Consider the following 144,179-nt stretch of genomic DNA (forward strand, 5'->3'; position numbering starts at 1 on the left):
GCGCTAAGTGCTGGCATCAATTACCATTTTACTATACTGTATATAAATGGCATAATAACAATGGAAATGGAAGCCATCTAATTATGTTTGCGGATCATGCAAAATACAAAGGGAAATTACTAACACAGATTCTTGCAGAGAGCTATAAGAAGAATTAAATAAACTTCATGAATGGAGCAATAAATGTCAAATGGAATTTAGTGTGGGCAAGTGCCATGTAATTAAGTTTGGTAAAAGTGGAGAAATACCAGACTGGGAATATAAGTTAGTAAGTTTAACTCTACACACATCAGAAAGGGAGAAGGACCTAGGGGTGATTATCAGTAACAGACTATCTCCAGCTGACCACATCAGTGAGAAGGTACGTAACATGTATACACTGCTTGCCAATATGAGAATAGCTTTCACATATATAAATGAAGACTTGCTGAGAAAGATAATAACATCATTCACAAGATCAGCCTTGGAGTATGCATCAGTAGATGGAATCCTCATCTCATAAAACACAAAGATATTACTGAAAAAGTACAATGGGCGCTACAAGATGGGTACCAAGCTTAAGGGATCTAAGCTACGAAGAAAGACTAGAAAAATTGAATCTACCAGCACTACAGGAGAGAAGGAAAAGAGGAGACATGATTATGCTATATAAATGCATCTCAGGGAAAGAGAAAGTAGGCATAAATGAATAACCAATGGGGAAGCAACAGCAAGAGGACACTGCAAAAAAACTACATAAAAAAAGAGGCGCTCAAGACGTAAGGAAATTCAGTTACCCAAGTAGGGCAACTGATCAGTGGAAATCACTACCTAATGAAATAGTGTGTGCCAAAATAATTCATAAAATAAGGATATGTATGATAAAAATGGTTTAATACGCGGGACAGTACAAGCTTGACTCATTCCTGTAAAGATACAACGAACAATTAGGTAACGACACACACACACACACACACACACGCACACACACACACACACACACACACACACACACACACACACACACACACACACACTCTTGCTTCACAAGCGCGGGTGTAATGAGGTCCTCGGGCTGACTGAGTTAATATGGACGTTGTATACTGTACGTGAGTGAGATCCACGGTGACATAATGTTATGGGAGGCGTCTGGTAGCCGAAAGGTTTAATGAAGGCTATCAGCCATAGTCTTAAAATGTGGGCAGGCATTCACCTTGCTCTATCCGTATTTTTTTATAATCTTAATGTACGAAAGGGAGGGCGTTCCCGTGAACGGGAGAGGATTACCACAGCGTAGTACTGGAAACCACAGGGAGTCTCATAGCACCCCTTTGCATGCCCCTTCGTCATATTACAGCAGCCTTGTGCGATGAAAACCATGTAGAATTTGGTGGACCGTGTGGTGTGTGTGATGGGAACTTTAAAGTAATGATAAAAACATTGTGTAAAAAAAAAAAATAAGCGTTTAATATTTTTATCGTTTTACATGACTTCAACGCTCTCCGGAGATGGTTAATTTACGACGAGACGAAAACAAAGATGAGATACTGTATCCACTTCCATTTAATTTATCACTATTTCTACTAAGCTGTTTATCAGATATGGTGCATGATACTTTTATAATTAGTTTGATTAGTTCATGAAATAATTCCTACAACAAAAGAATGGCCGAGTACTACCTAAACAGACGAATCGTGCACAGCCACTTAGTGTGAATTATGAAGTCTCATGTTTGCGTTCGGTAAACTTTTACAAGCCCGCGCTGTTTGTTTTGGCTTGGCAATTCAATGTATTTTCTGGTGACTTTTAGTGTGATCTGAACGAATTTGACTTTTATTTTCGGTGCTCTTGATTGGTTTTCAAATTAACCCCCCTCCCAAGTATCTTGGGGGACTGGTGGGATTTCTGGGTTCTGGGTGAGAAAAATGGCAAAAACATGCATTTGGGACAGAAACGTAGTCAGAATCGGTATGACCAGCCAAGGCGTATTCGTAGGGTTATTACTGACTGCATGAACTTCTTTGAAGCTAGGTCTGACACCGAATTTTTCCTACGGTACAGGTTCTCCAAAGCCAGTATCCATAGTTGCATACCTTTATACAGAATATTTTAGAACAAATGCCAGTCTCTAACAATAAAATAGGTAAGAATTGCTAACATTAAGAGATAATATTGTATGACAGTTTAGAAACTGTCATACGCTTTTCTTAAGATTTTTAATGTTAAAATTAATCAGTGTTACCAACTGTTTGCCGTGCCTGCCCACACGAAGGGGTGCACTCTCACGTTTCCAAGATTACTACTTACGTTGAAAGTGTGAGCTTCCACTTGGAGCGAGGTGCAGAATGGGTAACCTCTGCCCTCAGTTGCAAGACTACGGGGTATATCTAACTGATCCAAATTAAAACGAACAGATTCCCCGGTTACTTGCTGAACCCACCAATAGGGATGACTAAATTACCAAAAATATGTATTCCATACTTATCATTAAAAAGGATTTATTAAGGAAGGGAGAAACGGAGGTCGTGAAGCAGAAAACATCTTCCCACACACAGTTCCAGAGCCACACTGAGAGCGAGATGGCTGGCAGTGTTACCCAAAAGAAATCATACAAAACACTAAGCTGAAGTTTAAAACCTGCTAAGCTACAGGTGAACAGCAGGGGTGGATCCAGGAATTATCGGTGGGGAAGGGGGGTCTGAACCGACCAAAGACTTGACACGACGTATTGCAATGCCGAAAAGGCCTAATTCAGCGTTTCTTAACCTTTTCCGACCTCAGCACCCCCCTTGTAATAAGGTCTCAGTCCAGCACCCCTCTACATCTGGTTACTGGGACTGCAGTTGCTACACTACTGCAGGGTTAAAGTAAAGTGAAGTACTGCCTGACAGTTTATTTTATACTGACTCAAAAACAAAAAATCAAGGATGCCAATACTAAGCAAATCCAGTAAGAAATAATATAATGCAGTATTTTCCAGCACCCCCTAAAATTGATTTCAGCACCCCCTAAAATTGATTTCAGCACCCCCTGGGGGTGCTAGCACCCCAGGTTAAGAATCGCTGGCCTAATTAGTCCCCAGTATCTGTTCTGTTTATGCCCAACTTGTTACTGAGAATTTTATGTAAATTCAGTAAATCTAAATACCAATATTGTCAGCAACCCAAGTGTACTGCCTGTAGAGTTTGTTCCATCATTCATATTAATTTTTCCTTTTTGCGGGGCTGCTGGTGTATCTAAAATTAGTTAAATGACATGAATATTCTGATCATATTCAGTCAACTATAGAAGAAAATGAATGAGTAACTGAAGAGACTACTGAAAGTGTTTATTGGCAAATTCAATTTATTGCGCAAACATTTTCATTCTTATATAACTTTAGACTAAGAATCTTGAGACAGAAGTCAGAAACTGCTTTACAGGCATACTTCAGAGCACCATGTTTAATTGCTTATGACATGTTATCCTTGCAATACTCTGCACATTAATAAATAACAGCTCTCTCTCTCTCTCTTTCTCTCTGCAACATTTGTAACATTTAATATTTTTCACAGAAAAAAGCACCACTATAGGGAAAATGTTAATACCAACATGAACTGATGAATAATATATGTTTTCAAAATTTCAGAATCTTAAAGTACTAGATCAGAGTACAAACACAGGCTGAGTCTTATATGTTTAAGTAACCTAACAATTAATGACCATTTCAGAGACTCTTAGATTACGATACAGTATCAAGATGCCTTTTCTTTTTACTTGCAAATCTGTCAATTACCTCCTAAATGTTGATTTAGTTTCAGGGTGAACATACATTAAAGCCAACCCTGTCAGCCGTTCATCATTCATCCTGTTGCGAAGGTAGTTCTTTAGAATCCTCAAGGCACTGAACAGCTCTCTCAGCAGGGCAAGTGGTGATAGGAACAGTGCAGAAGATGATAAGATTCTTGATATGCCCCAGCCTATCAGGGATGATATCACGAGCCTCCAATGGTGTTGTTGGAGACTTTTCAAGACCAGAGCAGAATTCCTTTCACTGCATGTATTGCAGCTTCATTTCCTCTTCATCTGGACTACCCAGCACGGAGTTGTACAGCTGTATGCTGTTCTTTACACCATTCCATTAAAAATGTGGCAATTTTGCTGGAACGAATGCCATCATCTTGCTGACAAGAATTCTGTGAGATGTAACGTGACTCTCAATACCTTCAGTCACTGTATCCAGACAGGGGTACCACACAGCTCGCTTGAAATAATCATCTGCATTACCAGCAGGTACATTATTTCGATCTCTCTGACGAGCTGCGAGTCTAGGGCCAAATTCTGTGCAGTAGTGTAGGGACCATAATCTGCATCCTCCCATTCATCTGTGTCTCCCCAGCATTGTAGTGTTTATTTCACAGAAGTGACACTTTCAACTACATCTACTAGGTCTCTCTCTCTCTCTCTGGCCTGTGGGGGGATGCATCCCCCCCTGGATCCATCCCTTATGAACAGAAGTAAATTTTGCCCTAACTGGACTTCGAAAGGCGCCATATATAGAGAAAAATGTAAGACTTTTCGCACTATCTTTTTATGAAAAATGCTAGATCATGCGACAAATTGATAAATTAGCAACACATGGGTAGTGAGCTTGCTATCTGGTAGGTCAGGCTGCCAGATGTTCCCAAGCTAAAATTTAGTTCACTTTCTGTTTTAGTTGTATTTCCGTAATGAAGTGTATAATATATAATTAATATTTCTGGATACTCTAATCACGAGGTTCATATGACAAATATAGTTGCATAGTATTACAGTACGGGGTGCAATGATGGTGGCCGGATCCAGCTTGGCTGACACGAACATGATACATAAAGAGGGTCTAGAAAAAAAAAATGGCCTAAAAATATCTCATAAAGGACACTAGACGAGGGAATCTCGGGAGATCATCAAGGGATAGATCCTAGGAACGCACATGCGTATCCCATTGGTTCTAGGAGGCTGCAAAGGGCTCATTACAGATCAGTCCCTCAGTAATGCAGGAAGTAAATAACTCAATGACACTGGGTATTCTAGGCCGGCCCTCTAAGAGAGATCGGTAAATATACAAGTCAGCAACGTACCGTAATCGTCGTCATCCAAACATCTTCGTACCAACGAGTTAATTCATCCATGTATCCACATCTTTTATATATTGTTACATAGCCTATGATTTCATCATCCTTTGTGTAATTTTAACGCACAGTATGCTGCATGTTTGATCACGAGCGTGTTCTGCCTCAGTTCCCCCTTCTACCGTTATAGTAGAGTAAGTCGTCCTTTCTGTTGTTCAGAGCAGGATTGTCAACTCTTTGTCCCCTATGGCTTCATTTGCGCGTCCTTCTTACAAGTTGTATCAAGCTCTGCCGGCCCCTATATAATGAGCTCAGTCTCTACATCATTGCCACTTAGATCTGCTCCTCATTTTGCTCACATCTCTGTCCTCCCCTGTACAGTTATTATTATTGTGAGTGCTCAGGAAGTCTCCAACCATCTAGCAGCTGGGTGTAATTTGAGTATAACTGTTGTTGCATTTTTTCTTGTACTGTGTAGCATAAGGTTAATTCTTAGGCCTAGTAAGGTTTTTGTAATTTATGTAAGGTTCTTATTGTCAGCCATCATTAATAATATTTTGTATCTGTAATAATATATCTGGCATTCACTGAGTATTATCTGGTATCTCATTTTAACAGGGCTGACTTAGATAAATTTCCTCATGCTAATTTCGTGTTAATAGAGGCTATTGCAGTTAACCATATATTTAACCTGTTTTTTGCCATTACATTATCCCTATGAGTCCTGAATGTTTCGTTGTTAGTTTGAGCATTAAACTTTAACTTGTAATTTTACCTAACTCTTTTGTTTTGAACCTGGAACTTTACGGGACAGTAGTGATTTTAGTATTCTCACTTAAAGTGTACATTATCTTCTCTGTTACATAACATAAATTTGGCGACCTCTTATCAGGATATTCAGGATATTATCATAAGGATATTGCTTGATATTTTGTGACTGTGATTTATTCATGATGTCTACTATTACTACACTTGATGAAGCCAAAGATTTTTTGTCAAATATGCAAACAGTGTGTGATGTAAAAAACAGAACAAAGAATGAACTTAAGCTTGTTGCTCAACAATTGGGAATTGCAGTTCACTCTCATCATTCTAAAGATCAAATTGTTGGCATGATTAATAAGAGCTTGTTTAATGTAACTCCTCCAAATGAGCAAACGCAGATTGAAATAGCTAAGTTACAGCTAGCCCTGCAGGAGGCTCGTGTTAAGGAGGCTGAATTTCAAGCAAATGCTAAGGAGGCTGAATCTCAAGCTCGGATTCAGGAGGCACAGATACAATCTCAGGCACAAATTGAACTAGCTAGGATTCAGGCAGACCATGAGTATCGCATGAAACAAGGTGGAACTGGATCATCTAGCTCTGATGATTTTGATGTGGCTAAAAATGTTAAACTTGTTCCTCCTTTTTATGAATCTGATTTAACAAAGTATTTTCAGTTGTTTGAGAGGGTAGCTACAGGTTTTTATTGGCCCAAAAAGTATTGGCCAGTACTCCTTCAAACTCTTCTCACCGGTAAAGCTCAAGTAACTTATGCATCTTTGCCTCAGGATCAATGTGATAATTATGATGTAGTTAAGAGCTTGATTCTTAAGGCCTATGAGCTTGTTCCTGAAGCCTATAGAGTAAAATTTAGGACAACTTATAAGCAAGATAAGCAATCCCATGTTGAGTATGCAAAAATCAAAGAAGATCTGTTAGAGCAGTGGTTAAATTCTAAGAATGTGGATTCTGATTTTGGTAAATTTAAGTAGATGATTTTGCTGGAGGACTTCAAGAGGTGTGTTAATAAAGATGTAAGCCTATATCTTGATGAGAGAAGAATCGATAATTTGTCTGATGCTGCAGTTTTAGCTGATGAATATGTTCTCACTCACAAGAGATATTCTAAAGAAAAAGGGAAAGCTGAGAGTAAGTACGTTGCCTCTACTCAGAGTACAGGTAACAGGAAAGAGAATAAAGATGATGTTTCTCAGGAAGTAAATACCAGCTTCACCTCTAGATTTCAGAAAAGTAAATGTACTTATTGTAGTAAGCTTGGTCATACTACGGAGAAATGTTGCAGGAGACAGCGTGATGTGAACAAAAAGGAGTCTTTAAATATTCAGTCAATTGGTCTAGTGTCCACCCTTGAGAGTTCCCAGAATTCTTTAACTGAGTTAACGGAACCTGCTTTGAGGGGTAACTTAAATTCTCATGATGGAGCTCCTCTTTTGAGCAGTAACGTGGGTGACACTCTCAAGAGTTCATGTGCTAATTTCCTGTCTGATGGTTTTGTCAGTCCTCTGGACAGTAATGACAGGAAATCAGTTAAAATATATCGTGATACAGGTGCTTGCCATTCCCTTATGCTGACCAGTGTTCTAGGCTCTAATGTTAATTCCTCTGATGAAACTGTAATCTTACAAGGCGTAGGGAATAATTACTTCTCTGTCCCTCTGTGCAGAGTGAATTTAGAGTCTGGTTTTGTTAATGGTTCCGTTATGGTTGGGTTGATTGAGACACTCCCAATGTCAGGTGCAACTTTCTTACTTGGAAATGATATTGGTGGAAGTCAAGTGTGTCCAGCTCCTCAGTTGTCTAGTGAGCCAGTGGCTGGGGCCCAGGATTGTGATGTCCCTGATGTGTTCCCTGCATGTGCTGTCACTAGGGCTAAGTCTAAAGTTACTGGTGATTTAGAGGAAAATGATGATGATGATGTTATCCTAGCTGACACTTTTCTTGCTAATTTGGACCACTCACCAGATGAGGCAGTACCCCGTAGTGTTGATAATTTGTCTCGTCAAGAGTTGGTTGAGTTGCAGGTTGCTGACCCTGAGTTGAAAGGTCTAGCTAACTTTGCTTGCAGTGAGGAAGAGTCAGCTGGTGCTTCTACTTGTTATTATATAAAGTCAGGAGTACTTATGAGGAAGTGGAGACCCCCAACAGCATCAGCCGACTGTGAATGGGAGGTTGTACATCAAGTTGTCATCCCTCGTGTTTGTAGGCAGGATATCATTAGAGTGGCTCATGATTCCAGTTTGGCAGGACACCTTGGAGTGAGGAAGACTGTGGCACACATTTTGAAACACTTCTACTGGCCAGGTATCTTCAGGGATGTTTCCTGGTATTGTAAGTCTTGTCACACCTGTCAAGTTGTGGGGAAGTGTAATCAGACCGAAAAGGTTGCACCTCTAGTTCCCATTCCTCCTTTTGAGGCGCCTTTCACCCGTGTGTTGGTGGATATTGTGGGCCCTCTTCCTAAGACTTCTTCAGGATTTTCTAATGTGTTGACCCTGATTAATATGGCTACTCGTTATCCTGAAGCCATTCCACTTAAAAATATCTCAGCAAAGAACGTGGTTAAGGAAATGCTAGGGTTCTTCACAAAGTTTGGTCTGCCCAAGGAGGTACAGTCAGACCGGGAAGTAATTTCATGTCAAACGTTTTCAAGCAGTCTCTGAAAGAGTTGGGCATCACCCAGATCACGTCTTCAGCTTACCATCCCCAGACCCAAGGAGCGTTGGAGAGATATCATCAAACACTCAAATCGATGCTCAAGAAATACTGTTTGGAACATCAGAAAGACTGGGATAAAGGTCTTCCATTTGTTGTATTTGCCACAAGAGAATCTCCAAATGAATTACTGGGCTTCTCACCTTCTGAACTACTATTTGGCCATGAAGTAAGAGGACCCCTTAAGTTACTCAAGGAATGCTGGCTGTCGGAGGAAGATGACATCAACCTGCTGGTGAATGTGATGAAGTTCAAAGAACGGCTGTCCACAGCTTTACAGCTGGCGAGAGAGAATTTAGGAGCTGCTCAGGAGAAGATGAAGACTTGGTATGATAAGAAGTCCAGGTTACGCCACTTTCAGCCAGGAGATCAGGTTTTGATTCTGCTACCAGTTCATGGGCAACCTCTTCAAGCCAAGTTTAGTGGTCCTTATTTCGTGGAGAAGAAACTCAGTGATGTCAACTATGTCATCGCCACACCAGATCGTAGAAAGAAGAAGCAACTATGTCACATCAACATGCTAAAGTTATATCACAGGCGGGACGAAAATAATCCAGTCTACACTGTAGCTGTTCCACCCGAGTCTGCAAGAGAAGCTCTCCCATGCAGTATGAGCCTGAGTGATAGTTTGGGGAAGAATCCTGATATCATGAATGATCTCCAGACTAAGCTTTCTCATCTACCTCCCGAGGAAAGGCAGGAGTTTTCGGCATTACTGCCGGAGTACCCGCAAGTGTTCTGTGCCACTCCAGGAAGAACCACTGTGTTGATGCATGATGTCGATGTTGGAGACGCAAAGCCAATTAAATTGCCTCCTTACTGTGTGAACCCAGTGAAAGTTCCTCTCATCCAGAAGGAGCTTGGCTACCTGTTGGACCACAAGATGATTGAGCCCTGTCAGAGCGAGTGGAGTTCTCCTGTCACTCTGGTCCCTAAGCCAGGTGGGTCACAGCGGCTTTGCATCGACTACAGACGTGTCAATCAGATAACCAAAACAGACACTTACCCTCTCCCTCGTGTGGAAGATTGCATGGACGGGATCGGAAAGGCTAGGTACATAAGTAGGTTTAAAGATAAAAATCAGAGATTGACAAGATGGAGTCTACTTCTTCAGGAGTATTCATTAGACATACAACATGTCAAGGGGAAAGAAAATGTTATTGCAGATTGCTTATCTAGATTTTAGACAGATTGTTTTAGAGTAATAAGAAATTTTCTTTGTAAATTTCTTTTTCTTTGTGGGGAAGTGTTACATAGCCTATGATTTCATCATCCTTTGTGTAATTTTAACGCACAGTATGCTGCATGTTTGATCACGAGCGTGTTCTGCCTCAGTTCCCCCTTCTACCTGGTATAGTAGAGTAAGTCGTCCTTTCTGTTGTTCAGAGCAGGATTGTCAACTCTTTGTCCCCTATGGCTTCATTTGCGCGTCCTTCTTACAAGTTGTATCAAGCTCTGCCGGCCCCTATATAATGAGCTCAGTCTCTGCATCATTGCCACTTAGATCTACTCCTCATTTTGCTCACATCTCTGTCCTCCCCTGTACAGTTATTATTATTGTGAATGCTCAGGAAGTCTCCAACCATCTAGCAGCTGTGTGTAATTTGAGTATAACTGTTGTTTCATTTTTTCTTGTACTGTGTAGCATAAGGTTAATTCTTAGGCCTAGTAAGGTTTTTGTAATTTATGTAAGGTTCTTATTGTCAGCCATCATTAATAATATTTTGTATCTGTAATAATATATCTGGCATTCACTGAGTATTATCTGGTATCTCATTTTAACAGGGCTGACTTAGATAAATTTACTCATGCTAATTTCGTGTTAATAGAGGCTATTGCAGTTAACCATATATTTAACCTGTTTTTGCCATTACATTATCCTTATGAGTCCTGAATGTTTTGTTGTTAGTTTGAGCATTAAACTTTAACTTGTAATTTTACCTAACTCCTTTGTTTTGAACCTGGAACTTAACGGGACAGTAGTGATTTTTAGTATTCTCGCTTAAAGTGTACATTATGTTTCTCTGTTCCGTAACAATATTTACAGGCCGGCGTCAGTATCCGGGTGAAGGTCTAGCCAAGCTGGAGTTGTATCTATGTACTGTTGCTTTTCTGTATCCATGCTACCATACTTTTAGTGTACTTATATACTACATTCGTACTTCTAATGTATTTACAGGTCGGCGTCAGTGTCTGGGTGAAAGTCTGGCCAAGATGGAATTGTACCTGTTCACTGCTGCTATACTGCACAGGTTCACCATCACCCCTCCTCCAGGCGTTACCCTCACCACCGAAACAGACAAGACAAAACTGCTTTTAAACTTAACTCTGCCATTCTCCGTCATCTTCACCAAGAGACCAACTACATAAGCTGTTGAATCAAGTGACATCTACACTACACTGTTTCACCTTCCACGAAGCACTATCCTCACTCCAAAAAAAGACATGACAAAACTTCTATTCAGCTTCACTCTGCCATTCTCCACCGTCTTCAACAAGGCACCAACTTCATGGGCATTGTAATTTTGCGACACTTACACGTCGCAGTAGCGCCATCAACTCTCCACCAGGCGTTACTTTCACCACCGACACAGACTTCACAAAACCGCTGTCCAACTTCACTCTGCCATTCTCCGTCATCTTCAACAAGAGACCAATCATATAGGCTACTGAATCTGGTGACATCAATACTACACTCTGTTCACTTTAACTTGGTGTAACATATTCGTCTTTTCATCTTGAATACAGGTGCTGGAGAGGGACGCTTTCAATTGGTGGCACTGATACAACTGGGCTGTGGAGCTGCCCGGTTATGCAAACGTCCCTCAACTCCCACCCAATCCCCCGAAAGGGTGATAGTGGACAGCAGGAGGGGGACAACGTAAGCCTGCAGACCACTGGGTTTACATTTCAAATTAACCACCACGACTAACAATAGCAACTGCTACTACTACTACTACTACTACTACTATCACTGCTACTGCTGCTGCTACTACTACTACTACTACTACTACTACTGCTTCAACGACTACTAATACTGTGACTACTACTATTATAACTACTACATAAATTTTGAATGCTAAGTTGTAACAATGGAATGACAATAGAATATGGTGCTAGTCGTTTTTTTTTTTTTCTTCTATGTGGAAAGGATGCAGGGTCGAGGTATTTTGTTACCCTAGCATTGGGCAAAGGGAAACAGGCAGCAAAATGACGCAAATCCTCGCCTGTACTTCTTTTAACTTAACAAGATATTCGTCCATTAGTGGTTTATAGCACGTAACTCAGTGGCAGAAAAAGGCAATGTTACAGCCCTGTGTCCTCTTCATATCACTTCTTCGTGACTAGCATATTCTAGTGTTGATGTATTGCTACAAACGAGCAACACAGAGTTGCTGTTCAGCTTAATGCTGCCTCTCTGCATTATCTTAAGCACTGATAGACCACTTAAATCCTTCAATATGGTGCCAGTCTGTCCTCAGCAATCAGACTGTCGTGTCTCCAACCCACAATCTTTCTTATGTGCCTCTCCAAACTATTCCTCCACGTTAACCTCGTTCTCTCCCGTCCCCTCGTCTCCTTCATCTCTCTCATATACACTTCGTAGTCAATCTGTCACTCTCCATTTTCTGCACATCGGGAAACCACCATAATAAGATACTTCCCCTAAAGCTTTCCAGCACATCCGCATCAACACCACAACATTCCATCACTTTTTTTTTTTTTTTTTTAAATAACAGAACGGAGGAAGGAAAAACAAATGGGAAAAAAAAAAAAATAATCCATACACCAGATTACTGGTGTCCTCTGTTCATAAAATATCTGTAACAGTTAGACTTGAACAGTTGTGGGTTGAAATTTGGAGGAAAACAACTATGGGGAAGCGAGTTCCAGAGAGATGCAGTTCGGGGAATGAAAGAATTCTGATAGACAGAAGTTCTGCAATATAGCTGAGTGACATCCCAGTCATGAGCGCTACCGGATGCCCATGTAGCACGAGGGAAGGCATGGAGAGGTGGCACCATGGACTCAACTTCGTCTGAGCATTTGCCAAAAAAATTTCTGTAAAATAATGCAAGGGAGGCAACATTCTTTCTTACTTGCAGGGGAGGTAGTTTATATGTAATGGCAGGGTTGTTAATGATTCTAACAGCTTTATTCTGAATTTTGTCTAGTTGTCTTAATGCAACCTCTCCACAACCATTCCACAAGGGTGAGCAATATTCAAGCTGAGAGCGCACATGACTCTTATAAATTATAGCTAACTGCTCATCGGCGAAGAAGTTACGGACTCTGAACAATAATCCAAGTTTCTTTGAGGCGGTTTTAGCAAGTGATCTGACATGAGAGGTCCAGCTGAGGACACTGTTAAATGAGACACCAAGAATTTCAATACTTTTGGAGATGGGAATATTAGTAGCACTGAAGGTAATGTACGAATCTGGCAATATCTGTCTATTAGTAAACTGTAAATATTTAGTTTTACTAGCATTAAAAGAGACAAGGTTGTTTTGTCCCCATTCACTGATTGTAGCTAGATCTTGATTTATGGAGATGGCTGTACTGAGTTGAGAGGTAGAGATATTACACTTTGTAAATGGATGTCAGAGTGTGAATGAACTATGTAGTGTTGAGTCATCTGCATATGAGTGAACGGGATTGTGAGTGACAGATAAGAGATCATTAATATGAACCAGAAATAGGGTTGGCACCAGAACTGATCCCTGCGGCACGCCGGAGTTAATTGAGTGGAAATTCGAATATACATCATATACTTTTACTCTTATTTTCCTGTCACTAATATAAGAAGAAATCAAAGGAACAAAAGACGTTAGTCCATAGCAAGGGAGTTTGGACAGCAGGGAACGGTGTCATACTCTGTCGAAAGCTTTAGAGATATCAAGAGCTACTGCATGAGTTTCTCCAAAAAGATCAATTGATTGATGGATGGTATGAGTTAAGAGATTGAGTATGTCAATGGTAGATCTTTCATGGCGATAACCGTATTGTCTATCACTAATTAAGTTGTTGGATTCAAGATGTTTAACAATATGCTTATTAATTAAAGTTTCAAATACCTTACCAAGAGAAGATGTAACAGCTATTGGTCTGTAATTGGAGGGGTCAGACGAACTTCCTTTCTTTGGAACTGGGTAGATATTGGCTTCTTTCCATGAATTTGGGAATAAAGAAGTACGTATGCATAGTCTGAATAATTTGGCTAGGATAGAGGCAAGTTCAGGGGAACACTTTTTCAAAACAATTGGCGGAATTCCATCTGGGCCTGGAGATTTGTTGGTAGGTAAATTGTCTAGGATGGATTTTACGAATCGTGTCTGTATTTTAAGTGGGGCAATTTCGGGAGAATCAAGTTCCAGTACTGAGACATTCTGGCTGGTATCATCTATGGTAGAGTTTCTTGCAAAGGTACTAGCAAAGATATCTGCTTTCCCACGTGGGTCATTTGTAATATTGCCATCTGAAGATTTTAGTGGGGGAATGGAGGATGACTTGTTAAAGTTATTATTGAAAGAATTAAGAGTTGACCAGAATATTCTATTGTCATTAGGGTTGTTAAGTAGTTTTGATGCTTGCTTTTGAAGAAAGTTTGATTTAGATAGATTTAATACAGCTTTTGCATGATTTCTAGCAATTTTAAATTGGGAGAGTGATTCAAATGTTTTTTATTTTAAGTAATAGTTATATGCTAATGACTTTTGGGCTGTTGCTCTGGCACAATTGCCATCAAACCATTTTGGAGAGTTTGATCTTTTAGTGAATTGTTTACTTCTCTCTGTCTCTCTCTCTCATATTGGTGCTTCCATCAAGAGTATTAAAATGAAAATAATAACAGACGTACTCTAATGTAAATAAAAATACATATACTCCTTTCACTGTAACTTGGCCTAAAATTGCCATCTCTCCGGCGTGAATGCTGAGCTGTGACAATATATTAAGACAAGAACATGATCCTACTCGTCAAGAAGTACTGTACAATGAGATGGCCGTAGCATCGCCTTTTTCTGCCACTTAGCTACGAGAAATAAGCTGCAAAAGAACGAAATTCCCGGCCAAGCTAAGGTGAAAGGACTATAGTAAAGGGAAGATTTGAGCAACAGTTGAGTATTGGGAAAGGTGAATTTTTAAGTTTGGTAATTATTATTATTATAGACCTTAGTAGTTCAAGCAACGTGTTAGGGCTTGATCAAAAGTGTAGAGGTATTGGAAGTAAACACTGACATACTGTAGTGTGTGTATTATTATTTCTGTTTATTCATCATCCTTATCATCATCAAATCATCACCATCACCACCATCATCATCATCAACCACTTTGCTCCTGTATATCGGTGATGGAAAGAGACAGGAAGGCGATGCAATCCTCCTCGAGATATGAATCAGAGGAGAAAGGGAACTAAAGGTACAGTACGGGGCTCCTTGCAACACGGGTGCTGGGCGGTTGGGTCACCATTCCCCTGGACCCAGTGTTCTCGTCATCTTCTACATTCCTTCATATTGTACTCATTCCTCTTTTCTTTCCTATCTTCTTATTCTTTCTTTCTCTTCTTCTTTCTTTTTCTTCTTCTCCTTCTCCTTTCTTCTTCATCTCCTTTCTTTTTCCTCTCCTGCTTTATTTTTTTTTCTTTTTCTTTCTTCCCTTTCATCTCTTCCTTTCTTCCTCTTTTCTTCCTTTTCTTCTCCATACTTCCTCTTCTCCTCCTTTCTTCCTCCTTCTTCCTCTTCTTTTTTCTTCCTCTTCTCCTTCTTTCTTCTTCTTCTCCCTCTCCTTTCTTCATCTTCTTCTCCATTACATCTTCTCCTTTCTTCGTCATCTCCTCATATTTTTTCTTCTTCTCCTCTCTTCCTCTTCCTCTTGTCCTTTCTCTCCCCTCTTCTCTTCAGCCTCTTCACTTTTCCTCCTTTCTTCCTCTCCTCCTCCTCCTCGCCCTCCTCTTCTCTTCCTTCTCCAACAATTTTCCACTGCTATACACCCAAACCACAGATGTCCATGATTGTGTGAATGTGACGTCTGACCAGCTGTATATCTTTATGAATTTATTTACCTTGTCTGGCAGGTGTGTTTTTGCAGCTCGTGTAAAAAAAAAAAATAATGCAGGCAGATGCGTTACGTAGGTGGAGCCAGGATTTCGAGAGCTGGAATGGTGTGTGAGTGACTGTGTGGCCCATTTCACTCGGCATGCTGTTGATAGTTTTCACACTTTTTCATTTTATTACTAGTTTCGGGAGGGCAGTAGGTAATGACGATCATCATCTACTAATTTGATACACTGCACCTTACTTCTTCCTTCACCTTTACCTTTCTGTTACTGTGTTTATCTTCCTCTCTTCCCGTTTCTCCCATCATTCCTGTCAATATTTTGCTCTTCTTTCTAGTAGGTGGCTCTGCTCTGAATGACAAGTGTAATGGTTCCCCATGACCCAGGAAAACATTTACAACGCTGGATGGTAACTATATAATCAAATAACTGGATGATGTGGAGCCTACTATGCTGCCCTTGTTACGTTGGTGGAGAAACAATAATGCGGCGTCCACACTGCACGGGACAGTCCTTCAGGGGCGATTACTTGTCTGCAGTTGATGGATCTGCTCGGTCAGACACACAGGGGTTATTCAGCAACAACAACTAGTTTCTGGATCCACCTGACCCCATCCTTACACGGGAGCAGCTGAGAATGATATATATTTTTTTTTATTATTGTAAGGTCAGCAGTAGAAAAAAAAAAAGTTACTCAAAACTAAGTTTTTTATATATTTTTCTACCGTCTAATGGGGATTCAGCTTCGGAAAAACTGGAAGTCCAAGGGTTTTGTGCTGTCTTTCCTAAACTGACAAAATCTTGAGGTTTTAGTCATAAGATACATACAATGTCGTACTGTGATAAATTGGGTCGCCCTGCATCCTCTCACCTAATGCACTGCTGCTTTCAGGTTCATTGCGCTGAGTGACAAGCAAAATGGTTTCCTGTAAACTAGGAAGCCAGTGTTAGGAGTAGTGGTACTACAAGTAAGTGATGCTACCTACCGGTGCCACTTTTATTACAGAAGTTTCATCGTAATTTGACAAGGATTATCGTTCTCTTGCAGCTTTTTACACGTAGCTCAGTGGCCGAAAAAGACAATGCAACGGCTATGCACACTCTCCACAGAGCTTCTTCATGATTACCATAATATTCTGGTGTTAATGTATTGTTACAACTCAGTATTCCAGATGGAAAGAAGGCAATTTTAGGCCATGTTACAGTAAAGCAAGTATACTAGCGAGAAGCTGTACTGTACTCCTTTCCTTTAGAGTAGTGAAACAATAGCAAAGTTACACTAATTTTTTGAGGTATAGTATTCCAAACGCCACCAGGTACCTGTTACACTTAATCGTGTTCGTGCTAGACCAAAATCGGACAAGTCAGTCAGGTGTGCGCCAAGTAAGAAAGAATGTTGTATCCCTCGCATTATTTTACAAACAACTTCATGACAAATGCTCAGATGAAGTTACATCCATTGTGCCACCTCTTTACGCCTTCCTCCGCGCTGCCACAGCATCGTGTAGTGCTCCTGACTAGACTAGACTGTCTCACTGCCCTATTGCAGAACTTCCGCCTGTCAAAAATATTTCACTTCCCGAACTGCTTCTCCCTGGAACCCGTTTGTCCAGATTAGCTCCCCCCCCCCAACCTCAACCTACAGAAGTTCAACTGTTACAGACTTTTCGTGTAATCTGGTGTATGGATCGTTTTTTCTATAGTTATCGATTTTTTTTTTCTGTTCATTTTCTGTTAAAAAAAAAAAAAGACAATGGACCTTCAGTATGTCTGCCATCTGGTATTATTCATAACCAGACTGTGGCAACTTTGGTAATGAAATATCTTTCTGGTACTGGTGAAACACAATGTGGTATTAATCTTAAGTCTGCTATTCAGTATGTAAAATGTTTGTGCTGTTCATAAATTTCCGTCATTTGGGGTACTGAAATACACATTTCAGGTGGATATTATTGAAAATTACAGTGAACTATAGTTTGTGTCCTAATGTTGTATACTGTATACTGAACCCGGTAAACTTACATTTGGTAATGAAGAGTCTAATTTGGTAATAATCTCTGAGGAACCTGGTAATCCTCGTGAACGAAATTAATAGGCTTTGCAATAAATATGTTACTGGAGTTTCAGTAAATGAAAACCATAACCTGTATCTGGGATGTAATTTGCTGATAATAAACATCCATAAGAAGTGCTCGTTAATATTTGCCGCTAAAAAAAAAAAAAAAAAAAAAAAAAAAACGCTTTAGTGGTGATACGGACTAGAGTAGTGGTAGGGCACTACTTTTTAATATATATATATATATATATATATATATATATATATATATATATATATATTATTGTATAAATGACTACAGTTTATTTGAAGCAGTGGTAGCCGTAGTGCCACTACTTTCAGCAGGTGATGCACACAACACTAGTGGTAACCATATAATCATATTACGTCTGGTGGTCTAGTGGGTTACGTCGCTCCAACCGGGTTGGGATTATGAGGCTTTATATCAGAGGATGGTTGTGATTTACCTCTCACCTAAAACCACTCAGGTGAGAGTAATGCTGGTCTCCTCGTCTTAATTGTTAGGACTGAGTAGCTGAACTCGAGATCCTCATGCTCCTGTTGGGGTAAAAAATGGCTGGATATTGAATGAATGAATGAATGAATGATAACATATGGAAGTAGTTAATAACCTTTTTTATAAATACATTCCATGGTCTAAACTATCAGGGTGTAGACTGTAGCACCAGCCGAACAAGGTGGTACTCCCGAGGCAGATGGCAAGCTGGTGATGGGGAGAACTGGATCTCCCGTTTCAGCAGCCCTCAGGACGTGACCATCTCCCTTTGCTGAACATTTTCGGTGTTTTCATTAACACAGAGAGTAGGCCAGCATACTCTCATAATACCTCTACCTTCAACTGTCTGCACCACGCTACATGCATGTTACATGTCACACCTTCTATTTCCATCCCCCCTTAGCAATGGCCGCAGCATTATCATCAGCAAATACGGTAGTATCTCGGATGGCCACCACTGTCAGGGTAGAGCTGGCATCACAGGGGCCTTCCAGTCGCAGTCAAACGACTGTGCCAAGAGCGGCTGTTGCAAACACCGTTCATGCTCGTCAGCGGAGAAGCACAGGTTCAGCCATCTATTTCCTTAATATCCGTGGCCTTAGTACCAATTTAATTCCATTCACTTTTTACTCCGATCCATAGCCCCCCCTCACAGCCGTGTTCCTCACAGAAACCCAAATCTCTCCCTTTACTGACAAATCCCCATTTTATTTTCCAAGTTACCATCTCCTGACAAGTTTCCCTAACAAGGATGGCACCTGTTCTTATACCAAATTTGAATTTGCAGTTAACACTTATTTGAACTTCACTTCAGCTAATTTTGATTACTTTCTATATAAACTAAATTTTCCAAATATTTACCAAATGTATACGTGTAATTTATCGCTCCCCCATTACTTCTTCAGAACCCAGCATATCTGATTCCATATCCACACAGTTGACTAACTTTAACATCATCCTTACCGCTGAAATTACCGCTATGGACGATTTTAATGTCCATATTGTAGAATGGTTATTGCATTGTGCCAGGACTGATGATACCAATCTAGAATGCCAGCTGTTTGCAGAATCTTTTAATCTCACGAGGTTGGTAAAACAACCAACCAGAATACCAGGTAATCCTGACCATGACATCTATCTCTTGGGCTTGTTATTGTCAAATAATCCAGATCAATACCAGCTAAAAGTACTGTTACCGCTTGGATCCTACGACCACAATCTCATCAAAGCCCCATTAATTAATTGACCCAAACCTCCCCATTCTGAACCAGTCAGGGTGACCAGATGGCACTTTGATGGGGCAGGCTGGGATGGATTTAGAAATTATCTCGCTGATATTCCATGGCAGTCTTTCTTGTCCAGGTACATCAGTTCTACCCAGTCCCACATTAAAAGATTAATACAATCTGGTATGGAATTGTTCATACCCAGTCAACAGTTCACTAAAAGATCCAAATTCCAAAAATGATTTGACAGCAACTGTGCCAATGCAACGACCCAAAAGTCCTTAGCATATAACGTTTACTTAAAATGAAAATCATCTGAATCTGTCAATTTAAAATTGCTATAAACCATGCAAAAGCAGTAATTAATCTCACTAAATCAAACTTTCTTCACAACCAAGCATCGAATCTATCAAATAATCCTAATGGCAATAGAATATTCTGGTCAACTCTCATCTCTTTTAATAATAACTTTAACAAGTCATCACACATTCCCCCCCCCCTTCTTATCTTCTGATGGAAACACTAAATGACCTGCGTGGTAAAGCAAACATCCTAGCCAGTACATTTGCCAGAAATTCTACCACAGAGGTAATCAGCCAGGATGTCTCTGTACTTACAATCTGACTCTCCACAAATACCTCCACTTATGATACAGAATAGATATATAAAATTCATACTAGAACCTTTACCAACGAAGCTCCAGGTTCAGATGGAATTCTTCCCATTGTTTTGAAAAAGTGTTCCCCAGAAATTCCTGCCTCTCTAACTAAATTATTCAGACTATCCATAAGTACTTCTTCATTCCCTACTTCTTGGAAAGAAGCCAATTTTCACCCAGTTCCACAGAAAGGATCTTCCTCTGACCCCTCTGATTACAGACGAATAGCTATCACATCTTCGCTTGGTAAAGTATTTGAGATTTCAATCAAGATGTCCATTGTTAAACATCCTGGATCCAACAACTTAATTAGTGATAGACAGTATAGTTTTTGCCACGAGAGACCTACTGTTGATATACTCAATCTCCTGACTCATACCATCCATCAGTCAATTGACCAACATGGAGAAACTCATGCAGCAGCCCTTGATATTTCTAAAGCTTTTGACAGAATGTGACACCGTTCCCTGCTATCCAAACTCCCTTGCTATGGCCTATTACTTTTATTCTTCTGATTTCATCATATCTTAGTGGCAGAAAGATAAAAGTAGATAATGTATATTCCAATTTCCACTCGATTAATAATCCCATTCACTCATATGCAGATGGCTCAACACATCACAGTTCATTCACACTTAAATACCCATTCACAAAGTCTAATATCTCTAACTCACAACTCAGTACAGCAGTCTCCATAAATTAAAACTTTTCTAAGATCATGGATTGGGGACAAAATAACATTGCATCATTTAATGCTAGGAAAACCAAATATATACAGTTTACTAATACACAGATATTGCTAGATTCCCATATTACCTCAAATGCTACTAACATTCCTGTCTCTAAAAGTATTGAACTTCATAGTGTTTCACTTTACAATAACCTCAGCTGGACCTCTCATGTTACATCACTTGACAAAACCACTTCAAAGAAACTTGGATTATTGTACAGAGTCTGTAACTTCTTAACTGACTAGCAGTTAGCTATAATTTACAAGAAGAAGAACAATAAGAACCTAGTGCCAAAATCCAGCTCGGAGCCGGATCATTGGCTACAAGTTGTGTGTGTTGAGCGGACCGTGAATATTGATGTGGCGTGGTTAAAGAAATGTACAGTATTAACGGAAGAGATACATTATATTACAAGCATGACTACTGAAATATGGAATGGAATTAAATGTCGGAAAGAACACCAACAGAGGCAAGGAAGGGGATAATATTATGGAAGGAAAAATCTGGCGATTCTCAGAGGAAGCATTCAAGAAGGAGGGGACGTCGAATGTGAGTCAAGTAAGGAAAAGCAACACAGCACTGTAAAATGTAAAGAAGACAATCAAGGAAAATATGGCGTATGGAGAGGAGAGTATTGCAATGAATGCAGAGGGAAGAGCGTCACCGGACATCAAGTAAGAATGAGTAAACCTAACATGGGCAATTCTAAGACGAGGTAAAGCAGTCTCCCACCTTCGATTACAGTGGCAAGGGGTCAACCAGGGAGAAATAAAGGGTTTAACAGCACGGAGTTTATTATTAGTGATAGTCCCGGCAAGACTGCCACCGATGTTTTAGGAAGGAAGATAGGGCAGGAAGGCAATCAGAAACTGGAATGAATAAGGAACCCGAAGTATCTCTGGCAACAGCTGTGCGAGCCAACCAATCAGCACGTTCATGGCCTGCGACACCTACATGTCCTGGGACCCAACAGAACTGGATAGATTTATGACGAGAAGAAGCACGGAACAACCATTCTAAGATACGAAGGACTAAAGGGTGAGAAGTAAGAAGGTGACTGAAGAACGGACAGAGCACCAAAAAAATCAGAAAATATCACAAATTTGGAAGCAGAGGAGCAACAAATATATTGCAATGCAAACAAGAGGGCATACAACTTGGCTGTTAAAACACTCGCACAAACAGGAAGATTAAAATGATAAAAGGTGTCAGGAAAGTGAACTGCGAACCCGACACCTTCTGGGGTTTTGGAACCATCTGTGCATACAGGGACTTCAGAAGAATGACGGGAAAGATGGTCCAAAAATTGGGAATGGAGAATGATGGGAGAAGAATTAGACTTGGAATAATGGAAAATGGCGGAACATATGTTGGGGCGCGGAAGAAGCCATGAGGGAAAGAGATTCGTCCGGAAAAAGAAAACATTCCCAACGGTTTGGGAGAAGTGTGAGAGGAGAGCAAGAGCTTAAATTGCAAAAGGTCGTTTGATCCTAGAATATGAGGAAAGGATCTTCAAGTCAGGACCGGGAGGAAGCAGAGAAAGGGTATTAGGGAAGCAGTGCAACTTAGCGTAGGTACGAAGAGTTAGCAAAGCACTCATGATTCAGCATAGAGACTTTCAACTTAGGAAGATCTGAAAGCGCCAATAGCCAGACACAAACCGTGATGATGCACAGAATCAAGTTGTTGGAGGGCGGTATCTAAGGCAGAAGAATAAACCTGGCAACCAAAATCAAGTTTGGAGAGAACGAGAACAATATGGAGGCGAAGGAGAGTTGTTCCATTGGCACCACACGACACATGAGATAAAGTTTATAACAGACTGAAGCGCTGCAAAGCTGAAATTTTTAAGGAGTCGATATGGTCCTTCCAAATAAGACGTGAGTCAAAAATAAGGCCGAGAAAGGAAGCAGAGATTTCAAATAACAGAGAAGGGCCACAAAGAAAAAGTGGCGAGTGAGAAATTAGACGAGAGCGGGTCAATCTGATACCATGAGACTTGAAAGGAGAGAATCGGAAACCATGGGTAGTAACCCACTTTGAGGCAGCAGAAACCGCACGTTGAATAAGAGCACCAAGGACAGAGATGTCAGAATTTGAGGCGTATATTGCAAAGTCATCCACATATAACGAAGAGCAATCACCAACTGGGAGGCAAGAAACAATCCCATTAATTGTCAATAAAAAGAGAGTAGTGCTAAGAACACTGCCTTGGGGAACACCATATTGTGGGAATGGATCCGAATAAGTATGCTGAACGCAGACCTGAGAGAAATGGGCTGAAAGAAAATTCTTTAAGAAAACACTAAGGTTACCATCAATACCACAAGAATGAACCGTGTGCAAAATATTTAAGTGCCATGGAGTATCATATTCTCAGTATCAAAGAAAACTGCAATAACAGATTGGTGAGTGGCAAAGGCAGAGCAGATATAAGTTTCTAGATTAAGGAGAGGAGTTAGGTACCACGGGCTTTTCGAAAACCAAACTGAGAGGATGACAAGAGCTGTTTGGATTCTAGGAGCCACATAAGACGATGATTTATCATATGTTCGAACAACTTGCAGAGACAACTGGCAAGAACAATAGGGCGATAATCCCAAGGAGCATGGCCTAGCTTTCCCGGCTTGGAAAAATGATGGCATTACGAAAAGAGGGGGGAAAAACACCTTCGGTCCCTGCATGATTACAAATCGATAATAAAAAGGACAGGGCCGGGGGGCAGAGGTGATGGAGCATATCATAATGTATGCCATTGGGACCTTTGCAAGTGTTCTTACAGAGATGAAAGGCGGAGGACAATTCATGTAGTGTGAAAGGCGCATTATACGATTGACTAGACGACATCTGGAAGACGACAGGCGTACATTCACACATAGTTTTAAGGGTACGGAAGTTAGGGGAGAGATAAGAACCGCTACTAACATTACTAAAATGCAGACCAAAGCCAATAGCGACAAGATACGCATCTGCAACTGTCCCCATCTAGATGAAGGAAGGGGAAGGCATGGGAATATGTTTACCAGCTATTTTGCATTTACGTTTCCAGATGGAAGCAATGGGCATATTGGTATTAATAGTGGAAATGTAGAACCTCCAGCAGAAACCAAATGGAAAGGTGAAGGGTGGCATCATCAGCGTACGAGTGGATGGGATTAGATGTACAGTTTAGAAGATCATTGATGAATAAAAGGAATAGTGTTGGTGATAGGACAGAGCCCTGAGGAACACCACTGTTAATAGATCTAGGAGAAGAACAATGGCCGTCTACAACAGCAGCTATAGAACGACCAGAAAGGAAGCTACAGATGAAGGGACAGATAGAAGGATAGAAACCGTAATAGGGCAGTTTGGAAATTAAAGATTTATGCCAGACTCGATCGAAAGCCTTTGAGATGTCAAGTGCAATGACAAAGCTTTCGCCAAAGTCCCGAAAAGAGGATGACCAGGAGTGTGAAAGGTAGGTGGGAAGATCGCCAGTGGAGCGTCCCTGACAGAACCCATATTGACGATCAGAAAGAAGGTTGTGACAGGAAAGATGCTTTAAAATTTTTCTGTTAAGAATAGACTTGAAAACTTTTGAGACACAGGATGTTAAAGCAATTCGACAATAGTTAGAGGGTTGGGAATGGTCACCCTTCTTTGGGACTGGCTGAATGAGAGCAAACTTCCGGCAAGAAGGAAAGGTACAAGTTGACAAACAAAGGCGAAAGAGTTTACCTAGGCAGGGTGTAAGCACAGAAGCACAGTTCTTGAGAACAACAGGAGGGACTCCATCAGGCCCATATGCCTTGTTAGTACTGAGGCCAATGATGGCAGAAAATACATCAGCTGAAGAAATTATAATGTCAGCCATGAGGAAGTCAGAGGGGGGAAGTGATGGAGGAACAGCACCGGAATCATCTAAGGTGAAATTGGAGGAGAAAGTCTGAGCGAAGAGATCTGCTGTATCAGTACAGAAAAGAGGAGGGAAGGTTGATGAGGTAAAGTTGTTAGAAAGGTTTTTGGCAAGTTGCCAGAAGGAGCGGGAAGAATTCGAGTTGGAGAGTTGAGAGCATTTAGTACAGATGAAATTATTTTTTGCAGAGGGAAGAACAGACTTAGCACGATTCTGGGCAGAAACATAAAAAATATGTGATTCAGGGGTGGGTTGGCTCCAGTACCTTTTATAGGCCCTCTTTTTGTTGTGGACAGCATTAGAACAAGCGTGATTAAACCAAGGCTTTCTTGCATTAGTCAAAGGATATGAAAAAGGAATGTATGTTTCCATGCCCGAAAGAATAACCTCTGTAATGCGCAAGGCACACTCAGATGGCTTCTGGCCATGGAAGCAATAATCATTCCAGGGAAATCAAACATGTGCTGCCTGAGGGCCTCCCAATCTGCAGCTCCAAATTGCCATCGATAACGCATCTTTGGAGGGTCCGCATGCCGTACCGGAGTGATAGGACAGGTTAAGGTAATAAGGTTATGCTCAGAGGAGCCCAACGGAGAGAAAAGATTAACAGTGTAAGCAGAAGGATTAGTTATGAGGAAGAGGTCAAGTATGTTGGAGCTCTCTCCAAAGCAGTCAGGGATATGGGTAGGATGCTGTACAAGCTAGATCATTAAGGATAGAAAAGATTTAGGTTTGCTCACCAGTTGATCAGTGAAAGGAGAGGAGAGCCAAAGGTGGTGGTGAACATTGAAATCTCCTAGAATGGAGATTTCACAGAAAGGGGAAATGGATAGAATGTGTGCCATCGGAGAAGAGAGTTGAAGAATTTTTGATAGTAGAATCAGGAGATAAGTAAACAGCGTAGATATATTTAGTCAGAGAATGACAGGAAAGCTGAAGCCAGAGGGAAGAGACTTCAGAAGAGTCAAGTTCAGGGACATGAAAGCAAGATAGGTCATTGGGTACATATACACAATATCCACCTTTGGCTTTGAAATGAGTATAGAGAAAGTAGGAGGATACAGATAAGGGTTTGTTGTCAGTTGCCTCAGACAGCTGAGTCCCAGTAAGGAAGAGAAGGTGAGGTTTAGAGGAGGATAGGTGGTGTTCGACAGACAGAAAGTTAGAGGAAAGGCCGTGAATGTTGCAGAAATGAAAAAATGAATCAGACAGTGGATCCAGGCAGATCAAAGAGTCGTCACCAGGAGAGGGGCGGATGCTGGGGGCACATATGGTCCCCACCTGGGGACTACGAGTCATTGTGTAGATGCACCATTTTCCTTTTTCTTTTAAATTTTGAAAAGGCCGTGTACTGTAGTGTGTACTGTGCATGCAGATTTGTGTTGACAGTTAGAGAAACTTGTTCTGGAGAGCATATTGGCCCACTCTCTGTGTTACTGAAACACTGAAAAAGTTCAGCAATGGGGGATAGTCAGGAACTATCTCCGATGGCTGATGAAACGGGAGCTCCAGCTCTCCCTGTCATCAGCTTTCCATCCACTTTGGGAGTATTGCCCTGCTCGACTGGAGCTACAGTCTACTCCTCTCAGCAGTTACTTCAACAAACAAAGGATGAGGCTATGGCACAGCTAATGTCTGACTTGGCTCATATGTCTGACTGGAGTAAAAATAATCTTGTTGTTTTTAATGCATCAAAGACTCAGTTTTTACACCTATCAACCCATCGTAATCTCCCCCAGGAGTACCCACTAACGTTTAATAATATCCAGCTCAATCCTGCATCATCCTTGAACATGCTTGGGGTTTCATTCACACGGGACTTATCTTGGACAGATCATATTGCATCTCTTGTAAAATCTGCTTCCAAGAGATTAGGTGTGTTATGCCGACTCCGTGCCTTCTTTACCCCTGCACAGTAGTTGACTTTATACACGGGTTTTATTCGCCCCTGTATAGCGTACAACTCTCATGTGTGGGGAGGCTCCCCACATGTAGCTCTTCTCAGTATGGTGGAGTCAAAGGCTATTCGTCTCTTCAGTTCTCCTTCTCCTACTAGCACCCTTCAACCTGTCTCTCTGCTGCACTGTTGCCTCTTTATCTCTTTTCTATCGCTACTTCAATGGTCACTGCTCCTCTGAACTGTCTGCTTCCATCCCTCCACCTCTATGATGGGTGTGTAGCATCCGTCTAGCAACATACTCTCATCCCTTTTCTATCCAACTCTCTAATGCACGAGTTAACCGTTATTTCCTTCTATTATGCAACAGTTCAGCTCTGGAACTGTGTCCCTCTGTATGTATTTCCTACTTTGTATGATCTCAAGTCTTTCAAACACAGTGTGTCCAGACATCTCGAAATGAATGGATCTTGAATTTGGCTCTCTTTTGTATCGTTTTTGCTTTTTTTTCTTGGAAGGAGCGTTTTGCGGGCTCAGCCTTTGGTTCCTTCTTCCTCGCATAAAAAAAAAAAAGCTACGGCGTTTAGCCTGTTTAACAGTCTTGCGATGAGAAGCACGAGACTTTTTAAACAAAAGATGTGCACTCCATTCATCCGGGGTATTGTGTTTGTATAGGTAACTTTTCCAACGTGCACGTTTGATACGGAGTGCCACGGTGCAATCAGAGTTCCATCAAGGCACACATTTAACAGTAAAAGGACGGGACGACCTAGGAACCGCAGTCAAAGCTGCACTCAACTAAAACATTAAAAAAGGTAAGCATATCAAAATCAGTAAGAGATGAGAAAGGGGGTATGGAGGGTACCGACAGAGAAGTAAAAGACAGCCAGTCAGCTCTCAGAAAGCACCACCAAGGAGGCATAAGAGTAAGTTTAATAGGAAAGTGATCAGTATACACTGCATCAGAAAGAACATACCAGTGGAAATCTAAAGAAAGAGGGAACAGAAGGAGAGATCGAGGCATGAGAATGTCTGAGTTCTGGCATCAAAGTATGTCGATGCACCTGTGTTTAATAAAGACAAATCATTAGTAAAAACAAATGACTCAAGGTGGCGGCCATGAGAATTAGTAACATCGCTCCATAAAGCATGGCGACTATTAAAATCACCTAACAATAAAATTGGGGTGGGTAACTGGGACAATAAAAGGGATACAGCATGAAAATCAAGAGACTGGCAGGGAGAGAAATGAATGGAAATCACAGTAACCCGTCAGCCGAGAAAAACATGAACAAAATGACATGGAACAGTGGTGTTAATGGACAGACGTTCAAGAGAAACTGTATGGTGGACCAAGATAGCTGAAATAGAAAGAGAAGCAGTGGAGAACAAGAAACAATAGCCAGGTATAGGTACCGGAAGGGAAGACAAACGAAGTTCGTGTAAACAGACTACGGACAGACTGTGAACCGGAAGAAGATAGAGGAGGTCATTGCAATGGGCCGTAAAACTTTGAATGTTCCATCGTAAAATAGACATACTAAAACATTAAAACACCAAATAAAAGTAAAACCCAATAGAAAAGTAGTCTAGGAAAGATAAAAGGATATAAATACTAAAGATAAAATATAATATACAGAAAGTAAAATATAATACAAAATAGTAACATACATTACCGAGCCAGTACGATAGTAGGAATAGGGGCAGGAGGTGGAACAGGTGGATGAGCGGGACGGTCACCATAGCCTGGAGACATAGGAAGAGATAAAGGGGAAGGAGTACTGGAAGAAGCAGAAAAGGAGGGGGGTAAAGATGAGGAGGGAACAGAAGGTGAAGGAGGGGAAGATGAAGGAGCAAGAGGAGTGAGAGGGAGGTCAGGAGGTACAGGGTGAACTTCAACAGAGACGGTGGAAGAAGAGGGTACAGTACTGTTCACTGAATCTGGCGTGGAAGTTGAAATATAATCCATGATCTTAGGGATGGTTTCACTGTCGTCATCGCCAGTTTCGTGTCTCAAGTAGCCGGCAGTGGAGCGGTCCGGGGACAGGACTGAGGAGGCTGCTCAGATATAGATTTCGACGAGGCAGAATGTATAGGTCTGAAGGGGCAGGATTCGTCATACGGACTTTACGAGCTGGAGAAGTAGGAGGTTGGTCAGAAAAGGCTTTTGAGTCCGATGTGATGGACAGACTGCTTTTACCACTAGAGGGGGATGGGGGTCGGATGATGCATTGTGCCAGAGGCGCCAAACGGTGGGTGTGAGTTACAGAACTGGAGAAGTGAGAGGAGGGACGCGGTTGGGAATGGAGGGAAGGACAAGGAGAGGGAACAGGTAAGGAAAGGGATGGAGAGGAAGTAGGGGTAGAGAAATCTAAAACAGAGAGAATTAGAGACAGGAACAAGAGTCTGTAAGGGGAGGACTGAAGTGGAGGGGGGGTTAGGTAGAATGGAGGGAGAGGTGGAAATAGTAGTACTGGGGGGAAGGGAAGAGGAGACAACAGTCATAGGGGTAGGGACAGAGTGAGAGGTGGGAAGACGAGAAGTGGGAGGAGAGGAAGACGGAACAACAGATACAGAGACAGATGCAGAAGGGGAAGAAAAAATAGTACTGGTACCAGAAGCCACCGCGGGAGGAGGACGGGCTACACATGCATAGGTAAAATTAGGATGGTGACCGAGGCTGTGAACCCTGCGACGAGCCTCACGAAGGGAGAGGCCAGTTTTCAAGTGGACGCTAACCACTTTGCCTCGAAGAGGTAGACGGGACATTGGCGGTAGGTGGCAGAATGGCTACCCTGACAATTCGGACAGCATTGGATGGTGGAAATGCAGTCTGAGGAAGCATTACTGGTCAGTGCACAGCTGAAGCAGAATGTAGATGATCGGCAGTATTTGGCAGGGTGGCCAAAGCGCCAACATGAAGTGCACTGGCGAGGAGATGGAATGAACTGGCACACTTGGTGAACAGTACCCCCAATAATGACTGTAGGGGGTAGATGGCGAGAGGCGAAGATTATTTTTATGATAATAGCTGGTTCTTGTCGTCGTGCACGAGGAGGAATCATATAACAATGTACTGGGCATATTGGATGTTGCTGTTTAGAAAGAATTAGCTCAGTGTCATTCGAGTATTCTGTGAAAACTCTCTCTCTCTCTCTCTCTCTCTCTCTCTCCATGCATATATATATATATATATATATATATATATATATATATATATATATATATTTATATATATATTTATATTTATATTTATATATTTATCATCATCATCAACATCATCAGCCATATAAGTCCACTGCTGAACAAAGGCCTCCCCCAACCTTCTCCACGAATTCCTTGGCTGAGCCAATCTTTGCCATGTTTTCCCTCCAAATTTCTCTATCTCATCTCTCCACCTCCTGTCTGACATTTTTCTGCTACGCCTACCATCTCTTGGTGTCCAGTCAGTCAACCTCTTGCTCCATCGGTTATCCCTTATTCTTGCTATATGGCCTGCCCACCTCCATTTCTGTTCTTTTATAACTTCTATAATATCTTGGACTTTAGTCTGCTCTCTCACCCAAGTTGATCTTTTCCTGTCTCTTAAAGATATTCCCAACATTGACCTTTCCATTCCTCTCTGAGAACGAATTAATTTATTTTCCATCGATTTTGTCAGTTTCCAAGTCTCACAACCATACGTCATAGCTGGAATTATACATTCGTTATATACTTTTCGTTTCACACAAATTGGCAAGCTACTTTTCATAATGTCTCTATGTTTACCGAAAGCTTTCCATCCAATTGTAATGCGTCTTTTTATTTCGCTATCATTATCTTTCGTTAATTTTAGTATTTGTCCCAGGTAATTGTACTCCACAACTTCTTCAAGAATTTCTCCACTTATTCTTATGATGCTCTTTGGTGTTTGAGTTAAACATTACTTTAGTTTTACTCCGGTTCATCTTTAGCCCTACTTTGAGACTTTCTCTGATCAGGTCATTTAACATTTCTTGCAACGTCTCTGCTTTTTCTGAGATTAGGACAATGTCATCTGCAAATCTTAAATGGTTTAGCTTTTCTCGATCTATGTTTACTCCTTTGTTTTCCCAGTCTAGCTTTCTGAAAATACTTTCTAGGCATGCTGTAAATAACTTTGGTGAGATTCTATCTCCCTGACGCACGCTCTTCCCAATCTTACTTTTCTCTGAGTCCTTATGTCCTTATATATATATATATATATATATATATATATATATATATATATATCACCTTATGAAAAAAGCCTTCATAACTGTAACGTATAATTCACCTACCGGTATATCCAAACTAATTCAGGCAGGGTCTGTATGGGTATGTAAAATCTTCCGATGTACGAGCGTTAACCCCCAGAAATGCCCAAACAACACAAACACCTTTTCCCTAAAAGATTTTCCAAAAAAAAAAAATAAATAAATAAACTAATTTCCCTTTGAATATGGTACATACAGTAATTATAAAAATGCAATGCAATCAAGGGGGGAGAGAAAGTCGCCAGTTGTCAAGGGGGAAGTCTTAAACAAATTTTTGGACTTGGGAGATTAGTCTCAAATTCTTTATTTATTCTGGTTACGTCTCCAATTTTCTAAGCTAGAAATTTATAAGCTTTTTCTTCAAACAGTATTCAGCAAGAGATAATCACTCGAGAATGCTGAATTACTAAAAGCTGTTAGCCTCTACAGAAAGGACCTGTGCCCCCTGACAATTAATCATTTAACCTGAAACTTAGTAGTATTAAACCAGGCTCTTGCTCTCGCCTCTCCTAGCGTCCACAACGGTTTTATTATGAATTAATATGAAATAACTAGCTTAACTTCCAGTCTTGGTTAATATCAAGGAAAGTTTGTGCAAGCTGCGAGCAAATAAATCATGAACAATTTGGGAGAATTAAACATGATTTTACATTAAATCGAGCTAACAAGGAAGGCTATGAACTTATGTATTACAACAAAATAAATGCTTACGTTACAAAGAAACTTAGGCAAGTCGCTCACGCACACAGTCCAGCTACCTAATATTCTCAAATGTAGAAAACAAAGTGAAAATACTGGTAAATGGAGAGATATGGAGTCTCTGAACTGCGACGAAGACTGGACTGATCTGCTTATTGCTGCTTAGCTAGCAATGCTGTGTTGCATCCATCTCTGAGGCTGCCGACTGGAGAGATATGGCGTTGCAGAACTGCAAGAACACTGGGTAATATTTCGGTGGTCAATGCTACTTGCGCTGCTCTTTAGAATACGTCCATCTCTAATGAATGCCAGCCACTAAATGATATGTTCATATGTCTGATGCAGCAGAGTCAAGGGAAGGGTGTGGAGCTTTACTCCCAACGGTTGCAGAGGTGAGGTGGACGATATATACATACTATACTAAAATCAATCAGTGATACAGTTAGCTGTGCATGTAGTGTCACTTCTGAAACACTGACAGGTGATTTGAAAATCTACTCCAATCGGAGTGCAAATGCGGGACAGTTAGAGCTGAGTGAAGTTTTCAGGGATTTTCCACTACGTTTGTTGACTCACATAATAATACGATGCCAATAATATGTGACATTACGTCCCGTCAAAATGGAATTTTACTCTGGAAAATTTATCAGAACCATTCGGTTCCCGCAACGTCCATCTCAGCAGTTACCTCAACAAACAAGGGATGAGGCTATGGCACACCTAATGTCTGACTTGGCTCGTATCTCTGACTTGGGTAAAAATAATCCTTTGTTTTTAATGCATCAAAAACTCAGTTTTAACACCTATCAACCCGACACAATCTTTCACAGGAGCACCCTCTAAGGTGTAATAATATCCAGCTCAATCCTGCATCATCCTTGAACATGCTTGGGGTTTCATTCACTCGAGAGATCATATTGCATCTCTTGTAAAATCTGCCTCCAAGAGATTGAGTGTGCTAAGCCGACTCCGTATCTTCTTTACCCCTGCACAGTTGTTGACTTTATACACGGGTTTTATTCTCCCCTGTGTAGAGTACAACTCTCATGTGTGGGGAGGCTCCCCACATAGAGCTCTTCTCAATAGGGTGGAGTCAAAGGCTTGTTCTGTTGCCAACATAATTTTCCCATGACAGTTGTAGTTTCACACTATTGTTGCATATTACATATAACGTTGTTTATTCATAATTAACAATGTGCAACGTAGTATGAATGATAAACAAACAAACACCATTTCACTGTAAAGTGTGGCTTGGGATAGGATGTGCAATCAGACATCTTCTTTTAATCAAAACCTAGAATAAAGGGAGGGCGATGGAGAAATATGAACTGTATAATATGGCTGACGAATGAGGATATAAAGGAGCGTTGTGGTGTGGATGTGGATGTGATAGGAAGCGTTATGAGGAACACACTGAGGTGGTTTGGCCATGTGGAGAGGATGGAGGGTGAAAGACTGACGAAGAGAGTGTATGTGAGTGAGGTGGAGGGGGGAAGAGGGAGGGGGAGGCCGAGGATGAGATGGAGGGATGGGGTGGAGAGGTATATGAGAGAGGGGGGTGTGAGTTGGGAGTAGAGCAGTGAAATGGCGGGGGACAGGGCGACTTTGAGGCGATTTGTTTGTGGCCACCCCAAACGGGATTGAGGCGTCTGGCAATAGATAGATAGGTAGATATATGTTTAAGTCTTGGGGAAATATTTACCTTGTTGGTATACTTTAATGTAATCAATACTAATTTATTGAGGTGTATAATGTACATGGTATAGTTATGATGCTTCTATTCATGTATAAATCCCAGTTGTCTGTGGAGGTTTAGCACCTCTGATTTAGCTGACTCGGCGCCACACCCAGAGGGGATGGTTGCCGGCTAGGGCAGAACGCACGTATCATTTGAACAAGAGGGACGTATAACTCTGAACTCTCTCAGTGTCGCAGTTGTATCTTTCTGTGGCCAATAAAGAGGGATTTAATCTGCTCAGTTTCAGTTCACCTGCAAACGCTACCTTCAAAATTCTTCAACAGGGTTCTACACCGATTTTCCACCATCTCCAGTGTGTGAGAAGCAGTGGCGTCACCAGGGGTCAGATTTTGGGGGGGCTGTAACCCTGGTGTAGGTAGAAGGGGGGGCGAGCGAAGCGAGCCTATGCAACAGGGGGGTATGGGGGGGGCGCTGTAAGCCCCCCCGGAAAATTTTCCGGAAATTGAGCAGTTTTAGGGGCATTTTTAAGGCCTATAGATGAAGAAAAAGTAAAATAAGGTGTATATATATATATATATATATATATATATATATATAATTATATATATATATATATATATATATATATATATATATATATATAGAGAGAGAGAGAGAGAGAGAGAGAGAGAGAGAGAGTTTTAGCCTACTCTCCCACTCTGTACATTTAGGACAATATATTTGCAACAATGAGAAATAGCCTAAGCCTAGCCAATTTAAAAATAATAAAAAAAATCCTGGCCTAAGCTTCATAAAATGACTACTGAAATATTTTGATATAGGGCTACTTACACATGTCTGAATGGGTACAGCCTTGGGGTTATCTGGAGTTGCTTCTGGCATCTCATTCCCAATAACAGCCACCTTTTCTTGGCACTCATCTGAGTCATCTTTGGAGGTGCCGGTGCGAAAGAATTTCCTTGTCACCCTGTCCCTGAGGATTTTTAGATGACCTTTTCATCACTTGAGTGGCTGCTGGCTGATATCCGCAAATGTATTATTGCAGAATAGCCTATAAAAGGGAAATTACATTCAGTTCTGACAGTCGAGTGTCGACTGAACCAAGTAGGCTACTGCTGACTCTTTGTATAGAGTATAGGCTAGATCACACATCTGTAAAAACAAAAGTGAACAGGTAAAGTGAGGTGGCTAGCAATATACCGGAACGTGGTAACGTCTATACAGCCACTGAAACCAATACATTCAAATACAACCGAAAACAACACAGGATTTAGCCACAGTTCACAGACACTTCTCAATGTAAACAAACATTCTGAGTTCCGATACTCTGAACATTCGAATTTGTGAAAAATTGCATGGATCAGACATTTTAGACTGCATAATCCAATTTTAAAGCTCCGTGTTTAATATATACCATATTATATATTGTAAATATATAATAAGTCTGATAAATGTAATACAATCTTGCATTCTTTGTGCAATAAATATATTTCAAAGAAAACCAATCTTGGAAAACGTATATGGGAAACTAATATATTATAACTATTATGATTTGAATCATAGGTTTATGTAAATTGTGAATAACTAATCACATTATATAGCTATAAATAATATTGTATTAAACTAATATGGATGCACGAATAAAAGTGGATTAGTGGTAGGGGGTTGGGGGAAAGCTAGGTGGGTCAATGCCGAGCTGCAAGCATACTATGTAAGCTGGTGATTTTTTATTATTATTATTTTGAGGGGCTGCAATTTTGGGGGGGCTGAGTCCTTGATTTGGGGGGGCTAAGCCCCCCCTAGCCCCCCCCTGGTGACGCCACTGGTGAGAAGACTTTGGTGGAGTGTGTCAGCCGGAAGTGATTTCGACCAGGCGTAACGTTATTGCTTGGAAGTGAGGTCACGACAGCTGATGTATAAATTGGTGATCAGCTGTGGGGTTCCAAGCTGATATATTAGTGACTAGTTGAGGAATCCATACAGTCGAAACATATTTTTGGTTGCAGTGGCGGGATTCCTGCCTGCTGTTACATATTTTGGTGCCAGTGGTGCGACGACACACTTAACATAGGTGTTCAGCTAGGATACGACAAGGTACTAAAGGGATTAGTGAAAACTCCTTGGAACCGCTCGTGATCCTGCAGGTGAACAGAAAATCTTACTCTCCGTCGCAAAGGGACTAATTGCGGAGTGAGTAAATAGAGCAGATATCAGAATAATCTCGTTCTCTCTCCATCTCTGTCTGGGGAGATATCTCTACCTTCAAGCGCGAACTGGCAATTATCTCTCTCGTACCGAGGCCAATGCGGTGAAGGGTGGGATCGTCTAGACGCATCTAGCAACTCTAGACGTGTGGCAGCATGAGCGTGTGGTGTGGTGGAGCTGTGCGGCGTGGTGCACCATCCCACTGGCCGCTGCTCCATCCTTTCAGTTGCCCAAGGACTATGTCGTGGGTAGCGTTGTCATGTGGTTGGCGTCATGTGGTTGGCGGAGAAACTTAGCAAAGTGTGAAGACTTGCAATACGAATCTACCGGGAACTTCAGCATCATATGACACCTAGGTAGTGTACATGCACAGTGAACCTTCAGACACACTTTTTAAGCAGCACATATTAGTGTATAAAAAATAAAGGTTTCTCAGTTTCCCCTGAATACATACATTTTCTGTTCGTCTTGTCTGCGTCCCATTCTCTATTGCTCAAAGCCATAACTAATCTATTTGTGTCAGTTTAATTTTTCCTGTACTGGGGAGGGAATAAATTCTGACAAGCTTAGATGGATACAGTGAAGAAGTGGGGACGAATTAAGGGGATATTCAGACAAACCAACCATGACGGAAGAAAAGTCTAGTGAATTAGACTCAGAATTTTGTGAATGTAGGGAAGAGTAAAGTGATGGTCTTTGAGAGAGGTGAAGTCAGTGAATGCACAGCGAGGTTGGATGGTGAGGAATAGGAAAATGTGAGTACGTTTAAGTACTTGGGTAGTGTGATGAGTAAGGATGGAGGTTTGGAGGGTGAAGTGCTTGAAAGGGTACAGCAGGGAAGAAAGGTTGCTGGTTCTTTGAAAGCAGTGATAAGAAACAGGGAATTGAGCATGGAAGTGAAAAAGTTACTACATGACAGTATGGTGATACCAACTCTAACGTATGGAAGTGAAGCTTCGACGTTGTTGGAAGGACACAAGTCAAAAGTGAGAGCAGTGGAAATGAGTTATTTAAGAGGAGCCTGTGGAGTCACATGGAGAGACAGGCTGACGAATGAGAATGTAAAGAAGCGTTGTGGTGTGGATGTGGATGTGATAGGAAGCGTTATGAGGAACACACTGAGGTGGTTTGGCCATGTGGAGAGGATGGAGGGTGAAAGACTGACGAAGAGAGTGTATGTGAGTGAGGTGGAGGGGGGAAAAGGGAGGGGGAGGTCGAGGATGAGATGGAGGGATGGGGTGGAGAGGTATATGAGAGAGGGGTGTGTGAGTTGGGAGCAGGGCAGTGAAATGGCGGGGGACAGGGCGACTTGGAGGCGATTTGTTTGTGGCCACCCCAAACGGGATTGAGGCGTCTGGCAACAGATAGAGATAGAAATTTGTGAGTGGATTGAGACCTTGGTTACGAGTATTCGAACTCTACAGTGAAGGACATCTTAAGGCTGGAGATAGTCAGGACACTTCTGAGGAACTGGATAGTGGGGACTTAAACACTTTACATTTTCATTCTGGTCGTCTTATTCAACGGTTCCTGAAAGTTCAGTTAGGTCCAAAATGGCCATTAGTCTTGCTAATAAGGGTACTCCTAGCGAAGAGACTGTGGATGTTGAACAGGCTACAACAGCACCCTTGGCCTCTCAACCAGATATTCAAATTCCAATATTCTCAGATATTAATGCAACGACTCACATGCCCACTTACACATCAGGCACGTTCATTTCACCATTAACCATTGGACAGCAAGGACAAGACCATTTATTTGCTAATGTTCCTTATGCTAATCCATGAGGCATGAATACCAACAGTATTGGCGTGCAAACCCAGGATCTTTCTGCTAATACATGGGGCATGAATACTAACAGTACTGGCGTGCAAACCCAGGATCTTTCTGCTAATACATGGGGCATGAATACTAACAGTACTGGCGTGCAAACCCAGGATCTTTCTGCTAATACATGGGGCATGAATACTAACAGTTCTGGCGTGCAAACCCAGGATCTTTCTGCTAATACATGGGGCATGAATACTAACAGTTCTGGCGTGCAAACCCAGGATCTTTGTGCTAATCCATGGGGCATGAATACTAGTATGCAAACTTAGGTGAATTTTCCTTCTGTATGGCATGAACCTAACATGGCGACCACTAATCTGGCTACTGCTAGTGTTCCTTCAACTTTACCTCCTGTAGCGCCAGTTAGACAGTCCCAAGGACAGTTTGCTCAGGCACCTTCAAACCCAGATTGTATAAAGGTGCTACCTACAGCCCAACCGAGTTTACAGTTTACTGGGGAAGATGACTACAATTTCCAAACCGGACCTACTGCTCATGAGTATGAAACATTTAAGGAAACCTTAATTAACACTTTTGCAAGCGACTGCTACATGCTGGATGCTTGGATGTTTAGGTTCATAGATATAGCACAGCAGCATCCTAACTGTACTGAAAGTCAGGCTTTGGTAAAGGCAGGCATATGCTATGCAGAAGCTAACAAAGTCTTGCAAACTTTGGGCTGGAGAAATACAGCTACTAGTTCTCCACAGCAAAAGACCAAGGCTGTAAAGCCAAAAGTGCAAAGATGGTGTGTCATCCATGGGCAGTGTCCTTATTCAACGGACTATTGCCCAATGGTTCTTGCAAATCGGGAAAAACTGGGCAACCAGGTTAATTCGGGAAAAGTCCAGGACCACACGCAGAAGTAAACAAAATCGTACAGTCCACCGATGCGTGTGTGGCAGCTGTTAAAAAGGTGGATTTGCTCTCGATACCTTGGATCATAGGGAAAGGCCAGGTGTCTTTGATAGTGGACACTGGAGCATGTGCAAATATTATTTCTAGTAAAGCGCTAGAGAGGCTGAAGTATGAAATGCCTCGAGCTAATTGGACGTTGTCAGCACCTGACGTGATTTTGACAGGTGTGACAGGGAGCAAAATGAAGATCGTAAGCCAGGTTCCATTGACACTGAGGGCAGGTAACGATCTCCTTTGTTACGTGCTACATTGCGGTTGAGGATTTCCCTCTGTTAGCTGATGGGTTATTGGGCTTTGAATCCATGGAGGAGTATAACGTCATTGTACACCCTCAGAGACATTCTGTTTCCTTTAATGGAAAGGAGTTTGTAGGCCTTAGTCCCTCAGCAACACAAGCTTGAACTGGCATCCCATCAGGAGCTGTTCAACCAGTTGTGACCCCGACAAGTGAAGCGTCAAGGGAGTCCCTGGATGCACACGAAACAGACGGTATGGATTGGAAGCGGGTCAGGGCTATAGTGAGTGGGAATCACCACTTACCCAGTCGAACTGTCTGCAAAATTCCTGTCCGAGTACCTGATGTATTGGATGGAACTGATGTGGTATGTTTGACAGAGACCATAAAACATAAGGCATTGTTGCTAGGGTCCACTCTGAGTTGTGTCGGACCAGATCAGAAGACACCTCTCTTCATCGCAAATATGAGTGGTGGTGCAGTTAAGCTCAGAGATGGATGTTATATAGGCGACTTGATGTCCTATGGTGCCCCTGTAAAGGAAGTCAACGACGTACCAGTGTTCTCTCCCGTAGTCACATCACAAACAACAACTCTGTCGGAACCTACACGTCTTGGGAGAGAAAAGCTACTAGAACAATACGTGAAGGTAACAGATAACATTGCCCATAAAACGCGGTTACTAGCATTTCCTAAGAATTCTCCGACATAGAGGCACGTCCAGGAGAACCGCTGGGTAGGATGGACAAGGGGAAGCATCATATTGGGCTGTGCCCTGGTCTATCTATCTATATCTATATACCTAGGCTGCTTCCCCCAAGGAAAGGGAGGTAGCCGAGACAGGACGACACACTCCCCATTTACTCATCCATTCAAACACATTCATTCGCATCTTAGCCCCAAAGGGGAGAACGGACAGATCCTCACCGCACCACACCGCACAAGGGTCAACTGCGCAATGCAATCAGTGACATCCGCAGCAGGGCCCGACAGCAGAACTGGTTTACCCCTGCCACATCATAACAGACCCATCCCCTTACCCGCACCTGACCTGACTAGCTGATCAGACCAAAATGCGGGAGAATATCCCCTCAGGGCTGCGTCATCACTTATTCATTCACAATTTCTCTCCATTTATTTCTGTCACGCACAGCCACTCTTCCTTGCTCAACAGACATCCCTCTCGCATCTAGCGCTCTCTTCACACTGTCCATCCATCCTATTCGTGGTCTTCCTCTCAGCCTTACACCTCTCACATCAGATCTAGTTATCTTTTTCACCAATCGCTCATTATCCATTCTCTCCATATGCCCAAACCATCGCAACACCCTCTGCTCAACTCTACCAGCCATCTCCTGAACAACTCCAGTTCTCCTTCGCACTTCATCATTTCGCACCCGATCCATACGCGTCACTCCACACATACTCCTCAGACACCTCATCTCCATTACATTCAAACTTTTCCTCTCTGCTACACCCATATTCCATGTTTCAGCCCCATATAACGCAGTCGGTACCACAACACCCTCATACAGCCTTCTCTTTACATCCATTCTAAGCGAACGACATTTAAACACTTTTTTCATTCCTCCCAGCACCTTTCCTACTTCATTTATTCTAAACTTCACTTCTGCATCTATTCTTCCATCCACAGCAACATGTGACCCTAAATATTTAAAACAATCTACCTCCTCAAGCAACTCACCATTCAAAACTATATTCATCCCCCTACCATCTATCAACCTCGTACACTTCATCACTTTACTCTTATTCTCATTTACTTTCAATTTTCTCCTTTCACACACCCTTCCAAACTCCTCTACCAACTGTCTCAATTTCTGCTCTGAATCAGTCACCAGTGCAGTATCATCTGCAAACAGCAGCTGCTTCAGATTCCACTCTCCACCATCAACATTCACTAGACTCAGACCTCCACCTAAAACTCTTGCATTCACCTCCCTTACAACACCATCCATGTAAATATTAAACAACCAAGGCGACATCACACAACCCTGTCGCAGCCCCACTCTCACGGGAAACCAATCACTCACAGCATTTCCCACTCTTACACACGCTCTACTATTTACATAAAAACTTTTCACCCCTTTTAGTAACCTACCATCAAGTCCATACAATCTTAAAACAGTCCACAAAGCCTCCCTATCAATTTTATCATACGCTTTCTCTAAATCCATAAATGCCCAAAACACATCGTTGCCTTTCGCTAAATACTTTTCACACACTTGTCTCACAGCAAACACCTGATCAACGCATCCCCTCCCTCTCCTAAAGCCACACTGCTCATCACCAATCACTCCCTCTGTACCCTCTCTAACTCTCATAATTAACACTCTACCATACACCTTACCTACAACACTCAATAGACTTATGCCCCTAAAGCTAGTACATTCATACTTATCACCCTTGCCTTTATACAACGGGACCACACAAGCACTTGCCCAGTCAATTGGCACCATACCTTTCTCAAAGCACACATTCAACAATCTTACTAACCAGTCAACAATAGTCACTCCACCACCCTTCAGGCATTCCACAGCGCACCCATCCATACCTGCAGCTTTTCCTGTTTTCATCTCCTTTACTGCCTTCTCCACTTCCTCCTTCGTGATCAAAGAATCATTCAACTCTCCCAACACATTTATTCCTTGCACCCTTCCATTCGCCACAATCTCAGCCACCCTTTCCTCCTCTACATTTAACAGTCTTTCAAAATACTCTGCCCATCTCTTCCTTACTGCATCCATCTCAATTAACATCCTTCCATCCTCTGCTTTTACTCGTTCTTCCTTCCCAGATTCTCCCTTTCGCACCCTTTTCACCTCCTTCCAAAACATTTTCTTATTCTGTTGAAAATTCTTTGTCAGCCGCCTACCCCACCTCTCATCTGCTGCCACTTTAGCATCACACACAGCCCTTCTCGCTCTATTCCTCTTTTCCTTATACCTTTCATATGACATCTCATCCTTACTCTGCAGCCACACTTCATATGCACGTCTCTTCTCAGCCACAGGCATACTTACTTCCTCGCACCACCATTCACTTCCTTTTCTTACACCACCACCCACACATCTCACACCACACACTTCTTCTGCATGCCCCACCACAGCACTCTTAAACAACTGCCATTCCTCCTCCACGCTGCCATTTTCCCGATCTTTCACTTCGTTCCCTGGTAGAAATCCGATTTATGTGCCTGCACCGCCAACCACACAGCCAAAGAAGTGCAGTGGAAGAGGAAGTTGAAAAGGTCCTTCATGATGAAGTCATTCAGCCTTCTTCCTCACCTGGGAATGCACCACTCTTTCTAGTGCCTAAAAAGGACAGTGGTGTGAGACCTGTTGTGGATTTTCGGCAAGTGAACAAGGTAACCATGCCGGATCGTTACCCGATTCTGCATCTCAAAGACTTACTGCAGTCCTTGGGTAAAGGTACCGTATTCACCTGCCTGGATCTACGTCAGGGTATTGGCAGGTGGAGCTGACCAAAGAGTCGCGCCCCAGCACTGCCTTTAGCACTCACTGTGGGCACTTTGAATTTCTCTGGATGCCTTACTGACTAATGCTCCTTTGACTTTCAGAGGATGATAAATCAGTTGTTTGGTGACATGATTGGGCAGGACGTCCTAGCATATCTAGATGACTTGATAATTGTAAGCAAGAATATCCACACTCATTTTTGTAACTTAAAACGAGTGATGGAAACCTTAAGATCCACAGGTCTGAAAATCAAGCTATCGAAGTGCGATTTTCTAAAAGGAAGTGTTAGATTTCTAGGGCACTTAGTTGATGGCGATGGCATCAAGGCTCTGCCGGATAAGGTTACAGCCATGGTAAATTTCCCTACGCCCAAGTCCAAGGACGATGTTCGCTCATTCTTAGAGCTCACTGGTTTTTACAGGAGCTTTGTCCACAATTATGCTGCTATTGCATCACCATTGATGACGCTACTCAAGAAGGATGCTGCATGGTAGTGGGGACCATCGGAAGAGAAAAACTTCAACGACCTCAAGAGAGCCATGACAGCGACTCCCGTGTTAGCGTTTCCTAATTATACTCAACCTTTTTACCTGTGCACAGACGCCTCAGGTTTGGGACTGGGAGCGGTGTTACAGCAAAAGGATGAGGAAGGCATAATGCACGCCATTGCGTATGCCAGTAGGGCACTAAGACCCCCAGACAAGCATTATGCAGTAATGCATATGGATACATTAGTAGTCGTGTGGGCGTTAGGACATATCCAGGATATCATTTTCGGGTACCAGATAATTGTTTTAAAGGATCATGCACCCATACACGACTTGTTTAAGGGAAAAAACTTGCACAGTAAGGTTGCACGTTGGTTCAGCAAGGTAATGGAGTTTGACCCAGAGGTCAGATATTTACCAGGCCGACAAAATGTCGTTGCCAATGCGCTGAGTAGAAATATTGCTGTTGCCATATCTGAGGATATCCCTCTTTCTGGGTATTCCCTGGACACGGTGAAGGCGGAACAACGTAAGGATATGATGTGGTCTCGAGTCATCTATGCCTTGGAGTATGGCGACGAGTCATGTCTACCTGAACTTCCGGTACCAATGACTCACTTCCATCTTCAAAGGGGCCTTTTATATAAACAGCCCCATGGGAAGGACACTGTGTACCAGTTGGTTGTTCTTACTACACTACAGCAAGCCGTGTTACAGTTGGTTCATGACGTACCTCAAGCGGATCATCCTGGACACGATAGATGCATACGTGAGGCAAGAAAGAAATACTATTGGCCAACCATGAGGATGGACATAGAAGCCCACGTTAGACAATGTGTCAAGGGCGTGGAAATGCGAGGAACGATGGGACCTCCGACTCCCATTTTGGAAAATCCCCTACCGGAATAACCGTGGGATACAGTCTCCATTGATCTCTAAGCGTTGCCAAAGAGTCATCAAGGCTCAAGCTATGTATTGGTGGCAGTGGACCATTTTTCGTGATTCACTGGTTTAGCACCTTTACAGACGAAAACTGCAGAGGAGGTGGCGCACGCTTTTGTAACCTCAGTGATTTGCCCATACTCAACACCTAAGGTATTGCTCAGCGATGATGGCAGTAAATGGAAATCTGTCGTACGTATGGGGTAAGGCAAGTCTTTATCATGCCTTACAGTCCCAAGAGCAATGGCCTGGTGGGGAGAACAAACAGGAAGATACTGGAAGTCTTGAAACCAGCAATTAGTGTTAAACCCGAGTGGCAAGATTGACTGCCACATGTAGCGGTGGCCATCAACTCCTTAGAGAATTCGTCAACAGGGAAATCTCCTCATTATATCCTTTATGGAGAGGAGAAGGTGTTACCCTACGATTTGCTGGCTGGACCTCTTACCCCAGTGTATAATCAAGAGAATTATGCCAAAGTACAGCTTGCAAAGTTTCAACACATACATAGTGAAGTACGAAAAAGATTAAAAGCCTCAAGAGCGGAGATGATGGTGAAACAACACAAAGGTAGTCAAGAAAAGACGTTGGAGATAGGCCAGAAGGTTATGATAACCAACCCTGAGAGAACTTCCAAGCTCAGACCCAAGTTCTGCGGACCATATACCATTGTGGAACACATGCGTGGACATACTTATTGAATAAGGAATGATGCTGATGGAACTCAGGAGGCAGTACATGCTGACAGGATCAAACCAGTAAGTCAAGAGCTAAGCCTAACTAACCAATTGTCTGTGCTGTCCCCTCTGTCTTCATTGGAGTCTATGTCGTTGTCCGTACCTGTCCCTAACCAAGAGTATCACAGCAAGCTATGATCCCACAGTAAGAGCGATTAAGGGAGTATCTTCTCTCACAAACATGTGGCTTGTACTCCTCTCGCATTGCTTGGAGTGGACCTATGGAACGACGTCGGACACGGACAAGACTGCATTGATGCCAGAAGCACTGAAGAGCCCACTTGGAGAGGTATCTCCAAACTCCAGATACTGTTAAAGAGGTCCCTAAGGGATTGTTTCACCTCAGACAGCAACTGTCGCAAGTCGGCAAGTTTTTCAACTGGAACCCGCAGTTGACGACCTCAAATTATGAAGCTTTGGTACAAACCTTACATGGTATAACCGAGCTTCACACTGGATATATAGTTAGGCTCACAGACTCACTAAATTGCATGTTGCTTTACCTAATGCAGATTCTGATCTTTGCAAGCATGTCCATGCACGTACTGAGAGAGGACTTGTGGATCTCCTAAGTATCCTGTCTTAAAAGCTTTGTGGTACAGTGCTTGACAAGGATGTAGTGCAATTGGGTAGACAGATGCATGATTTGACATTGGCGGCAAAGGCAAATAACAGGCTAATCGTACACATGTATGAACAATTAGGTGAGTTCACTAACAAAGCTAACAAGATAATTAAGACTACCAACCATATCGTAGGAGTTGTGAACAACATCCAAACCACCTTACTAACCCTGGCTAACTTAGTGTTAATCGCTGAGTACTTACATGCTCTCGACGAGTCAACCACTGCTTTGGAGTCGCATGCAGCCAATATGGTGGACGGCTTAATCGATGCAAGTTTGAATAGGGTTAATGCTTTATTGCTTCCTACTCACATTTTGATCAGTGCTCTTGACGTAGCTATGGTGAAGCATGGATTTACGCCACTTTTTAGTATGAGTCAACTGGAATATTACTCATTGTTAGAGGCCCAGTTGACCCATGCTGACATCCTGGTATTGGCGCCTATGAGGAATGCTGTAACAAACCATGCATGGCGGTTCATTTCTTTCCCTTTTGCTACTACTGACAATACATTGTTATTCTGAATGAGGGACCAGAGGTGCTAGTTGTGTCGGATGACGAAGGGTATATAGCTGAAACGACTGTGGATGAATTTGAGAAGTGTAAGGCCTCATTTCTTGATCTCCATATATGTCCTGCTTTCCATTTTGTCTTCATTCCGACAGGGGTAGAGAAATGTAAGATGACCTTGTTGGACACAAACACTTCCTCTGCACTGCAACATTGCACTTTCCAACCCATTCAATTGAAGTCAGTTTTCCATGCTCATGTACATGCGAAACAATACTTCTTTCCTGGGACAGAGGACGTAACACTCAAATGTGCCTCACAAAACCAGTTCCTTATGGTAAAGGAGTACTATGTTGCACCCGATTATTTTGATTTACACGGTAAAGAGATAGCAGTTCTACCTAACAAGCACCATCTAGCCTTATCGGTGATCTTCTCATCCCAGTTACGACCCTTTATACCTTCATTCAGTGTTTCTACCTTGAATGTGAACAGGCTGTCTCATATGCTCAAGGAGATACAGTTCCTCACCCACCTGAACAAGACTGATATAGAACCATATGTACTATCCTATCTCCCTTCATACCTTTCTCCCTCCTATTTTGGTCCTGGCGGTGGTTTTCTACTTTTGTGGTCTTGTCCTGTGTCTGTGTTTGGGGCTACTATCTATGAGGCCGAACCCACTAAAACCACGGATCCGTACTCGCGGATTGCAAGCGGACATGGCTAAATAGTTAGCTACCCTACACATTGGTTAGGCTACACAGTAGTTAGGACAACAATGTCAACGGGGACGTCGGAAGGTGTGTCCGAGCAATGTTCTGGTGCGAACATCATTTTCCCATGACAGTTGTAGTTTCGTACTATTGTTGCATATTACATATAAAGTTGTTTATTCATAATTAACAATGTGCAACGTAGTATGAATGATAAACAAACAAACACCATTTCACTGTACTGTAGTGTGGCTTGGGATAGGATGCTCAATCAGACATCTTCTTTTAATCAAAACCTAGAGTAAAGGGAAGGCGATAGAGAAATATGAACTGTATATATGTTTAAGTCTTGGGGGAAATATTTACCTTGTTGGTATACTTTAATGTAATCAATACTATTTTATTGAGGTGTATAATGTACATGGTATAGTTATGATGCTTCTATTCATCTATTAATAACAGTTGTCTGTGGAGGTTTAGCACCTCTGATTTAGCTGACTCGGCGCCACACCCAGAGGGGATGGTTGCCGGCTAGGGCAGAACGCCCTTATCATTTGAACAAGAGGGACGTATAACTCTGAACTCTCTCAGTGTCGCAGTTGTATCTTTCTGTGGCCAATAAAGAGGGATTTAATCTGCTCAGTTTCAGTTCACTGCACACGCTACCTTCAAAATTCTTCAACAGGATTCTACACCGATTTCCCTCCATCTCCAGTGAGTGAGAAGACTTTGGTGTAGTGTGTCAGCCGGAAGTGACTTCGACCAGGTGTAACGTAATTGCTTGGAAGTGAGGCCACGACTCAGCTGATATATAAATTGGTAGTTGTTTAAATATTTGCCCCACAACAAAGGTGGGGACACGGGCAAACATGAGAGCCCGTCGGGGAAATGCAGGAAAAGGCTCCTTTGAAGGAGCAAAACACGGACGGCAGACTGGCAGACAGGGGAAAGGCGGCAGAGGCAGGGAACGATGCGATGGTGGTGATGAACAGCCCGATGATCGACAGGGCGAGGGGGAGAGAGTGGTAGACTGCACGGCGCCGTTGGAGAAGGCGCCGACAAGCTCAGGTGGAAATCTCCAAACGACCCGACTGTGGTTAGTAGGCCGGCTGCTTGATGATCGTAGAGGGCAGGGCGGGACGAGAGCTATGTAGACGTCACGGCGCCGATGGAGAGGGCGCCGAAGCTCCGGATGGGAAACGTCCCGACTCTGCCCTCAACCCCCTTGCCCTGATGGAAGGACAATGTACACTCGCCCAGCCCTCCAAAACAGCATCAGGTGGAAGCATGAAAGGTAGGCCCGGTCCTGGTGGTCGAAAGGGCACAACCTCGGTAGAGATCGTGGCGGAGAGAGGGTCGTCGGCCGGGTATTCTATGGCGGAGGCGCCTCGATCTCCTGGTGGACAGACCAGGGCACTTCCTCAGGATGGAAGGACAGGCCAGACCTCGGCTGGTATGGCTGCTGTGGAGGGCTGGTCCCGCCGGGAAAAGCGGTGGAGGTGTTGCCTCGGCGAGAGGTGGGCTGCGAGTCATAAATTGGTGATCAGCTGTGGGGTTCCAAGCAGATATATTATACCTCATACCAATTAATCTGGCCAGGCATGTATGGCAACACTGTTCTCGTCGAGATTCTGATTGGCTGGAGGTGTTTGTTCGATTTCGTTGTTGCTTAAACCGATACTCTCTTTATTATCAGATGTGATACTGAGTTTGTCGATAATACAGTCGTCAAAAGCAATAAGAAATCCGTTATATGTAATACCTTAAACTTTATCCCACCAGTTGACACCAGTGTAATGCTAGTGGTATGTATTTTCTTACCTGTTGTGGGTATTGATCAACTCACCCATGGATATACACGTGGTACTCGACTTAATATAGTGGATGGTAACTATTTATGAAAAGAATGAATTGTGGTAGCGTTTGTAGTGTTTGGCCGAGTTTAGATTTAGTCGATACCTCAGGTGGTTGTCGTTCCCTCAGCGAAGGAATCTTGAATTGGAAGGGGAGTGAATTTGGCTTGAGGACATAATTTCCTTGATTAGGTATATTAATAAAGAAAAGAAAATGCTATATACTTTACTCTACTTTAATAATTCTGTTAATTTCCACAAAACTATCATTTCTTTATTACATGACCCTTTTAGTATGGGAGAAGATTGTAAATGTTACTAAGGCTTTTGGGTGATCATTCCTCTAACATTATTACCAGACGAAACAATTTGATACACTCGAGATATGGAGTCGTTGTACTTTACTTTCTTTTTTGGCCGTTACTCTTGGGCTCAACATTGGCCTCAAGACAGGGACACTTTTACGGATATGATTTGTCTGTTCGGGCTGGCATAGCCTCGTATCAATAAGAATGATTATTTGTATTCATCTTTCACCCATATAAGGTATTCTCCTCATATAATTTTCTCGGTTCTCACATCAAATCAGTATTGTTTTTCACGTTTCACCATCGACAATGTTATATAATCACTAGAAATACATAATCTCTCGGGCCTGTCTAGCCTCGAGGAATAATTAAAAAAAAAGAAATACAATCACTAGGAACACCTCAATCACTCGGGCTTGTTTAGCCTCGAGGTACAACTTAAATATCACATTATTGTTCACAATCAGTAAGTTCCCTTCCACGCTCCTGATTATAATTTTTTTAATAATAAACTGATTTTAAAGAAAGAGAACAGTTGATGAATTTGAATTTTCCTTTCCGTTACAGAACATATCACTTCTATACTTCTATTCCTTATCTACAAAAAAAAGTTCACTTGATAGAATCATTAATAACACATCAACTACCTTCGGTTTGTAATAATAACTCGTGAGTGGTGCAAGTGTAAGTGTAAAAGTCTATGGGCAATACTTGGGAATAATGGCGTGCTCCCACGGACGTCGCCGTCGGTGTCTGGGGACTAAACGAACGTCTGTTACACACGATGTCTGGGCAGCAAGTGGGGTATGTCGGGCACCAAGGACGCCACTGCTCAAGTCAAATGAGGTGGTGTTTTTGAAATATGGGGGGGTTTCAATTCTCTTTACAATTTATTTAGCAGTGTACCCATGACGACAAGACTTTTGATTGAATTGGGGAAAATTTGGGATTTATTCCTTACTTAATTTAGATACTGATTCTATTACTATTTCAATTTGAATCTGAAAGCAGCTCATGCCATCTAGTGACGGCCAAGATAAACGGGACTTTAAATCCTCACAAATGACATTATTTAGGCCTTTTGGACTGCTAATCTTACATACTTGTGTTCTAGCAGTTTCATTAGCAAGCATTTCACAACTAGGTTACGGAAAGAATTGTATATTCATCATTACTCTGTTTAACGTTTAAACTCGACGCCCGGCAATGACGCACAAAGGGAGGGGATAAGCTGCTCGCATGTGTCTTTCATTACTCGGCTTGACTAAGGAATCCCCATAGCTCAACATCTACAATTACATCACCCACTGCATAGATACAGAGGTACATACATATAAAAATAGAGTTAGCCCTACAGTAATTATTAATATATGAATTACTACTTAGGGTAGGAACTTATAAACTAAAATTCAGGTTACACCCTATCTAACTTAAAATTACAGTACTACTAAACACATACATGAATATCAAATGTGTGGCACTACATATATACTTAACAACAATGAAATTTGCGTAGGAAGATAGAGATACGAGTCAACAAAGTATTATAACAGTCCAAGTCAAGGTCAGCATTCGAACAAGTCCTTTAAATCTCCGACACTCGGTAATATAAAAAAAAAATTAAGGAAACCTGCTTAATCTAAGCGTTGGTGTAACACACATTTAAATTTTAAGATCACTCCGCACCCTTAAATCGGCAGGAACAGTATTGCCATACATGCCTGGCCAGATTAATTGGTATGAGGTATAGTGACTAGTTGAGGAATCCATACAGCCGAAACATATTTTTGGTTGCAGTGGCGGGATTCCTGCCTGTTGTTACAGGCTTTTCGTCTCATCAACTCTCCTTCTCTTACTGGCTCCCTTCAACCTGTCTTTTCACTGCACTGTTGCATCTTTATCTCTTTTCTATCGCTGCTTCAATGGTCACTGCTCCTGTGAACTGTCTGCTTGCATCCCTCCACCTTTACTACGGGTGCATAGCACCAGTCTAGCAACAAACTCTCATCCTTTTTCTGTCCAACTCTCTAATGCAAGAGTTAACCGTTACTCCCAGTCCTTCATTTATGCAACAGGTCAACTCTGGAACTGTCTCCTTCTATATGTCTTTCCTACTTCTTATGATCTCCAGTCATTCAAACGCAGTGTGTTCAGGCACCTTGAAATGAACCGATCTTGAATTTGGCTCTCTTTTGTGTTGTTTTTTCTTGGAAGGAACGGTTTGCGGGCTCCTGGCCTTTGGTTCCTTCTTTCTTGTATGATATTATATATATACAGATAGATAGAGAGAGAAAGATATATATATATATATATATATATATATATATATATATATCATCAGCCGTTGAGGTCCACTGCAGGACAGGCTTATCCCTACCGAAGCAGGGACGATACAGCCAATGTATCTCTCTCCTGTGGCTTAAGCTGTCTGGTAGAGACTGTACTGAGTATGTAGGGTTAGAAGTGCTTGTGAGTGTGATTGGAGTGTTGTAGTGGCTTTGGATGTGTGTGTAGTCTGTGAACCAAATGTAATCGGCCCACTTTAAGTCGATTGGGTGCAAGCATACTATAGTATGCAACACTGGTTCAAACACATCACCCCTTATATCCGCCAAAGTAGTAAGTGGCTCAGGGAACTTTTTACAACTCTGGCGGGAGGCGAACCCACGTCCACCAGCGTGCGAGATGCACACTACCACAGTACCACAGAGGCTCCATATATATATATATATATATATATATATATATATATATATATATATATATATATATATATTGTTATGGGGGTGTATATTACGGTGCACTCTTAGCCCTTAATTAATCACCAAAATGGATAAGATAAAGCTTACAAGAAAACTAACTTATCTATACTGTACACTATAATATACACAACCAAAGAAGAAACCAAGGTTCGTTTTACAAAAGGAGGATTCCTATAGGCCTCAGAATTCAATTATAAAACTAGTTATTTCTTACCTAACCAGAACACACTCAGTGGAGGCTGAGTACTCACAAAGCTCGAGGAATGTGGAGACTTCGAAGGTTAAATCCAGATATAATTCACACAGTAGTGTAAGTGGAGGAGTGAACCAAAATGGGAAATGGTACACAAACAGTGTGTTTTGTGATCAAAGTCACGTATTGAGTAATGCTGGGGAAAAGTGCAACACAATGTGACAAAAGTGTAACGTGCCAGTAAATGTGTAAAATGACAAAACGTGTACAAAAAGTGTGTACAAAATGAGACAAAATGTACAGGAATGTGTGTACAAAAAAATGAGACCAAATGTGTCTCTTCACAGTTTCCCTGAGCTTATAAAGCAGACTTACTCCGCCTTTCTCGGCTCCTTAACCACTAGGCTGTCTTAAAAAATAATCTCCTGCCACTCAGCAACTATAGAGGCATCTGCTACCAATGGGGACTTCTTACACTCCACACAGAACCAATTGCGTGCCATCAAGAACGTGACAAAAGAGTCATGTAGGCTTCTAATTAGCAAACATCCCTACTTTGCTCCTCCCACATCGTGTCACACCCAGTATTTCAAGGACAAGAGGAATTCCTACCCAGTTCGTGAGAAGAACGACAACCCCACTAAGGCCACAGTCAGATGGGATGATGGAGAAATTCAACTGGACCCTGGGACAAGAACTGACCAAGTACTGCATAGAGGGACAGACGGAATGGGACCAGAAATTACCGCATTGCTGATAGCATATCAGTCTGTGTCCCATGAGTCTACCAGCTACACCTCTGCAAAACTGATGCTGGGCCACGAGTTGCATTTACCCGCTGACTTGTTAATGGGAAGATCACTTGGTGAGGAGCTGCCTGGAGACACCTCGAGCTATGCAAAGCATCTTCAGGAAAGGCTGGCTGAGGTACATCATGAAGTGCGAGGAGCCCTTAAGATTTCAGGCAAAGTGATGAAGTGCAAGTATGATGCCAAGGCAAGTAAGGTGAGCTTCAAGGATGGTGACAAAATTTGGTTATACAATCCTCAGCAGAAGAGACAGTTACAGAGCTCATAGGACGGGCCTTACCTGCGTTGGACCGTCTGTCAGACGAAACGTACCGGATTCAGGGAGGCAAGAAATCTCGCCCAAAGGTGGTACATGTGAATCATCTGTGGCAATGCCTTGGGCCATGACTATACAGCTGGGACGTCCCTCATCCGAAGCCAAGGATGTTGAGGAGGACCACAGAGCTGAAATATAAGAGGATAGTGACAGTTTCCGAGGGTAGAAGTTTATCAGGAAATGGACCAAGACATTCCAGGAGGAGTGGATTGTGTGGAAGAGTAGGGACGTCATTGGAAGCGGCATAGGAGAAGACCTGAAGTTGAAGTATTATTCTGTGTATAACTAAATGTTTACCTTGGATTAAGGATTGTGTTTGAATACATTGTATAGTTTTGTCGGGATGGCAAAAGACTTTGGAGGGAATAGTGTTGAGAAGTAGGATTTGCTAGACAGGAAGTACTGGAAGGTTCTCAATATTTCTCATATTTTTCAGTTACGAGTGAGAGGTGCCAGTTAGCCTGCTCTTTGTGAGTAGAGGTATTTTGTAAAGTTATGCATTAAATTTTATGCTCTTTTCCTCTGTAATATTTTTATTTTATGATTGTTAAATAATGCAATTTCTTTTCAGTTTGTGTGCTAAATAATTTAGAGCATTACACAGTGTAGGAAAACTCTGGATATTTTGGATGTCTTTGAGTTGGTAACTTGCTTCTCCGAGAATGCAGTAGATCACACTAGTATTTAGAAGTTTATATAAGGATGGGGAAGGGACTAGAGGAGCTCTCAGTTCAGTCTGAGTTTAGTGAAGTGTCATTTCAGTGTCTCTGCAGTTAGTGAAGATTGTATAGTTCCGGTACCTGTGAAAACAGTGAAGTGAAGTTGGCATGCATTAAGTGTAATTATTAGGTAAAGATAGCGAACTTGAGAAGCCAGTGTGTGTTTACAATGCCTGAACTGGTCTTGTTGTTGCACACCCAAAGGCTGACCATAGGAAGAACAACTCACTGGGCAATATCCTTGCTACAGTATACTGAACTACTGCTGTTGGCGCCAGTGGCAGAGTGGGACTGGGGACATAACAATATTGGCTGTGGTATGCCATCACAATAAAAAGTCAAGACAAAGGCAGTGAAGATCGGACATCATAAACTCCCCCTCGTGACACCCTCTCATTGGAAGTGTCTTTATATTGGGATGACTGAAGACATCTACCTATGGTTTGATCTGGACATCACTCAACCCTCCACAGTTACCAGCGTAGACTCAGGTTGGGTAGAATCACAGATGACACGTGCCCCGCTCATACAATAGGTCCACATAACATAATACCCGTACACGTGTTGGCGCACTTCACAGCTCACACAACACTAATGGTCCCATGCTTAAACACTAAACTGCTGAGTGGCATGCAAGCTTCCTATATTTTGTGACAATGAAACAACTGAGTAGGATGGAACATGTTTATCCTTCCTATATGGTTGATGACTGCAGTAAATAAATGTGGGATGCAGACTTACCATAACTAATAACCAAAGGTGCTTCGAAAATTACAATTAATTCCACTCCCAGAGATCAGGTTTAACCCATCCCATACCCATTAATTTATTATAAAACCCAGCCCCAAAACTCAACAAATTTTTGACTTTTCTTTTTTTTGGGGGGGGGCTCAAACCTCCACTTTTGGTGAGAGACAATGGAAAATGACCAAGAAAGTGCTCACCTGAGGTCAGAAATGGTCTAGACAGGTGACCCTCTGAACATCTGATAGTGTGTCCTCTGTAGCCATGCTGCTATTGTTGCGTTTTCTATGGTGAGGGTAACTATTGGAAACCACTCAAAATACGTAGATATTTATTAATTCGGTACAAATTTACATGCAGTACAAGAATATATTGGTTTTCACACAAGAATATAGGTGATATAAGCATTGTTTCATTCACGATCATGTGAAAATTGCCAAATTCTTGCACAATTGACTCACAGTGACTGTTGTTTCAACTTACATTCACTTTTTCAACTTATACTTTTACATTAACATTATACCAGTTTCCACCTTATATAACTTATCACATATTTACAAGCTTTACTGTTACAGCGAGCATCATATTATTGCATATTTACAGGCCTTACTATTATAGTGGGCCAAGTATTATCTCAAGCACACACAGTATCAGTAATATACTAAAATATACTAAGATGTGGTAGAGGAAGGTGTCCCGTGTATACTGTATGTACCAAAAATCATGCGCGAAATTTGAAAAATGTGCAAACGACGGACCTTGCAATAGCAAAATGTGCATCATACGTCGTCAGGACTGAGCGTGAAAAAAAGTTGCGATGTGCATTGTATGTTGTGGGTACGGGGTAAGTTAAGCATACGGCACTAAGATGCAGACACAACATCAGTGGTGTAAGAAATCTGTAGAGTGATCCCATTAGGACAGTTTCTTATATGCTGTTGACGAGTCTGCTCGACTAGGCAGACTGGTGTTAGGCAACAACAAGTAGGAAGCACCTGAAGAGCACATACTTCCGACAAAGCAAACATTTTAAAAATTTACTGTTGTAATCTCTCTTTTCTACCAGACAAATACTTTTACAGCCTTATATAGTCATTAAATGCTACTACCTTGATCTATCCTGTTACACAGTTTCAGGAAAAGCATACCTCCACCAGCACAAATGAAAAATACTATTTATTTTGCATCCGGACCCAGATCCACCTCAAAATCTTCTCAACGTTTTCTTGACCCGATGCCCACCTATCCACAAGACTTCATTAAAATATCACAACAGCTTTAAAAGACATCTTGTACAGTGCTTAAAAAAAAAGTATCCTAACAACTTTGTGGTAAACAAACTGAAAAATCAACTATGTGATCTGAAACGTGAGTGAGACCTTGTGACACATGTTGGTAGCCCTTAAGATCACAGTTGCCATGTGACATATTTATGCTATATGTTATCATAGGCATTTCCTACAGTTATGACGCATCAGTGCTGTATTTAATACGTGTGTATTATTTAATATGTGTGAAGTGCTTGAAAGGGTGCAGCAGGGAAGAGAGATTGCTGGTTCTTTGAAAGCAGTGATAAGAAACAGGGAAGTGAGCATGGAAGTGAAAAAACTACTATATGACAGTATTGTGATACCAGCTCTAACGTATGAAAGTGAAGCTTGGACCTTGTTGGAGGGACTGAAGTCAAGAGTGAGAGCAGTGGAAATGAGTTATTTGAGAGGAGCATGTGGAGTCACATGGAGAGACAGACTGACAAATGAAGAAGTGAAGGAGTGTTGTGGTGTGGATGTGGATGTGATAGGAAGCATTAGGAGAAACACATCAAGATGGTTTGGCCATGTGGAGAGGATGGAGAGTGAGAGACTGACGAAGAGAATGTATGTGAATGAGATGGAGGGGGGGAGAGGGTGGGGGAGGCCAAGGATGAGATGGAGGGATGGAGTGGAGAGGTATATGAGAGAGGGATGTGTGAGCTGGGAACAGGGCAGTGAAATGGCGGGGAAAAGAGCGACATGGAGGCGATGTGGCCATCCCGTATGGGATTAAGGAGTCTGTCAATAGATAGATAGATAGATAGTATTATTATTATTACAGAGGTGAAAGTGTGATTTCACAACTATCTACCCCAAGTGACGATGCCATTTTTAGGCATAGTACCTAAACAAACGGACAGACTTAAGTGAATACATAACTTCCGTCCAACTTCGTCGGTAGGAATACCAAGAACGACTAAGATGTGTTGTCATGATACAGTATTATGATGAACCATAGTTATCAGGTATGAAAGAATCTCCGTGGCCATTAGTTAAATCGACCCAACAGTCAACTTACACCTGGCCATCGCTTGAGCTGATTATGGGATAGAGATCTTCGCCAGGTTAGCACAAACACACTATGGTCGGAAATAAGGTGGTGGTGGTGGTGGAGGTGGAGGTGGTGGTGGTGCTGATGGAAAACTTATCACTACTTGGCTGCGCAGTTGTCTTGTTGTCGTGGGTAGTTGTTAAGGACGAAAGCATCTCCTATCAGCTTTTCTTCAGCTTGACTGTCGCCTCTCTTTCTTATTAGATATATTAGTAAATAAACTGTAGAGACAACTGATAGGAATTTTACTGCTTCTTATTTCCTTATGACCTAAGGTTATTTCTGTCACTGGGTCCATTTCTATGTGGCCTTGGAGATTGGTAACAACTCCTTCCTTAGCGATTTATTCCTCACATCACACCTCATCATCCTCTCGTATGTTACTGATACGATAGATACATAAATTACTTAGGGATAAAAGAAAGAAAATAAAAGATTAATATGTGTCAGAAAAAGAACAGAAAGGTCGCCCAGACGACGCATAACGACGCCAACCCCGTCGAACCCACAGCCAAGGTGACCAGATTTCCAAAGTAGGAACATCTTACGTTGTGGATGAAATTATACTAGACTGGTATAAATTATGTTAAATCTTTCGTTGTTCTTAATACGTTCGGTTTCTATTACTTTCAGTGACTGATATGGTATTACTAGGTTGTTAACTGTATAAACCCATATCATGATGAATAATTCTTGTGACAAAAACCATCATGTTAATAATTAATCATGCTTGTGGGTATTGGCTGGACAAAATTTCTCTGGCCCACTGCCGACCCACAGCCCGTAAACCTGTACACGTCCACCCGCCACCGCCCATGATTTCCTAAGTTCGTTAATAAACCGAAAGCTAAAATATATAGCAAAGTATGGATTGTTTCACATTTTCTTTTCATGATGTTCATATTAAACAGTTATCTGTCCTTTATGAGGCCTATTAACCCATTTGCGCCCAGTGTCCTCAGTACAGGACGAAACCGTGGACATTATCGAAAGTTAATAAAGAAGGAAACCCTGGGGTAGGGACCTAAGAGCTTCCTGACTATGAACGATAGGTGGAGGTCAGTAGGCTTAGTACCCTTCCAGCACAATCCCTCACACAGGAACCCTGGGAGCTACTGGGTTAACTACTGTCACCCCTAGGAAATTCCAGGGTCATGAGTGAAAAATTATTCCCTCAGAAAATTACACTAGCCTCTGGGTAATAAATATTGCCTCAGTGTAAGAACTGAAATATCTAGATTTAGCGACTTTTCTGTTGATCTGGTTACCCTGATCAAGAGTTGCAGTATACTGTATATTGAAAAATATGGGAGTGTAATACTTGCTAACCTTGGTACTTAGTGTGATATCTAATATAAAATATGCCAAAATAATTCCGAATTTCATCAAAATATGTAAAATTTATGCCAAACGACGATATGCTAAATTTTATGCTAAACCAATGATTTGTCACAGAAATATGCTAAATTTGGCATATTTATGCTAAAGTTGGTCACGCTGCCCACAGCCAACACTCCTTCCCCCCCCAGGGCTGCACCATCATAGTCCCCAGCGACCCCACCATCACCAGCCCCTTCATCCTCAGCCAAGATTCACCCGAGATTCCTATTATTACAACCGAGGGCTACTCGAAGGGGGAGGACGACCACAGCAGGTGGGTGGATGGTGACTGGGCAGATGGTGAATGGGAGGATGGTGACTGGGGGGGACGACGACGAGGCCAGCTTCTCTGAGAAAGACGAGGCCAACTCCTCTGAGAAGGACGAGGTCACCAAGTTCTTCGAGGACAAGGGCGCCAGTTTCGTTGTCGACGAGGCCGCCAGTGAGTATGGGAGAAAAGGCACGTTAGAAAATATGAGGCGAGGAGAGGGTTTGAGATAATAGACCACGATGCCTGTGTAGAATGGGTTGTGTTGTTTTGGTGGAAGGAGGGACTGGCCACGGCGTTATGAACGGTTTGTGGCATGGCACGTGGGAGAATGGAACATGGTAGCAGGGGAGAAGGGAGGATAGAGATGGGGTGGGCAGTCGATAGCTAACCTACACATTTATTTCTATACTAACCCCAATACTCCCCATTCCTCTACACTACTCCAGTTCCCCCATTCCCATACCTCTATATCCCCTCCCATGGTCCTGAGGGGGACGCCTTCACCTGGTGGCACTGATAAGACTGGGTGGTGGGGCTGCCTGGTTATACAAACGTCCTTCAGTCCCCTCTCCACTCCTCGACAGGGGGACGGATCGCGTCGGAGAGGCAACTATGAACCTATAGCATTTACTACTACTATTATTACCACTATTAGAGAAAGGTATCTTAAGGTGTAATGTACAAAATAAATCGCTAAAGATGAGGTGCAACGAAGCCTCCTATTGCACCTACACTATATCCATCAACGTGTTTAATTTTCCTAACTGTTTAGTACTGCAGCTAACGCCAAACGATTTTATTCAGCTGAGTCGTAGAAGCCTGAGTTATTTTTTTTACTACATTTCGAAGACTGATGACTATGATATACTCGTTTCACCTCAAGTTGGCCCAGATATTTGTCCTTTTACAATCTGTTTTACTCAACCCCGTGGCAAGAAAAGACAACACTGCGGTTTACAGGTTGTCCATTGCACTTCATCTTGACTAGCACCATAACCTAGTATTAATCTCTTGTTACATCTCAGCATTCTTGATGGAAGATGGCAATTTTAGATCAAGTTAAGAAGAAAAGAGTACAGTATCGCTCTCTGTTCAGTATGTTACGGCAATTCTGGTATCAGTTATTTAACACCGTTTTTTTAGCCATTTATTATATACCAACATTTTACCTCGAAGCTGAGCCATCCTTCCACGTGCCGCTTACCTTCATATGTCATCGCTTCGGCACCAATACCCACCCTCCATACTGAATACACAGTAGGGCCCACTCTGGACTGGCGTGATGGTAGTATACTCTTTTTACTCTAACTTGGCCCTGATTTTCGTCCTGTTGTAGCTTATCTTACTTTTCTCAATGGCAGAAAAAACAATGATACGGCTCCGTATCACTTCCATAGCACTTCTTCGTGAGTAGCACCGTATTCTAGTGTTAATCTAGAGCTATAACTCAGCACTGAGATGGAGAGACGGCAATTTTAGGCCAAGTTAGAGTAGAAAGAGTATAGTAAGGTTAGCATTTTTTATTTTTTTAACAACAGAACAGAGGAAGGAAAAATTAATAGAAAAAAAAAATCCATACACCGAATTACTGGCATCCTCCATTCATAAAATAACTAACAGCAGGACTTGAACTGCTGTAGGTTGAGTCTGGGGAAAACAACTCTGGGGAAGCGAGTTCCAGAGAGATGCAGTTCGGAGAATAAAATAATTCTGATAGGCAGAAGTTCTGCAATATGGCTGAGTGACGTTCCAGTCATGAGCGCTACCAGATGCCCATAGCACGAGGGAAGGCATGGAGAGGTGACACCATGGACGCAACTTCGTCTGAGCATTTGCCATAAAAATATGTGTAAAGTATTGCAAAAGAGGCAACATTCCTTCTTACTCGTAGTGAAGGTAGTTTATTTATAATAGCAGGGTTATTAATAATTCCATCAGCTTTGTACTTTTGTCTAGTTATTTTAATGCAACCTCTCGGCATCCATTCCACAAGGGTGAGCAATATTCAGGCTGAGAGCGCACATGACATGACTCTTATAAATTATAGATAACTGCTCGTCAATGAAGCAGTTATGGACTCTGTACAACAATTCAAATACCTCGGAGGCGGTTTTAGCAAGTGAACTGACATGAGAGGTCCAGCTGAGGGCATTGTTAAGTGAGACACCGAGAATTTCAATACTTTTGGAGATGGGAATATTAGTAGCACTGAAGGTAATATACGAATCTGCCAATGTCTGTCTATTAATAAATTGCATATATTTGGTTTTACTAGCATTAAATGAGACAAGGTTGTTTTGTCCCCATTCACTGATGGAAGGTAAGTCTTGATTTATGGAGATGGCTGTACTGAGTTAAGAGGTAGAGATATTAGACTCCGTAAATAGGTGTTTGAGTGTGAATGAACTATGAAGTGCTGAGCCATCTGCATATGAATGGATGGGATTGTGGGTGACAGATAAGAGATCATTAATTTACGTGAGACTTTACAGTAAAAAAAAAAATAATAATAATCTTCCTCAACTGTTCCCATGTAAGGATGGGGTCAGGTGCATCCAGAAACTAATTATTGTTGCTGAATAACCCCGATCTGTTTGACCAGTCAGACCCATCAACCGCAGACAAGTAACCGCCCTTGCAGGTACGTCCCGTGCAGTATGGACGCCGCATTTTTCCCTCTCCACCCACTTAACATAATCAACATAGTAGGCTCTGCGTCATCCAGTTATTTGATTATATAGTTACCAACCATCGTTGTAAATGGTTTCCTGGGTTATGGGGAACCATAACACTTGTCATTCTGTGCGGAGCCACCTACTAGAAAGAAGAGAGAGAGGAAAAAAAAATTAGGCAGGAATGATGGGAGAAATAGGAGGTGAGGAAGACAAACACGGTAACAGAAAGGTAAAGGTGAAGGAATAAGTAAGGTGCACTACAACAAGTGTGTAGATGATGATTGCCATTATTAGGACTCCATATTATAATTACAAATCATAATAGATAGATAGATAAATAGATAGATAGACAGCTCTATGCGAGCCTGGGAATGGGAAATGATCTTGCAAGTTACACTGAGGAAAAGCTGACGACAGATTACGAAGTAGCCAGTAAGGAGATGATGCAGTTAGTTGTCAGCAATTCACCGGTGAACAAAGCCTTGTTGACCATACACACACATACACACATACTCACACACAGGCTTCTAGAACTTTCCAATCACAAGGAACACACGTGATACGTCTCCTGTTTCACCAGAATTTAGGAAAGAGAGCTCAGAAGGAAGCTAGCCATAGAACAGACAGGTCGCAGGGAGAAGGGCTTAGCAACTTGAGAGAGAGACAGAGAGATAGCTAGCGGGACTCTACTTTATACTTCGCTCTGTGTGAGAGACTTGTTGATATTTCCAAGACAAATAAAAATAGTCCCATACTATTCTTTACCTCTCCTGTCACTACATGACAAATGGGAAAGAAGATTATCTACTCACGAAGCTACTCAAGTATAACAACCGCTCGTCCACAAGTCTAATATATATAACTTCTCTACAAGTAACTACAAAGTCTTTTATGACACCATTACCTGCTATTCTCCCGAAACTAGTAATAAAATTAAAAAGTGTGAAAACTATCAACATCACGCCCAGTGAAATGGGCCACACAGTCACTCACACACCATTCCAGCTCTCGGAATCCTGGCTCCTCATCGATAACTCAACTGCCTACACTTTTTTTTTTTTTCGCATGAGCTGCTAAAACACACCTGCCAGACAATGTAAATAAATTCATAATGAGGAAGCACAACTGATCAGAAGGTCCGTTCACACAATCATGGGCATAGGTTTTTGAGTGTAGCAGTGGAAAATTGTTGGAGGAAGAAGAGAAGAGGAGGGCAAGGAGGAGAAGGAGGAAAGGAAGAAAGGAGGAAAAGAAAAGAGGCTGGAGAGAAGAGGGGAGAGAAAGGAGAAGAAGAGAAAAATATGAGAAGGAAATGAAGAAGAAAGGAGAAAGAGAAGAGGAAGAAAGGAGAAAGAGAAGAGGAAGAAAAAGGAAGAGGAAGCAGGAGGAAGAAAGGAGAAGAGGAAGTATGGAGAAGAAAAGGAAGAAAGAACAGAAAGAAAGAAGAAGAGGAAGAAAGGAGCACAAGAAGTGGAAGAAAGAAGAAGTAAAAGAAAGGAGAAAGAGAGGAAAAAAGAAAGGAGGAGATGAAGAAGAAAGGAGAAGGAGAAGAGAAAGAAAGAAGAAGAGAAAGAAAGAAGAAGAAGCTAGGAAAGGAAAAAGGAATGAATACAATATGAAGGAATGTAGAAGATGACGAGAACACTGGGTCCAGGGGAATGGTGACCCAACCGCCCAGCACCCGTGTTGCAAAGAGCCCCGTACTGTACCTTCAGTTGCCTTTCTCCTCTGATTCATATCTCGAGGAGAATTGCATCGCCTTCCTGTCTCTTTCCATCACCGATATACAGGAGCAAAGTGGATGATGATGATGATGATGATGGTGATGGTGGTGGTGGTGATGATTTGATGATGATAAGGATGATGAATAAACAGAAATAATAATACACACACTACAGTATGTCAATGTTTACTTCCAATACCTCTACACTTTTGATCAAGCCCTAACACGTTGCTTGAACTACTAAGGTCTATAATAATAATAATTACCAAACTTAAAAATTCACCTTTCCTAATACTCAACTGTTGCTCAAATCTTCCCTTTACTATAGTCCTTTCACCTTAGCTTGGCCGGGAGTTTCGTTCTTTTGCAGCTTATTTCTCGTAGCAAAGTGGCAGAAAAAGGCGCTGCTACGGCCATCTCATTGTACAGTACTTCTTGACGAGTAGGATCATGTTCTTGTCTTAATATATTGTCACAGCTCAGCATTCACGCCGGAGAGATGGCAATTTTAGGCCAAGTTACAGAGAAAGGAGTATATGTATTTTTATTTACATTAGAGTACGTCTGTTATTATTTTCATTTTAATACTCTTGATGGAAGCACCAGTATGAGAGAGAGAGAGAGAGAGAGAGAGAGAGAGAGAGAGAGAAAGTGATGGAATGTTGTGGTGTTGATGTGGATGTGCTGGAAAGCTTTAGGGGAAGTATCTTATTATGGTTTTTTCCCCAAGTGCAGAGAATGGAGAGTGACAGATTGACTAGGAAAGTGTATATGAGAGACATGAAGGAGAGGAGGGGAAGCGAGAGAACGAGGTTAACGTGGAGGAATAGTTTGGAGAGTCACATAAGAAAGATTGTGGGTTGGAGAGACGACAGCCTGATTGCGGAGGACAGAATGGCATCATATTGAAGAATTTAAGTGGTCTGTCAATGCTTAAGCTAATGTAGAGAGGCAGCATTAAGCTGAACAGCAACTCTGCGTTGCTCGTTTGTAGCAATATATCAACACTAGAATATGCTAGTCACGAAGAAGTGATATGAAGAGGACACAGGGCTGTAACATTGCCTTTTTCTGCCACTGAGTTACGTGCTATAAACCACTAATGGACGAATATCTTTTTTAGATTAAGTTAAAAGAAGTACAGGCGAGGATTTTCGTCATTTTGCTGCCTGTTTCCCTTTGCCCAATGCTAGGGTAACAAAATACCTCGACCCTGTATCCTTTCCACAGAGAAGAAAAAAGAAAAACGACTAGCACCATATTCTATTGTCATTCCATTGTTACGACTTAGCATTCAAAATTTATGTAGTAGTTGTAATAGTAGTAGTCACAGTATTAGTAGTCGTTGAAGCAGTAGTAGTAGTAGTAGTAGCAGCAGCAGTAGTAGCAGTGATAGTAGTAGTAGTAGTAGTAGCAGTTGCTATTGTTAGTCGTGGTGGTTAATTTGAAGTGTAAACCCAGTGGACTGCAGGCTTACGTTGTCCCCCTCCTGCTGTCCACTATCACCCTTTCGGGGGATTAGGTGGGAGTTGAGGGACGTTTACATAACCAGGCAGCTCCACAGCCCAGTTGTATCAGTGCCACCAAATGAAAGCGTCCCTCTCCAGCACCTGCGTTTAAGATGAAAAGACGAATATGTTACGCCAAGTTAAAGTGAACAGAGTGTAGTATTGATGTCACCAGATTCAGTAGCCTATATGGTTGGTCTCTTGTTGAAGATGACGGAGAATGGCAGAGTGAAGTTGGACAGCAGTTTTGCGAAGTCTGTGTCGGTGGTGAAAGTAACGCCTGGTGGAGAGTTGATGGCGCTACTGCGACGTGTAAGTGTCGCAAAATTACAATGCCCATGAAGCTGGTGCCTTGTTGAAGACGGTGGAGAATGGCAGAATGAAGCTGAATAGAAGTTTTGTCATGTCTTTTTTTGGAGTGAGGATAATGCTTCGTGGAAGGTGAAACAGTGTAGTGTAGATGTCACTTGATTCAACAGCTTATGCAGTTGGTCTCTTGGTGAAGATGACGGAGAATGGCAGAGTGAAGTTGAACAGCAGCTGTGTCTTGTCTGTTTCGGTGGTGAGGGTAACGCCTGGTGGAGGGGTGATGGTGAACCTGTGCAGTATAGCAGCAGTGAACAGGTACAAGTCCATCTTGGCCAGACTTTCACCCAGACACTGACGCCGGCCTGTAAATATATTAGAAGTACGAATGTAGTATATAAGTACACTAAAAGTATGGTAGCATGGATACAAAAAAGCAACAGTACATAGATACAACTCCATCTTGGCTAGACCTTCACCCAGATACTGACGCCGGCCTGTAAATATATAAAAGACGTGGATGCATGGATGAATTAACTCGTTGGTAACGAAGATGTTTGGATGACGACGATTACGGTACGTTGCTGACTTTTATATTTACCGATCCCTCTTAGAAGGCCGGCCTAGAATAGCCAGTATCATTGAGTTATTTACTTACTGCATTACTGAGGGACTGATCTGTAATGAGCCCTTTGCAGCCTCCTAGAACCAATAGGATGTGCATGTGCGTTCCTAGGATCTGTCCCTTGATGATCTCCCGAGATTCCCTCGTCTAGTGTCCTTTATGAGATATTTTTAGGCCATTTTTTTTTCTAGACCCTCTTTATGTATCATGTTCGTGTCAGCCAAGCTGGATCCGGCCACCATCATTGCAGCCTGTACTGTAATATTATGTAACTATATTTGTCATATGAACCTCGTGATTAGAGTATCCAGAAATATTAATTATATATTATACACTTCATTACGAAAATACAACTAAAACAGAAAGTGAACTAAATTTTAGCTTGGGAACATCTGGCAGCCTGACCTACCAGATAGCAAGCTCACTACCCATGTGTTGCTAATTTATCAATTTGTCGCATGATCTAGCATTTTTCATAAAAAGATAGTGCGAAAAGTCTTACATTTTTCTCTATATATGGCGCCTTTCGAAGTCCAGTTAGGACAAAATTTGCTGCTGTTCACCAGAGATGGATCGGGGAGGGGGGGATGCATCCCCCCAACGGCCAGAGAGAGAGAGAGAGAGAGAGAGAGAGAGAGAGAAAGAGAGACCTAGTAGATGCAGTTCAAGATGTCACTTCTGTGAAAAAATAATAATAATAATAACTACAAGCCTGGGGAGACACAGATGAATGGGAGGATGCAGATTATGATCCCTACACTACTGCACAGAATTTGGCCCTAGACTCGCAGCTCGTCAGAAAGATCGAAATAATGTACCTGCTGGTAATGCAGATGATTGTTTCAAGCGAGCTGTGTGGTACCCCTGTCTGGATACAGTGACTGAAGCTATTGAGAGTCGCGTTACATCTCACAGAATTCTTGTCAGCAAGATGATGGCATTCATTCCAGCAAAATTGCCACATTTTTAATGGAATGGTGTAAAGAACAGCATGCAGCTGTACAACTCCGTGCTGGGTAGTCCAGATGAAGAGGAAATGAAGCTGCAATACATGCAGTGAAAGGAATTCTGCTCTGGTCTTGAAAAGTCTCCAACAACACCATTGGAGGCTCGTGATATCATCCCTGATAGGCTGGGGCACATCAAAAATCTTATCATCTTCTGCACTGTTCCTATCACCACTTGCCCTGCTGAGAGAGCTGTTCAGTGCCTTGAGGATTCTAAAGAACTACCTTCGCAACAGGATGAATGATGAACGGCTGACAGGGTTGGCTTTAATGTATGTTCACCCTGAAACTAAATCAACATTTAGGAGGTAATTGACAGATTTGCAAGTAAAAAGAAAAGGCATCTTGATACTGTATCGTAATCTAAGAGTCTCTGAAATGGTCATTAATTGTTAGGTTACTTAAACATATAAGACTCAGCCTGTGTTTGTACTCTGATCTAGTACTTTAAGATTATGAAATTTTGAAAACATATATTATTCATCAGTTCATGTTGGTATTAACATTTTCTCTATAGTGGTGCTTTTTTCTGTGAAAAATATTAAATGTTACAAATGTTGCAGAGAGAAAGAGAGAGAGAGAGAGAGAGAGAGAGAGAGAGAGAGAGAGAGAGAGAGAGAGAGAGAGAGAGAGAGAGAGCTGTTATATACTAAAGTGCAGAGTATTGGAAGGATAACATGTCATAAGCAATTAAACATGGTGCTCTGAAGTATGCCTGTAAAGCAGTTTCTGACTTCTGTCTCAAGATTCTTAGTCTGAAGTTATATAAAAATGAAAATGTTTGCGCAATAAATTGAATTTGCCAATAAACACTTTCAGAAGTCTCTTCAGTTACTCAGTCATTTTCTTCTTCAGTTGACTGAATGTGATCAGATTATTCATGTCATTTAACTAATTTTTGATACACCAGCAGCCCCGCAACAAGAAAAAAAATAATATGAATGATGGAACAAACTCTACAGGCAGTACACTTGGGTTGCTGGGGGTAGGGGGGTTTCAAGAATACTCCCCCAGTATCCCTGCTTGTCGTACGAGGCGACTAAAAGGGTTGGTGGTGGGTTAGTGCCCCACCCCGTAAAAAGAACTAACTAAAAAAGCAAATAAAGCGCCTCGGACCTGGACAGACCATACGTTGACGACTAAGGAACGGACAAAGGACATTCTGAGGGTAGGAACATGGAATGTGAGAGCAGTGAATGATGAAGTGAAAGAGAGAGAGATTGTCCAGGTGCTTGAGGATGCAAAAGTGGATATATGTGGATTGACTGAAACTAAATGGAAAGGTGAAAGGATGAGAGAATGGGAATACGGTGTAGGTATATGTGCGGGAGTCAGTGAGAATGAGAGGGCAAGAGAGGGAGTATGTCTGATGATAAGCAAGAAGTGGAAGGAGAATATAAGAGAGTATGGAACAGTGGGTGCAAGGATTGTATGGGTGAGGATGAAAGTAGGTATACAAGCATGGGCGATTGTATGTGTGTATGCTCCAACAGAGGATCGAGTGGCAAGAGTGAAAGATGAGTTTTGGGCGAGAGTAGAAGCATGTATGGACAAGTTTGAGAGGAGCGAGAGAGTGCTGTTGATTGGAGACATGAATGGCAAAGTTGGGAATGTACGAGTGGATGGAGTGGTTGGTCAGTGGGGTGTGCCAGCTGAAGTAGATGGGAATGGTAGTGCTTTGGTGGACATCTGTGCTGGTAAGGGGTTGGCAATAGCCAACACCTACTTTCGTCATAAGATGATTCACCGGTATACATGGAGAGTAATGAGGAGGATGGATGGTGAACTTGTTGAACGAAAGGCAATGATAGACTACATGTGTGTGGATGAGCGAATGAGAAGACAAGTGTTGGATGCAAGGGTGTGGAGAGGGTGGGGGAATGGAGTCTCGGACCATCACTTAGTGATGGCCAAGGTAGAGCTGCAAAGAAAGTGGTTTAGGAGACGAAGGGGAAGACAGGAGGAAGCAGCTCCTGTGAGAAGAGTGGAGAAATTGCAAGATAGTGAGAAAATGACAGAGTATAAGAGCATAGTGGAAGAAAGATTGGGAAGGTATGAGCTAGAGCAGATGGAAGGGGTGGAAGACGTATGTAAGATATTCACGGAAGAGATAAGCGCAGCGTGTGAGGCGGTTTGTGGAGTGAGGAGGAGATGCAAGGGTGTGCAAGGGACAGCATGGTGGAATGATGAGGTGAAACGAGCTGTGGAACAAAAGAAGAAGGCATATGGTGAATGGTTGGCGAGTAGAGGTAGGGGAGAAGATGAGAGAGAGAAGACAGAGGTATATGTGAGCAGGAGAAGGGAGGTTAAGAGACTGGTGAAGGAGAGTAAGAAGAAAGTGGATGAAGAGTTTGGGAGGAATATGAGTGTGAAATGGAGGGAGAGTAAGAAATTGTTTTGGAAGGAGGTAAAGAAAGTAAGGCAGTGTGAAAGGGGAAATAGTAGGGGAGTGAAAGATAGGAATAATAGATCGTTGGTGGAGAAGAGAGAGAAATTGAGGAGATGGAAGGAGCACTTTGAGGATTTGTTGAATGTAGAAAGTGAGAGCAGTGTGAGTATAAGTGGTTGGGGAATGGCTGGGAGAAGAAGAGATGAGAGGAGGGAGGAAGAGATCAGTAGGTCGGAAGTAGTGGAAGCGAAGAAGAAGATTAAGCTGGGAAAGGCCCCAGGAATTGATGGAGTGTGTGGTGAAGTGCTTAGGTATGGGGGTGAGATTGTTGTGGAGTGGATATGGAAGTTGTGTAGATTGGCTTGGGGAGAGGGAAGGGTTCCGGAGGACTGGAAATCAGGTATAATTGTTCCTCTGTACAAAGTAAAAGGGGAGAGAGAAGTGTGTGGTAACCATAGGGGTATTTGCCTTCTTAGTGTGACTGGTAAAATATATGGTAGACTACTCATTGATAGGGTTAGGCATATGACAGAGGAGCTAGTTGGAGAAGAACAAGGGGGATTTAGGAAGGGAAAAGGGTGTGTAGATCAGATATTTGTTCTAAGATGTTTAGTGGAGAAGTATCTAGAGAAGGGAAGGAAAGTGTATGCTGCCTTCATGGACTTGGAGAAAGCTTATGACAGAATAGATAGGCAAGGTATGTGGAAGGTATTAAGAATATATGAAGTGGAGGGAAAATTGTTGAGTGCTGTGAAGAGTATGTACGAGGGAGCTAGGGCTACGGTGCGAGTGGATGGTGAGCTGAGTGAGTTCTTTGATCTCAATGTGGGACTGAAACAGGGGTGTGTGATGTCTCCATGGCTGTTTAATATATATATGGATGGGGTTATAAAGGAGGTGCAAGGTAGGGCAGTGGATGTGGGGGTGGCCCTAATGAATGAGGGTGAGATTTGGAAGCTTCCGGTGTTGCTGTTTGCTGATGATACAGTATTGTTGAGTGAAGATGAATGGGAGTTGCAAGGTTTGGTGAATGAATTTGGGACAGTGTGTAGGAGGAGGAAGCTGAAAGTTAATGTAAACAAAAGTAAAGTTATGGTGTTTGAGAGGAATGAAGTCACAAAGTGTGAGGTGAGGTTGGATGGTGAGGATATGGAGAATGTGAGTGCATTCAAGTACTTGGGTAGTGTGATGAGTAAGGATGGAACTTTGGGGGATGAAGTACGTGAAAGGGTACAGCAGGGAAGAAAGGTTGTTGGTACACTGAAAGCAGTGATGAGAAATAGGGAGGTGAGTATGGAAGTTAAGAAGTCACTGCATGATGGTATTGTGATCCCTACCCTGACGTATGGATGCGAGGCGTGGACCTTGCAAGAGGGGAACAAGTCAAGAGTGAGAGCAGTGGAAATGAGTTACTTGAGAGGAGCATGTGGAGTGACGTGGAGGGACAGGTTGACGAATGAAGAAGTGAAGGAACGTTGTGGGGTAGATGTGGATGTGGTTGAAAAGATTAGGAGAAATACACTGAGGTGGTTTGGACATGTGGAGAGAATGGAGAATGAAAGACTGACTAAGAGGGTGTATGTAGGTGAGGTGGAGGGAGGGAGAGGGAGGGGTACACCGAGGATGAGATTGAGGGATGGAGTTGAGAGGTATATGAGGGAGGGGGGGGTGAGCTGGGGGGAGGGGAGTCAAATGGTGGGTGACAGAGTGACTTGGAGGCGTTTTGTCTGCGGCCACCCTTTGCGGGATTAGGGCGTCGGGCTATAGATAGATAGATTTACTGAATTTACATAAAATTCACAGAAACATGTTGGGCATAAACAGAACAGATACTGGGGACTAATTAGGCCTTTTCGGCATTGCAATACGTCGTTTCAAGTCTTTGATCGGTTCAGACCCTCCCTCCCCACCGAAAATTCCTGGATCCATCCTTGCTGTTCACCTGTAGATTAGCCGAATTTAAACTTCAGCTCAGTGATTTGTATGATTTCTTTTGGGTAACACTGCCAGCCATCTCGCTCTCGGTGTGGCTCTGGAACTGTGTGTGGGAAGATGTTTTCTGCTTCACGACCTCCGTTTCTCCCTTCCTTAATAAATCCTTTTTAATGATAAGTATGGAATACATATTTTTGGTAATTTAGTCATCCCTATTGGTGGGTTCAGCAAGTAACAGGGGAATCTGTTCGTTTTAATTTGGATCAGTTAGATATACCCCGTAGTCTTGCAACTGAGGGCACAGGTTACTCTTTCTGCACCCTGCTCGAAGTGGAAGCTCACACTTTCAACGTAAGTGGTAATCTTGGAAACGTGAGAGTGCACCCCTTCGTGTGGGCAGGCTCGGCAAACAGTTGGTAACACTGATTAATTTTAACATTTAAAATCTTAAGAAAAGCGTATGACAGTTTCTAAATTGACATACAACATAATCTCTTAATGTTAGCAATTCTTACCTATTTTATTGTTCTAGAATACTCTGTATAAGGGTCTCAACTATGCATACTGGCTTTGGAGAACCTGTACCGTAGGAAAAATTCGGTGTCAGACCTAGCTTCAAAGAAGTTCATGCAGTCAGTAATAACCCTACGAATAGGCCTTGGCTGGTCATACCGATTCTGACTACGTTTCTGTCCCAAATGCACGTTTTTGCCATTTTTCTCACCCAGAACCCAGAAATCCCACCAGTCCCCCAAGATACTTGGGAGGGGGGTTAATTTGAAAACCAATCAAGAGCACCGAAAATAAAAGTCAAATTCGTTCAAATCACACTAAAATTCACCAGAAAATACATTGAATTGCCAAGCCAAAACAAATAGCGCGGGCTTGTAAAAGTTTACCGAACGCAAACATGAGACTTCATAATTCACACTAAGTGGCTGTGCACGATTCGTCTGTTTAGGTAGTACTCGGCCATTCGTTACTGTAGGAATCACTTCATGGACTAATCAAACTAATTATAAAAGTATCATGCACCATATCTGATAAACAGCTTAGTAGAAATAGTGATATATTAAATGGAAGTGGATACAGTATCTCATCTTTGTTTTCGTCTCGTCGTAAATTAACCATCTCCGGAGAGCGTTGAAGTCATGTAAAACGATAAAAATATTAAACGCTTATTTTTTTTTTTACGCAATGTTTTTATCATTAGATTAAAATTCCGATCACACACACCACAAGGTCCACCAAATTCTACATAGTTTTCTTAGCACAAGGCTGCTGTAATATGACGAAGGGGCATGCAAAGGGGTGCTATGAGACTTCCTGTGGATTCCAGTACTCGTACTACGCTGTGGTAATCCTCTCCCGTTCACGGGAACGCCCTCCCTTTCGTACATTAAGATTATCAAAAAATACGGATAGAGCAAGGTGAATGCCTGCCCACATTTTAAGACTATGACTGATAGCCTTCATTAAACCTTTCGGCTACCAGATGCCTCCCATAACATTATGTCACCGTGGATCTCACTCACGTACAGTATACTACGTCCATATTAACTCAGTCAGCCCGAGGACGTCATTACACCTGCGCTTGTGAAGCAAGTGTGTGTGTGTGTGTGTGTGTGTGTGTGTGTGTGTGTGTAATTCACCGGGTCGGTCAGGATCACCTGATGGTCGTGATCGTCAGCTTTTACCCTCCCGGAAGGGAGCTGAGAGCTCATATAGTCCGATCTAAGGGCAAGGCTGTGACCTTCACACACCCACACACCCGTCCCCTTGCTCCAGGGGGACAGTAACCACCCACTTCGTCAGTGAAACTTTTCGCAACCTGAGCGAGGCGCGAACTCTCGTCCACCAGTTGGCAAGCGAGAACGTTACCACTGCACCAGCGAGCGGTGTGTGTGTGTGTGTGTGTGTGTGTGTGTGTGTGTGTGTGTGTGTGTGTGTGTGTGTGTGTGTGTGTCCTTACCTAATTGTTCTTACCTAATTGTATCTTTACAGAAATGAATCAAGCTTGTACTGTCCCGCGTATTAAACCATTTTTATTATACATATAATTATTTTATGAATTATTTTGGCACACACTATTTCATTCGGTTGTGAATTCCACTGATCAGTTGCCCTGCTTGGGAAACTGAATTTCCTTACGTCTTGAGCGCCTCTCTTTTTGTGTAGTTATTTGTAGTGTCCTCTTGCTGATGCTTCCCCATAGGTTATATACTCATTTATGCCTACTTTCTCTTTCCCTGTGATGCATTTATATAGCATAATCATGTCCCCTCTTTTCCTTGTCTCCTGTAGTGTTGGTAGACTCGATTTTTCTAGTCTTTCTTCGTAGCTTAGATCCCTTAAGCTTGGTACCCAGTTTAGCTGCCCATTGTACTTTTTCAGTATTATCTTTGTGTTTTATGAGATGAGTATTCTAGACTACTGATGCATACTCCAAGGCTGGTCTTGTGAATGATGTTATCTTTCTCAGTAAGTCTTCATTTATATATGTGAAAGCTATTCTCGTATTAGGAAGCAGTGTATATATGTTACGTACCTTCTCACAGATGTGGTCAGCTGGAGATAGTCTGTTTTGATAATCACTCCTAGGTCTTTCTTCCTTTCTGATGTGTGTAGAGTTGAACTTCCTAACTTATGCTCCAAGTCTGGTCTTTCTCCACTTTTACCAAACTTAATTACATGACACTTGCACACACTAAATTCCATTTGCCATTTATTACTCCATTCATGAAGTTTACTTAATTCTTCTTATAGCTCTCTGCAGGAATCTGTGTTAGTAATTTTCCTTTGTATTTTGCATGATCCGCAAACATATTTAGATGGCTTCCATTTCCAATGTTACTATGTCATTTATATGTAGTAAAAAGGTAACTGATGCCAGCACTGAGCCCTGTGGAACTCCGCTAGTCACTTCCCTCCATGATGAGAAATTTCCCCTTAGTACTGTTCTCATTTCCATTTTTCTGAGAACCTTCTGCATCCAACTTTACAGGTTGCCTTGGATTCTTCCTTGATGGTACAGTTTCCAAAAAGTCTTTGGTGTGGTACTGTGTCAAATGCTTCCTTGAAATCTTAATAGGTACTGTCCACCCATCCTTCTCCTCTGCAATGTTTCTGTGACTCTGTCATGGTAGCTTAACACCAGCAGTGCTCATCGCCTCATATTAGGTGCTATGCAGGCCACCCCTGGCCACACTGATCGCCTCATATGAGGCGATGAGTTGGGTTTTGGCTCCGTAATTTTAAGCACGAGGAAACGTCAGTGGTTTCCATGGGAACGTTTAGTCTCCTTCAGTAACATCAGGGCTGTTGCCAAACCCTGCCACATCGCAGTTGCCAAATACCCCATTATTAGTCATTCAGATATGCAGGCCATCCCTGGCCACGCTGATCGCCTCACAGGAGCCGATGGGTCTCTGTGCCAAAATTTCAAGCACGAGAAAGCGTCAGTGGTTTCCATGGGAATGCTGAGTCTCCCTCTAAATCATCAGCTCTGTTGCCAAACCATGCCACACCTCAGTTCCCAAATGCCGCATATTTAGTAATTCAGTTCTTGTTTGTAACCTAGCAATGGCGGATTCACGCCCGTCTACCTCTCACAGTGCTGATGACTTATCACCGCCTTCACACACTCCCAAGAGCATAAATTACAAAGAGACGAGGATGATGAAGAGTTCGAGCTCAGAAACATTTCATCTGATGGCAAAAAATCAACTTAATGTTAATATAAAAAGTCCAAATAAATTACTCAGGGAAGGTACTTGGGTTGATATAAATTAGCGAGACGGGGGTTAATAGATTAGTAACACATGATTTTCCCCTTCTAAAACCGAACTGCCTTTTATATTAATGTATCATACTCTGTTCTTCTAGATGGTTTACCCAAACCTTTCTTATTAGCTTTTCTGGTATCGTAATTACAACACTGGTCAGTGATACTGGTCGGAAGTTGAGTGGATTCTGTCTATTCCCTTTCTTGAATAGGGGAACAATGTTTGCTTTCTTCCAAATACCAGGTAGTTTACCTTGACATAAGGATTCCTTGAATAACTCTTCTGCACATTCAATGTAGCACCCAACCTGAAATTTCGTCAGGATCTTATGTTTTTCCTTTGTCTAATTTACTTAACTCTTCCTGGACTACTTTTTCTGATATTTGTATATATGGTAATATGTATGGGCAGGAATGTTCCATCTCATCTGTCAAAATTATTTTCTTCTGTAAAAACTGATCGGAAATTTTTATTTAGTGCATCACAAATATCTTTCTCTTGTGTATAGATGATCCCCTCGTCCGTAACAGACTGCGTTTTATCTTTAACGTTAGCTTTGCTTAGGATGTAGCTGTAAATTAGTTTATGTTGATCACTACTTTCATTTATAATGTCTTCCTCAAACTGTCTGTGAGCTCTCCTTATCCCTGTATAATCATCTTGCCTGCTTATAGTTGTTATATGCCGTCATATTATTGTGTCTTCTGTATCTACTCCACAGTAAATCTCATTTCTGTTGATTTTTTACATTCTGTATTAAACCATTCCTTTCTTTTATTTCTGTTTCTTGTGCTGAGGGATATAATTTTGGACTCCTGTTTCATATAATTAACAGAATTTTCTACAAATAATATTTAAATCCTATCCTGTAAGCTCGTTTTCCCTATCTGATTCTAAGAAGTACCTCTTTAGGTCATGGTAGTTGCCCTTTTTGTAGTTTACGTACTTTTTGTAACTCTCATTACTGTTAACTATGCCACATACAATCCTGAAATTTTAACTTACTACTGCATGGTCGCTTTTGTCGAATGCAAAGTGATACATTATATTGTTAATGTCATTTTCTTGCCTAGTAATATAAGATCTAGTATAGATGGATCATCAAGTCCTCTTTTTCTGGTGTTTTCCTTTGCATGCTGTGTTAGGAAAAACTCCTGCACAAGATCCAGTAGCTTTTGATCCCCACAGCTTTCATGACTTCTTACATTAGGGTATTCCAATTTATATTTGTATTGAAATCTTTAGTTAATATAATTGTTTTATATTCCCCTTCCATTCTATGCAGTAATGATCTTAAACTCTGAATTGTACTTTCTGCCAGGTCTTCATATTCGCCTTTTTGCCAAGAGTTTGCGTTGGGTGGCATGTATAAATTTGCTACAATTACTTTCCCTTCAGACATGTTAACCTCTACTGCAATCAGTTCCACTTGTGAGGGTATGTGTAGTTCGATTTCTTTGACTTGTAGATTTTTCTTTGTTAAGATTATAATTGCTCTTTCTCGTCTTAAATGTCTGTCTCTTCCCCATATATTGTACAGTATTCCTCTAAGTTTAGGGTATCGTTTGATATCTTTGGGCTCTTTTTCTTTGGTATAATCTTTCAACTGTAATAATTTAGACACTATTCCATCTACATTTAAGTACATCAACTTAATCATCTTCTTTACATACCTGCCATAGCTTGAGTCTACTGCCTTCCCTCTTTTCATTCCCTGTTGGTTATGTATCACTCTCGTACCTACAGTACAATCCAATTTCATTGCAAACAAATTACTCATCTTCTGATCTTTCATCCTTTCTTTTCCCTCCCTCTTCTCCTGTAGCATTCCCAATTCCTCTTCAGTTAGGCATTTTTTTATCTATACTTTTTAAAACTCCTCTTTTTCCATGAGTTTGTTTGCATTTTTTAGTATTTCTTCCATAGTGTTCACACTCTGGAAAGTTACTTTCAGGGGCCTTGAATTACTTCTCTCATATTTCCCTAGCTTTTTGTGTTCCTCTTTGTCTTTATAACAGATTTCCTCTGATACTTCCTTCAATATGTTCATTATAATTGTCATCTCCTTTTTGTCTCGATTTTTTTTTTATTTCTACTTCGTCTATACCAGTGATTACTATAGATCTGTTCATATCTGCTGTTCTTTGACCAGTTTTGGGTTATTTGTAATGATTTCGTTCAGTTCCTTTCTAAGGCTCTTTACTTCGACTTTTGTTTCTAAGTCTTTCCTTACTTTCACCATTTCATCACATGTAGTTTCTACTTCATCTTTGCAACTTCACATCATTTCGTTCACCTGGGTTATCTTCTCTTCAGTATCACTGCTTTGGTCTATCAGATTGCTTGCTTGCCTAGTTGTCTCTGTATCATTTCTGAACGCTCCCATAATACTCTCATGGTTGACAACTATACTTGCCATTTCACTAGTCTTCCTTCTTGGTGAAACTGTCTCTGTTGACAGCACATCTATTGTTGTGTCTTTTTTGTTTAATTCCATTACTTATTTTTCATTTCCTTCCTTCTGCATGCGTAATTCCTTCTTAATTTCATCTATTTCACTTTGAAAAGTTTTCTCCAGTTTATTAGTGTGTGTGTGTGTGTGTGTGTGTGTGTGTGTGTATGTTCTTAACTAACTATTTTTACAGGAATGAGTCAAGCTCGTACTCTCCCGTATTTTTAACCATTTTTATCATACATATCCTTAGATTTATGAATAGTTTTGACACAATATTTCATTCGGTACTGCATTCCACTGATCAAATATCCTATTTGGGAAACTGAATTTCCTTACGTCTTCATCGCCTCTCCATTTTTGTAGCTTTTAGCAGTGTCCTTTTGCTGATGCTTCCCCATAGGTTGTATATTCATTTTTGTATATTTTCTTTTTTCCCGAGATGCATTTGTAAGCATAATGTCTCCCCTTTTCCTTCTCTCCTGTAATGTTGGTAGATTCACATTTTCTAGTCATTCTTCGTAGCTTAGATCCCTTATGCTTGGTACCCATCTTGTAGCTGCCCTTTCTACTTTTTCAGTCTTATCTATATGTTTATTGAGATGAGGAGTCCAGACTACTTATGCATACTCCACGGTTGGCCTGATGAATGATGTTATTATCTTTCTCAATATGTCTTCATTTATTTATGTGTATGTTATTCCCATATTTGCAAGCAATGTATACATGTTATGTACCCTCTCACTGATGTGGTCAGCTGGAGATAGTCTGTTAATGATAATCACTCCTAGATCCTTTTCTCTGATATGTGTAGAGTTCATCTTCCTAACTTATAATCCCAGTCTGGTCTTTTCTCACTTTTACCAAACTTAATTTCATGACACTTGTCCACACTAAATTCCGTTTGCCATTTATTGCTCCATTCATGAAGCTGATTTAATTCTTCTTGCAGCTCTTTCCAAGAATTTGTGGTAGTAATTTTCCTTTGTATTTTTGCATCATCCACAAACATATTTAGATAGCTTCCATTTCCATTGTTACTGTCTGTATCATTTATGTATACAAAAAACATAATTGATGCCAGCACTGGGCCCTGTGGAACTCTGCTAGTCACTTCCTTCCATGATGAGTTATTTCCCCTTAGTACTGGTCTCTTTTCCTTTTTAATGAGAACCTCCTGGATCCAACTTTACAGGTTGCCTTGGATACCTCCTTGATGGTTCAGTTTCCATAAAAGTCTTTGGTGTGGTACTCTGTCAAATGCCTTCTTGAGATCTTAATGGGTACTGTCCACCCATCCCTCTCTTTTCTGTTTCGGAGACTCTGTCATAGCTAAATAGGTTAGTAACACATGATTTTCCTAATCTAAAACAGAACTGCCTCTCCGTTATCATACTGTGTTCTTCTAGATGGTTTATCCAAACTTTTCTTATCAGCTTTTCTAGTATCTTACAATACTAGTACTTGGTACTGGTCGGTAGTTGAGTGGACTCTATCTATTCCCTTTCTTGAACAGGGGAACAGTGTTTGTTTTCTTCTAAACATCAGGTAGTTTACCTTGACCTAAGGATTCCTTGAATATTAAATACAATGGTCTGCTTAACTCTTTTGCACATTCAGGTACTATCCATCTTGAAATCATCAGGACTTTATGCTTTTCCTTTGTCTAAATTACTTAACTTTCTGTACTTCTTTTTCTGATATTTGTATATCTGGTAATACGTGTGGGCATGCTTCTTCCATAACGTCTCTTTCAAAATTATTTTATTTTATAAAAACTGACTGGAAGTCTTTATTTGGTGCTTTACAAATATCTTTGTCTTGTGTATAAATGATCCCCTCATTCGAAACGGATTGTATTTTATCTTTCTTTTTGGTTTTGCTTCGGGTGTAGCTGTAAAATAGCTTAGGATGATCACTACTTTCATTTATAATGTATTCCTCAAACTGTCTCTGAGTTTCCCTCCTTATCTTTGTATTATCAGTTCATGCCTGCTTATAGTTGTTATATGCTCACTCACTATTGTATCTTCTGTATCTATTTCACGGGAAGTCTCTTTTTTCTTTTGATTTTCCTTACATTCTGTATTAAACCATTTCTCTATTTTCATTTTTTTTTTTTGTGCTGAGAGATGTAATTTTGCACTCCTATTTCATAAAGATCACAGAATTTTCTATATATAATATTTAAATCTTGTCCTCTAAACTCTTTTTCCCAATCTATTTCTAAGAAGTACTTCTTCATGTCATGATATTGCCTTTTCTGTAGTTTAGACTCTTTTTGTAACTCTCATTTCTGGTAACGTCATATGCAACCCTGAAGTTGCACTTTAATACTGCATGGTTGCTTTGGCCAAATAGAGGGTGATACATCATATTATCAATTTCATTTTCTTGCTTTGTAAATATAAGATGTAGTACTGATGGATCATCAAGTCCACTTTTTCCAGCGTTTTCCTTTAAATGCTGTGTTAAGAAAAACTCCTGCTCTAGATCTAGGAGTTTTTGATTCCAGCAGCTATCATGGCTTTTTACATGTAGTGTATTCCTATTGATATTTGCATTAAAATCTCCAGTTTATAAAATTCTTTCCGATTTCCCTTCCATTCTATGTAGTAATGTTCTTAAACTCTGAATTGTCCTTTCTGCGGGTCTTCATATTCGCTTATTTCCCAAGTGTTTGTTTTGGGTGGCATGTATAAATTTGCCACAATTAAATTCCCCTCAGATGTGTTAATCTCCAATGCAATCAGTTCCACTTGTGAGGGTAAATCTAGTTTTATTTCTTTGACTTGTAGATTTTTCTTTGTTAAGATTATAATTCCTCCTCCCTTTGTTAAATTTCTGTCTCTTCTTCATATATTGTATTTCTCTGAGTTTTGGGTATCGTTTGATATGTTCGGGGTTAATTTTGTTTCAGTTAAGCATATAATATGTGGCTCCTTTTCTATGGTATAATCTTTTATCTCTAATAATTTAGATATCATTCCATCTACATTGCAGTACATTAACTTAATCATCCTGTTTACATGCCTGTCATAACTAGAGTCTACTACCTTCCTCATTTTTATTCCCTGTTGGTTATGTACCACATTCGTACCTGCAGTCCAATTGCATTGAAAAAGTGTCCACTTCTCTTCCTCTGATCTTCCCTTTTTCTTTGTTTTTGCCTCCTCTCTCTTCTCTTTTATTATTCCCAATTCCTCTTGAGTTAGGCATCTTTTTATCCATACTTTTTAAAATTCCTCTTTTTCCATGAGTTTGTTTCCATTTTTTAGTATTTCCTCCACAATGTTCACACTCTGGAAGGTTACTTTCAGGGACCTTGAATTACTTCTCTCATATTTCCCTAACCTTTTGTGTTCCTCTATGTCTTTATTACAGATTTCCTCTGATACTTCCTTCAATATGCTCATTATATTTGCCATCTCCTTTTAGTATCTTGAATGTTTTTTTCGTCATCTATACCAGTGATTACAATAGATTTGTTGATATCTGCAGAATCTTTTACTAATTTGGGGTTGTTCTGAATATTTTTTTTCACTTCTTTTCTAATGCTTTTTTTCTTCAACTCGTGTTTCTAATCCTTTAATTTCACCATTTCAGCATACATAGTTTCCACATCATGTTTGTAAGTTTGCATCACTTCTTTCACCTGGGTTATCTTCTCTTCACTATCATTGCTTTGGTCTATCAGACTGCTTGCTTGCCTAACTGTCTCTATAACATTTCTGAATTCCTCCATAATACTCTCATGGTTGACAACTGTACTTGCCATTTCACTAATCTTCCATCTAAGTGAACCCACCTGAACTGACAGCTCATCTACTGTTATATCTTTCTTGTTTAACTCCTTTGCTTATTTTTCATTTCCCTCCTGCTGCTTGCAGAATTACTTCTTAATTTCATCCATTTTATTCTGAAATGCCCTCTCCAATATGTACATCGTCTCTGCTAGTTTGCTATATTTTTCCATTTCATCCAGATCTAGTAATCACCATACTGTTTTCTACCTTCTCTTAACTCCTTCCATATTTGCTTTACTAAAGATTGTGGTCATCTTGTGGTATTACTAAGAAAAAATTCTACTTACAAGTATGTATGACCTTGGTATTCGCCTGAGGTAAACGAAACAGCTTAAAGCTTGATTAGTTCATTCCTGCACTAATTGGCTGTATTCTGTTATTTGGACAACACTTTTGCTTAAACTTGCTCTACTACATTAGAACACCATTTAGTTTAACCAAGTACAAAGCTTGACTCATATAAAGATACAATTTAGGTATGGCCAGTAGTGGCCAAGGGTGGCCAGTGCAGAGGAAGGAGACAGACGTGTTGACTGACGCTGCTGTGCAGTGTGTGTGTGTGTGTGTGTGTGTGCTAACAAAATACCCCAAACAGTTTTGATCTAATTTTAACCAAACTTGGCTGAAGGGTTAAGCGTCAGACTTGGAGTAACCGTATTTTGTAGAACAATGAGTCAAAGGTCAAGGTCACTAGGCAAAGTCAACTGCAGCAGCTTTGATCAGGTTTATATCAAATTTTGTGGAAGGGTTATGTACAGTAAGGCAAGAAACTGGACATTAGATTTAGAGAGAGAGAGAGAGAGAGAGAGAGAGAGAGAGAGAGAGAGAGAGAGAAAAAAAAAATCAGTAAAAGGTCAAGGTAACAGGGAAAGGTCAAAGGACAAGGTGAGTGGGCACAGACAACTCAAGCAGTTTTTATCTGATTTAAAGCAGAAGGGTTGAAAGTCAGATAAAATCGATGGAATTCAGTTTTAAGAACAGTCAGCTAAAGGTCAAGGTCACAAGGCAAGGGCTAATTCTAAACTGCATGTCTGAGTGTAAACAAAATAAATCTACCATTTTTTACCTGATCTGAATTAATGTTGGTGGATGAGTTGAGGATCACCCAAGAGAATGACCTACTGTTTGAGAACAATAGATCAAAAGTCAAGGCCATATGGTAAGGTTAACTTTTAAACAGTTTGCGATGTAGAATAAGCTTTGTGGCAGGGTTGAGGTTAAAACGAAGATAAAGAGACTGATATTTGAGAAAGGTCAGTCAAAGATCAAGATCAAAGGGAAAGGTCATAGTTTAGGGTCACTATAAAGTAAATTCAGTCAGCTTTTATCTCATTACTTGGTGGAAGGACTGAGAGTTAGGTAAGAATGAAGTAACTGGATTTTGAGAGTACTGTGTCAAAGTTCAAAGCCACATTTCAAAGTCAGGTGTTCCGACCAGGTGGTGGGCGCAGGTGTTGCCAGAAAGTGCTCTTTCTTGTTTTTAATTGATTTTGTTCTTGTTACCACCAAGCTGTTATATGCAGTTTACAAAGGCCTTAAGTGGCAGAGGGATTAATGGAAGCCTTATCTAGCCGCCTTTCAGTTTGAAAAATCTATTGAGAAAGAGAGAGAGAGAGAGAGAGAGAGAGAGAGAGAGAGAGAGAGAGAGAGAGCGAGCAATGGGAAAATATAAAAGTACCTCATCTGGTCAAAAATCTTAAGAGGCAGAAGTAACATATTGTAGAAGAGAATATTTAAGTGTATTATGCAGAATAAATCCCTAAAGAATTGTTCCTAGATAGTATGTTTCTTATATGTTAATTATGTATACTGTGTCCATACTAAAAATAATAAATGAATAGGAGGCAATACTGCATATATAATATGCAATACAGGGTGAATAATGTGATTCTTAAATCGGTATCTTATGTATTGTGGGGTTGGCTCAGTCTCCTGGTGTGGGTGTGGCTGTGAGTGAAAAAAGAGAATGAATACATGGAGCAGGACTGATCATTGATAACAATGACTGAGCCGTCTCTGCAACACACAATAAATTATCCAGCCGAGTGGAATAGGAGCTTAAGATATGGACCACCCTGTATAATTACAATACTCCTTTTTCTCTAACTTGGCGTGAAATTATCATCATTCCATCCTGAATAATGAATTATAACAACATTAACGCTAGGATAGGATATCGTAGCCGTCGCCGAGCGTTTCCAAAAATGTGTTCGATGAGGAATAAAGATGAGTTTGGGGTTTGACTGTAGTTTCATTTCAGAGGAAGTATCTCACAAGAGCAGTACTGAGGCGAGAGCGGTTTATGTTTGCTAACTCCATGCACTTTGTTCCTGCCTTTCCCACCATGTCTCTTCTCTGTCCTAACCTCTTCTGCCCTGTCTCTCCAATCTACCCTGTATATGACTGGTTGGGTCATGCGTGAGGGCATGTGTTTCCACACTTGTGGAGTTTTCCATCAGGCCTCATACTGTGCTGTGTAAGAAATTCCCTTGCCAGAATGTGTTTCGCTGTTTCCTCTATCCCTCTCGAGCTTAGGCACGATTTTCTTCCAACCTCTATATTACATATTAATAATATATACGTCATTAGCTATTATGTAGTGTGTTATAATTTAGTGTCCTGATACCGCTCAGTCACGCCAAGCTGGTGTTCCTACGACAGCATGTTGTAACAAATTACACATTCTGTCATAACTTACTAATACATGGTATTCATCACAATATAGTATAGAGAAAATAATATTGTAGAATCATAACACATTGCATGGAGTAAATACATTGTAATAAAAACTAAACACTGCATTATTGTGATAATGTATATATGCATTTATACAATGGTAATATAACGGCAGTACTATGCCAAGACAATAGTAAGAATCAGTTATGTGTATTGTACCCATTTTATATATATACCTACACACACACACACACACACATATATATATATATACATATATATATATATATATATATATATATATATATATATATATATATATATATATATATATATATATATATATATATATATATATATATATCCATCTATCTATATATATCTATGTATATATATATATAAATATATATATATATATATATATATATATATATATATATATATATATATATATATATATATATATATATATATCATCTCGTCAGCTGTTTGAGTGTCCACTGCAGAACCAGCCTATCCCAACCGAATTCGGGACGATACAGCCAATGTATCTCTACCAGGTGGCTTAGACTGTCTAGTAGAAATTGTATGTTGGGTGAGAAGTGCTTGTAAGTGTAATTGTTGTGGTGGAGTGGATTTGGATGTGTGTGTAGGCTGTGAACCAAGTGTAATCGGCCCGCACAAGCTTACTGGGTGCAAGCATACTTTACAGTATGTGACACTGGTTCAACCACAGCACCCCTTGCGTCCGCCAATGTATTACATGGCCAGAAGAACGCTCCCAAAGTTTATTACCCTGGCGGGGCGCGAACCCTCATTCTTCAGTGTACGAAAACGCACACTTTACCACAGAGGCTCCAGATATATATATATATATATATATATATATATATATATATATATATATCTATATATATATATATATATATATAGATATATATATCAGTTTATCATTTATGCATATTTAGATTAATATTATATAATATGTTACCCCATAATTTTCCTTCACTTTTTTTTCTTTGTATATATAATTTACAAATATATACATAGTATACACATTTCACTCAGGAGATCTCACTTGAATATTCACTCTTCCTCCTGCAAATACTGATTCCAAGTTTGCAATCCATGCTTGCATTCTGTGCATAGCCAATTGTAATATACTAAATATAATGGAGAATATTATAAAGACTAATGGAGCTGGGCTGTACACATAATATGAATTGAACATAGTTAAACTCAGTTCTTCCAAGGGCTTCATTGTTTGACTAATTGCATACTTTCATACATCAGTGAAGTCAACTTAGTATTTGTGCTGTGTGAAACATTCCCTTGCCAGAATGTGCATTGCTGTCTCCCTCTAGATCTCTCGAGCTTCGGCACAGCTTTCTTCCAACCTCTATATTACATATATATATATAGATATATATATATATATATATATATATATATATATATATATATATATATACACGTGGCTAGCTCTTATGTTGTGTGTTATATTTGTGTCCTGACAAGGATGCTGTTGCGAAAAACGGTATAGAAAGGATGTAGAACCGTATCAGTGTATTTTCATGCTATTGGACATTGTGAAATATGGTAGAAAAGAATGAAAAGGGGCAAGTCAGAGTGAAAGAATGGTAATCTGAACAAACAAGTAATAGACCCATAAAACTGTCTCTTACCTATGGAGAAAGGCAAGAATCCTTCCTTCTTTGAAATGAACTTGCCATGGTCATCCAGGAAGTGCTCAGGGTAAAAGTCATGGGGCCTCTCGAAGTACTTCTTGTTGTAGTGGCAGCTCTCTTGGTAGGCCACGACTAGAGTGCCCTGCAGAGAAAGATTCAGGTATTGAATTCATATTAGCCATATCTTCCCAGACACTGGCCAGCTATCAGCTTTGTCTTTAAGTCACTCAGATTGAAGGGTGTAACTCATTTTTACATTGTAGCATCCGGCCCTCTGCCACACCACCAATGCAGTCTACACTGTCATATGGTGATACTAGATATGTGACATGAATACCGTGTTTAAACCGTCCATATTCATAAAATATCTATATTTCTATTTATCTATCTATCTATATATCTATCTATCTATCTATATATATATATATATATATATATATATATATTGTTACATAGCCTATGAGTTCATCATCCTTTGTGTAATTCTAACGTACAGTGTGCTGCCTGTTTGATCACGAGCGTGTTCTGCCTCAGTCCCCCCCTTCTACCGTTATAGTAGAGTAAGTCGTCCTTTCTGTTATTCAGTGCGGGATTGTCAACTCTTTGTCCCCATGGCTTCATTTGCGCGTCCTTCTTACAAGTTGTATCAAGCTCTGCTGGCCCCTATATAATGAGCTCAGTCTCTACATCATTGCCACTTAGATCTACTCCTTATTTTGTTCACATCTCTGTCCTCCCCTGTACAGTTATTATTGAGTGCTCAGGAAGTCTCCAGCCATCTAGCAGCTGTGTAATTTGAGTATAAGTGTTGTTGCATTTTTTCTTGTACTGTGTAGCATAAGGTTAATTCTTGGGCCTAGTGAGGTTTTGTTATTCATGTAACGTTCTTTATATCAGTCATCATTAATATTATTTGTATCTGTAATAATTTATCTTGCATTAACTGAGCATTACCCAGTGTATTTTCATTTTATCAGGGCTGACTTAGGTAAATTTACTCTTGCTAATTTCATGTTAATAGAGGCTATTGCAGTTAACCATATATTTAACCTGTTTTTTGCCATTACATTGTCCTTATGAGTCCTGAATGTTTTGTTGTTAGTTTGAGCATTAAACTCTAACTTGTAATTTTACCTGACTCTTTTATTTTGAACCCGGAACTTTACGGGACAGTAGTGATTTTTAGTATTCTCACTTAAAGTGTACATCATCTTTCTCTGTTCCGTAACAATATATATATATATATATATATATATATATATATATATATATATATATATATATATATATATATATATATATATATTCCATTGGAGCCCCGAGTTGCTGGGCAAGGCACTGTTCTGGGAAGGTCCTAGGCATACCCGCCTCCGCCTATTGGCTCATAGTCGCAAAGCTCATAGGTCCCTACCCGGGAGTTCCTTACTTTATTAAAGTTTGAAACTTCCCAGTTCTGTCCAATACCGGGGACACTGGGTTCCAATGGGTTAAAGAACTGATAGATTTGTCAGCCATTAACCCATTGGATCCCAGAGTTGCTGGGTGAGGCACTGTTCAGGGAGGGTCGTAGGCGTACCGCCCTCCGCCTATCGGCTCATAGTCGCGAAGCTCATAGATCCCTACCCGGGGGTTCCCTACTTTATTAAGGTTTAAAAATTCCCAGTTCTGTCCAATACTGGGGACACTGGGCTCCAATGGGATATAAATATATATAGTGTGTACATGTCACAAAAAACACATCTAACAAGAGAAGTAAATGAACCCAAACAAATAAGAATAACTTTCATCTTCTAAGCTTCTGGCATCCTACAGCTGGATGCGTCTCTCTCTCTCTCTCTCTCTCTCTCTCTCTCTCTCTCTCTCTCTCTCTTAATGCGGTTTTAGAAGTGAGTGTGGAGACATTAATTACTCCATGCCCTCCTTCTCTCCTCTTAATCCCACCCAATTAATGATATACAGCTACATGAAATATATATTCCTATGTAATGTAGTCGTGCCTTTTGGAGGGTCGGAGTTCTGTGTTGCCCTAGATGATAACCTAACACCTGATCTTTAGTGATTTATTTTGCAGAGATGGGATGGTCGTATCCCATGTTGCTTTCGGGATCATAACACCTGTTCCTTAACGATTTATTCTGCAAAGGTGGGATTCGGACTCGTATTTATAAGTTCCTTTGAAGTTTTTGTAACAACTGCCTCATAGTGATTTATTATCAGAGGTGGGATTCGGATCCTCTTCTGGGTTGCTTTGGGGATCTGTATCACCTGATTTTTGGCGAGTTATTGTGGAGGAATGGGAAAGTCATATTCTTTGTTGCTTTGGATGGTTCCTTAACACGTGCGTTTTATGAATTTATTGTGGAGGGATGGGAGAGTTGTATTCTATGTTGCTTTGGATGATTCCATAACACCCTATTTTTAGTGATTTACTAGAAGGGGTACCCGGCGTTGCCTGGGTAAAACCCTATGATACTGCATTACTTGGGACCCTGAATGGCCAATACTTGTGGGAGAAGCCCCTCGGGTTCCCACTTCATCCTTGGGCCCATTTCCTCAGGGTTATATTCTCCATGGACCTGTTCCTACCATGGATCTATCTTTCCACTACCCACCAACCCACCAACCCTACCCACCCACCCACCAATCCATCCACCCATCCCACCAATCCATCCACCCATCCAAACCACCGTACCTATTAATATGGTTACAGACGTAAAAAAATCAGCTGTAATTGGCTGTCACCTTTCCACCATGTTGACTTGAGTACTTCTCATTAATTATAATCTTGGCTACCACAGGTGCCACTTTAGCATATATAATGTACTCATCTAAAACGCTGAAATTTGCTGCAAGAAGTTACACCTTTCGGAGATATTGAAAGAGTTCTACAGTACATACATCTCACCTATTTCCATAGAGGACAGACGGACAGGCAGACAAACTATCTCTCTCATATATATATATATATATATATATATATATATATATATATATATATATATATATATATATATATCTGTGGAGTAGACTGTAGCACCAGTCGAACGGGGCAGTACTCCCGAGGTTGATGGCAAGCTGGTGATAGGGAGAGCTGGAGCTCCCGTCTCACCAGCCCTCAGGACTTGATCCTGACCATCTCCCTTTGCTGGACATTTTCAGTGCATCATTTACACAGAGAGTAGGCCAGCATGCTCTCATAATACCTCTACCTTCAACTGTCTACACCACACTACATGCGTATAACATATCACACCCTCTATTCACGTCTTTAGTAATGGCCGCTGCAATCTTACTATCAAATGAGGTGGTACCTCGGATTGCCACCACCGGCAGGGTAGGGCTGGAGGCACAGGGTCCTCCCGGTCGCCATCAAGCAACTGTGCCAGCAGTGACTGTTGCTATTTCCGGGAATGCTCGTCGGCGAAGAAGCGACAGTGCGGCCTTATTCTTTACCAACATCTGCGGCCTTACCACAAATTTAAACTCAGTTCATTTTTTCCTTCAGTCCATATCCCCTTTGGCCCTTTTCCTTACGGAACCACAAGTCTCACCCTCTACCGATATATCTCCATTTTGTTTTCCTGGTTACCATCTCCTTACAAATTTCCGCAACAAGGGTGGCACCTGTTCTTATATCAAATCCCAATATGCAGTTGACACTATTTTAAACTTCACTTCATCCAGTTTTGATTACTCATTATATAAACTAAATTGTCAAAACATTACCAAATATATTTGTGTAGTTTATCGTTCCCCCAATGCTTCTTCAGAACCCAGTGTATTTGATTCCAAATCCACTCAGTTGTGTAACCTTAACCTTGCCATTGGCACCGAAATTGCCATTTTGGGTGATTTTAACATACATAATGTTGAATGGTTATCGCATTCTGCCCGGACTGACGATGCTGGTCTAGAGTGCGAGCTGTTTGCGGAATCGTTTAATCTCACCCACTTGGTAAAGCAACCAACCAGTATACCTGATAATCCTGACCATAATGCCCATCTCTTGGATTTATTCTTGACAAATACAGGATAGAGGTACTGTCACCACTTGGATCCTCTGACCACAATCTCATCAAAGCCTCATTAGTTAACCCTTCCACACCTCCCCATTCTGAACCTGTCAGGGTGACCTGATGGCACTTTGATAGGGCAGACTGGGATGGATTTAAACTATCTTGCTGTCATTCCATGGCAGTCTTTCTTCTCTAGTGATCCCAGTTCTACCCAGTCCCACATTTGTGACTTAATACTAGCTGGTATGGATTTATTCATACCAAGTCAACAGTTTACTAAATGATCGAACTCCCCAAAATGGTTTGATGGCAACTGTGCCAGAGCAACAGCCCAAAAGTCATTAGCATATAACTCATACTTAAAATAAAAAACATCTGAATCACTCTCCCAATTTAAAATTACTAGAAATCATGCAAAAGCTGTATTATATCTATCTAAATCAAACTTTCTTCAAAAGCAAACATCAAAACTACTTAACAACCCTAATGAGAATAGAATATTTTGGTCAACTCTTAATTTTTTCAATAATAACTTTAACAAGTCATCTTCCATTCCCCCACTAAAATCTTCAGATGGCAACATTACAAATGACCCGCATGGGAAAGCAGATATCTTTGCCAGTACCTTTGCCAAAAACTCTACCATAGACGATAGCAGCCAGAATGTCCCAGTACTGGAACTTGATTCTCCCGAAATTGCCCCACTTAAAATACAGACAAGATACATAAAATCCATCCTAGACAATTTACCTACCAACAAAGCTCCAGGCCCAGATGGAATTCCGCCAATTGTTTTGAAAAAGTGTTCCCCTGAACTTGCCTCTGTCTTAGCTAAATTATTCAGACTATGCATACGTACTTCTCTGTTCCCAAATTCATGGAACGAAGCCAATATCCACCCAATTCCGAAGAAAGGAAGTTCGTCTGACCCCTCCGATTACAGACCAATAGCTGTCACATCTTCTCTTGGTAAGGTATTTGAAACTTTACTTAATAAGCACATTGTTAAACATCTTGAATCCAACAACTTAATTAGCGATAGACAATACGGTTTTTGCCACGAAAGATCCACCATTGACATACTCAATCTCATAACTCATACCATCCATGAATCAATTGATCTTTTTGAAGAAACTTATGCAGTAGCTCTTGATATCTCTAAAGCTTTTGACAGAGTATGGCACCGTTCCCTGCTGTCCAAACTCCCTTGCTATGGACTAACGTCTTTTGTTCCTTTGATTTCTTCATATCTTAGTGACAGGAAAATAAGAGTAAAAGTAGATGATGCATATTCCGATTTCCACTCAATTAACACCGGCGTGCCGCGGGGATCAGTTCTGGCGCCAACCCTATTTCTGGTTCATATTAATGATCTCTTATCTGTCACCCACAATCCCATTCACTCATAAGCAGATGACTCAACACTACATAGTTCATTCACGCTCAGACACCCATTTACAAAGTCTAATATCTCTACCTCTCAACTCAGTACAGCCATCTCCATAAATCAAGATCTATCTATGATCAGTGAATGGGGACAAAACAACCTTGTCTCTTTTAATGCTATTAAAACTAAATATATACAGTTTACTAATAGACAGATATTGCTAGATTCGTACATTACCTTCAGTGCTACTAATATTCCCATCTCCAAAAGTATTGAAATTCTTGGCGTCTCACTTAACAGTGCCCTCAGTTGGACCTCTCATGTCAGGTCACTTGCTAAAACCGCCTCAAAGAAACTTGGATTATTGCATAGAGTCCTTAACTTCTTCGCCGATGAGCAGTTAACTATAATTTATAAGAGTCATGTGCTCTCTCAGCTTGAATATTGCTCATCTTTGTGGAATGGTTGTGGAGAGGTTGCATTAAGACAACTAGACAAAATTCAGAACAAAGCTGTTAGAATCATCAGCAACCCTGTCATTACATATAAACTACCTCCCCTGCATGTAAGAAGGAATGTTGCCTCCCTTGCATTATTTTACAGAAATTTTTTTGGCAAATGCTCAGACAAAGTTGCGTCCATGGTGCCACCTCTCCATGCCTTCCCTCATGCTACACGGGCATCTGGTAGCGCTCATGACTGGAATGTCACTCAGCCATATTGCAGAACTTCTGCCTATCAGAATTCTTTCATTCCCCGAACTGCATCTCTCTGGAACTCGCTTCCCCAGAGTTGTTTCCCTTCAAATTTCAACCCACAGCTGTTCAAGTCTAACTGTTACAGATATTTTATGAACAGAGGATGCCAGTAATCTGGTGTATGGATTTTTTTTTTTTTCACTCATTTGTTTTTTCTTCCTCCATTCTGTTATTTATAAAAAAAAATTATATATATATATATATATACTGGTATCTATCTATCTATATATATATATATATATATATATATATATATATATATATATATTTATATACCCATTTATACACCATGACGCATTAGGCGTCACTAGGGGCTTTCCACGTGAATACTCATTGATGCCATTAGTGTCATAAAACCGTAAAATATTTGCAAAAAAAAAAAAAGTTTTTGGTTGCTTTGCATCATATTTGGAGGCATCATAGCTTGCCTGACTCTCGTCAAAAGTAATAAGTTGGCAACTGTGAGTCCAATACCCGTGAGAGAGTGGACATGTTTTTCAGCACCCAATGAGCTGTGAGTGGGGAAGGTTGTGTGCAGTCTTGTCCTTTTAAATCTGCTCCATTACCCCGTCCTGGGCATGCAACATATTTCACTATAACAATAGTGCTTATGTATAGTTCTGGGGCACTGTTGTGATTAGATTTGGTGTTTTGAAATAGGAAATTTGGTGTCTGTGAAGCATTCTTGGTCGTTATCAGCTGTTGGCCCAATGACGATTGTGCTACTGTTTCTAATCAACTACACTGCCTCTACCCTGCACCAAATGTGAGTATTCAACGATAATAAATAGTGACAGTGAATCATGTGAATATAGTGTGCTTATCTAGTGTACAAGGAATTGGTGAAATACATGCAGGAACTTAGAGGGAGGTGGGACCAACCCTACAGTCATGACACAGCGTGCGTACACCGTAGTTTTTCTCATTTTTCTTGAAAATTATGAGGCGTAGGAGAACCGTTCTGGTCTCAAATGAAAGCCCATGAAATTGTACATAAGATAATGAGATAAAAAAGTATCACTGACGAGAAAAGTTTCTTGGTAAAGCTTCCCGAATAAAAGCTGTTGTCTTTTTTTTTCAATGCAAGGAAGAAGAAACCAAAGGCCATGGGCCCACAATTATTGTTCCTTCCAAGAGAAAAACAAAATACAAGAGAGAGCCAAATTCAAGATCCGATCATTTCAAGATTCCTGGACACACTGCGTTTGAAAGATTGGAGATAATAGGAAGCAGGAAATACAAACAGAGGGAGACAGTTCCAGAGTTGACCTGTTGCATAAATGAAGGACTGGGAGTAATGGTTAATTCTTGCATTAGAGAGTTGGACAGAAAAAGGATGAGAGTTTGCTGCTAGACGGGTGCTACGTGCCCATCGTAGTGGTGGAGGAAAGCATGCAGGCAGTTCAGAGGAGCAGTGGTCATTGAAGTAACGATAGAAAAGAGATTAAGATGCAACAGTGCGACAAAGAGACAGAGGTTGAAGGGAGTCAGTAAAAGGAGGAGAGTTAATGAAACAAAAGGCCTTTGACTCCACTCTATTGAGAAGAGCTGTATGTGGGGAGCCTCCCCACACATGAGAATTGTACTCTAAACAGGGGTAGATAAAACCCCTGTATAGAGCCAACAATTGTGGAAGGGTTAAGAAGGAACAGAGTCGGCTTAGAACACCCAATCTCTTGGAGACAGATTTTACAAGAGATGTAATATGATCTTTCCAAGATAAGTCCTGAGTAAATGAAACCCCAAACATGTTCAAGGATGATGCAGGATTACGCTGAATATTATTAAATGTTAGTGGGTATACCTGTGGAAGATTTTGTCGGGTTGATAGGTGTAAAAACTGAGTCTTTGATGCATTAAAAACAAGATTATTTTTACCCTAGTCAGAGATACGAGCCAAGTCAGACATCACATGTGTCATAGCCTCATCTCTTGTTTGTTGAAGTAACTGTTGAGATGGACATTGCGGGAACAGAATGGAAAGGTGAAGGGTGGAGTCATCAGCGTATGAGTGGATGGGGTTAGATGTACAGCTTAGAAGGTCATTGATGAATAAAAGGAAGAGAGTTGCTGATAGGACAGAGCCCTGAGGAACACCACTGTTGACAGATCGAGGAGAAGAACGATGCCGTCTACAACAGCAGCTATAGTACGACCAGAAAGGAAGCTATAGATGAAGGCACAGATAAAAGGATAGAAACTGTAAGTGGGCAGTTTGGAAATAAAAGATTTATGCCAGACTCGATTGAAAGCCAGTGAGATGTCAAGTACAATGGCAAAGCTTTCGCCAAAGTCCCGAAAGGAGAATGACCAGGAATCTGAAAGGTAGGTGAGATGATCGCCAGTGGAGCGTCCCTGACGGAACCCATACTGACGATCAGAAAGAAGGTTGTGATAGGAAAGATGCTTTAGAATTTTTCTATTAAGAACAGACTCGAAAACTTTTGAGATACAGGTTGTTAAAGCAATTGGATGATAGTTAGAGAGTTGGGAATGGTCACCCTTCTTTGGGACTGGCTGAATGAGAGCAAACTTCCAGCAAGAAGGAAAGGTACAAGTTGATTGACAAAGGCGAAAGAGTTTGCCTAGGCAGGGTGTAAGCACAGAAGCACAGGTCTTGAGAACAACAGGAGGGACTCCATCAGGCACATATGCGTTGTTAGTATTGAGGCCTGTGATGGCAGAAAATACATCAGCTGAAGACATTTTAATGGCAGCCAAGAGGAAGTCAGAGGGGGGAAGTGATGGAGAAACAGCATGAGAATCGTTTACGGTGGAATTAGAGAAGACAGTTTGAGCAAAGAGATCTGTTTTATCAGTTGGAGAAATTGCTACAGAGCCATAAGAATAGAAAAGAGGAGGGAAGGATGGTGAGGTAAAGTTGTTAGAAAGGTTTTTGGCAAGGTGCCAGAAGGAGCAGGAAGAATTTGAGTTGGAGAGTTGAGAGCATTTTGTACAGATGAAATTATTTTTAGCAGAGCAAAGAACAGACTTAGCATGATTCCGGGCAGAAATGTATAAAAGATGTGATTCAGGGGTGGGTTGGCTCCGGTCCCTTTTATAGGCCATGTCCTTGTTGCGGACAGCATCAGAAGAAGCGTGATTAAACCAAGGCTTTCTTGCATTAGTCAAAGGAAATGAGCAAGGAATGTATTATTCCATGCCCGAGAGAATACCCTCCTTAATGTGCAAGGGACACTCAGATGGCTTCCAGCCATGGAAGCAATAATCATTCCAGTGAAAATCAATGAAGTACTGCCTGAGGGCCTCCCAATCCGCATCTCCAAGGTGCCACAGGAGACGTTTCTTTGGAGAGTCCGCAGGCCGTACCTGAGTGATAGGACAGGTTAAGATGATAAGGTCGTGATCGGAGGAGCCCAACGGAGAGAAAAGATTAACAGTGTAAGCAGAAGGATTAGTTGTAAGGAAGAGGTCAAGTATGTTGGAGCTCTCTCCAAGGCAGTCAGGGATATGTGTAGGGTGCTGTACATGCTGCTTTAGGTCATTAAGGATGGAAAAGGTGTAGGCTTGTTCACCAGGTGGGTTAGTGAAAGGAGAGGGGAGCCAAAGGTGGTGGTGAATGTTGAAATCTCGTAGAATGGAGATTTCAGAGAAAGGAGAAATGGATAGAATGTGTTCCATTATAAAAGTAAGATAGTCGAAGACCTATTGATAGTCAGTAGAATCAGGAGATAAGTAAACAGTGCAGACATATTTAGTCAGAGAATAACAGGAGAGCCGAAGCCAGAGTATAGAGAATTCAGAAGAACTGAGTTCAGGAACACGAGAGCAAGATAAGTCGTTGCGTGTATATACACAACAGCCACCGTTGGGTTTGAAATGAGTATAGAGAAAGTAGGATGATACAAAAAAGGTTCTGCTGTCAGTTGCCTCAGACAGCTGAGTTTCAGTTAGAAAAAGAAGGTGAGGTTTAGAGGAGGAGAGGTGGTGCTCAACTGAGCAAAAGTTAGAGGAGAGGCCGCGAATGTTGCAGAAATGAAGAAGAAGAGAGTCAGACAGTGGCTCGAGGCAGCTCGAGTCGTCACTGGGAGAGGGGCGGAAGGTGGGGGCATTTATGGTCTCCCCCCTGGAAATGTGTTTTACTTTTTCGCTCATTACTCAAAAACCATACCTTGTATCAAAACTCCAATGATCCCATTCGAAAGCTAAAAAAAATTCTTTTTCCAATTGTATATAACATGTAGAGATAGATCAGTAAACATCCGAGTTACGATGTTGGAAAATGAGATGAATGTTTCCAAATGTTTATTCACACAGCCCTAATGTAGGTATAGTGTTTTTTTTTTTCTTCTTATCGTGTAGAACAAACATCGATGAATAGGAATATGTGGGTTTTGTGGCAAAACAAATATGTTTGGGTAGTGAAAATTGCCGAGAATACACTTTGTTGAAGCGCTCAGTGGGCTGTAACGGGTGGGGAGAAAGGCGATGTGTTGTGGAACATGAAACTTATTAAAACTTACCATGAGCGAAAAGGTGTGTGTGTGTATATATATATATATATATATATATATATATATATATATATATATATTGAAATGGTAACTGCAGGAGATATGATAACAGCGGAAGATGACACGACACCCCCAGAAGGCGATAACAGAGGGTTAGATGCAGAGTACTGGGTGTCCATACCATATGAGCACAAGTCCTGGTTAGCCACGTGCCCCTACTCCCCGGAACCGACCCGACCCGTTCACCTCAGCCCAGGCGCACTACCTTCTCGCCAGTCCAGCCTGTGTCAGAATCGGGGTGGAGCTGAACCTTACACTCCTTACAGCCCCACAGAGATGGCCTCAAGCCGCTTGACAACTGAGATGGCCTCCAGCCATTCCACAAACGAGACGGCCTCAAACCGCTCCACACACGAGATGGCCTCTAGCCACACCACAACTGAGATGGCCTCCAGCCACCCCACAAATTAGACTGCCTCAAGCCGTTCTTCACACGAGATGGCCTCAAGCTTCTCACCTGTTGAGACCGCCTCAAGCCACTCCACCAGGACTACCCGCTGAGTCGGTGGCAGTCCTGAGGACAAGACACCGGTGAAGGCCTCCTGCCACGCCCACAGACGAGAGAAGACCTCTAGTCGTTCTACGCCAGCACATCGTCCTCCCATGTCCACCTGCCATAGTACCAGTCTCCAGCCAGGGAGTCCACCACTGACAGCCTGGTAGCAGGGCCCTGTAGTGTTTCCGGGGCTATCATCCCCGCAGCCAGCCCCTGCGGAAGACCCGCTCCTGATAGACCCCTCCCCGCAACGATGTTGCAGTCTCCTCCTGTGGCAAAGCACCCTGGGGCAAGAACCACCCCACTCCCAGCCGAGGTGACATGGATCCTCAAGCGGCTCAGAAGGCTTCTGGAGGAGTTGTTTGGCCCCTACCCCACAAGCAAGACCTCTGTCCCCAGCCCCCAGCACCCGGGGCCTTTCGTCATGCCCACGGGGGACGATATCAACCTACCTGGACTATAAGTGACTCAGGTGTGGAACAGTACGAGGACATGTAGTTGAGTGCCAAAAGTGGAATCATTAAGTGACCGTGATCAGACAGTGACTTAAAGTGCAATGTGATAAAAGTAAGGCTCCATACCCGAAGTAGTGATATTATTATTAAGCAAACTTCCTTCCCTCCCTTTGCACTTGTGCCAACCTAATTTCTCTCTCTCCCCCCCCTCCCCGTGTGCTCCCTGCAACAAGATCAAGTCAGGGTCCCCCCCCCCCAGTGATCATCACAAGGTTGGACTTAAGAACTCTCATGTAACCTGGAGCCAGTGCTCCTAGAGACTGAATATAAATAAATACCCTGAAGCACCTAGAATCATACTGTGAACTGTACCACCCTGAATTGTGAACTGTGACTTTCGCGTATCCTGCGAGATACACTCACCCCTATTCAGCAGCCTCAGAATTGATGAGTCAGAAATATTGTGAGATACCTTATTGCCCTTGCGTACACTTAGTGAATATACGTGTAAGGTGATACCTTGAGATTTTAAGCCGTGTTCCTCCTATATTTGTAGTATTGCCCCAGTCTTGAAAAGAACCCAACACTAGGCCAGGTGTTCTTTGGACGGGAAGCTGCCCCACAAACACCTAGCATAACACTGGTGGACAGTGGTGGTTCTTGACCCAGGCCGAGTAAGACTAAAGGAGGAACAAAAACAGGGAAAATAGGAAAATGGCGACCAAACCACACGTTCAGCTACTCAAGTTCAAGCAAGAGCGGTACGATATCCACACATATTTGTCGATCATCAAGCCGCTGCTCGATATTGGGTTTGAGGATGATAGACAGAAAATCGCTGTGACATTACCACTGCTGGGCAAGGCAGCAGCCAGCATTGCCCCTAAAGTCATCTCCGACCTATCCTGGGCAAATTTCAAGACAATAGTGACAGAAGCAGTCACACCCTCGCTTGGGAAAGTCGTAGCATTATCACAATCGGATAACCTAACATACTACGGGAACCTGGACGATACACTGATATAGGCAAGGCGGCTCGTCACCACTACATATCCAGAAGCAAGCGCAGAGACCTGGGAACAACACACTTTCAATACCCTGATAAGAGTCTTCCCAACATGGTCAAAGAGCACTTCACAATTTACAACCCAATGGGGGACCTAGACAGGGACGTCCGGCTGATACGATGGCTGTTAATCTCCTACTCAACCTCCCAACAAATTAATGTGGTTAGCAAGTTCCCAACCAACAACCCAGCACCGCACGGCAAACCCTGATCCTCAGTAACTCACATTAGCCCCATGCTGGTACCTCCCCCACCCAGGGTCTATCCTCCAAGCAAACGCCTCAGCCAGAGGGAAAGCCAGAAAATCAATCAACCCCTGGGAACACTCCGATTGTAGCCACTGATGCCCGCTCCACGACATACAGGAGCAGCTCAAGGCTGCCCGGCAAAAAGGTACATTGTGGGGTGATGCAAGGTATCCTCCCTGGGAGATGAGGACCCTGGAGATGACACCCCACCCATGGAAAACACCGACATAGAGGAATCGGAGCCAGAGGAAGAAAACACGCCCCAACAGCTGGATTTTTAGGACTGCCCCCGCACCTCCCCACAGTGGCGGAGACGCCTGTCACAAGTATCGCCCTCCATTCTATGACAAGATATGACTGAACGGGGTAAAAACAAGGTTGCTGGTTGACACAGGAGTGGCCAGATCCTACCTTTACAGCCACTTCTACTCCCGTCACAAGTCTGCCTTTGGCCCGCTTTTTCCCACTTCTGCTTAGCTCATAGACACAGGGGAAAGCCCCCTGTCTATCTGTGGGGAAACATGGGCCCTACGCATTGACAATCACCAGGACACATCCACTTAGCACAAATTTATTATCTTTGACTCTACCTGCCACAACTATGACAGATACCTGGGGCTGGATCTCATGCAGAAATTATGTACCACAATAGACTGCCACAAGCGGCAGCTCCAGTTTAGCAGGAGTCCAGCTCCTGCCCCCCAACCCCTTAAAGCAGTATGCACCTGCACCCTGCCCCCGACCCCCACATCCCTGCCCCCACCCCCCTCTTGCCTTCCCTCCCCACCCCTGCCCCTACTCCCCCCCTTTTTGTTCCCCCCTTTCCCTGCCCACGCCACATCCCCCTCCCCCCCCTGACCTCCACCCCCCATCCTTCCCACCACTATCGCCTCCACCACAACAATTCCCCTGCACCACGAAGCTTGGCTCCCCCTGAACAGGCCCACTGGAACATTCGTCCTCTTCTACTCCAGACTGCCACCAGGAACACTCCCTGCCTGTCTCCTACCCCCCACCTTCCTACCCCCGCACATCGCGGCACTGAGAATTGCGAACATCTCCACGACCCTTCTCACACTACCAAAGGGGCTTGTAGTGGAAGAGATGGAGGTAGCAGAGCCATGCTCCATCACCTCTCTTCCGCCCCCACCCCCTTACCCCCCATACCCGATCACCTTTCTACCCACCAAGCCGACATTCTTTGCCACCTCCTCCTGGACTTTCAGGACCTGTTTGCATCAGGCCCCTCTGACATTGGCCACAACACCTACCTGATGCACCAAATACACACCACAGGACCACCAATCCACCAACCATCCAGATGGAAAAACTCTAAACAACAGGCGGAGGAAGATCGGCATGTCCAGGAAATGCTTGATGCTGGCGTAATCTCACCCTCCACCAGCCCTTGGTCCTCCCCCGTTGTCCTCATCCAAAAGAAAGACGGTACCATGCACTTATGCATCAGCTACCACGCCCTTAACGATATGATCATCAAAGATGCCACCCCCCTTCCCAGGATAGATGACTCCCTCAACTCCATATATGGAGCCTCTTGGTTCTCCACACTGGACTTTCAGTCGGGTTATTGGCAAGTCCCCATGCAGCCGAGGACGGACAGAAGACGGCATTTTCCACTAGCAATGGGAAACACTACGATTTCAATGTCCTGCCCTTTGGCCTCTGCAATGCCCCTGCAACATTCTCCCAATTGATGGAGTCCATCTTCAGCGGCGTGACCTGGGAAATTTGTCTAGCATATCTGGATAACGTTATCTTCTGCAAAACATGAGCCGGTCACCTCCATTTCCTCAGAAGAGTGTTCCATCAGATCCGGCAGGCCAGCCTGAAGCTCCAACCCTCCAAATGCGTCATGGCAGTCTGGACCATCTCTTTCCTGGGGCACGAGATCTCACAAGATGGGATTGCACTCGACCCAGACAAGTTATGCGCTATTGCCGACATTCCCCCACCCCGGGACGTCCATGAAGTTCGGGCCTTCCTGGGTCATGCTTCCTATTACCGATGATTCACGAAGGGCTTCACTGATATCGCCAAGCATCACCACAACTTGACCCAAAAGGGGGAACCCTTCAACTGGACCACTGAACGACATGAAGCGTTTCAGGCGTTGAAGCGCAAGCTCACCACCGCCCCGATCATTGTCTTCCCTGATAATAACCTACCCTTCTGGCTGTATACAGACGTCTCCCTGATAGCCATTGGAGCCATCCTTGCCCAAGTGTATGAAGGGCAGGGACACATCATCACCTGTGCCAGTCGCACCTTAAATCAGGCAGAGTGGAACTACACCACCACTAACAGGGAGTGCCTGGGCATCATCTGGTCCTTTGAGCACTTCCGGGCTTGCCTCTTGGGCACACACGTCACCATCATCACCGACCACCAGTCGTTCTAATGGCTCCGCCAATCAGACACTCATAACACCCAGCTCACTAAATGGAGGGAGACCCTAGAAGAGTTCAACAACAAAATCTCCTACCACCCTGGCAAACTCCACACTAATGCCGACGCCCTCTCCTGCCTACCCATCCACGCACTCCAGCCCGGATCAGACCTCCTGGCACAATGGCCTAGTAAGGACCGGCCACAATGGATCCCCACCCCATCTATTTACCAAGCTGCAGCAACAGGGCGACCAACTTTTCACTCCATCTGGGCACATCGTCCTTGTCCCCTGATGCCACCCAGGACACCATGAGACATCTTCAATCAAGCAACGGGATCCACCTCGGGATGAAAAGGTTCCTGCAGATATTCAACGACGTCTATTGGACCCCCAACCCCTCCCAGCTAGCCAAGCAAACCTCCCAATCCTGCCAAGCATGTGTCCTGGGCAAAGACAGCACCCACACATCCAGCCCTTCAGGAAGCATCACTGCCCATACGAGTAAGCCCTGGCAATTGCTATCCGAAGATATGGTGGGGCCCCTGCCACCCAAGGTGGGCTGTCAGTACATTATCACCTTTGTGGACACCTATTCCAGGTTCCTCATAGCATGCTCGGCCAAAGAACACCATGTCGTTGCTGTATCTGAGGCCCTGGTCCGCCACATCTTTCCTTACTTTTGGATTCCACAGGCCCTGCATTTGGACAATGCCCTCGAATTCACCAGCGCCTCCTGGGAGGAATTAGCCAGTCTACTCGGCTACTGTATATTTCACTGCTCCCCATATTGGCCACAGGGCAACGGAATGTGTTAAAGAGCCATCGCACTCTAATTAATCAAATCCGAGCCTGAATAGAAGAGACAAATAATGAAAACAGACCTGCCCACGTTAACATCATCCAACGGGGAATGAACTCCTGCCCCCGGGAAGATGGCATTTCCCCCCACGAATGCAGCTCTGGGGAAGTGCCACTCCTCCATCCCCTATGCCAACACCTACAACCACCCTCTACTCCTCCCACGTCCGATCCCCTCCACCATCTTAAGAGATGCCTCCACAGTCTACAGAACAACCTAGGCTTACAGCCGGATGCTACGCCCTCCAGCCCCTACAAGCCAGGCAACAACATGATAGTGGCAAAGCTGCCTGTCCCCCACAAACTCACCCCACGTTTCGTGAAACCCTACACAGTCACCCACGTCCTAAACCCCTACCAAGTGATTATAGATTATCCCAACACTCCCCGCACATACAGAAACCGCCACGTCCACCCCTTCTGGGCTCCCGCCTTCTTCCCCGGTGACCACACCCACTCTAACCCCATCTCATCTTCCTGTGCCACCCCAGACCCCCCTCCCGATTCCTACAATTGCTACTTCACCCTCTTGTCCTCCCTCTCCTCCTCTTCCTCCCCACCCACCTGGATGCCACCCTCTGCCACGCTGCATCACACCTCACCATTACCTTCACTAATGCTGCATCACACCTCAGTGCCACAACAAACACCTACCCCACCACCCCATCCCTCCCCACCACCCCGCCCGCCTCCCACCCGCAACCTGCCCTGCACACGCCCACACCACACCGGACCCAAATGCCCTCAGCTGCCCACTCCCCGCCCCTGATCACGGCCACACACCCACCAGCACACCACCAACTCACTGACACCACTGCCATACACTCCACCCAAAATCCAACTGGTAAGACTGCACACCCTCATCACCATCCACCCCCACCCTCAAAACCACCGTCATTCTCTCAGGCTGCCTTTCATGCCCTTTTGCAAGATACACCACCACCCCATCTCCCACCCCTCCACCCTCCCCTCCCACCTCTCTCACCCCCTAACACAACACCTATCACCTTCATGATACACCAAGCTCATCCCTCTCTCACCTCTATCCCCAGGATAAACCAACGCACACCGCCCTGGCATAAAAGCACCACCACATCCTCCCTCGCAAGCATTCAGCCAAGGCTCTCACCACAACCACACCACCACACCATGAAGATCAGGCGTGTCATCGGGGCCCCAGCCGTCGGGGCAAAACACCGCGTCTGCGGGCCCCACCACCAACTCCGCCTCCTTCAGGCGGCCACTCAACCTTCCACCTTCTTCCTCACTTATGCCCCACACCATAACCCGAACAAGATGACCAACCACTGGACCATTCTCCTGCAACACCTGATGCCAACACAGAGCACCAACACCACCCACACATACTACCTCTGGGCATGGGGACGTGACTTTTTTCCACAACAACGGCAGTGAAATAATAACAGCAGAAGACATAATAACAATGGAAGACGACGCAACACCCCCAGGAGGCGACAACAGAGGGTTAGATGCAGCGTACGGGGTGTCTGAACCATATGGGCACAAGTCCGGGGTAGCTGCGCACCTCTACTCCCTGGAACCAAACCGACCTGCACACCTCAGCCCGGGCGCACTACCTTCTCGCCAGTCCAGCCTGTGTCAGGATCGGGGTGGAGCTGAACCTTATACTCCTTACAGCCCCACGGAGATAACCTCAAGCTGCTCCAATTTAGAGACGGCCTCAAGCCGCTCCACAAGTGAGACGGCCTCCAGCTGCTCCACAAGTGAGACGGCCTCAAGCCGCTCCACACTCGGGGCAGCCTCTAGCTACTTCACAACTGAGATGGCCTCCAGCTGCTCCACAAATGAGACGGTCTCAAGCCGCTCCTCACACGAGACGGCCTCAAGCTGCTCGCCTGTTGAGACGGCCTCAAGCCGCTCCACCAGGACTACCTGCAGAGTCGGTAGCGATCCTGAGGACAAGACACCAGCGACGGCCTCCTGACAAGCCCGCAGACGAGAGACAGCCTCTAGCCGCTCTACGGCCGCACGGTGTCCTCCTCCCACGTCCACCTGCCATAGTACCAGACCCCAGCCAGGGAGTCCACCACTGCCAGCCTGGTGGCAGGGCTCTGTAGTGTCTCTGAGGCTATTCTCCCTGCAGCCAGCCCCTGAGAAAGACCTGCCCCTGACGGACCCCTCCCCGGAATGACGTCGCAGTCCCCTCCTGATGGCGAAGCACCCCAGGGCAGACCACAGTCCCTGGTTCCCCGAAGGCGCCCCCTGCTCCCCAGGGCAAGAACCACCCCACTCCCGGCTGAGGCGACGTGGATCCTCCACCCAGCGGCTCAGAAGGCGTCTGGAGGAGTTGTTTTGCCCCTACCCCACAAGCCAGACCTCTGTCCCCAGCCCCCAGCACCCGGGGCCTTTCATCACGCCCATGGGGGACGACATAAACCTACCGGGACTATAAGTGACTCAGGTGTGGAACAGTACGATGACATATAGTTGAGTGCCAAAAGTGGAATCATCAAGTGACCGTGATCAGACAGTGAATTAAAGTGCAGTGTGATAAAAGTAAGGCTCCCGTACCTGAAGTAGCGATATTATTCAGCAAACTCCCTCCCTCCCTTTGCACTCGTGCCTACTTAATTTCTCTCTCCCCCCCCCCCGTGTGCTCCCTGCAACAAGTTCAATTCAGTGTCCCCCCCCCTCAGTGATCATCACAAGGTTGGACTTAAGAACTCTCATGTAACCTGGAGCCAGTGCTCCTAGAGACTGAATATAAATAAATACCCTGAAGCACCTAGAATCATACTGTGAACCGTACCACCCTGAATTGTGAACTGTGACTGTCACGTATCCTGCGAGATACACTCACCCCTATTCAGCAGCCCCAGAATTGATGAGTCAGAATTATTGTGAGATATCTTATTGCCCCTGTGTACACTTAGTGAGTATACATGTAAGGTGTTGCCTTGAGTTTTTATGCCCTGTTCCTCCTATATTTGTAGTATCGCCCCAGTCTTGAAAAGAACCCAACATTAGGCCTGGCGTTCTTAGGACGGGAAGCCGCCCTAAAAATACCTAGCATAATATATATATATATATATATATATATATATATATATATATGTATGTATGTATGTATGTATGTATACAGAGACTTGAAACTCCACGGTAATGCCCCGCTGCATTTACAACATACTATAAATTATGGATGTGTGTTAATTAACATCATTTTTGGTAACCAGAGGCCGATTGCACCCGGTTTGTAATGCATTTTTAAAATTAGTGCATATTTGGTAGGCGTTTCAAAAATTGTTGCACTGTATTGCACCGTTTCGAATAATCTGAGGGTAAAAATAGACATCCAGATAAACAGGATGAGAATTTTAATAGTACACTAGAAGGCATACCCAGCATTGCCTGGATAAAGCCCTGTGATAATGCATTACCTGGGACCCTGGATGGCCTTTCCTTGTGGGAGAAGACCCTCAGGTTCCCATTTTATCCTTGGGTCCATTTCCCCAGGGTTATATTCTCCAAGGACCTATTCCTACCGTGGACCTGTTTTTCCACTGCCCACCCACCCACCAACCCTGCCCACCCATCCGACCCTCTGTAGCTAATAATAGGTTATAGATGTAAAAAATTCAGCAGTAATTGGCTACCATCTTTGCACCATTCTGAGTTGAGTACTTGGCCATCAGAGGAGCCACTTAACTTGTAATGTACACGTTTAAAACGATTGAACTCGTCATAAGATGTTAGTCATGTCAGAGCTGTTATAAGAGATCTATATACATCCCCCTTATTTCCACAGAGGACATACAGAGAGGCAGACAAACTCTCTCACTCTCTCTCTCTCTCTTTTTCTCTCTCTCTTTCTCTCTCTCTCTCTCTGCAGAAACATGAAACTCCACGGAAATGCCCCGCCATATTAACCGCACAGTAAAAGATACGGATGTGTGATAATTGGCAATACTTTTGGAACCTGGAGACCTATTGCTCCCGTTTTTTAACGCATTCTTTAAGTTAGCGCATTTTAGGTACGCTGATTAAAAAACGTGTGCAGTAATGCACTGTTTTGGCTAATTTGAGAGTGCAACCAGACAAATAAATTAACAGAATGGGAATTTCAGAATTATATAGACTATCGATGGATGGGAGGGTAGCATTCTGTATCATTGTGGAGGGGTGATGTTCGGACTCGTATTTTGAGTTAGTTTGCAGATCGTAACAAGTGCTCCTTAGCGATTTATTGTGTATATTTCACCTAAACATCTTGTAGGTTACCTATATAGTTTTAATATCGACATACTTCGCATCATTGACATCCAAGATACTGAGGCATCTAGCAGAGAATAAGTCACTGATGAAGAGGCGTTAGGAAATCATCGACCAACTAAAATCTCAATCGATCAGTTTATCTGACGATATATCTGTCTGTCCCTCTTTCTGCATATCTCTATCTATATATCCATCTCCAGACGCCATAATTCCGTAATGGGGGGCCACAAACGAATCCCCTTCATAGCACCCTGTCTTCTGTTATTTGGGTATCCTCATTCCGACTCACACAGGCCTCTCTCATTTATAGCTCATCCTTGTCCCATTCCTCTCGTATATCTCTCATCCTGTACACCCTCTCTCATATAACTCTTATCTTCTACCCCCCTCTCATAACTCTCTCATCCTAGGTATCTCCCTCCCCCTCCTCCCCCCTTCACCCTCACTAACATACATTCTTCGAGAAATGTGACCTAGACATTTACAATCTGTTCCTAAAATGCAGTATAATGCCACGGAGGGCGACCAAACACCCCGAGGAGTCCGCCGAGGAGCATATACAGCACGCCGGGACTCAGGGAGACAACGACATAAGTCTGCCCAGGCTGCGCGCCCCTATGACCCGGAGCTCACCCGCCACCACCATAGCAGGAGTACGAGACTACCTTCCGGGCGAGCCGACCGCCAACAACCACGGGGTGGAGCTGTTACTCCATCTCCAGTCAGCACCCCTGAAACGGTTGGTAACCGCTCAACCCTCCTACTGCAGACAGCCTGTAGCTGCTCTGGAGGAAAACAGGAGACTGCCTGTAGCCACTCTGGAGGAAAACAGGTGACTGCCTGTAGCCGCTCTGGAGGTGCCCTTCATGAGACGGCTTGTAGCCACTCAACCCTCCTACAGGAGATGGCCTGCAGCCGCTGTGGAGGAAAACAGGAGACAGCCTGTAGCCGCTCTGGAGGAAAACAGGTGACTGCCTGTAGCCGGTCTGAAGGTGCCCTTCAGGAGACAGCCTGTAGCCACTTGACCCTCCTACAGGAGACGGCCTGCAGCCGCTCTGGAGGAAAACAGGAGATGGCCTGTAGCCGCTCTGAAGGTGCCCCTAACGAGACTGCCTGTAGCCACTCGATCCTCGTACAGGAGATGGCCTGTAGCCGCTCCAGAGGGAACCAGGAGATGGCCTGTAGCCACTCCAAAGGGAACCAGGAGATGGTCTGTAGCCACTCCTGCCTTCATCAGGAGATGGTCTGCAGCCGCTCTGAAGGTGCCCCTAAGTCAGCCTGTAACCGCTTCCTCTCCCAGGCCATGGCCAGTAGCCAGGCCTTAGCAACGGCCTGTAGCCATGTCCCTAGAAGGCCACGGCCGGTAGCCGGGTCCTACGGCAAGAGACGGCTGGTAGCCACTCCTCCGTCAGATGCTGACCCCTGTTCACCAACCTACGACCCAGAGGGAGTCTCCAGCCTGGAGGAGTACTGGAGTGGCCCCGTGACTTCCATTGATCTCTTCTCCTTGCAGCCAGATCCTGAGAGGACTCGCCTGACAGACCCCGACGTAGGCCGATGCAACAGCCCCTTCCTGACGGCATCTCCGAACATCAGGGACCGCAGCCCTCAGGACCTCCAGACCTCCCCCAGGACCCCCAGGCGGGACCTCCCTACACCCAGACGCCATAGATCTTCATCTTCTGTCAGGCGCCTGAGTGAGAAATTCAGGCAGCTACTCGGCCCCAGCCCCAAGGGCCAGACTCCCACCCCAAGCCCTGAGAGCATGGGACCCTTTGCCACCAGCAGCCCTGGATGAGAGAGGACGCCCCAACACATGATCCCGTGGCCCCTGAACACAGAGGCCCCCGGCGGAACTCAGCCCCATCAATAGTGAGGCTGGGTCACCTCTGCCGCCCTTGTACCTGACCGCCACAACGCCCAGGCCCGAAGGGAGTGACAGTGAAAGTATGGTGTCCGGGACATAGTACAGTGAAGGCAGAACAGTAATTCATGATGTAAAGGAAATCAGTGGGAAATTTGTGACAACATAAAAAAGTGGTGGAATAAGCAAGGGGACAGTGAAACAGTGAATACGGCAAGACAGTGAAATACGGGTCTATAACGGTGAACACACTACCAAACAATAACACCGCACCACACTAAGATCATACGCAGGCCCTAGTGTTAAAGTAGTAATTATTTATAGTGAAATAGTACCATCCATTCCACCAATATATCAAACTTGGACTTCCTGCAATAATAGTGCATAACCCCTCTGCTCTAAGTGCTATTCACCTTACCTGACCTTGATCTGAGAAGTATCCTGCACGATACTAGCAACCCAGCAAGACACTAGGTGTTAGAGGGATGGGACGCTGACCCCAAAACACCTAGCATTACAGTTCCCTATCGGAACTTAGAATTGTTATTACGGAAAAACTACAGATGAGGTATATTCTGCACTCTGCTCCCCTTATTCTCCCAGCTATTGTTTTATGAGTACATTGTGGAACGTAGTAATCGGCACAGAACTCTGAATTATTTCCTATCTCAAATGCTCTTTCTTTTTTTTTGCTGTTTTTGATCTTTTGTTTCTGAGCTTTTTCCATTCTTCAACATAAGAATGTTTTTAAAATACTGTAATATTTATTCTGGTTTATGATCTTTTCATGGAAGCCAGCTACCAAACACTCATTAACTGCACTAAAAAATGTTTTGATTGCTGATACAACATAGATAAAATGCTAACGTGAAGTGAGGCAACACGAATTCGTGGAGTTGTATGTATTCTGAGAGGAGTCCTTAATGTTAGAAATGTTTTTAGGCTGAAACTCGCGTACTGCAGCTCGAATAGTGCTCTAAGTATGAACATAAACATCCACGGTTGTTAAGAAACGTTTCGGTGCTTGACACGCCCCTGCAAGCTCTTTCATTTTGGAGCTATGACTGATGAAGAAAGAAAGAAGGAAGGAAAAAAAAAATCAATATTTTTTCGATCCGATTTCGCGATTCCTACGAGGGTTAGCAGGGTTTTGAGAGTAGTTTGCACTTAAATACTGGAAGTCTTTTAGCCCGTATGCATAAATCTGGACATTAATACTCTTTTTAATGCGAGCGCCACTGTACCATAATTTCAAGATGTCATTTTGACACTACGCCGTCTGAACGGTGTAATCGCTACCACTGTTACGGATATTGTAGCGTACTAGTGTCTGCAGGTTCCATCTGCATCTTCATTCTCATCATTCTCGTCCCTTGTATCATTATTTGTACGTGTTCTCACTTTGACACACTCTCACTCTCAAACAGACTCACGTTTGGGATGTTTTGGCATGCTAATTTAGTGTCCTCAATGATTCTCACTCTCATCCTTCCCACCGAAGCTTGGGTATGTTCTCACACAAAGTCACTCTGACTCACCCTCACTTACACTCTAGCTCTCACTCTGGCCTACCCTTGGGATGTTGTAGCCTGCCAGTGTTATTTGCTTATTGATCCTTTCATTCTCACTCCCATCACCTTTGCTACATACATTAATGATGCTGTAACCTGCTCGTGCTCTCACTTTGGCTCTCACTCTCACCCTCAGTCGCACTAACTCGTTCAGACTCGCTCTAACTCTGACTCAGTCTCACTCTAGCTTACTCTCACTGTGACTCACTCTAACTCACTCTAATTCACTCTAGCTCACTCTCACTCACTTTGATTCTTTCATTCTGGCTAACCTTCAGGATGTTGCAGCCTGCCAGTGTTATGTGCTAAATGGCCCTCTCACACTCACTGTCCCACTCTTTCACTCCTATACTTCTTACATGTTGTACCATCCTCATTTTCTCACTGTAACTCACTCGAGCTCACCTTGGGGATGTTGTAGCCAGCTAGTGTGGTATCTTCAGTGGCCATATGGAACAAACCCACGGGAGTGAGTGAGGCTCTTCTCTGTATCTCACAGATAGTCGCCTCGAGGTAAGGCAGGCTGTGGGCAGAACATCATTATCATCTTTATCATCATCATTACCGTCGTCGTCATTATCATCATCGTTGTCATCGTCATCATTATTACCATCATCATCATTGCAGGCTGTCAAGTGTTCTTATTTTTCTAATTTTTTCCTGTTTTTTTCAGACATTCCAATATTTTCCTATATTTGAACCGCAATTCCTATATTTTCACCAAATTCCTATATTTTTGAAAATGCTGCAGATTAAGTGCATTGGTATTCATTACAAATAAGATATTTTGTGTTGAAATCTGTGTCAGTGTGCTGAAAATCAATAGCTATAGCTGTAATAAGAATCATTTACAGGGAAGGATCATGATAAAGTGTTATCTGTGGTCATCCTGCATTAATCATAATTATTATATACTCTGATGATGCCATGCATTTTTTTCTATTTGCAGATTTTTGATAGATTTTGAGGACTATAGCTTTTGAAAAATCATGCCCAGTGGAAAGACACAGTATAATCCATCTTGGGGGTCCCCAAAAGATGACAATGGTGACTTCATACATAGTTGGTGTTCTAGCAGCTCTGCATCCGTGTATTCCATCTACTGCAAATTGTGTAAAACAGCTATATCAGTTGATAACTCTGGTGTACAACAGTTATTACAGCATGCTAAAACAAAAAAGCATATCAAGGTCAGAAATGTTGGTCATAGCCCAGAACAGACCAAACTTACAGCAACCATGAAAGGAGACACAGAACAGCTTGGAACAAGTGCTAGCTCAACTCTGACCATTTCACACGACTCAACAGATGTCGAACTTATTGTCAAAAACATCTTTTTGCTTCTTTATCTTCATTGATCCATCTGTTTAAAATTTTCAATATCTGCATTTTTCCTTATATTTTACTACTATAATGAAGCCGTTTTGGGCTGCTAAACCTTGATAATGTTCCTATAAATTTCCCATTTTTTCCTATATTTTTCACGTCAAATTCCTATTTTTTGAAGCCCAGAATATATATTTTGCACCAGAATGCACTTGACAGCCTGTTATCGTCATTATCATCGTCATCTTCAACCTTTATTTTTTTTAGCCAATTTAAAAAACGACGACTGGAAAGCCAGCTTCTTTTTGCGGGTGGTGGTGGCTGTGCTGGTATTATTATTATCAGTATTAGTATGATAATGATGATAATTATTTTATAATCATTATTAGTTTTATTAGTTTTTAGTTGTAGCAGCAGCAGTAGCAGCAGCAGCAGCAGCAGCAGGAGCAGCAGCAGCAGCAGCAGCAGCAGCAGCAGCAGCAGCAGCAGCAGTAGTAGTAGTAGTAGTAGTAGTAGTAGCATGCTGTGTATAAAAAAATGAAATATAGTTTACGGAAGGAAAAAAAAAAGACTCCTGGGTGGCTACCACAGCTGTTTCACTCCAACCAGGGTACGCAAGTCCTCTTTGGGTAGGTTTCTTTTTAGCGCCAGTTTTTGGGAATGAGGCAGTGAAATGTGGTGGGGAAAAATGAGAGAGGGAGAAAGTAAGACTGCAAAACTCACCGATCCTTGTGTTCCAGTGCAGGGAGGGAGTCACGAGGAATCACAGAGTCAATCTCATCCTGCACCTTCTTCTGCACGTCAGGATACAGAGCCATGAACAGAAACACCCAACGTAATGTGGAGGAAGTGGTCTCGCTCCCGGCTACGAACAGGTCAGCCACTGATACTAAAAGGTCCTTGTCTGGTGGGAGGATGGGCACAGGATGGAGAGATTAGTTTAGGCTAGAAAGTAACACCGGATAGGAGAAATTGTTAATGTATTTGTAACAGTAACGTGTATCTTTTTAACGAGGAAGGGATGAGTATTAGACTTGAAATTACGTTTAGATAGAAGAGCATAAGAGTGCATGTATTTGTAAACTTTATATCTGTCTGCTCATCTAACTGCTAGTGGGTCTTTGTCAGGCTGGGAGACAATGGTAAGATTCGCTTTCTCTCTTTTTCTCTCATTTTATCTCTTTTTTTTATCTCTCATTTTATCTCCTTTTTTCTGTCTGTCTGTCTGTCTGTCTCTGTCTCTGTCTCTGTCTCTCTCTCTCTCACACACACACACACACACACACACACACACACACAATCCTTCTCTCCTCCTCCTCTCTACATTATTCAGCACTAATCTGTTCTGCTCTTCTCTCCTCTACTCTGCTCAGCTCTCATCTACTCTGGTCTCGTCTACTCACAGTCGAGCCTGAAGGTAGATTCTGGGTTATCCTTCTGCGCCTCTGCCTCTATCATGTAGGCATCAATGTAGTCCCGGGGGTGGCTGGGATCCAGTGTTTTGCGGTGATCCTCAACCACTTTCTGTTGGATATAGATCATAATGCATTATACTTACTTTAAACTATACCTACACTGGTGAACACGTGATGTTACATACTGATCACAGTACACTACACGACGAGGAGCCTGGGCGTTGAAGAGGAGCCTACACACAGCGGCGCTGTTCACCCTGGGCGGAGCAGGTGTGCATCCAATTGGGAGTCAGTCCTTCACATACTTCCCTGTACCAATTGGGAGCCAGTCCTTCACATATTTCCCTGTACCAATTGGGAGCCAGTCCTTCACATATTTCCCTGTACCAATTGGGAGCCAGTCCTTCACATATTTCCCTGTACCAATTGGAAGCCAGTCCTTCACATATTTCCCTGTACCAATTGGGAGCCAGTCCTTCACATATTTCCCTGTACCTCGCCATGGAGAAGGACCTTAGTATGGCTCTGGTGAGGTGTTGTCTACCTACAAAGGGGCGCCTGTTCCCTGCTATATTTACTGTACTGTACTTGTAGGACAGTCCCACAAAAGCAGTTGCTTTCTTTTTGTCAATGGGTCTGCTCCGTCAGACCTGGGTTAATCAACAACAACAGCAAACAATGCTGCTTTACACTGTGATACTTTAAATTTAACTGCAACACACTATGCACTGCCATAGTACGCTACACCATTCTACGCACTATTCATGCTAAAACATGAAATTACTACTACTTCAAACAGTAACACAGAGTCACACAGACAGTAGGCCAGCATGCTCTCTAATACAAGCTCATCTAGCTGCCAACACCAAACTACATGCACATTTCACACTAAACTTAATTCTCATTCTTTTTTAATGGCATCATCACAACACCAAGCCTCGGAGTCCCTGGGGGAGAGGGGCCGTCCCCCTCTCTCCCGGTGACGACGAAGGGAGATGCCTGCAACCACTGTCTGACTCATTTTTCATTTCTGCAACATTTTGGCCTTTCCTCGAACTTTCTGTTGAGCACCACCTCTCCTTCTCTAAACCTCACCTTCTCTTTCTCACAGAGTCAACTTTCTGAGGCAACTGATAGCAAAACCATCTCTGTATCCTCCTACTTTCTCTATCCGCATTTCAAAGCCAAAGGTGGCTGTGGTGTATATGTACACAACAACATACCTTACTCGCTTGTTCCTGAACTTAAATCATCTGTACTCTCTACTCTCTGGCTTCGGCTGTCCTGTCATTCTCTGACTTAATATATCTATGCTGCTTACTTATCTCTTAATTCTACTGACTATGAAAAATTCTTCAGCTATCTTGCTTTTATGACTATCTTACTTCTCGTAAGATGAAACACAGCCTATCAACTTCAAATTTTTCTGAAATCTTCATTGTAGGCGATTTCAATGTTCACCACCCCCTTTGGCTCTCCTCTCCTTTCACTAATCCACCTGGTGAACAAGCCTACATCTTTTCTATCCTTATTGACCCTGAACAGCTTAAATAGCACCCTACCCATATCCCAGACCGTCTTGGAGAATGTTCCAATATACTTGACCTCCTTCTTGCAACCAATCCTTCTGGTTATGCTGTTAATCTTTTCTCTCTGTTGGGCTCCTCTGAGCATAACCTCATCACCTTAACCTGTTTTGTTGCTCCAGTAAGGCCTGCAGACCGCCCCAAGAAGCAGCGGCTTTGGCACTTTGGGGCTGCTAATTGGGAGGCCCAAGAGCAGTATTTTGATTTTCTCTGGAATTATTATTGTTTCCATGGCCGAGAGCTCTCCGAGCATTACGGAGCATTACGGGCATGGAAGCATACATTTCTTTCTCATAACCTATGACTGACACACACACACAAAAAAAAATGTCTAATCACGCTTGTTTTAATGCTGTCCACGACATGGAGGGAGCATACAAAAGGTACTGGAGCAACCCACCTCTAAGTCTCATCTCATTTTCGTTTCTGACCAGAATCGTGCTAAGTCTTTCTTCGCTCTGCTAAAAATAATTTCATCAGTTTCTTCCTACTCCTTCTTGCACCTTTCCAAAAACCTTTCTAACAACTTTGCCTTATCATCCTTCCTACCCTTTTCACTCCGATGGTTCTGTAGCTGTTTCTGCTACTGATAAAGCACAACTTTTCACTCAGATTCTCCTCCAATTCCACCTTAGACAATTCCAGTGCTATTCCTCCATCACTTCCCCCCTCTGACTTCCTCATGGCTGACATTAAAATTTCTTTAACTGACGTATTTTCTGTCATCTCTAGCCTTAGTACTGACAAGGTATATAGGCCTGATTGGGTCCCTCCTGCTGTTCTCAAGAACTGTGCTTTAGTATTTACACCCTGCCTGGGCAAAGTTGTCTATTTCGTCTTTGTCTGTCAACTTGTGCCATACTTTCTTCCTGGAAGTTTGCTCTCATTCAGCCAGTCCCAAAGAAGGGTGACCATTACCAACCCTCTAACTATCGCCCAGTCGCTTTAACATCCTGTATTTCAGAAATATGTGAATCAATTCTTAATGAAAAAAAAAAGGCACCTTTCCTATCACAACCTTGTTTCTGATTGTCTGATCAAAAGATCGTTAGATCGGTGAGAAGACTACTGCCTGGCCGTCTTCTCACCGACATTTCAGACTCCTAGTCATCTTCCTTTCGGGACTTTGGCAACAGCTTTGCCATTGCATTTGATATCTCAAAGGCATTCGATCAAATCTGGCACAATCTTTAATTTCCAAACTGCCCTCTTACAGTTTTTATCCTTCTATCTGTGCTTTCATTGCTAGTTTCCTTTCTGGTCGTTCTATAGCCGCTGTTGTAGATGGCCGCCAATCCTCTCCTAAAGCTATTAATAGTGGTGTTCCTCAGGGCTCTGTCCTATCACCAACTCTCTTCCTGCTATTCATCAATGGCCTTCTAAGCCGTACATCTAACCCTATCCACTGATACACTGATGACTCCACACTTCATCTTTCCATTCGCTTCTCGCAGCATCCATCTCAGCACTTACATCCTATGGGACACCTAATGTCTGACTTGGCTCATATCTCTAATCGGGGTAAAAATAATCTTGTTTTTAATGCTTCACAAACTCAGTTCTTACGTCTTTCAACTCGTCAAAATCTTCCACAGGAGAATCCTCTACTTTTTAGAAATATCCAACTCAGTCCTGCATCATCTTTAAACATACTTGGGGTTTCATTCTCTCGGGATTTATCTTGGAAAGATCATACTACCTCACTTGTAAAATCTTCTTCCAAGAGATTAAGTGTACTAAGCCGACTCAGTGCTTTCTTTACCCCTGCACAGTTGATGACTTTATACACTGGTTTTATTTGCCCCTGTGTAGAGTACAACTCTCATGTGTGGGGGTTTCCCCACATACAGCTCTTCTTAAGAAGTTGGAGTCAAAGGCTTTTCGTCTCCTCTTCCTGGCTCCCTTCAGGCTCTGTCTCTTCGCCACATTTTTTTTTTAATAACAGAACAGAGGAAGGAAAAACCAATGAATAAAAAAAAAACAGAACAAATCCATGCACCAGATTACTGGTGTCCGCTGTTCATAAAATATCTGTAACAGTTAGACTTGAACAGCAGTAGGTTGAAGTTTGGAGGGAAACAACTCTGGGGAAGCGAGTTCCAGAGAGATGCAGTTCGGGGAATGAAAGAATTCTGATAGGCAGAAGTTCTGCAGTATGGCTGAGTGACATTCCAGTCATGAGCGCTGCCAGCTGCCCGTGTAGCACAAGGGAAGGCATGGAGAGGTGGCACCATGGACGCAACTTCGACTGAGCATTTGCTGTAGAAATATCTGTAAAATAACGCAAGGGAGGCAACATTCCTTCTTACTTGTAGGGGATGTAGTTTATTAGTAATAGCAGGGTTATTAATAATTTTAACATCCTTGTTCTAAATTTTGTCTACTTGTTTTAATGCAACCTCTCCACATCCACTCCACAAGGGTGAGCAGTATTCAAGCTGAGAGAGCACATGACTCTTATAAATGATAACTAACTGCTCGTCAGTGAAGAAGTTACGGACTCTGTACAATAATCAAAATTTCTTTGAGGCGGTTTTAGCAAGTGATCTGTCATGATAGGTCCATCTGAGGGCATTGTTATGCGAGACGCCGAGAATTTCAATACTTTTGGAAATGGGAATATTTGTAGCATTGAAGGTAACATACGATTCTGGCAATATCTGCCTATTAGCAAATTGTTTATTTTTAGTTTTACTAATATTAAATGAGACAAGGTTGTTTTGTCCCTATTCACTGATCGTGGATAAGTCTTGATTTAAAGAGATGGCTGTACTGAGTTGAGAGTTAGAGATATCGGACTTTGTAAATGGATGTCTGAGTGTGAATGAACATGAAGTGTTGAGTCATTTGCATATGAATGGATGGGATTGTGGGTGACAAATAAGAGATCATTGATATGTTGCATCTTTGTCTCTTTTCTATCACTACTTCAATGGTCACTGCTCTTCTGAACTGTTCATTTGCATCCCTCCCCCACTACGGCAGGTGCACAGCACTTGTCTGGCAACAAACACTCATCCCTTTTTCGTCCAGCTTTCTAATGCAAGAGTTAACCGTTACTCACAGTCCCTCATGTATGCAACAGGTCAGCTTTGGAGATCTCTTCTTCTGTCTATATTTTCCACTGTGTATGACCGCCAGTCTTTCAAATGCAGTGTGTCCAGGCATCTCGATATGAACACATCTTGAATGTGGCTGTTTTTTTTTCCCCTGGGAGAGGAGAATCATACTGGCTTCTGGCCTTTGGTTCCTTCTTCCTTGCATTAAAAAAAAGCACACTTTACTACAGTGCTGTACATAATTCCACTTACGATACTCTACACCATACTACACTACACTCTTTAGAGCACGCTGTATTCTGGTTGTTTCTGTAACCCGAGGTTATCTAGACGTCAACCCAGTGGATGCTAGGAAACCGGTCACTTTGACTGGACACTCCCCAGGATCTTCTGTTGAGGTTATGTTGAAGGTATGTTTGTGTTGCGAAAGTGAAATGCTTGAGTGAAATGTGTTTTGATGTAGGGAGGATGCATCACAATGTTGGCATGGTGGATTGTATGCGAGTTGCATTTTGTGTTGGTAAAGAAGGAAGGTGGTGTGGTACCCGCATCGTAGTCTGGCAAGGAGCACTCGTGTCTCTTTGGATGGGGCAGTTTCTGAGGAGCGAAAGTCTGGTGTGACTGATGAAGGAAGCTGTTTAACTGGAGGTTCTGAGTGGCTGTGTCTGTGTATGTGATTGCAGAGTGTAGTGTTGGATGAAGTAGGAGTGATGTTACTGGGACATTCGGCAAAGTGTTTTCTATGAGGTGTAAAGCAACATAAAGTTACTTGGGTGGGATGTATTCTGAGGTGAGCCAATGTGCCTCTCGTATTCATATTCATGTCATCATATGGTCAGTGACGAGTATTTTTGTCTCTGAATACAAGGAATCTGTGGCCTTGGTTCATTCTGTCATTATTCTTAAGGTTCTGTGCATGGTTTTCAAAGCTTTTCCATGTATGTAACTGTTAAAGTTCATCGTCGTTCGAGTGAGTGGTTGATTAGCTTCAGTAATTCCTTTTGCTGCCTTAAGGTAGTCCCTATGAGTATTTTTAATTAATCGATTTTACCTTTGCATTAATGTTGCTTGTATGTGTCTTTCCAGTGGAAGTAATTGTCTGAAGAGGGATACTGGAGGATGGGTTTGAGATTCGTGCCTGTCAGGAATGAAAAGTGATGGTTGAATTGGTTGGTGAAGCTGCCATTGTGTTTTGTCAAAGCCATTATTTAGGAAGCATATATTACTCTTGGAGTTGGCCTGCTGCTTGTTATGTTTTGCAGTGTGTTCAAGCTGTATTTAGATCATAAGCACAAGACAATACTGTCTGTGTAGGAAGAGTAGTTGGTAAATGTCATGAATTTGTGACATCATGTTGTTACGAAGCGAGATGTGTCAATTAGGTAGTCGAGGAGCTTCTCGATGTTTCCCGAGGTGTACCTTAGGTTCCAGTACGGGTCAGAGTTGCTAGTTTCCCTGCTGTTAGTGAGCGTAGTTATTTCGTAACTTGTGCTTTAATTTTTGTGCTCTTTTTTTCTCTATAATGTTTTATTTATGTGATTGCTTATTAAATTATGTAATTCAAGTTTGTATGCAAAATAATTTACAGTGATATGTAAAATAAGAAAACTTTGGCATGCTATGGATGTCTCCAAATTGGTAACTGTTGTTGCTAGGGGCAGGTACAGGACCAGCACGTTCTAGAATGTTGGAGAAGCAAGGAAGGCTATAGAAGGATGGGGAAAAGACTGGAGAGAGTTCAGCCGGTTTTCAGTTCAGTTTGAGTGTAGTGCAGTGTCAGTGAAGTGCAGTGAAGTTTGTATATTTTCGGTACTTGTGAAAACACTGAAGTATTGTTGGCAAACAGTGAAGATTTACTGAAGTTTGTATATCATCGGAACGTGAAAATAGTGAAGTGTTGTCAAGCATCAAGTGTAACTGCAGTTAGTAAAGCTGGTAAAGCCCCAGTGCCTGTGAGAATAGTGAAGTTGGAAAGCATTACGTGGAATTATTTGGAAAATAAAGACAAAGAACTTAAGAAGCCAGTGTTTATTTACGATGCCTAAGCTGATCTTGTGTACTGTACACCTAAGGCTGACCATAGGAAGAGCAACTCACTGGACAACTTCCTTGCTATACTGGACTACTGCTGTTGCAGCCTGTGGCAGTGTGGGATGGGGATATAACACTGGTGTCAGGTGTGAGATTTTTAGAGAGTGCTGCAGTGAGTCTAATCTTTCGACATGGAAAAAGGTGTGCAGACAAAGTCTCGAGCTGGGCAGGAGGAGGAAATGTCCCTGGCCACAATTGTGAAGCTATTACAGGCACAAAAGAAAGAACTTAAAGAACAATTACAGGACCAAAGTGATGAATGGAAAGAGCTCGGGAACGAAGTCAAAGAACAGCTAGAGGCACAACGTGAAGAACAAAAAGATCAATTAGAGGCACAAAGTAAAGAACTCAAAGAACAATTACAAGTACAAAGTATCCAACTACTAGCACAGAATGAAGAACAATTACAAGCACAGAAGGAACAAAAGAAAGAACGATATGAACAGCTTCAGGGGGCTTTATTCGTTTGTTCGTTTAAAGATTCCCTGCACATATAGTGCAGGCCGGGCCATACCTTAGCCCGGTCAGTGGGATATGGGCTGGTTAAAAAAATAGTAAGGGGGTAAGGACAGGACCTGGGGATTTCCCAGCACACACGTCCTGTCTCCTGGCTGGCTTTGTGGTGTGTGAGCTTCAGGGGGCATTACAGGAGCAACAGAGGGAATTACAACTGAGGACGCAAGGGCAGCTACATGCTTTCATGGGGGAAATGAAGGAAGAACAAGAACAACTGAAGGAGAAGGTATATGCTGAGCTACGTCACCAGAAGTATGAGGTAAGCATTAATGTATCCGAGTGCAAACAGCACGTAGATGACCAGCTGAAGTCAATCAGTGAGGAAATAGTAAAGGAGTGCAAACAGCATGTGGACAACCAGCTGAAGATTAGTGAGGGAATAGTGGTGGAGTGCAGACTGCATGTAAATAACCAGTTGAAGCATGTAGTTGACCATGTGAAGATAATTAGTGAGGAAATTGAGGCAGTAGAGAAATATTGCACTGCTGAGCCTCAGATTAGTGTACAGCGAGCATATGAAAAGAACTGACAGTGTATGGTGAATCTTGACGGATCCCAGGCATCTAAAGGTAGCATTATAGGGTTGAATAATCAGAATGCAGTAAGTTTTAAGTCCTGGCCTTAATTATGATGCCCCAGTTTTTAGGCCCCAAACCAGTGAAGTGCATGGCTATATTGAGGGTCCAATAATAAAAAAAATAAGCAGTTTAATGGCAGAGTATCTTGGGAAGCTTACCGTGCACAGTTTGAGTTACTTGTGGATCAGAACGGTTGGGATGATAGGCAAAGGGCAGTGTGGCTTGCTACTAGCCTTAAGGGTGCTGCAATGGAAATTCTGGGTCAGATGTCAATGATGGAGAGAAACAGTTATCAGTCCCTAGTAGAAGTGCTGGAGCACAGATATGGAATCATTTAGCAGACTGAGATTTACATAGCAAGATTCCGGAGCCGTGTACGGGCTCGAGGAAAAATCGCTACAGCAGCTTGCTCATGACCTGGAGAGTATGGGATACAAGGCATAACCTGGAGCAGCACCTAACCTGTTAGCTATTCCACTGAGGGACCAGTTCATCGATGCTGTTGATAGTGCAGAGTTGAAAGTGCAAGAGAATCAGGTACAACCAAGAAGCATGCAAGAAGGGCTCCAGAATTTGAGTCCTATATCTGGTCCAATATATCCACCTTTCAAGCCAGTCGAAGCACAGGATTCAAGGCAAGAAAGGGGCAGGTATGTGAAAAGGAAAAATTTGCCGGAAGCTGCTGGTACTGTGAAAAGCCAGGACACAGAAAAGAGGACTGCTACAAGTGGAAGAGGAAACAGGAGAAGACCAGAGAAGGCTGGTGGTTCTGTGGGAAGCTGGGACACAAGATAGAGGATTGTCACAAATGGACGAAGGAGCAAGAACGGAACAGTGCAAGAAAATCTCAGATTGCAACAAATGGGTGTTGGACATGTGGTGAGGTGGGACACTTCAGCTATGAGTGTCGAAATGAGAAGGATGAGGGTAAATTAGTGAAGGCTAGTGACAAGAGGCAACAACCAGCCAATTTTTCCCAAGAAGCCCCGCCACCAAAGAAATGCAGGAGAATCTTGATGAATAGTGTGCGAGAAGACAGAAGAACAGATGGCAAGGAGTGTAGTAGGAATGGGAATCTTAGCAAGAAATGCTGCCATACTTTACTGACAGGACCAGCGTCAGATGAAGACATGAAAAGGATGCAGATTTACAACCAGTCCTAGAGTGGCTACAGTGCGACCATCTTGGGAAGAAGTTTCCAGGTTCTGCCCTGCGACCAAGAGCTACTGGAGTCAGTGGGACCTTCTTCGTTTGAACTATGGACTACTGGAGTGTAAATGGGAGACACCCGATGGCCTCAGCAAGTATTGGCAACTGGTGGTTCCGAAGAAATCTTGGATGAGTCTCATAACCAGATCACTGGTGGGCACCTGGGAGTGAAGAAAACCCTAAGCCGGTTGCGACAGAGATTCTACTGGATTGGCAGGCGTCAGGATGTTGAAGAGTGGTGTCGAGCCTGCAACGTATACAGTGCCAAGAAGGGACACAAGAAACGTGATTGTGCCCCTGTCATACTATACCAAGTGGGTGCACAATTGGAAAGAGTCGTGGTGGACTTTGCTGGACCTCTGCCACTCCCTGAAAGAGGAAACTGGTATCTATGTGTTGCCATAGACTACATCACAATGTGGCCAGAAGCCTATATCATCCCCGATCAAGTGGCTGTGACTGTTGCTCAGGCTTTGGTTGGTCAGTTCTCTTGTCGTTTTGGGATGCCACAAGAGCTACATTCAGACCAGGGTAGAAACTTTGAGTCTGCCATGTTCCATGAGTGCTGCAAGTTATTGGGGATCAAGAATACCAGGATGATCCCCCTAAGGCCACAGTCAGATGGGATGGTGGAGAAATTCAACTGGACCCTGGGACAATAACTGGCCAAGTAGTGTGTAGTTGGACAAGCGGAATGGGACCAGAAATTACCTTCGTTGCTGATGGCATAACGGTCTGCATTCCATGAGTCTACCGGCTACACCGCTGCAAAACTGATGTTGGGCCACAAGTAATGTTTACCTGTTGACTTGTTAGTGGGAAGACCACCTGGTGAAGAGCTGCCTACAGACACCACTGGCTATACCAAGCACCTTCAGGAAAGGGTGGCTGAGGTACATCATCAACTGTGAGGAGCCCTTAAGTTTTCAGAAGTGATGAAGTGCAAGTATGATGCCAAGGCAAGTGATGTGAGCTTGAAGGATGGTGACCAAGTTTGGTTATTGAATCCTCAGCGAAAGAAGGGACAGTCATCGAAGCTGCAAAGCCCATGGGACGGGCCTTACAGTGTTTTAGACCGCCTATCAGACATAACTTATCAGATTCAGGGAGACAGGAAGTCTCGCCCAAAGGTGGTACACGTGAATTGTCTGTGGCAGTACCATGGGCCAGGACAGTATAGCAGGGACGTCTCTGAGGAATCTTGCCCTCCCACAGCCGAGGATGTTGAGGAAGACCAAGGAGCTGAAGTACAAGAAGATGATGACAGTTTCCCAAGAGAAGTGAATCAGAAAGAGGACCAAGACATTCCAGGAGGAGTGGACTGTATGGAGGAGCAAGGACGTCGTCACAAATAGCATAGGATAAGATCTGATAAGTTGAAGGATTATTTTGTGTATAATCGGATGTTTAGCTTGGATACATTTTTTTATTCAAGGAAGAAGGAACCAAAGGCCAGGAGCCCACAAGCCTTTCCTTCTATGAAAAAAAAAAATACAGAAGAGAGCCAAATTCAAGATCTGTTTGGGATGCCTGGATACACTCCATGTGAAAGACTGGAGATCATAGGAAGTAGGAAATACAGACAGAGGGAGACAGTTCCAGAGTTGACCTGTTGCATAAATGAAGGACTGGAAGTAACGGTTAACTCTTGCATTAGAGAGTTGGACAGAAAACGGATGAGAGTTTGTTGCTAGACGGGTGCTATGTGCCCGTCGTAGAGGTGGAGGGATGCAAGCAGACAGTTCAGAGAAGCAGTAACCATTGAAGCAACGATAGAAAAGAGCTAAAGTGCGGCGAAGAGACAGAAGTTGAAGGGAGCCAGTAAGAGGAGGAGAGTTAATGAGACGAAAAGCCTTTGACTCCACCTTATTGAGAAGGGCTGTATGTGGGGAGCCTCCCCACACGTGAGAGTTGTACTCCACGCAGGGGCAAATAAAACCTGTGTATAAGGTCAACAACTGTGAGTGGTTAAAGAAGGTACGGAGTCGGCTTAACACACCTAATCTCTTGGAAGCAGATTTTACAAGAGATGTAATACGATCTTTCCAAGATAAGCCCCGAGAGAATGAAACCCCAAGCTTGTTTAAGGATGATGTAGGATTGAGCTGGATATCATTAAAGAGTACTGGCATGTGGAAAATTCTGTCAGGTTGATAGGTACAAGAACTGAGTCTCTGATGCCTTTAAAACAACCTTATTTTTACCCCAGAGATACGAGCCAAAGCAGACATTAGGTGTGCCATAACCTCATCCCCTGTTTGTTGAAGTAACTGCTGAGATGGATGTTGCAGAAACCGAATGGAAAGGTGAAGGGTGGAATCATCAGCATACATTGATAGGGTTAGATGTACAACTAAGGTCATTGATGAATAGAAGGAAGAGAGTTGGTGATAGGACAGAGCCGTAAGGAAATCACTGTTGAGAGATCTAGGAGAAGAATGAAGGCCGTCTACAACAGTGGCTTGAGAACGACCAGAAAGGAAACTAGTAATGAAAGCACAGATAGAAGGATAGAAACCGCTAGAGGGCAGTCTGGAATTTAAAGATTTATGCCAGACTCGATCGAAAGCCTTTGAGATGTTAAGTGCAATGGCAAAGCTTTCGCCAAAGTCCCGAAAGGAGGATGACCAGGAGTCTGAAAGGTAGGTGACAAGATCACCAGAGAAGCGTCCCTGACAGAACCCATACTTTCAATCAGAAAGAAGGTTGTGATAGGAAAGGTGCTTTAAAATTTTTCTGTTAAGAATTGACTCGAAATCTTTTGAGACACAGGATGTTAAAGCAATTGGACGATGGTTACAGGGTTGGAAATGGTCACCTTTCTTTGGGACTGGCTGAATGAGAGCAAACTTCCAGCATGAGGGAAAGGAACAAGTTGATAGACAATGGCGAGAGAATTTACTTAGGCAGGGTGTAAGCACAGAAGCACAGTTCCTGAGGACAACAGGAGGGACTGCATCAGGCCCATATGCATTGTTAGTATTGAGGCCAGTGATGGCAGAAAATACATTAGCTGAAGAAATTGTGATGTCAGCCATGAGAAAGTCAGAGAGGGGGAAGTGATGGAGGAACAGCACCGGAATCATCTAAGGTGAAATTGGGGGAAAAAGTCTGAACGAAGAGATCTCCTTGATCAGTTGAAGGAATAGATACAGAACGATCAGAGCAGGAAAGAGAAGAGAAGAATGATGAGGTAATGTTGTTAGAAAGGTTTTTGGCAAGGTGCCAGAACGAGCGAGAAGAATTTGAGTTGGAGAGCTGAGAGCATTTAGTACGGATGACATTGTTTTTAGCAGAGCGAAGAAGAGACTTAGCACGATTCCGGGCAGAAAATTAAAAAAGATGTGATTCAGGGGTGGGTTGGCTTTGGTACCTTTTATAGGGTCTCTCCTTATTCTAGACAGCATTGGAACAAGCGTGATTAAACCAAGGCTTTCTTGCATTAGTCAAAGGATATGAGAAGGGAATGTATGCTTCCATGCCCAAGAGAAAAACCTTTGTAATGTGCAAGGCACACTCAGATGGCTCCTGGGCATGGAAGCAATAATCATTCCAGGGAAAATGAAAGAAGTACTACCTGAGGGCTTCCCAATCCACAGCTTCAATGTGTCACAATCGACGTTTCTTTGGAGGGTCCACAGGCCGTACCAGAATGATACGACAGGTTAAGGTAATAAGGTTGTGATCGGAAGAGCCCAATGGAGAGGAAAGATAAACAGTGTAAGCAGAAGGATTAGATGTAAGGAAGAGGTCAAGTTTGTTGGAGCTTTTTCCAAGGCAGTCATGGATATGGGTAGGGTGCTGTACAAACTGCTCTAGGTTGTTAAGGATAGAAAAGAGCCAAAGGTGGTGGTGAGCACTGAAATCACCTAGAATGGAGATTTCAGAGAAAGAAGAAATGGACAATGTGTTCCATTGCAGAAGAAAGATAGTCGAAGAATTTTTCATAGTCAGGAAAAATAGGGGATTAGTAAACAGCACAGATATATTTAGTCTGAGAATGACAGGAAAGCTAAAGCAAGAGAGTAGAGAATTCAGAAGAATCAAGTTCATGAACATGAGAGGAAGGTAAGTCTTTGCGTACATATATACAACAACTAACAGCGTAGTACTGGAATTCGCGGGGGGTCTCGTAGCACCCCTTCGCATGCCCCTTCGTCATATTATAGCAGCCTTGTGCAAAGAAAACTGTGTAGAATTTGAAGGATCCTATGGTGTGTGAGATAGGAATTTTAATTTAATGATAAAAACATCGTGTAAAGAAAAAAAATAAGCATTTACTATTTTTATTATTTAAAAACTCTTCACCATTACTCTAGGGATGGTTAATTTATGATGAGACGAAAACAAAGATGAGATACTGTATCCACTTCCCTTTTATTTCTCAATATTTCTACCAAGCTGTTTATCAGATATGGTGCATGATACTTTTATAATTAGTTTGATTAGTACGTGAAATAATTCCAACAGTAAAGAATGGCTGATTACTACCTAAACAGACGACTAGTGCACAGTCGTTCGGTGAGTTTTTACAAGTCCACACTATTTTGTTTTGGTTTGGCAATATACTTTTCTGGTGTATTTTGGTGTGATTTGAACGAATTTGGCTTTTATTTTCGGTGTTCATGAGTGGTTTTCAAATTAACCCCCCCACCCCGTGTCTTGGGGAGTGGGATTTCGGGGTTCTGGGTGGAAAGAATAGCAAAAACAAACATTTGGGGCAGAAATATAGTCAAAATCGGTATGACCAGCCAAGGCGTATTCGTAGGGTTATTACTGACTGCATGAACTCCTTTGAAGCTATGTCTGACACCGAATTTTTCCTGTGTCACAGGATCTCCGAATCCTGTATGCATACTCCTATACAGAGTAAGGTATTTAACTCCTTAACCGCGGGTGTCATTCCAGAATGACATTGCAAAAACTGGACCAAACCGCGGGTGTCATTCTGGAATGTTTGTGAATATTTTGAATACCGCGCGTTTTTTCCGCGCGCCAATTGTTTCAAGGGAGAGTAGCTATTAAGTTCTTTCACTCCAGCCGACCCCCACCTCCCTCCTCCCACCCTCCGGGCTCCCCCTCCACTCCTGCCCAAACACGCATCAGTATCTGCCCAGCTTTGTGAGTGACAATGGCGCTGATGTGGCAGTGAAGTGCAGGCAATTACAGTGCCTTTTACCTGCCTCCGTGAACACAGAGTGGGTGTTTATCATATGTGCAGTGTTCATATATGTTTATATTATTATTATCAGAGTGTGGTTGGCATTTGGTAATGGTCTGTGCGAAAAATAATGATTTTAGATAGCTCACTTCTAATGGCACTGCCCGTCCAGTGATAGTCAACTAAATCATGAAACCTACATCATTGCAAAGCTGAAGGTTAGTACTTTCTAATGGTACCTTATTTTTCGCTATAGTTTTATTCTGTGCAGAGTTATAAAGGTTTAAAGTTTGTTTACATTTTGGGTGGAACCCCCACGGGGGGGGGGTCAGTCGGGTCAAAACAATGCCCGCGGTTAAAGGGTTAAGAAGAAATGCCAGTCTTTAATAAGTGAAGAGGTCCGACTTGCAATCATTAATAGATTATATTGTGTGTGAATCTTAGAAACTGTCATATGTATTGTTTTTATTTTAAGATTTTGAATTTTAAAATTAATCAGTGTTACCAATTCTCTGCCGCGCTTACCCACACGAAGGGGTGCGCTCTCCAGCTTTCAAGATTACCACTTAGGTTGAAAGTGTGAGCTTTCACCTCGAGTGGGGTGCGGGAAGGGCAACCCCTGCCCTCAGTTTCAAGACTACGGGAGTAAGGGTTCCCTCCATTGGAGACTCCGAGGCTTGTTTGAATAACACCATTTTTTTTTTTTTAACTTTGAATATGAAGTGTAGTGTGTACTGTGCATGTAGTTTGGTGTTGACAGTTAGAGAAACTTGTACTGGAGAGCATGCTGGCCTACTTTCTGTGTTACTGAAACACTGAAAAAGTCCAGGAAAGGAGGATGGTCAGGAACTAGTCCCAAGGGCTGATGACATGGGAGCTCCAGCTCTCCCTATCATCAGGTTTCCATCCACCCTGGGAGAATAAGGATTACGTTTGTATATACTGTGTATTTTTGCTGGAATGACAAAAAGATTAGGGAGGAGGTTATGCTGAGAAGCAGGATTTGCTACTTAATCAATCTGGACGTTTCTCAGTGTTTCTGGTATTTTACCGCTGCATGCCAGAGTTGCCAGTTAGCTTGGTATTGTAAGCATAGTTATTTCGTAAGTTGTACATTAATTTGTGCGCTCTTTTTCCCTATAATGTTTTATTTATGTGATTGCTTGTTATGTTATGTTATTTAAGTTTATGCTAAATAATTTACAGTGTTATGTAATGTAAGAAAGTTCTGGCATGTTTTTTATGGCTCTGAGTTCGTAACTGTTGTAACCGTGCTCTCTCTCTCTCTCTCTCTCTGGAATACAAGAACTGTGAAGAAATGTAGATCATTCTAGAACAATGCAAGCTTATATAAGGCTGGGGAAGAGACTAGAGCAGGGACAGTCGGTTTTCAGTTCATTTTGAATGTAGTGCAGTGTCAGTGCAGTATGTGTATTTTCAGTACTTGTGTAAACAGAGAAGTGTTGTTGGCAAACAGCGAAGTGTTACTGAGGTTTGTATATCATCGGTACTTGTGAGAATAGTGAAGTGTTGTCATGCATTAAGTGTAATTGTAGTTAGTAAAGTTTCTATACCTCCAGTGCCTGTGAGAATAGTGACGTGAAGTTGGAAAGCATTCAGTGTAATTATTTGGAAAATAAAAACGGCGAACTTAAGAAGCCAGTGTTTATTTACAACGCCTGAGCTGATCCTGTGTACTGTACACCAAAGGCTTACCGTAGGAAGAACAACTCACTATGCAACGTCCTACCTGTACTGAACTACTGCTGTTGGAGCCTGTGACAGTGTGGGACGGGGACGTAATAATACTCTAAACTATTTAGCACACAAGCTTAATTTGAATTACATAACTGAACAAACAGTCACATCAATAAAATATTGTAAAGAAAAAGAGCACACAAATTAATGCATAACTTACAAAACAACTATGCTCACAAACAGTAGCTAACTGGCAACTTTGACTCATACCAGAACTACGGTAAACGTCAGGAATTCTCCAGGACAGTCTAGCTAGCAACTTCTCAACACTATCCCCTCCCTAAACCTTTTACCGCCCCGACACAACTACACAATGTATACAAACATATACCTTAATCGTAATGAAACATCTAACTATACACACAATAATCCTTCAACTCATCAAGCCTTTTCCTATACCGCTTCTGACGAAGTCCCTGCTCCTCCACATAGTCCACTCCTCCCAGAATGTCTTGATTTTCATCCTGATGCACTTCTTCTCTTGAGAAACTGTCACCATCCTGTCGTACTTCAGCTCGTTGGTCCTCTTCAACATCCTCGGCTGAGGGACAGCACGATTCCTCGGAGACGTCCCAGCTGTACTGTCCTGGCCCATGATACTGCCACAGACAATTCACGTGTACCACGTTCGGGTGAGATTTCCTGCCTCCCAGAATCCAGTACATTAGATGTGAGAGGCAGTCTAACACAGTGTAAGGCTCGTTCCAATGGCTCTGCATTTTCAGTGACTGACCCTTCTTTCACTGAGGATTGTATAACCAGACTTGGTCACCATCCTTGAAGCTCACCTTACTTGCCTTGGCATCATACTTGCACTTCATCACCTCTCCCGAAAATTTAAGAGCTCCTCGCACTTCATGATGTACCTCAGTCAGTCTTTCCTTAAGATGCTTCGCATAGCTGGAGGTGTCCATAGGTAGCTGTTCTCCAGGTGGTCTGCCCATTAACAAGTCAATAGGTAAATGTAACTTGTGGCCCAACATCAGTTTTGAAAGGATGAAGCCAGTAGACTCATGGAATGCAGACCTATATGTCATCAACAGCGCAGGTAATTTCTGGTCCCATTCCGTTTGTTCCTCTCCACAATACTTAGCTAGTTCTTGTCTCAGGGTCCAGTTGAATTTCTCCACCACCCCATCCGGCTATGGCCTTAGGGGAGGTCATCCTGGTCTTCTTGATCCCTAATAACTTGCATCACTCACGGAACACAGCAGACTCGAAGTTTCTACCCTGGTCTGGATGTAGCTCTTGTGGCATCCCGAAACGACAGAAAAACTGATCAATCAACACGTGAGCAATAGTCGCAGCCTCTTGATTGGGATAGCATAGGCTTCTGGCCGCTTTGTGAAGTAGTCCATGGCATAGGCTTCTGGCCACTTTGTGAAGTAGTCCATGGCAACACATATATACATGTTTCCTCTTTCAGTGAGTGGCAGAGGTCCAGCAATATTCACCGCAACTCTTTCCATCAGTGCACTCACTTGGTACAAATGAAGAGGGGTGCATCCACATTTCTTGTGTCCTTTCTTTGCACAACACACATCAGAGGCTCAACACCACTCTTCAACATTCTGATGCATGGCAGTCAGAACCTCTGTCACAGCCGACTTAGAGTTTTCTTCACTCGCAGGTGCCCATTAGTGATCTGGTTATGGGACTCATCCAAGATCTCAGACCTCATCTTATTCGAAACCATCAGTTGCCAATACTTGCTGAGGCCATCAGGTGTCTCCCACTGACGTTCCAACAGTCCCTTGTTCAAACGAAGAAGGTCCCATTGATTCCAGTAGTTCTTGGTCGCAGGCCTTAACCTTTTTATTCTTTTTAAGAGAATGGAGGAAGGAAAAACAAAGGAAATGAAAAAAAAAAAAAGTGCATGTGCTTAAAGGCATCCTTCATTCATAAAATATATATAACAACTGGATTTCAATAAAAGTAGATTAAATGTCTGTGGGAAGCAACTCCCAGGAAGTGAATTCCAGAGAGTAGTAGTTCATGGGATAAATGAATTTTGATGAGCAGTGGTTCTGCACTGCGGGTGAGAGAGTGAGTTCATGGGCACTTCCTGCTACCTGAGTATTTCGGGAGAAAACTTGAAGGGGAAGCACAATTGAAGCAAGCTCGTCAGAACACTTGCGGTCAAAATATCGGTAAAATAATGCTAAAGAAGCAACATCTCTGCATACTGATAATGTGGAAGGTCCTGCATAAGGGCAGATTTACTGATTAATCTAATGGCTTTATTTTGAATTTTGTCCAACTGCCTCAATGCAACCGCTCCACATCCACTCCACAGTGGCGAACAGTATTCGATCTGAGAACGGACATGACTTTTGTATATTATGGCCAACTGATCATGAGTGAAGAAATCACGAACTCTGTCCAGAAGTCCAAATTTTTTTAGAGCATTTTTAGCAAGGGATTTAACATAAGCTGTCCAGCTTAGGTTGGGGTTTAGAGTAACACCTAGGATATCAATGGTAGTAGATATGGAATATTGAAATCATTTAAAATTATGTGGGAGTCTCAGGGATTCTTTCTGTTGGAGAAATTAATGTACTTAGTTTTCTGAGCATTAAATGAGACCAGATATGTTTGTCCCCATTGATTAATTTTAGAAAGGTCCTGGTTCAGAGAAATTGCTGTGTTTATTTGGGAATTTACAGTATCAGAGAGTGTAAAGGAGGTACTAAATGTGAAAGAACTATAAAGTGTCGAGTCATCAGAATAAGAGTGTATTTGGTTGTGAGTGACCGACATGATGTCATTCATATGAATGAGAAAGAGGTTTGGAGCCAAAACTGATCCCTGAGGAAACCTCTTCCCAAGATGGTCGCACTGTACTCCACTGCAGCCACTTTAGCACCGGTTGTTAATCTGCTTCCTCTTCAGGTCTTCATCTGATGCTGGCCCTCTCACTGCAGTATGGCGGCATTTCTTGCTAAGATTCCCATTCCTGCTACAGTGCTTGTTGTCTGTTCTTCCATTTTCTCGCACAGTATTCATCAAGGTTCTCCTGCATTTCCTCAGTGGTGGGGCTTCTTGGGAAAAACTGGCTGGTTGTTGCCTCTTGTCACCAGCCTTCACTAATTTACCCTCATCCTTTTCATTTAGACACATAGCTGAAGTTTCCCACCTCATCACATGTCCAACACCCATTTGTCGCAATCGGGGATTTCTTTGCACTGTTCCATTCTTACTCCTTGTTGCATTTGTAACAATCCACCTTCTTGTGTCCCAGCTTCCCGCAGAACCAGTAAACTCCTGTCTTCTCCTGTTCTCTGTTCAACTTGTTGCACAATACCAGCAACTTCATCTGATCTTCTCTTCCCTCTTCCACGTGTAACAGTCCTCTTTTCTATGTCCTGGCTTTTCACAGTACCAGCACATTCCTTCAAAATTTTCCACTGCATGTACCTGCACCTTTCTTGCCTTGAATCCTGCACTACGACTGGCCTGAAAAGTGGATGTACTGGACCTGACGAGGGACTTAAATTCTAGAGCCCTGGCTAGTGCTTCTTGCATGCTTCTGGGTTGTGCCTGCTTCACTTGCACTTTCAGCTCTCCACTGTCAAAAGCATCAATGAACTGGTCCCTCAGAAAAAAGCCAAGAGGTTAGATGGTGCCCCAGGGTACACTTGTATGCCATACTCTCCAGATCATGAGCATGCTGCTGTAGGAATTCGCCTCCAGCCCATAAAGGGGTCCGGAACTGTGCTCTGTAAACTTCAGTCTGGTAAATGGTCCCATACCTGCGCTCCAGTACCCCTTCTAAGGACTAATAACTGTTCCTTTCCATCACTGACATCTGGTCCAGAATTTCCACTATGGCACCCTTTAGGCTAGTGGCAAGCTGCAATGCCCTCTGCCTATCATTCCAACCATTCTGATCAGCAAGTAACTCAAACTATGTACGGTAAGCTTCCCAAGATACTCTATCATCAAATTCCTGAGGTTTCCTTTTAATTGTACCTCCATTATAGCCATGCACTTCACTGGTTTGGGGCCTAAAAACTGGGGAATTATAATTAAGGACAGGACTTAAAACGTCTGCATTCTGATTATTCATCCCTGTAATGCTACCTTTAGATGTTTGGGATCCACCAAGATCCACCATGCACTGTCTATTCTTTTCATGTGCTCCCTGTACACTAACCTGAGGCTCAGCAGTGCAATGTTTCTCTACAGCCTTAAATTTCTCACTAATTATCCCGAGGTGGATGGAAAGCTGATGACAGGGAGTGCTGGAGCTCCCGTTTCATCAGCCCTCAGGACTAGTTCCTGACCATCCACCTTTGCTGAACTTTTTCAGTGTCTCAGTTACACAGAGAGTAGGCCAGCATGCTCTCCAGTACAAATTTCTCTATCTTCACCAAACTACATGCACAGTACACACTACACTTCCTATTCAAAATTTACCCAAAATGGGGTCGTTTTACCAAGCCTCGGAGTCCCCAGGGGGGGGGACCATAAATGCCCCCACCATCTGCCTCTCTCCCGGTGACGACTCAAGATGCCTGGAACCACTGTCTGACTCTCTTCTTCTTCATTTCTGCAACATTCGCGGCCTTTCCTCTAACTTTCGCTCTGTTGAGCACCACCTCTCCTCCTCTAAACCTCACCTTCTTTTTCTAACGGAGACTCAGCTGTCTGAGGCAACTGACAGCAAACCCTTTTCTGTATCCTCCTACTTTCTCTATACTCATTTCAAAGCCAAAGGTGGCTGTTGTGTATATATACGCAACGACTTATCTTGCTCTCGTGTTCCTGAACTTGATTCTTCTGAATTCTCCACACTCTGGCTTCGGCTTTCCTGTCATTCTCTGACTAAATATATCTGTGCTGTTTACTTATCCCCTAATTCTACTGACTATCAAAAATTCTTCGACTATCTTACTTCTACGATGGAACACATTCTATCCATTTCTCCTTTCTCTGAAATCTCCATTCTTGGAGAATTCAATGTTCACCACCACCTTTGGCTCTCCTCTCCTTTCACGGATCCACCTGTTGAACAAGCCTACATCTTTTCTATCCTTAATGACCTAGAGCAGCTTGTACAGCACCCTACCCGTATCCCTGACCGCCTTGGAGAGAGCTCCAACATACTTGACCTCTTCCTCACAACTAATCCTTCTGCTTACTCTGTTAATCTTTTCTCTCCGTTGGGCTCCTCCGATCACAGCCTTATTACCTTAACCTGTCCTATCACTCCGGTACGGCCTGTGGACCCTCCAGAGAAACGTCGTCTGTGGCATTTTGGAGCCGCAGACTGGGAGGCCCTCAGGCAGTACTTCTTTGATTTTCCCTGGAATGATTATTGCTTCCATGGCCGTGAGCCATCTGAGTGTGCCTTGCGCATTACGGAGGTTATTCTCTCGGGCATGGAAGCATACATTCCTTTCTCATATCCTTTGACTAATGCAAGAAAGCCTTGGTTTAATCACGCTTGTTCTAATGCTGTCCGCAACAAGGAGAGGGCCTACAAAAGGTACCGGAGCCAACCCACCCCTGAATCACATCATCTTTACGTTTCTGCCCGGAATCGTGCTAAGTCTGTTCTTCGCTCTACTAAAAATAATTTCATCCATACTAAATGCTCTCAACTCTCCAACTCGAATTCTTCCCGCTCCTTCTGGCATCTTGCCAAAAATCTTTCTAACAACTTTACCTCATCATCCTTCCCTCCTCTTTTCTACTCTGATGGTTCTGTAGCTATTTCTTCTACCGATAAAGCAGATCTCTTCGCACAGACTTTCTCCTCCAATTCTACCTTAGACAATTCCGGTGCTGTTCTTCCATCACTTCCCCCCTCTGACTTCCTCATGGCTGACATTAAAATTTCTTCAGTTGATGTATTTTCTGCCTTCACTGGCCTCAGTACTAACAAGGCATATGGGCCTGATGGGGTCCCTCCTGTTGTTCTCAAGAACTGTGCTTCTGTGCTTACACCCTGCCTAGGCAAACTCTTTCGTCTTTGTCTGTCAACTTGTACCTTTCCTTCTTGCTGGAAGTTTGCTCTCATTCAGCCAGTCCCAAAGAAGGGTGACCACTCCCAACCCTCCAACTATCGTCCAATTGCTTTAACGTCCTGTATTTCAAAAGTTTTCGAGTCAATTCTTAATAGAAAAATTTTAAGGCATCTTTCCTATCACAACCTTCTTTCCGATCGTCAGTATGGGTTCCGTCAGGGACGCTCCACTGGCGATCTTCTCACCTACCTTTCAGACTCCTGGTCATCCTCCTTTCGGGACTTTGGCGAAAGCTTTGCCATTGCACTTGACATCTCAAAGGCTTTCGATCGAGTCTGGCATAAATCTTTAATTTCCAAACTGCCCTCCTACGGTTTCTATCCTTCTATCTGTGCCTTCATCGCTAGCTTCCTTTCTGGTCGTTCTATAGCCGCTGTTATAGACGGCCATCGTTCTTCTCCTAGATCTATCAACAGTGGTGTTCCTCAGGGCTCTGTCCTATCACCAACTCTCTTCCTTTTATTCATCAGTGATCTTCTAAGCTGTACATCTAACCCTATCCACTCATATGCTGATGACTCCACCCTTCACCTTTCCATTCGGTTCCCGCAACGCCCATCTCAGCAGTTACTTCAACAAACAAGGGATGAGGGTATGGCACACCTAATGTCTGACTTGGCTCGTATCTCTGACTGGGGTAAAAATAATATGGTTGTCTTTAATGCATCTAAGACTCAGTTCTTACACCTTTCAACCCGACAAAATCTTCCACAGGTATACCCACTAATGTTTAATAATATTCAGCTTAATCCTACATCATCCTTGAACATGCTTGGGGTTTCATTTACTCGGGACTTATCTTGGAAAGATCATATTACATCTCTTGTAAAATCTGCTTCCAAGAGATTGGGTGTGCTAAGCCGACTCCGCTCTTTCTTTACCCCTGCGCAATTGTTGACTCTATACAGGGGTTTTATCCGCCCCTGTGTGGAGTACAACTCTCATGTGTGGGGAGGCTCCCCTCATACAGCTCTTCTCAATAGGGTGGAGTCAAAGGCTTTTCGTCTCATTAACTCTCCTTCTCTTACTGACTCCCTTCAACCTCTGTCTCTTCGCCGCACTGTTGCATCTTTATCTCTTTTCTATCGCTACTTTAATGGTCACTGCTCCTCTGAACTGTCTGCTTGCATTCCTCCACCTCTACGACAGGCGCGTAGCACCCGTCTGGCAGCAGACTCTCATCCTTTTTCTGTCCAACTCTCTAATGCAAGAATTAACCGTTACTCCCAGTCTTTCATTTATGCAACAGGTCAACTCTGGAACTGTCTCCCTCTGTCTGTATTTCCTGCTGCCTATGATCTCCAGTCTTTCAAACGCAGTGTGTCCAGGCATCTCAAAATGATCGGATCTTGAATTTGGCTCTCTATTGTATTTTGTTTTTCTCTTGGAGGGAACTGTTACTGCGGGCTCATGGCCTTTGGTTCCTTCATCCTCGCATAAAAAAAAAAAAAAAACATGATGGACTACATGCTTCAAATGGTTATCTACATGCTGCCTGCACTCCACCACTATTCCCTCACTAATCTTCAGGTGGCTGTCAACATGCTGTTTGCATTCCGTCACTATTCCCTCAATAATTTTCAGCTGGTCGTCTACATGCTTCACCCAGTTGTCTAGATGGTGTCTGAACTCCATCACGTTATTGCTTACCTCACACTGCTGCTGTAGCTAAGTGTATACTTCTTCCTTCAACTGCTTCTGCTCTTCCTTCATTTCTTCCATGAAAGCATCAAGCTGTCCTTGCATCCTTAGTTGTACTTCCCTCTGTTGCTCTTGTAATGCCTCCTTAAGCTGTTCATATCATTCTTTTTTGTTCTTCACGTTGTGGCTCTAGTTGTTCACTGTGTGCTAGCAATTGTTCTTTGAGTTCTTCATTTTATGCCTGTAATTGTCCTCTGAGTTCTTTCTGTCCTTCATTCTGTGCCTGTAGTCCTTCATTCTGTTTTTGAAGTTGTACACTTTGTGCTTGTAAATGTTTTTTAAGTTCTTTCTGTATTTTATTCTGTGCTTGTAGTCCTGCATTCTGTGCTTGTAGTTGGACACTTTGTGTTTGCAATAGCTTCATGACTGCAGCCAGTGAGACCTCGTTCTCCTGCCCAATTCCGGATTTTGTCTGCACAACCCCCTGCTCCACATCGAAGACTAGATTCACTGCAGCACTTTCCAATAAAATCCACATTCCTGACACCACTGTTACATCCCCACCCCACACTGGCACAGGCTCCAACAGCAGTAATACTGTATAGGAAGGACGTTGCCCTGTGATTTGTTCTTCCTATGGTCAGCCTTTCGGTGTACAGCACACAAGATCAGCTGAGGCAAAAATAAACACTGGCTTCTTAAGTTCACTGTCTTTATTTTTCCAAATAATTACACTTAATGCTTTCCAACTTCACTTCACTATTTTTCACAAGCACCGAAGACACACACTGTAATAACACTTCGCTGTTTCACTTCACTGTCTCCCTACAACACTTCACTATTTTCACAAGTACTGATGATACACAAACTGCAACAACACTTCACTGTTTCCCAACAACACTTCATTATTTTCATAAGTACCAAAAATATACACACTGCGCTGACATTAAACTACACTCAAAAGTGAACTGAAACTGACTGAACCTGCTCTGGTCTTTTCCCCATCCTTATATAAGCTTCCCATATTCTAGAGTGCTCTAAACTTTTCCACAGATCTCATGCATTCCCGAAGGGAGCAATGGTTACAACAGTTACCAACTGAGAGACATCCAAAACATGCCAGAGTTTTCTTCCATTGCATAATACTCTAAATTATTTAGCATACAGACTTAAATTGAATTACACAATTTAACAAACAATCACATAAAAAAAATGATAAAGAAAAAGAGCACAAAAATTTATGCATAACTTACAAAACATCTATGCTTACAAACAGCAGGCTAACTGACGGCTCTGACTAGTATTGGAACTACAGTAAACATAGAGAATTCTCCAGGACAATCCAGCTAGCAATCCAGATTCATAACACTACGTTTTTTCACATATTGTTGTACATTCTGTTATAGTGCTGGTAATGCTGGTTTTCCGTTCAACCTTATATGCATATATCCTTATAGAAGAATCTACTGCAAACAATTTGAGACTAAAATGAATAACGTAGCATGAAAAATAATGTTAAAAATAAGAAAAGAATAGAAACATATGCGAGTAACTACTCGCAGCCTGGCAAGCCCGAGTCAACCTAGGGATGTTGTGAGGCGCGCGTGTGAGGCCAGCCGAAGTGTAGTATTCATGTACCGTTCGTCCCGCCCCTGTAACCACCGGGAGTGGAAACTCCACCCTATTCCCATGATCATGGCCTGCAGCTTGTGACTCGTGAGAACAGTCCGTTAGAAGCCGGCAGTCCAGAGGGATGTACACATGTTCCCAGAGCAGTGCAACGAGCAGTGATTAGCGACGGGCATCGCTAATACCTTAACCCTATTCGGTGCAACCCGTATCATTTTTGATACACCCTGACTAATTTTTACCAATAAACTCTAGTTTGTAAGCAATGCATGGTCTCACGATTGTTTTCTTATTAAATTACTGGAAACACAACATAATGGTGATTCTGAGCGAAAAAACTGTTGAAACGAGCGTTTTCTCTAAAATTAACGATTTTTCCCCTTGGAGAGCGCTAAACAAAAAGAAAACGCTTGAAGATGAGTGGAATGTCTGGGACCTTAGCCTAGGCAAGCCTAACGGGCATCAACACAGCTTCCAGACGTACGATACGTTTCCTATTTTCATTAAAACTACTTTATTTTCTATGTATTATTCATTGTTCATACTTTATGACTCCTCATACCTAGTGAAATAGTTATTTCATTCACTAATTTTATTATCTATGTATTATTCATTGTTTTCTCTCTATGACTCCTCATACCCAATGAAATGGTTGTTCGAACACATACACACAGATACACACATATGCATTGTATTGTGCACACAGATACACACACGTGTATTGTAATGTGCACACACACACACACACACACACACAAACCTCGCGGCTCTCGTGTAGACGTGCCGGACGACGGTTAGTTAGCAATTAATTAGGGGACGGGGTGGATGTGTTGATGGACGTAGTCATGGCATTTACTTTCGACTATGTTGACGACCCAGTCGAAGATTACTTGGAAGAGGTAGTTGGCGATGATGATGATGATGACCTTGCCTTGGATAGAGTAGCTGAGGGCGACGATGAAGATGAGGATCAGAATGATGACAAAATGAAGAAGAGTGGGTACCACTCAGAAACAGAAAGCCACTGGTGAAAAATAGATTAATCAGTTCTTTGGACCAATGCTTGAACGAACAAAATTATGACGAATTTGTCCTGCCACACGAGCTCAGGGAATATACCTGAATTTTAGAGAAACCCCAGAGAAAATCAGATATCGGTAAGTTAATAACATGGACCAATCATACAGAAGGTAGGCCTGTTGAGAAGGTATTGCCTAGTGAAGGATGTTTGTTAGGAGAGGCAAGGTCAGCTAATACAGAAATAATGGCATGGGAGTTGTTTATAACATCTAATATGATTGATGGTATTGTAACCCATGCTAACACAAGGCATAATTACCGAAATTTCTAATACTAACAGTGCTGAAATACCAACACACGTCAAGATGACTGATGCCATTGAATTGAAAAGCTTTTTTGGCCTGCTCAATGCAAGAAGCTTGTTGGGACAAAATAAATATTGCTATAATCGTCTCTTCATGGAAGGGTTTGGTCACACAATATTTGGAGCCGTCATGTCTGTAAAACGATTTGGTTTCTTACATGCCAACTTAACTTTTAACAACATTGATACCAGACACCAGAGATGGGTACACGATCAACATTGATACCAGACACCAGAGATGGGTACACGATCGGTTTGCAGCAATCAGGGAGCTTTTTGAACAGTTCAGTAATTGCTGTTGCTCAGTGTTAGAGCCAGGTGACTTCTTGACCACTGATGAAACGTTATATGGGTGTAGAACACAAATAGGGTTCAGACTACAATAAGAGCAAACCCGTACTCTACGGCCTCCTATATAAATCTATTAATGCTGTTGGCTCTCCATTTACCTTTAGGACAGTTGTATATTCAGGTAAGCCTGGAGAGCCAGGACCACACTACATACGCGGTATAGTCCCAACAGTGAAAGCTCTGGTAAGTCAGTTACAAGCCTCAGTCGACCTTAGAGGTAGGATTATTAGCCTGGATAGATTGTACACCAGTATAGAGTTACTGGAGTGGCTTCAAACACAAGGTATCTCAGCCTTAGGTACTATAAATTCTACTAGGAAAGGCATACCACCAGAGATAAAGACAGTCACAGAAAGGGAAGATAGGTCATACCAAATTTACTGGAAGAAACACGGGGAGGAAATGACACTGAATCTTATGTAACACTCACCAAAAGCAAAGGTAAGAAAAATGTGTTATTTCTGAGCACAGTTTCCCCTATATTAGGAATTACCAAGGATGATGATTTGAAAAAAAAAAAAAAGCTATATTTAAATTGTATGATTTCACTAAAGGAGGCACTGACATTATGGATCAGAGAATAAGTTTTCATACAGTGCACACTAAATCTAGAAGATGGACAGTGAATGCCCTTGGCTACACTGTCGACACTGCCAGAGTAAATTCACAGACAATTTATTCGTTATATAATAATCAGGACCCAAGAAAAATTGCTTCAATCTCCTATGGCTGGCAGTTAGTGAAGGCATTGTGTAATCTGCAGATTGAAAGAAGAAAAGTTGAGGCTTATGGTCTGACCAGGAATACAATAGCTAAGATGAATCTGATGCTCGGACAGGGAGATGTAGAGGAGGCCGTCCCAGAAGTAACACATGAGAATAGGTCAGGCAAGCGGCACAAGTGTCATTCATGCCTGGAGTCTTTATGGTCCAGGATACACTCAGAATCGCCCTAAAGTAAAATCGTCTACGAAACAATGTCATGTCACAAGCACACCTGTGATCAGCATTGAAATAAAGTATGTATGAAATGGTATAGTAACATGCCCAATCAGTGAAAGTCTTGTTTTGGAAATTAAAAATGAATATGCATGTCTGCGAATATGTATAGATTATGACTGAGTTTACGTTATATACGGATTATATTTTTGTTTAAAAATTTCCTTATATGATAGATGTAAATAGAGATACGGAAGGTGAGGATCTTGCAGCATAAGAATCCTCCAGCTTACTTATATTAGTTGTAAGTGTAGAGTAAAAAGGATGTTCGAGTGCGTAGGATCAAATACCGCCGGAAAATACATAGATTAGGAGCATAGGCATGGATAGCCCCGAGTTAATGGTTACTACTCTTTCGACCTGTGACGGGCTGTGGGTCACTGAGGGCCCTGTTAGTCAATTGGCACCCGTCGGGATCTTTTTAACTTACCAGGGGTCGATGCTGCAGGGGGTGGATCAGCTGAAATGAAGCATGGTCTCGCAGTGGAGAGAAGGAGCTGGGGCCTGATTGACTGCTGTCTCCCTTGAAAGAGGCAAGGCTCTGGACCTAACCCCTCATATCCACACTGTGCCTGTGCATTAACTAGGAAACAGCTTGTTCTCCGGTTAATAATGATATAGGGTATAACCAGGAAGCTACAGGCTGCTGTAAGCGGTTCAGTAATCCAAAGACCGGCACGTTTCCTGGTTAACAGTCTACTCGTAAGAATTTAATGATGACCCCGCATGTACGGAGCTTTGGCTGGCAGCTGCATTTTCTCGTGGTGACTACTAACAAAGGATCAAGGGACTGACTTTTGGAGAGACTGACTGGCTGACCGACAAAGGTCTCAGTGATAGGCTAGTGATTGACCAGTGGGAAATTACTAATAAACTGACATCAGAAGGACAGTCTACTGACTTTGTCGGTATTTTGGGATTGACTGCCCCACTGAATAACTATTGATTTATACTGTATATTGATGATGTTTTGGGTATAACTATTCATAACTGAATATTTGTTATTGCATTGCTCTGAATACTCCTTGGGGCATAGCATGAGCAGATAGAGCTACCGTGCCCTTTGAATAATTGGTTATAACTAAATATTTCTCTGTGCCCTTCAATTTTAATTTGCAGTACTCAGATTTAGAAATACCTATATAATATATTGGTGACAACAGATTCAGCCTTCTCAAGGACCTCTTTCAGCTGTAAATAAGGAGTGAGAAGCAGGTAGACCTTTATTATACAACAGAGGGGCAGGCAGAATAGGAGGTAGGTAAGGCACAAGGCTGTTGATGTGGAATTTTGCAATTATTATGCAATATGTATGCCTTTTCAAGCATTTATCTCCCGTACATCTACCGCCTTCTGCCTTATCTACCTCCTGTTCTCCCCGGCCCTTTCTCACTCGCCATCCATTTGTATGATAAAGGTCTACCTGTTTCTCACTCCTTAGTTATACGTGAAGTGGGTCCATGAGAAGGTCGAGTCTGTTTTGTTCTCACGAATAGATTATATTTCACACACCAACACAATCCTCACAAACCACCACAGACCTCACACACGAGCTCATTTCTCACACACCACCACAGTCCTCACACACCTCCACAGTCCTCACTCACCAACACAGTCCTCACACACCAACGCAATCGTCACACACCACCACAGTCCTCACACACCAACACAGTCCTCACACACCACCAGTCCTCACACCACCACTGTCCTCACTCAACACAATCCTCACACACCACCACAGTCCTCACACACCAACACAGTCCTCACGCACCAACACAGTCCTCACGCACCAACACAGTTCTCACTCCACACGTGTAAAATTAATTAATAAGAATAATCTTTTACTTCTATAAATTCATTATTATATAGTGGTAATGACATTCGAAAAATTAATAACTACTTTCTAAAGGGAGGAGGTTGGGGAAAGTGGTTGGTGGGATACATGGCGAGTTGGGTCCTCGTCCCGTATCCTGGTTACACACTTTTTTGAGTGTGGCTGAAACTCGCTTAGCTAAATATTATATTCAGTCATTAGAAAGAAATATATGGTAGTATTCTCATCATCATCATTATGTACTTTCCATTTTTAGTCCACAGCAGGACTGGACTCTTCACTTAGGGAGGTTTTAGTCAGGAAGCCCTAACCCACGGCCCTGCACAGTTGTTGACTTTATACACGGGTTTTATTCGCTCCTGGGTAGAGCGCAGCTGTCATGTGTGGGGAGGCTCCCCACACAGTTCTTCTCAACAGGATGGAGTCGGAGACTTTTCGTCTCATTAACTTTCTTCTTACTGGCTCCCTTCAACCTCTGTCTCTTCGCGGCGCTGTTGCATCATTGTCTCTTTTCTATCGCCACTTCAATGGTCACTGCTCCTCTGAACTGTCTGTTTGCATCCCTCCACCACCACGGCAGGCACGCAGCACCCGTCTTAGCAACAAACTCAGCCCTTTTCTGTCCAACTCTCTAATGCAAGAGTTAACAGTCATTCATGTATGCAACAGGTCAACTCTGGAATTGTCTCCATCTCTGTTTTTCTTACTGCCTACGGTCTCCAGTCTTTCATACACAGTGTGTCCAGGCATCTCGAAATGAACTGATCTTGAATTTGGCTCTGCTGTCGTTTTTTTTCTTGGAGGGAGCAATTTGTAGGTCCTGCCCTTTGGTTCCTTCTTTCTTGCATAAAAAAAAAATACTTGCTTGTATAACCAGAAATTATTTACATGCTTACATTATTAGATTTCCTTGACTAATAGCTACCTCTCCATCAACTAGTCTACCTAGTAGTAAATCCACTGAAAGTGGGTTTAGGAGTTATGATGGTAAGGAAGAAAGGGAGAGTATTAGTGGTGGCGAGTGAGTGAGAGAGATGGTGGTGAGAAAAAAAGCGGTGGTAGTGAGACAGGGAGAGTAGGGTAGAAAGGAATATAGTGGTGAGTGTGAGGGTGATGGAGGGAGGGAAGGTGGTGGTGAGGAAGATGGGAGGTGGTGAGTGTGAGGGAGGAAGGGTGGTGATGTTGATGATGAGGAAGATGTGTAAGCTATCAACTTCCATGTTATGGACGGTGTGTGTGTGTGTGAGACAACAGTAAACGGTTTATTGATACTGCAGCCCTCAGACTGAAAATATAGCCTACAGCTTTGATATATGGCAAACATGATAAGAGTTGGTGAATGGTAAAATATATGGTCATTTGATATTTACATTAATTTTAAATTTGATAATAGTTAAACGTGTGTGTGTGTGTGTGTGTGTGTGTTTCAGTGCACGCGGGTGCAGTACGATATGTTTGGCGGCGCTTGCCTTTCAACGGCGCCGACGTGTCCGAATGTGTTCCTTTCACTTCGTCAAACCAATAATATTACTCAAGATTCTTTTCACGATACTAGGGTCGTAAGTGTGGGAAATCGCCAAGGGTTGCACTGAATAGGGTTAAGCAGCAGATCACCTAGTCTCCTTGCAGTCCTGTGATGCCATATCTTTTCACTGAGTCAGAGGCTGGCATCCACAAGAGACGGACCTGCTTCCCAGAGAAATGCAACAGCAGCAATGAAGAATACCCCTGGTGTCTTGGCGATGTTTTAGCGACTAGGTTACCCAATTTCCTTGCAGTTCAGTGACTCAATATCTCCACCGAGTTGGAGATTGGCAGGCCTGACAGACGAACGTCAACAGAGCTGTGCAACCCCCAGCAGCAGTCAGCAGATCAGCCCAGTCTTCCTCTCATTTCTGTGACTCCATATCTCTACATTTAACGGTATTTTCTTTCTGTATTCTAGATTATGAGTATTAGGTAGTGAGTGAATTTAGTTGCTTAAGTTTCATTGTAACGTAACCATTCTTTCTGTTGCAACTGGTAAATTCACAGTTTTTCTCTTGAACTTGATTGAATGTCAAATTGCATTTAACTTTTTCAGTTATTCTCAAATTACTTTGCTTCCAGCTTGGACAAACTTTCGTTGATATAACTACGACTGGTTGTTTAGCCATTATTTAATATTAGTTCATAATGAAACCATTTGTGCAAGCTAGGAGAGACAAAAGAGAGGACCTGGTTTAGTATTACTAGGTTCCAGGATAAATTATTATTTCTCCGGGGGCAGGTTCTTTCTCTGGAAGCCAACAAGACTCATTAATTAAGCTTTAGTGAGTGATTAGCTCTTGCTGAGTACTGTTTAATGAGAAAGTTGATAAATTTCTCGTTTTCTGATAATTGGCAACGGAAGCCAAAATAAAGTAAAAAACTCAAAACTCTAATCCGAGGGTGAGGAACGTCCGGCCTCCGGGCCGTACAAGGCCCGCAAGACTATTTGATCAGGCCTGGGAGGCAATTCATGAATGCAATTTCATAAACTCATGAATGAATATATACATATATATATATATATATATATATATATATATATATATATATATATATATATATATATAATGTACTGGGCTACAGTTGATTGTAAGTTGATAATTTTGTATGGCCCGCAAATGACATTAAAATATCCTAATAGCCCTTAATAGGAGAAAGGTTCCCCATCCCTGCTCAAATCTCACAAGTCAAAAACCTCCTTAAAACCCCTCTTTTTTGACAGTTGATGAAAGAGAAAAAGGATTTTTTAAAATGAGGGTGAGAGGACAGCCTTGTGGGATGCCAGTGGATAGTTCTCTGAAATCGGAACTGATTTTCAGTACTCAGGTTTGTATACCTGAGAGACGTTGGTTAGCCACATATTCTCCTATCTTGAACCATTACCTGCCATGATCTTGGTCTTCCTCTTCTTGTTGGCAATTAGCTCCTCCCTTCCGGGAGGGTAAAAGCTGACGATCACGACCATCAAGTGATCCTGACCGACCAGGTGAATTACACACAAAAAGAATAAAGTAAACAATCAAGATTTTATCACCATCATCATCGTCGTCGTCCAGACCTCTGTTAACACCTAAGGATTAGGCGAGGCAGGGTCCAGAGAGCAAGAAAAAACTGATAGAGGGTGAAACTAATTAGATTTCTGTCCAGTTAAACGAGCTACACTCTCATGCACCTACCATTCAAGCCCTCGGAATCCTGACTCCACTCCACAGGCATAAACATCCACATTTTACATTATGAAAATAATAAACAGAGTCTGGGTTATGTCGGCTTTATCTGCCTAGAGAGAGAGAGAGAGAGAGAGAGAGAGAGAGAGGGTAAAACACTGAACATTTTACCTTTAGAAAATCATACACGGTGTTTGTCTGTTGTATGACCTTATCCACTTT

This window comes from Coenobita brevimanus, chromosome 35 (assembly GCF_032717465.1).
Source record: "Coenobita brevimanus isolate Jiangsu-jjx chromosome 35, ASM3271746v2, whole genome shotgun sequence".
In the NCBI taxonomy this organism is placed as follows: domain Eukaryota; kingdom Metazoa; phylum Arthropoda; class Malacostraca; order Decapoda; family Coenobitidae; genus Coenobita; species Coenobita brevimanus.